The sequence below is a fragment of the Aquarana catesbeiana genome, linkage group LG05, assembly GCF_042186555.1.
Source record: "Aquarana catesbeiana isolate 2022-GZ linkage group LG05, ASM4218655v1, whole genome shotgun sequence".
In the NCBI taxonomy this organism is placed as follows: Eukaryota; Metazoa; Chordata; class Amphibia; order Anura; family Ranidae; genus Aquarana; species Aquarana catesbeiana.
Genome location: NC_133328.1, coordinates 454,601,121 through 454,745,299, shown reverse-complemented (window position 1 = coordinate 454,745,299; position 144,179 = coordinate 454,601,121). Strand labels below are relative to the sequence as shown.

The following is a 144,179-nucleotide window of genomic DNA, read 5'->3' as shown; positions in this document are numbered from 1 at the left end:
GTGTCTGAACCACAAGATTCTGCATATGTTAAAAGAAACCAGAGCCATTCTGGAAATCTGCATCATAACTTGTTATAGGACATCCACACAAGAGAGCAAGTAGAAAGTAATTGCTGTAATTGCTCAGCCAAGTAACAGTCCAGGAATATGGGATTGTGTCGGTTGTTCATTGACGTATTCTTTAATAGCTGCAGTCTAACAGATAGAAATGAAAGAAATAGCTGTTCGAAGAGCTGGGCCTGTGAGCGTAAAGATTCCCTTTTTTTTTTTTTTTTAACTGGAAAAAACCAACTTTATTGAAATGCAAACATGTTAAACATAGGTACCTTTACAAAATTATACAGTGCGTGCGATAGACAACAATTTTACAGTAACTGTATTCTTAACTTTCCCTCACACCTAAGTGTGGGTTGATTAGGTACAGGTTTCTCCGTCCTCCAGCCATCTTTCCCATACTCTGGAGTATTTTTGTGTACAGCCTCTGTGAGTACATATCATCTTCCTATACGGAAGAGTATCATTTATTTATTTCTTCCATCTTTGGATTGTAGGGGGTAATGCTTGCATCCATACCTTATCAACAACTTTTTGTGCTACGAATAAGGTCTCCTACATGAATATAGCTTGGTATTTGTCTAATTCTGTGTCAGGCAGTAAGCCCAGTAGGCATAGCTTTGGGTCAAGGACCACAGGAGAGCCCATATTGTCATGGAGAAAATGGACCACCTGCATCCAATAGGTCTGTATGTTCGGACAACTCCATATCAAATGGTAAAATGAATCGGGAGCCAGTGTGCATAGGGGATACAGTGGATTTCTCGTAGGTTGGAATTTGGCTAATCTAAGTGGTGTTAGATATGCGCGATGTATAATGTACAGTTGTGTCAGTCTGTCGAATATTTTAGGGGATGCTGTCTTGACTCCTAATATTTCGTCCTAGTCTGGGTCACCTATGGGTCCCACATCTTGTTCCCATGCAATCTTAGCTGTCTGGATAACTGCGTTCGCCCTTTGAAGTCGGAGTAAATAGTATAGATTGATATGAGCTTAGTCGGATCCGACCCAAAAATGATATTAAGGACCGGGGGGTATCAAGTGTGATGGCAATAATAAGAAACTGCGTTCGTACCGCGTGTCTGAGTTGCAGGTATCTAAACAGCAAGTGATTCGGAAGTGAGAATTCCTCTTTAAGTGTTTGGAAATTTTTTGGCCCAGTCTCTGTTATGACTTGGGACAAGTATAGTATACCATACGAAGCCCATATTGTCGGATCTGGTACAGTGCTCAGTCCAGGTAAGTGGCTGTTAAAACATAGTGGGGTGTGAGAGTGGATAAGCGACCAATTTTGCTTTTTTATGCGATTTTCCATACCCTCTGGTGATATGAGAGCATCCCTTTATTATAACAGGGGGGATTGGTTACTGTGTTGCCCCTTTCGAAGAATGGTTTGAATAGGGGTGTACAGTGGGTTATCTGGTTTATCGCATACTAAAGTTCTATAGCGTTGGACCTCTATGGTATTGTAATAATACAGGTGTGAAAGTTGTGACGCTAGGTAGTAATCTTGGTTATCTGGAAGGGAGCACCCTCCTCCCATCGTGGGGTTTTTAAGAATATGCCACGCGAACTTATGTCTACCCTGTCCCCACACAAATGAGTTTAGGACAGCTTCCATCTGTTTAAAGATTTTAAGGTGGAGATACAGGGGGACTTGCCAAACCATATATAGGATTTTGGGTAGAATAATCATTTTGATTATATTGATTCTTCCCATCACTCCTAGGGGCAGCCTTGACCAGGTCTGAGTTTTGGATTTGAGAACTGCAAATAAGGGCTCTATATTGATTGAAATATAGTCCCTAATGCCGCATACACACGAGCGAACTTTTCGACCGGACTAGTCCGACAGTCTATCCGACGGACTTTCGGCGGACTTCCAACGCACTTTCCTAACGAACGGACTTGCCTACACACGATCACACCAAAGTCCGACGGATTCGCATGTGATGACGTACGACTGGACTAAAATACGGGAGTTGATAGCCAGTAGCCAATAGCTGCCCTAGCGTCGGTTTTAGTCCGTCGGACTAGCATAAAGACAAGCGGATTTTTCGACCGGACTCGAGTCCGTCGAAAAGATTTGAAACATGTTTTATTTCTAGGTCCGTCGGACTTTTGGGAAAAAAAAGTCCGCTGGAGCCCACACACGATCGAATTGTCCGACGGAGTCCAGTCCGCCAGACCAAGTCTGCCGGAAAGTCCGCTCGTGTGTACGCGGCATAAGGCTTCTGGTGACCATCACTCCCAGGTATTTAATCACTGCCACTCTAGGTAAGGGTAGTTCGGGGATTAAAAGGGGTGGGGGAAAGTGATCCAATGGAAGAATTTGAGATTTATCCCAGTTGATTAGTAGTCCTGAGTATTTACCCATCTCCTCTATTATAGTTAATGCTGCAGGTAGTGAAGGTCCCTGGTCTGCTAGACAGAGTATGGTAACATCTGCTTATAGGCCTATTTTTTCCCAGGAATCTCCTCGTCTTAGGCCTGTTCGTTTCGGGCTTGATCTTATGGCTATACCCAAGGGTTCTGCTGCAAGGGTATAAAGTAGCGGTGATAGGGGGCTCCCCTGTCTAGTGCCCCTCTCAAGAGAAATTTGGACTGATAACCATCCATTAAGGAATATTCACGATTTAGGCTTTTGGTATAGGAGCTGTACCCATTTAATAAAGTTTGGTCCAAACCCATAACAGCGTAGGCATTCCCACAGATACAGCCACTCGACAGAGTCGAATGCTTTGGCCGTGTCAAGGGCCACAACTACCCTGGTTCCTGCATTATCATGTTGGGCCTGGATGTTCATAAACAATCTCCTAATGTTCATTGCTGTGTTTTTCACCGGCATAAACCCGGTTTGGTCTGGGTGTAGCAGGGAAAGTATTACCGTGTTTAATCGAGAGGCTAAAATTTTAGCTTGTATTTTAATGTCCACTGGTAGCAGGGATATAGGATGATATGATTCTGGGTAGTGGGGGTCCTTGCCAGGTTTGGAGAGAACTATGATTTGAGCTTCCTGCATAGAAGAGGGAAGTATTATCAATTCAAATATATAATGATATAAGGTCTTACGTTTAGGGGTGAGTGTTTCTGAGTACATGGTATAAAATTCCAAGGGCAGGCCATCTAGTCCTGATGCCTTAGATTTGGCTAGTTGGGAAAGCGTGGTTGAGATGTTCTGAGTGGTTATAGGGGCATCTAGCATTTTAACTTGTTCTGAGTTCAGATGTGGGAATTGTATAGTGTGCAGGTTTGTTTGAATTTCTTGTGGGGTGTAAGTACTTTGTGACCTGTAGAGATTACCATAGCAATTTAAAAACATTCTGCTACTGGGGGGGGGGGGGATCAGTGAGGATTGTCCCGTCTGGTTCAGCAAGTGAGACTACTACTGGTGGTTTATCGTCAAGGTGGGCAAGATATTCTAGCAGCTTCCCTGCTTTCTCCCCATGTTCATATATTCATGTTTTACAAAAAAAATAGGCATTGTCTGGCTTTTTCCATATATAACTGGGAAACCATGCGGGCCTGTAGTTTGACTCTATTTAGGTTTTCAGGGGAGGAATGTGTATGGTAGGCCTCCTCCAATTCCTGCAGTTTAGATGCTGATATTTGTACTATCACTTTAGAGGACTGTTTGAGTCTATTTATTTTTGTGTCTAATATTCTGCGTGCATGTAGTTTGAATGAGCCCCAGTTTTAAATAAATGAAAGGGGACTCTTGACCTTCAGTAAAGTAAAATTGTAGTTCTCTTTCTATAGTGTCATGTTCTGTTAGTACTGAGAGCCAGTATGGGTTAAGTCTCCATACTTCTTTGGGGGCTGTGGTTAGAAGTGATGCCAGGATCCAACATGGGGAATGGTCTGATAGGGCTCTAGGTGCAAATCCTACTCCCGTAACTTTGGGGAGTAGTGTTTTGGAAACTAATATGTAGTCTATTCTGGACATGGTAGCATGACTGGTGGAATGGCAAGTATATGCTCTAGCTGCAGGGTATCTATGCCTCCACACATCTATCAAGGCAAACTCTGTCAATGTGCGGCTCAGTCTAGTTTGTCTTAACTTGCTGATTTGATTTCCATTCTGCACTGGGCGATATCTGTGGGTGGCTTTGTGGGTGAGTATGCACCCGGATTTGTAGTCAGGATGTTAGACAGGAGAAATGGCAAGAGGAGCTCCCACTATCCACGTCCTACTCCATCGCTCTCCAGGCCACGCCCCATAAAGATTCCCTTTAACAAGAGTCTCGAACTTTCAGTCACCAGAATCTTTGAACAAAGGAACATCCTTTATAGGTTAAGAAAGGGGTTAGTCCAAAACTGTCAGGGTCTACTACTGGAACAGACCTTGGTTATGAACTTTTTACACTGGATAGAACACACAATGTTTGTTGGAGGGTTGAAAATCTTTTCTGGATTGACTCAATCTTTGTGGATTGCCCATTCTATTTGTTCATGAATAGGGAAGGTTTGTTAACTTAGCAGGTCTCTTAGTAGGGGGCATGGTGAGAGTCAAGTGCAGCAATGCTGGGGCTTTTTCACACAGCAGAAGTGAGCATATCAACACTGGCAAACACACTGCGTGACGCTGAAACATCAGGTGTATAGGTGTCTGGGGGTAAGAAATCTTCTGCAGCCTCCCCTAACACCACTTCCAGATCTTCTTCATTCCCCTCTATGTTTACCTATTCTAGAGCAGGTATATCGAGATCCGACAGTGGGGATGGAGAAGGAGCCTGCCATTTTTGAGTCCTGTAGAGTGATGGCTGTATTAAAGCAGTTAGATGTTCAATAAATTGTGACATATTTGCAGAAAAAACTACCATAGTCAGACAGACTTCGTGTTGTGTGCCTGAGCTAGAATTGGATGACTGATGTGTCCTGCTGCAGCGCAAGGGAAGCATTGTCACTGTCAGTGGTCAGTGTTTTACAGGCCTTCAGCAGAACAAATGTTTGCCTGAACTGTTGCCACTGTTCCCTTGCGCCTTCTTTCCGCCATTGCGATCAGTAAGGAAATTCTCATGTGTGGTACTTACGGAGTAGAATGCGGAAATGGGGTAAGCAAATTGGAGGAGTATGCTGTAATCCGGGTGGTGACAGTCCTGTAGCGAAGACCTTGTGGCAAAAGGGTGGGAAGAAGCACCAGAGTACCTTAAAAAAGCTCTAGGCGGAAGTTGAGATAAAGTGTGCGACCTGTGGTAGGGTAACTAGAATTCAGGAACCGAAGACCAGGTATTGGACTAACAGAGTAGGGTAACAGAGGCTTAAGCATAAAAGCCCAGGATGCTCTAATGATTTTGGTGAAGTGTGCACATAATAGCGCAAAAGGAGGTGTCTGCATCGAACATAAGCTATATCCATCAAGAAGAAGAGATATCCTTTAAGGTATGCGCTAACCATCCTGACAGAAAAGTCAGAGAATGTAGAGGGATGTCCTTTGGATGTTTGAGAGCAGGGTATTAGGATGTTAGAACACTGTTATAATTGTGAATTATGGAGCAAAGCTTTAAGCAGGAAGAGTGGCCAGATCCGAGATACATTATGTTGCCAGAAAAGGCTACAATGTTGGCCAGGGATTCTCAGGGAGTGTCCCCAATGGTTGCCAGGGTGGTTTCTGCAAGGAAGAACTGAGTTAAGGTCCCAAGAGAGCGCAGGATGCCAAAGGGGGGGGGGGGTCTGATGCAAGGAGCCTGAATAAGGTTTTTGTAAGGAGAGTCAAGGCTGGAGGCCTTACAAGGAATGGGTATAGCTGAATCCTGACCTATTAGGGTGAGGAGCTAAAGCTAGTCTAGTAAACTTTGGAATTTAATATACTGCTCTAAATGAAGGTTAAATAAGATTTTGAGGTACGATAATAAATGTTTCTAGATGTGGCTCTGTTAGTTTGAATCTGGGTTTCAGCAGCTCTTAAAATTGGGACTATATTCCCTGACTTGTCAAGGATAGGGAGATTTAATGTGATTTTAGTTAGAGTGTTTTTGCCGTTTAACAACAAAGAAACCGGCACACAGTGTAGGGGACAAAAAAAAAAAAAAATAATTAAAAATAAAAAATAAAAAAAGAGGGCCCCAAAACAATAAAAACAAAAATGTTCAAAAAGCATGAGCCTTAGAAGAGAGCAATAGTTATACCATGGTCAGCCATACAGATGCAAAAAGATTACAACAGATACTCCTATCAGTACACCCATGGGGATCTAAGAGAAGGCATGATATACATATTCCATCCACTTAGACCATATACCATTACATTTGTGCATAGAGTTTCACAAATAAGTAGTATGTTTTTCATAGGCAATATTTATTGAGATCCATTATCCAGTCAGAAAGAGTTGGTGGGCAAGGTGACGTCCATTTGAGAGCAATCAACCTACAAATAAAGCTCTATAAATACCAAGTACCGATTATGATCCATAGAGGAGAAATCAACATAGACAAAAGAGGCGCTCCACTGAAAAGTTTGTCCCGGGTAATCCATGTAAGGTACCTACAACTAGAGGTCGACCGATGTGGGTTTTTCTCTGGCCGATGCCGATATTTAGAAATCGAGGCGGCCGATGGCCGATATATGATGCTGATTTTTTGGGCCAATATGTTAGGCCGTTTTTGACTCCCCCCCCCCCCCCCTCTTCATTTCCTAAAAACCGTTAAAAACAGTTAAGTAATAAGAAGTGATACAGAAAATTTCTTAAATTATACATTAAACACAACATGCCTCCAATCAGAGCACTTGTATGTATTGTGAGGTTTGAGGGTTGTTTAGCTCAAGTGTAGCACCCGCTAGCGAGAACAGTCCACACACCTTTTCTTAAGAGCTGCAATTCCTAAACCCTTCCTCCAATTTGTATATACATACCCTCAAATTAAACCTGAGAGTGTGCAATTTCAGCCCATATCCATTATATAACTATAGCTTGAATATGTTTTGGTAAATACCTGAAAAAATAAACTAAAATTGTGCCTCTGTCCAAATATATATGGACATAACTGTATATAGGAAAATGCGCATCTGCACTAGTGTATTTTTTTAAGGTTTGCCTGAATTTCATCTTTAACTTTACAAATAAAAAGGCTTACCTTAGAGTTACTCCATTTGCCTTCGTCGAATAAATCCCCAAGGATGAAAACTATATCAGGCTGCATTAGCCAAAGTGCACTTTGATATGCTCTTTCCATCTGCCATTCCCTAAATCAATGAACAAGACATATATGAAATTAAGGATTACATAGTATATTTTCTTAGAATACAAAAAAAAAAAAAAAAAAAAAAAAAGGGAAAGAAATTTAGCAACAGTACATTTTCTCACATTAGCTTTCAGCTAGGGTTCCAGAATTAAGAAGTGCAGTCTGCAAGTTCTCTCTGGGTTAACTGAAGATTTGTTGCTTTTCTTCTGGCCTTAAAGTGTTCATATGTCAAAGAAATCTGACTGCGAACACCCAATTTTGATTTTAAGCTGCTTTCTATGAAGGCACTTGCACTGGCTCACTCCCGAGCTGCCCTGTCTGCATGTATTGACACAGACAGGGCGGTTCGGCCCCACCCCTTACTCCCTCTTCACAGGATTTGATTGAAACCTTTAGCTTTAGAACATCTTTAAAATATATGGATATACTGTATAGCTATTACCATTTAGGCCCCTTTCACACTTATACGACTTGTCCCACGATTTTGTACTGCAAAATCGTATGACAAGTCATTCTCCATGATTTTCAATGACTACCATTCATATTAGCACGACTTTAAGTCGTGCCGACTTGAAAGTAGTCCCTGCACTACTTTGGTCCAACTTCTATGCGAGTTGTACTCCATAGACCTCAATGTTAAACCCTGAAGTAGCATGCAAGTCATGCCTGAATAATATAGACACGACTTCAGTACGACTTTGTAAGCACAAGCCTGGCCTCGCTATTCGGGAAATGAAAACTTTTCTTTCCTTTCCCGATGAGCGACAGGCAGTGCTGACAGCTGTCTGGTATTAATCCAGAGGGGGAAATGCGCCAAGTTTTAAATGAAAAAACCGGCGTGGGTTCCCCCCCGGGGGCATACCAGGCCCTTAGGTCTGGTATGGATTGTAAGGGGAACCCCCTACGCCGAAAAATCGGCGTGGGGGTCCCCCCAAAATCCATACCAGACCCTTATCCGAGCACGCAGCCTGGCCGGTCAGGAATGGGGGTGGGGACGAGCTAGCGCCCCCCCCCCCCCTCCTGGACCGTACCAGGCCACATGCCCTCAACATGGGGGGTGGGTGCTTTGGGGCATGGGGGGCGCAGTGCGGCCCCCCCCACCCCAAAGCACCTTGTCCCCATGTTGATGAGGACAAGGGCCTCTTCCCGACAACCCTGGCCGTTGGTTGTCGGGGTCTGCGGGTGGGGGGGGTTATCGGAATCTGGGAGCCCCCTTTAATAAGGGGGCCCCCAGATCCCGGCCCCCCCACCCTATGTGAATGAGTATGGGGTACATGGTACCCCTACCCATTCACCTAGGGAAAAAAGCATCAATAAAAAACACAGTACACAGGTTTTTAAAATAATTTATTAGGCAGCTCTGGGATCTTCTTCCGACTTCGGGGGTCCTCTTCCGACTTTGGGGGTCTCTCCGCCGTCTCCTCCCGGTGTCCACATCTTCTGCCGGCTCCTCCGCTATCTTCTGCAGCTCAATTGCTAGCGGTGGTCCGGACTTCTGCCTTCTTCTTTTCTTCCAGAGATGTTGACACGACGCTCTCTCCAGCCAGAATGGTCTCTGTGCGCTCCGCAAGGGACTTATATAGGCGGTGACCCCGCCCCCTTATGCCGTCACAGTCCCTGGGCATGCTGGGTCTGTGACGTTTTAGGAGGCGTGGTCACCGGGTGATAACCACGCCCCCTTATGACGGCACAGTCCCAGCATGCCCCGGGACAGTGACCTCATAAGGGGGCAGGGCCACCGCCTATATAAGTCCCTTGCGGAGCGCACAGAGACCATTCTGGCTGGAGAGAGCGTCGTGTCAACATCTCTGGAAGAAAAGAAGAAGGCAGAAGTCCGGACCACCGCTAGCAATTGAGCTGCAGAAGATAGCGGAGGAGCCGGCAGAAGATGCGGACACCGGGAGGAGACGGCGGAGAGACCCCCGAAGTCGGAAGAAGATCCCGGAGCTGCCTAATAAATTATTTTAAAAACCTGTGTACTGTGTTTTTTATTGACGCTTTTTTCCCTAGGTGAATGGGTAGGGGTACCATGTACCCCATACTCATTCACATAGGGTGGGGGGCCGGGATCTGGGGGCCCCCTTATTAAAGGGGGCTCCCAGATTCCGATAAGCCCCCGCCCGCAGACCCCGACAACCAACGGCCAGGGTTGTCGGGAAGAGGCCCTTGTCCTCATCAACATGGGGACAAGGTGCTTTGGGGTGGGGGGGCCGCACTGCGCCCCCCATGCCCCAAAGCACCCACCCCCCATGTTGAGGGCATGCGGCCTGGTACGGTCCAGGAGGGGGGGGGGCGCTAGCTCGTCCCCACCCCCATTCCTGACCGGCCGGGCTGCGTGCTCGGATAAGGGTCTGGTATGGATTTTGGGGGGACCCCTACGCCAATTTTTCGGCGTAGGGGGTTCCCCTTACAATCCATACCAGACCTAAGGGCCTGGTATGCCCCCGGGGGGGAACCCACGCCGGTTTTTTCATTTAAAACTTGGCATGGCGTTCCCCCTTATGATTCATACCAACTACTGCATGTTTTCATTTGTTAATGCCAAAAACGTGGCAAAGTAGTACTGCTCCCAAATCGCGGTAAAATCGCGGCCACGAAATCACGGTAAAATCGTGCGACTTTGAAGTCGTATAAGTGTGAAAGGGGCCTAAATAACATTTATAATTCTCCATAAGTACACCAAAAGTGATCACAGTGTGTTTTGTTCATTTGAAACACGTGCCAAGACAAATACAAAACCTGCAGTTCTTAAGTGTGTCTTAGACACTCTTTATGAATTCTCTTGTTAATTGGTTTTCCCTTTTGGCATCTATGAGGATTTTATCAACCATGTACAGGGTAAGGAGAGCGGAGGTGCTGGAAGCCAGCCATTTTGGAGATACAGAGCTCTACATTTTAAATGCAAACAGCATTTGAGCAATAAAAAAAAAACAAATGCAGGAACACATTAAATTTGCTACCATAGGAGTTGGTGCTACTGACCTTTTAACACAAGTTCAGCCAAACCATAAAAGTAATACAAAACATAGGGGTTTTTTTTAGAGGTCGACCGATATGGGTTTTTCTCTGGCCGATGCCGATGCCGATATTTAGAAATCTCGGTGGCCGATGGCCGATATGTGATGCCGATTTTTTTGGGCCGATATATTAGGCCGATTTTTTTTTTTTTCCTTCATCTCATAAAATTTAACAGTTAGACCCCTTTCACACTGGGGCATTTTTCAGGCGCTTTTGGGCTAAAAATAGCGCCTGTAAAGTGCCTGTAAAACGGCTCCCCTGCAGTCTCAGTGTGAAAGCCCGATTGCTCTCACACTGAGGCGATGCGCTGGCAGGATGTTAAACAAAAGTCCTGCAAGCAGCATCTTTGGAGCGGTGTATACCGCTGCTCCACCACTCCTGCCCATTGAAATGAATGCGCACCGCTGCCAAAGCGCCTGCAAAGCGTTTCGGCAGCGGCACTTCAGGGGCGCATTTAACCCCTTCCTCGGCTGCTAGCTGGGTTATAAGCGCCCCGCTAGCAGCCGAATAGCGCCGCTAAAATGACGGTAAAGCGCCGCTAAAACTAGCAGCGTTTTACCGTCAACGCATGCCCGCTGCAGTGTGAAAGCAACCTAAAAAGTGATACAGAAAATTTTTTACATTTAAACATTTATTAAACAAAACAAACCTCCAATCAGTTCACTTGTATGTAGAATTTAGATTAAAAAAATATTAAAAAAAAACTATATCTTAAAAATAAATACATAAAAACAGGTAATCAAAACTTTTGGATGAAAAAAAATGGGCTAACTTTACTGCTTAGTTTTTTTTTAAATTTATTAGTGTATTTTTTTTTTTTTTAAATTGCGTTTGAAAGACCACTGCGCAAATACCGTGTGACATAAAATATTGCAACAACCGCTATTTTATTCCCTAGGGTCTCTGCTAAAAAAAATATATAATGTTTGGGGGTTCTAAGTGATTTTCTAGCAGAAAATACAGGATTTTTACTTGTAAGCAACAAGTGTCAGAAAAGATTTAGTCTTTAAATGGTTAAACTGAGAGCTTCTACACGCTCATTCAGAAGTGTAAACATTGTATCTTCAGGTTCTTTTTATCAGATTTGGCAGGCTGCCCAGAGAGGGGAGAGAAGTGCTTCACAGAAGAATACAGGGAACTTGTATTGACTTCAGAAGTCATTTGCAAGTCGCGCTGAGTTATATCGGCCTTTTTTATCAGCACAATCGGCCGATGCCGATTAACGTCAAATATCGGCCGATATATCGGTCGACCTCTAGTTTTTTTTTACGAAAGGCAAATCCACTTTGCACTACAAGTGCAAAGTGCACTTGAAATTGCACTGAAAGTGCACTTTGGAAGTGCAGTTGCTGTAGATCAGAGGGGGACATGCAAGGGAAATAAAAAACAGCATTTTAGCTTGCACATGATTGGATAATAAAATCAGCAGAGCTTCCCCTCGTTTCAGATTTACAGCAAGTGCACTTTCAGTGCAATTTCAAGTGCACTTTGCACTTGTAGTGCAAAGTGGATTTGCCTTTCGTAAATAACCCCCATAGTTACATAGTAGGTGAGGTTGAAAAAAAAGATACAAGTCCATCAAGTCCAACCTATGTGTGTGATTATATGTCAGTATTACATTGTATATCTCTGTATGTTGCGGTCGTTCAGGTGCTTATCTAATAGTTTTTTCAAACTAATCGATGCTCCCTGTTGAAACCACTGCCTGTGGAAGGGAATTCCACATCCTTGCCGTTCTTACAAGTAAAAGAACCCTCTACATGGTTTAAAGTGGGACTCCACATAAACAAAAATATCAAAAGCCAGCGGCTACAAATACTGCAGCTGCTGACTTTTAATAAATGGACACTTACCTGTCCCAGGGTCCAGCGATGTCGGCAGTCAAAGCCGATCAATCGCTCGGGTCTCGGCAGCTGCCACCTCCATCCTAGCGTTGTGGCTTCACTTCCCGGGTTCCCTACTGCGCATGCGTGAGTCACGCTGCACGTTCTAACTGGTCCCCGGTATCTCGTACGACCTGTGTGTTTCCCAGGAGACAGCGGGCGGATGCGGGAAGAGGCGTGACTCCCGCGGGAGTCTATTCCCGGAAGTGGGTGCAAACATCTGTATTAGACAGGTATCGATTGTGGCACCGGAGGGGGGGAGGAATCGGATGAGCGGAAGTTCCACTTTTGGGTGGAACTCCGTTTTAAGGTTAAACCTCCTTTCTTCTAATTTTAATGAGTCCGCACAAAAGTTTTATCCCTATTGTGGGGTCACCAGTACGGCATTTGTAAATTGAAATCATATCGCCTTTCAAGTGTCTCTTCTCCAGAGGGAATAAACTCAGTGCTTGCAACCTTTCTTCATAACCAATATCCTTCAGACCGTTTATTAGCTTTGTTGCCCTTCTTTGTACTCACTCCATTTCCAGTACATCCTTCCTGAGGACTGGTGCCCAGAACTGGACAGCATACTCTAGGTTCAGCTGGACCAGAGTCTTGTAGAGGGGGAGAATTATCTCTGAAGTTGATCCCCTTTTTTAATGCATACCAATATTCTGTTTGCTTTGTTAGCAGCAGCTTGGCATTGCATGCCATTACTGAGCCTGTCTTCTACTAGGACCCCCAGGTCCATTTCCATCCTAGATTCCCCCAGTGTATAGATTACATTCATATTTTTGCCACCCAGAATGCATCATTTTACATTAAACCTCATTTGCCATGTAGTTGCCTACCCCATTAATTTGTTCAGATCTTTTTGCAGGATTTCCACATCCTGTGGAGACATTATTGCCCTGCTTGGCATCCTTCGCAAATACAGAGATTGAACTGTTTACCCCATCCTCCAGGTTGTTTATTAACAAATTAAACAGGATTGGTCCCAGAACAGAACTCTGGGGACCCCACTACCCACCCCTGACCATTCCGAGTACTCCCCATTTATCACCACCCTCTAAACTCACCCTTGTAGCCAGTTTTCAATCCATGTACTCACCCTATGGTCCATGCCAACAAACCTTATTTTGTACAGTAAACGTTTATGGGGAACTGTGTCACATGCTTTTGCAAAATCCAGATACACCACGTCTACAGGCCTTCCTTTTTTAGATGGTAGCTCACCTCCTCATAGAAGGTTAATAGATTGGTTTGGCAAGAACGATTCTTCATGAATCCATGCCAATTACTGCTAATGATAACGTTCTCATTACTAAACTCTTGTATATAGTCCCTTATCCCCTCCAAGAGCTTGCATACTATTGATGTTAGGCTAACTGGTCTGTAATTCCCAGGGATGTATTTTGGGTCCTTTTTAAATATTAGTGCTAGATTGGCTTTTTTCCCAATCAGCTGGTACCATTCCAGTCAGTAGACTGTCAGTAAAAATTACCCAAGTCTAATTTTTTATTCTAATTCTAATTCTGCCCTCTATTAACCATTGAGGTGCTTCCTGTGATGCATCATAAGGATAAACACTGCAGTTTTGGTTACTGAAGCCCCCCCATTCCCATTATTCTTCTTCCCTCATGAAGACTGAGGAGAAGAATAAATTCAATACCTTCGCCATCTCCCAATCCTTTGTAACCAGATGTCCTTCCCCATTCTTTATGGGGCCAATATGGTCTGTCCTCCTTTTTTACGGTTTACATACTTAAAGAATTTCTTGGGATTTTTTTTGCTTTCCTCCGCTATGTGTCTTTCGTGTTCTATCTTAGCCACCCTAATTGCACCCTTACATTTCTTGTTGCATTTTTTATAAAGTCTGAATGCTGATGATCCCTCAACTTTGTATTTTTTGAAGGCCTTCTCCTTTGCTTTTATATGCATTTTTACATTGGAGTTAAGCCATCCAGGACTTTTGTTTGCACTTTTAATTTTTTTACCCAATGGGATGCATTGGCTAATGGCCTTATTTAATATGTTCTTAAAAGCAAACCCATCTCTTCTCCATGTTCTTTGTTCCTAAGATTTTATCCTAATTTATGCCTTTTAGCAAGGTTCGTAGTTTAGGGAAGTTGGCTCTTTTGAAATTCAGTGTCTTTGTATTCCCCTTATGTTTCCTATTTGTGTGATTTATACTGAAGCCAATTGACCTGTGATCGCCGTTTCCTAAATTGTTCCGTATTTGCATATCCGTGATCAGGTCTGTATTGTTGGTAATCAGTAGATCCAGTAACACTTTATTTCTAGTTGGTGCGTCTACCATCCAAACCATGAAATTATCCTGCAAGACATTTAGGAACTGGCAAGCCTTAGACAAATGCATGGTTCCCTCCGCCCAGTCTATGTCTGGATAATTAAAATCCCCCATTATGATAACAATTCCCATCCTTGCTGCTAATCCAAATTGTGATAGGAGATCAGTCTCCCCCTCCTCACCTCAGGTTAGGGGGCCTATAGCGTATTCCCAGTATTATTTTCCCCTTAGCTTCATCCCTTTGGAGCTCTACCCATAAGGATTTAACCTCTTCCCTAGCTCCCTTAGTGATGCCATCTCTCACATTCACTTGTACATTATTCTTGATATATTAGGCATACCCCTCCCCCTTTTTTACTCTCTCTATCCCTGCGATAAAGGGTATATCCTTGAATGGTTGCCAGCCAATCATGAGAGCTGTTGAACCAGGTCTCTGAAATTCCCACAAAATCCAAATCCTCCTCGTACAACAGTATCTCTAGTTTACCCATCTTGTCCAAAACGTTCCTGGCATCGGTGAACATGCCACGTAGTTTAGATCGGTCGCATACTATTCTCTTATTGGGTGTTCCAAGATTGCAACTAGGACTTGTTACTATACTTACCTTGGGTTTATGTGCTCTAGTCAACCCACCATTAATGCCCCCAAATATTACCCTCTGGAATATGTCTACCTCTGACTATCTCTACCTCTTGGCCCTCCGCCTGTCGCCTAGTTTAAAAACCCCTCTAACTTTTTGCCCATCTTTACTCCCAGCTGATCTGGACCCTCCTCAGCTTTCATTCACATTTTCATTCACCATATTTCCTCCAGAAAAGTGTGGCAATCATTTTTGTACATCAGGCTTTTTATAAAGAGACAACAAGATGAATGCAATAGGTATATAAAGGAAAGCTCTGCTGCATCACAGGCAGAGTTCTCATGACAACAGAATACCAAAAGAGGACGAGGATAAATGGTGCTCTCCAGTACAGCACAAATAAAACAGTAGTAGGCAAGTAGGTTGTGGTCTCTGTGCATGTAAAGGCTTCACTTTCCAATGTACATTTTTCCCCTTTTCACAAAAAATCACAGCCGCATACAGTTCTGCATGCTGATATGAAACCATCTTACATCTGTTTGAGTGAAGCACAAGTTATGTAACACTGGTCTCACAGCTGCATACTGGGAAGTTCCTGTCACATGTTCCAGGAGTCCAACCCAGAGTTCCAGGAAATAAAGGGAAATTGATTATTCTGCCCTTAGTAAAAATGGCCACAGTGAGAAGTATGGGGGATGAAAAGAAAAAAAAAAGATATGCAAAAAATGAAGTCTGGAATTGTCCATTAGCATCCGTTTGTAGATTGCCATTATGCGTGGGTGAATTTCTTTAACCACTTGCCAACAAGCTGCCGCAGTTATACTGCGGCAGGTTGGCTCGGCTGCGCGAATCGCCGTCCTTGTATGTCGGGCGCGTACACGGCGATCTGTGGGCGCGCGTACATGCCCATTCCATAGAGGGGGGAGCCAATCAGCAGGTCCAGCAGACTCGATGTCCGCTGGCCCCCCACGATCGCTCCACTAAGGCAGAACGGGGATCTAACAGTGTAAACAAAGCAGATCCCTGCTTTGTCAGGGGAGTACAGTGAGATTGTCTGTTCCTAGTGGTTAGGAACAGCGATCTCTCTCTCTGTCAGTCCACCCCCCCCCCCCACAGTTAGATAGCACCTCCCTAGGGAACATTTAACCCTTTGTTTGCCCCTGGTATTAACCCCTTCCCTGCCAGTACCATTTATACAATAAGCAGTGCATTTTTATAGCACTGATCGCTGTATAAATGTCACTGGTCTCAAAAAAGTGTCAAAAGAGTCAGATTTGTCCGCCACAATGTCGCAGTCCCGCTAAAAATCGCAGATCATCGTCATTACTAGTAAAAAAAATAATAAAAATGCCATAAATCTATGCCCTATTTTTTAAATGCGATAACTTTTGCGCAAACCAATCAATATACGCTAATTGGAATTTTTTTTACCAAAAATATGTAGAAGAATACATATTGGCCTAAACTAAGGAAGAAATTTGTTTTTTTACATTTTTTGGGGGATATATATTATAGCAAAAAATTTAGTTTTTTTCAAAATTGTCACTCTTGTTTATAGCGCCAAAAACAAACAATCAAATACGACCAAAAGAAAGCTCTATTTGTGGGGAAAAAATAGGATTTTTATAACAGCTTACCTGTAAAATCCTTTTCTTTGAAGTACATCACGGGACACAGAGACATAGTAGTTACTATGTGGGTTATAGGCCACCTTCAGGTGATGGACACTGGCCCACCCTAAGACAGGAAGTCCACTCCCTATATAACCCCTCCCACTACTGGGAGTACCTTAGTTTTTGTAGCAAAGCAATACACGTGTATACCACAAAGAAGGGAGGGACCTCTGTGTCCCGTGATGTACTTCAAAGAAAAGGATTTTACAGGTAAGCTGTTATAAAAATCCTATTTTATTATTGTACATCACGGGACACAGAGCCATAGTAGTTACTATGTGGGATGTCCCATAGCAATGCCAACTGAAGGGAGGGAGACACGACAAAAGTAGGGCACCATGAGATCAGAGGAGTTATACTGCTGCCTGCAGCACACTGCGCCCAAAGGCGATATCCTCATGACCTTTTACTTCTACTTGATAGAATCTGGTAAATGTATGGACTGAAGACCAAGTTGCGGCCTTGCAGATTTGAGCCATGGAGGCTTGATGATGCACTGCCCAGGAAGTACTAACAGCCCTGGTGGAGTGTGCTTTAATAAGGTGGAACTTTCCTCTTTAAACCACAAGCTTGAACAATCACTTGTCAAATCCATTCAGAAATAGTAGATTTCGATGCTGCTTGTCCTCTTTTAGGACCTTCAGGCAACACAAACAAAACATCAGTTTTTCGAATCTGAGCAGCTGCCTTTAAGTAGACCTTGACTGCTCTCACCACATCAAGAGAATGTAGTGATTTGTCTTCCATAGAACAGGGTTCTCGAAAAAAAATGAAGGTAGACCAACATCCTGGTTTAAATAAAAACCTGATACTACCTTAGGTAGAAAGTTAGGATGAGGACGCAATACTACCTTATCCTTGTGAATAATAATATGGCTCTTTACAAGAAAGAGCAGCCAACTCTGATACCCTTCTTGCAGAGGATATGGCTACCAGAAAAACTAGTTTCCTTGTCCAAAGGACCAAGGGAATATGTCGTATCGGCTCAAAAAGGCTGTTTTTGTAACGCCGACAGAACTAAATTCAAGTCCCAAGGGTTCAGGGGTGACCTTACCGGGGGATTAAGAAGCGCTACCTCCTGAAAAAAACTACGAACAAAAGAATGCGAAGCAAGTGGTCATTGAAACAATACCGATAAGGCCGAGACTTGGCCTTTGAAAGTACTCAAGGCCAGCTTCATTGCTAACCCCATCTGCAGAGAGTCAAGGATTCTACCTATGACACACCTCCTGGGGTGCCAACCCCTGGATTCATCCCAGGAGACATATGCCTTCCAGACTCTATAATATGTGAATCTGGAGGCCGGCTTCCTTGCATTAACCAAGGCAGATACCACTGAACTTGACAGCCCACTTTTCTTCAGAATGTGGGTCTCAATAGCCAAACCGTTAAATTTAGTTTTTGTAAGGTAGGATGGAATACCGGACCTTACGAGAGAAGGTCTGGATGTGGTGGTATGGTCCATGGGACCCCTACCGCCATCCTTAAGATCTCTGCATACCAAGATCTCCTGGGCCACAAGAATCACCAACTTCCCTCCCTGCTTGATCCTGCGAAGAAGTCGTGGACGCAGGCAGAATAGGAGGGAATGCATAAATTAGTGAGAACTGATTCCAGGGGGAACAGCAAGGCATCTGTTCCGCATGCTAGTGGATCCTTTCTTCTTGACACAAAGTTGTCAATTTCTTTGTTGAACCTGGACTCAAACAGATCTACGTCTGGGATCCCCATCTTTGACATATTGACAGGAAGATATTAGGGTGAAGGAACCATTCTCCTGGGAACAACTGCTGGTGACTCGAGTAGTCCACCTGCCAATATTCTATTCCTAGAAGGAAGACTGCTGATAGGCAAAGTACATTGTTTTCTGCCCAAGATAGGATACGATTCACCTCTCTCTGGGCCGCACAACTTCTTGTGCCCCCTTGGTGATTGATATAGGCCATTGCTGTGGCTTTGTCCGATTGGATCCTGACAGGGCAATTCCGTAAACTGAACGTTCAGGCCCTCAGGACCAAGAGCTCTAGAATGTTAATGTGCAAGGTCATTTCTGATCTGGACCACTTCTCTTGGACAGTTGCCTCTTCCAGGACTGCCTACCAACTCAAAAAAGGTTGGCATATGTTGTTACCACTTCCCAGGTAACTGTAGGAAGCAGTGTTAATTTTAGTCTTTGGACTAAAATGGCATTTTAGTTTTAGTCCCATTTTAGTCTTCTAAAATTGTTTTAGTTTTGGTCGTATTTAGTCGACTAAATCTCCAGTACATTTTAGTCGACTAAAATGTCCTAAATTTTAGTCGACTAAAATCTTCAGTACATTTCAGTAATTGCAATTTAGTTTTAGTCATAATATTTTGACTAAAATGGCATTTTAGTTTAAGTCTCATTTTAGTCTTTTGACTAAAATGGCTTTTAGTTTTAGTCTCATTTTAGTCATCTCAATTGTTTTAGTTTTAGTCGTATTTTAGTCGACTAAAATGTTTTAGTTATTTTAGTCGACTAAAATATTTTAGTCCTTTTAGTCGACTAAAATGTTTTAGTCTATTTAGTCGACTAAATTAACACTGGTAGGAAGGATTTTCCCCTTTGCAGATTTTTGGTTATTAACCATAAACTGAGGCTCCGGCGCACCTTTGAAGTCAGACACATTGGGAAATCTAGAGCTTGAACCTTCTTGTTCCAAGCAGATAGGATACTGTTTTGCAGTAGTCTCGAATGAAACTGAGCATAAGGAACGGCCTTCGAATGAAGCCACCATCTTTCCCAACAACCTCATGCAAAGCTGAATAGAAGGATTCATCTTGCTTCGACCACCTGAATCAGTTCCTTTATGGTGCTGATCATTGCCCGGGCAAGAATACCCTTTTCTGGGTGTATCTATGATCAGACCCAAGTATTTTAGCCTTCTTCATATTTTTAAGGAAGATTTCTCTAGGTTGAGAATCCAACCTAGATATTCCAGGTAGTTGAATGTGGTGACCATACTTTGGTCTAAGCGGCTACCGACTGGTCTATCAAGAGCAGATCGTCTAGGTAAACTATAATCGTTATACCTTGGGCCCTTAATCTGGCTAGAGGAGGGGCCAGAAGCTTAGTAAACACTCAAGGTGCAGTAGCTAGACCGAAAAGCAGAGCTACAAAGTGAAAATTAAGATTTTCTACCTTGAAAAGTAGATATTACTGGTGAGCAGGGAAATAGGCACATGGAGGTATGCATCCTTGATGTCGATTGACGCCAGAAGTTCTCCTCCTTGTAGGATGGAGACAACTGATTGGATTGACTCAATGTGGAAAAAAAGAGCGGATATTTAGGAACCGGTTTAGATTTTTGAGATCCAGAATGGATTTGACATCTCCATTCGGTTTTGGCACCATGAAAAAAGGTTTGAACAAAACCCCAACCCTTGCTCTTTCATAGGGACCACCATGATCACTTTTTGCCAAAAGATGGTCCAATGCTTGAAAGAAAGAGGTCTTTTTCTCTGGATCTTTAGGAACGTTTGAGCTGAGAAAATGAGGAGACGGGAACTCTTGGAACTCCAGTTTGTACCCTGGAGCTATTGAGGAAGTCCCGCATCTGTCTCGACACTCTTCCCGCCAGATCCTTGAGAACTGCAGAAGTATTCCCCCTCCTCGAGCGAGCGGGGGCACCTCCTCATAAGGAGGCTTTAGAATTTTGTAGGTTTCCTCCCTCAAGACTTCTTTTGTCCCTGGGGTTGACCCTGAGGATTACCTCTTGAACTTGATGGCGGAGGCCGTCGTGACTGCCTGGAGGCTGATGCCCCTGGCACTGGAGTAGGAGCTTGTTAAAATGAAATACGTTTACTCCTTTTCTTAAATGGCAAAGGGGTACCTTTTCCACTAGAAATTCTTTGGATGTATTACCCAAATTATTCCCAAACAGCCGTTTCACCGCAAAAAGGAAGACTAGCCAGGAGCTTCTTGGATGGCGCTTAGCATAAGGCGCGAGGCCTGAAGGATAGAATCTCTCATAGAGACTATTGCAGACATAAAGCTGCTAGTACCTTGCCAGATCCTGGGCCTGCTGAACAGGATAACCTTGAGCACCTGTTTAAACTGGTCTCTCAAGGATTGACCAATTAATATCAGCGCATGTTGAAAACACTCATCATGGCAGAGGAAAAAAGTTTTTAATAGGAATTTCAACTTTTTATCCATTGGATCCCTAAGCATTTGAGCATTGTCTGTCAGACAAGTCAAACTTTTATTCACAGAGGATATAGCAGCGTCAATTGCTGGTATCCCCGTCTGATTTTTTTACTCCATAGGATAAAGTGTGAAAACTTTTTAGGAAGGAAAAAAATGCTTATCTGGGTGATCCCACTCAGATACAAAAAGCTTTTCCAGCAATGAATGGACAGGAAAGGCATGCACAGCTTTAGCGAACCCAAACACTCAGTTAAGGGTACATAAATGCGGAGCGGACCATCAGTAAAAAATTTCACCATCAATCTTACAGATTGTGAAGCTGATCCCCCCGCATTTGACACCTCAGAAGAGGAGTCATCAGCCTCCCCACGGTCCCCTAAAGGGAAATTCATCTTTTCCCTCCCCCAGTTCCTCAGTTTGAGGGTCCTGGGTAATGGAAGGGAACCTGTCGCATTTTGTCCCACACTGGCATGCGATTAAAGCCGTTAACTTTTTTTTTTTTTTACATATTTCATGGCTGGGAAAAAAAACCTCTTTAGTAAAATAGACAGGGGCTACAGTGTTGAAAACAATTGCAAAAATGTCATGGCCCCGATGCTCACTCTGACCAGCCACCCCCTCTCAGAGTAGGATGCCATTATTGAGATAAGCAGGCTTTCCAGAGCTTGAGGGAGACCCTTTAAGCCCTTTTTTTTGGGGGGGGGCGGTGTTTTAACGCCCTCTGACTATAGCTGATGCACAAATGCAGAGGTACTACCAGAAGAAAATCGCATCCACTGCTTGAGCAAAAGTGCAGCCACTGCCATTAACGCTCAGCCTGATGCCTTTAGTAAATGCGCCAAGGGAATGCCTGTGTCACCAACCTCTCAAATGCCCCTTTTTGCTCTTTGTCCCTCCAACATCTGCAGCCAGCAAAAATGGAGCTTTTAAACAAACTCCTGCACTGGACGTTGCAGGACGCCAATGCCGCACTAAGCCCCACCCCCTTCTGTCACATCGCGCCCCCTTTTTTTGAAAGAGGGTTTTGTGTGGGGAGGAAAATAGCGAGGAGGAGACCCGAGACCGGCCTCTGTGCAGGGACGGTGAAACACACGGAGCGGCATCGCTGATCGTTTTTTGGCTTCCTCCATTCTAAGAAGAGCGGAAGCTTGGACCAGGTTGGGGGGTGATTCAGTGGAGAAAACCCCCCCAATCTTTCTGAGCTGCTCGCAGGGAAGCCTGCTGTTTCTGCTGCACAGCGTGATCTCTGAGGAAAGCCTGGCAAGGTACGTGCTCTATACAGCCCCCAGTGGTGACTCTTAGGCATGACAACATTCACTTTTTTAACCCTTTCATGACTAAGCCTATTTCTGACATTTGGTGTTTACAAGTTAAAATCTGTATTTTTTGCTAGAAAACTACTTAGAACCCCCAAACATTATGTATATTTTTTTAGTAGAGAATCTAGAGAATAAAATGGAGATTGTTGCAATATTTTATGTCACATGGTATTTGTGCAGCAGTTTTAAACGCAACTTTTTTGGGGAAAAAAACACTTTCATGAATTTTAAAAAAACGAAAAACAGTAAAGTTAACCCAATTTTTTTGTATAATGTGAAAGATGATGTTACGCCGAGTAAATAGATACCAAACATGTCACGCTTTAAAATTGCGCACACTTGTGGAATGGCGACAAACTACGGTACCTAAAAATCTCCATAGGCGACATTTAAAAAAGAAATAACGGTTACCAGGTTAGAGTTACAGAGGTCTAGTGCTAGAATTATTGCTCTCACGCTAACGATCGCAGCGATACCTCACATGTGTGATTTAAACACCTTTTACATATGCGGGCATGACTTCCATATGCGTTTTCTTTGCTGCGCGAGCTCGTGGGGACAGGGGCGCTTTACTTTTTTTTTTTTTTTTTTTATTTCATTTATTTTAATTTTTTTACATTGTGTTTTTTTTTTTTTTTTTTTTTTAAATTTTTGATCACTTTTATTGCTGTCACAAGGAATGTAAACATCCCTTGTGACAGTAATAGGTGGTGACAGGTACTCTTTATGGAGGGATCGGGAGTCTAAAATACCCCAAATCCCTCCTTTGCACTTCAAAGTATTCAGATCGCCGGAAACGGCGATTCTGAATACTGTATATTTTTTAAAAGCTGGCACCATTGGCAGCCGAGTAAACAGGAAGTGACGTTGTGACGTCACTTCCGTGTTTACAGAGAGAAGACTGGAATTAAGTCGTTTCCGGCTTCGTGCCAGTCTGTCTCTAGCCGCCGGAAGTGGCGGATCAAGGTTTGGGTCTCCCGGTGGGACGGGAGGCCTGGTAAGAGCAGCGCAAGGCGGCGGGAGTGTCCCCTCCCGCGCCTCCAGGATAACAACCGAGTGGCTTTTAGCCGCATCGGTTGTTATCCCTGGATAGCCGATCGCCCGCTCTAAAAAACGGTACCGGGATGATGCCTGCAGCTGCGGGCATCATCCCGGTATAACCCCCTAAACCGAGGCCGCATATCTGCGTACACTCAGTGACAAGGGGTTAAAGGAGACATTTCATAAGAAATGTTTTTTTTTTAATTTCTTAGAAGTCTCCACTTACCTTTCCTGCCGCAGGGTTCTCTGTGGTAAAACTGACAGACCCAATCTTCACTCCTCACGGTGAGCTCCGTTACCAAAACTTCAGGAACCGGGGACCCTCGGGGAACCCACACTCCTGGACCTGTAAAGCACCCCACCAGTAAAACTTTATGGCCGAAAAAAAAACAAAGCTCTGGATCCCGGGGCCAGCTCTCTAAAAAGAGAAGCATTACAGGCAAAAGCTTGTTTCTTTAGACGCGAGGCCCGGGTACCATTCAATTAGGCCTAGAAAAGACACTTTGAATCCGGTTGCATAGCCTGCCCCAGCAAGGAATTTTCCAGTGGAGCTCAGCACAGCATATCTTTACTCGTAACCAACACCTAAGATGCTGGCGAAAAACTCCCAGTAGTGGGAGGATTCTCAGTTTGAACTTTCCCTTGGCAGTTCAGATCCCTCCTGCCAGCAGTGACCTGGCAACGTGCTAACTTTCTGATCACATTAGCACAACACACAGTAACATGCATTATGTGTATGTGTGTTGGTGCACTGCAGTGCCACTTATTTTGAAAGCAACCCCCATGTGCCTTTTGCTGCACACATGCATTGCAGCATCACAATGCACTAAAATATGTTGCAGTTTGCAAGGCCTGCAGCAAATGTTGAATGCACAATTTTTGGCCTGCTGTGGTGCGTTGGTCAGCCCATTCATATGATTAAATGAATACGCTGTTCTAATGCAACACACATTAACATGCATACATTTACCACAAGGCATTGTATCAGACTGGTGTGAATGGTACCTAATGTAAACATAGGGCAGGTGCACAAACATAGAGGAGAGATTTAACTTAACCTAACCGCTTCTTTTTGAACTTTGAGGATGAATTGTTTCACAGTGGCTCTAACTACAGGAGGTCAGTGAGAGGTAATTTTAAAACATTTGTTGCCGGGTAACCACTTCAGCCCCAGAAGACTTACCCCCCTTCATGACCAAGCCATTTTTTGCGATACGGACTGCGTTACTTTAACTGACGATTGCGCGACACTGTACACAAAGAAAATCAATGTCCTTTTTTTGCCACAAATAGAGCTTTCTTTTGGTGGTGTTTCATCACTTCTGCAGTTTTTTTTTTTTTTAAACAACAAAAGACTGACAAAAAAAAAATATATATATATATATATATATATATATATATATATATATATATATATATAAATTTTATATATTTTTTTTTTACTTTATGCTATAAAACATATTCATGAAAAATTGTTCTTGCCAAACCAATCTATTAACCTTCTATGATGAGGTGAGCTGCCATCTAGATAAAGGAAGGGTGAGTACATGGATTGAAAACTGGCAACAGGGGGCGAGTTCATAGGGTAGTGATAAATGGGGAGTACTCGGAATGGTCCAGGGTGGAAAATGGGGTCCCCCCGGGTTCTGTCCTGGGACCAGTCCCATTTAACCACTTCAGCCCTGGAAGGATTTGCTACCTTCCTGACCAGGCCATTTTTTGCGATACTCCACTGCGACGCTTTAACTGACAATTGCGCAGTCGTGCGACATTGTACCCAAACAAAATTTAGGTCCTTTTTTCCCCCATAAATAGAGCTTTCTTTTGGTGGCATTTGATCACCTCTGCGGTTTTTATTTTTTTTGCGCTATAAAAAAAAAAGCGACAATTTAATTAAAAAAAAATAAATAAAATATTTTGTACTTTTTGCTATAATCAATATCCCCAAAAAAATAATAATAAAAAAAAGTCTTCATCAGTTTAGGCCAATATTCTTCTACATTTTTTTTTTTTTAACCAAAAATATCATAATAAAGTGTATATTGACTGGTTTGCGCAAAAGTCATAGCGTCTACAAAATAGGGGATAGATTTATGGCAGTTTTACTATTATTTTTTTTTTTTAACTAGTAATGGTGGTGATCTGCGATTTTTATCGGGACTGCAACATTGCAATGGACACATCGGACACTTGACACTTTTTTGGGACTAGTGACATTTATACAGCGATCAGAGCTAAAAATAGCCACGGATTACTGTATAAGAGCCCATTCACACAGGGGCAACACGACTTCCAGCACGACTTTGGGAGGCAACTTGGACACGACTTGAGTATGAATCACAGCACGACTTGGAGCAACTTACAAAACAACTTGAAGTCGCCTCCAGGACAGGGAACTTTACAAGTGGCCAATCAGAGCTTATCAGCTGTGTGTGAGAAGGAGGGGGCTGGCTGTTTAGTGGAGGAAATTACTTTCTGTTTCTTTTCTGCTTCCTGTAAAGTTGCCTCAGTATGAACAGTGATCAGACTTGGAGGCAGGGCCGTCTTTACTATTGATTGGGCCCTGGGCAAAAAAAATTCTTGGGCCCCCCCCCCCATGCAAATTGTCTCTCCACCCCAATATTCTAAAAAACAAAACACACACGTAAACTTATGTATTGTATTGTAACTGTACTGTCTGCCCTCATGTTGTAAAGCGCTGCACAAACTGTTGACACCATATAAATCCTGTATAATAATAATAATAATGATGGGGGGGAAGAGATAGAGAAGTCCAGGATTATGGGTGGGGGGGGGGGAGATACGGGAGTCCAGGATGATTGGGGGGGAGAGATGGGGGAGTTCAAGATGATGGCAGGAAGGGGGAGATAGGAGTCCAGGATGACACACGGGGATTGGGGGTGTGTACTTTGAGGTGTTTGTATCATGCAGGGCACAGAAAAAAATCAGCACAAGGGGCAGTACTTGCATATCCTCCTCCCTCCCGCAAAGTTACCATCTATTGGTCACCTCTGCACATCACTTTGCTTACCTCTGCTCCCTCATCCACAGCTCATCTCTGTACCCCCCTCCACCCACAGCTCACCTCTGTATTCCACGTTCACGTCTGTACCCCTCCATCCACAGCTCACTTCTGTATTCCCTGTCTACCTCTTTCTCCCCCCCCCCATACACAGCTCACCTCTGTACCCCTCTATCCATAGCTCACTTCTGTATCCCCCATCCACCTCTGTACCCCCCCATGTTCACCTCTATATCTTTCCATCCACCTTTGTACCCCCCATCCAACTCTGTGTTCACCTCTGTACCTCCCCATGTCCACCTCTGTACCCCCCATCCATGTTCACCTCTATATCTTTCTGTCCACCTCTGTACCCCCCATGTCCACCTTTGTACCCCCCATCCACCTCTGTAGTACCCCTCATCCACAGCTCACTTCTGTATCCCCATCCACCTCTTTATCCCCCCATCCATGTTCATCTCTATATCCTTCCGTCCACTTCTGTACCCCCCCATCCCCCTCTGTACATCCCCATGTCCACCTTTGTACCCCCGTCCACCTCTGGGTTCATCTCTGTAACCCCCCTCCACCTCTGTACCCCCCATGTCCACCTTTGTACGCCTCATCCACCTGTGTTCTCTACTCTGTACCCCCCTCCACAGCTCACTTCTGTATCCCCATCCACCTCTGCATCCCCCATCCACGTTCATCTCTATACCCTTCTGTCCACCTCTGTACCCCCCCTCCCGTCCACCTCTGTACATCCCCATGTCCACCTTTGTACTCCCGTCCACCTCTGGGTTCATCTCTGATTCCCCCCCTTGGCCATCCTCTGTACCCCCCCATGTCCATCTTTGTACCCCCGTCCACCTATGTTCACCTCTGTACCCCCTCATGTCCACCTCTGTGCCCCCTCACCACCTCTGTTCCCCCGTCCACCTGTGTTCACCTCTGTACCCCCCATGTCCACCTTTGTACCCCTTCCACCTCTGTACCCCCCATGTTCATCTCTGTACCCCCCCCAAGTCCACCTCTGTACCCCCCATGTCCATCTCTGTACCCCTTCCACCTCTGTACCCCCCCTGTCCATCTCTGTACCTCTTCCATCTCTGTACCCCCCCATGTCCACCTCTGTACCCCTTCCACCTCTGTACGCCCCATGTCCATCTCTGTACCCCTTCCACCTCTGTACCCCCCCCCCGTCCACCTCTGTACATCCCCATGTCCACCTTTGTACTCTCTTCCACCTCTGGGTTCATCTCTGTATCCCCCCCATGTCCACCTCTGTACCCCCCCATGTCCATCTTTGTACCCCCGTCCACCTATGTTCACCTCTGTACCCCCTCATGTCCACCTCTGTACCCCCTCACCACCTCTGTTCACCTCTGTACCCCCCATGTCCACCTTTGTACCCCTTCCACCTCTGTACCCCCCATGTTCATCTCTGTACCCCCCCATGTCCACCTCTGTACCCCTTCCACCTCTGTACCCCCCATGTCCATCTCTGTACCCCTTCCACCTCTGTACCCCCCATGTCCATCTCTGTACCCCTTCCACCTCTGTACCCCCCATGTCCATCTCTGTACCCCTTCCATCTCTGTACCCCCCCATGTCCACCTCTGTACCCCTTCCACCTCTGTACCCCCCATGTCCACCTCTGTACCCCCCATGTCCATCTATGTACCCCCCATGTCCACCTCTGTACCCCTTCCACCTCTGTACCCCCCATGTCCACCTCTGTACCCCCCATGTCCATCTATGTACCCCCCATGTCTACCTCTGTACCCCCCATGTCCACCCCTCACTTCTGTACCCCCCCCCCCCATGTCCACCTCTGTGCCAGCAATTCTCTGCAGTCTGCACATATGGATCCCCTGCCCCTTCTCTCCACGTTGTTCTTTCTTACCTGGTCACACGGCGGTGCAACACAGTCTCCGCCTATCAGACCCAGCACACAGCCAGAAAACTTCACTCGGCTGTGTGCTACACAGGTCTGCCAGGCGGGGGTGGGGGCGGGAGGAACACAGAGTGCCGCTCTCGCTCTGTCATTGACTCTGGTGCTCAGCTCCTGACAGAGGGAGAAGCGGGACGAGCGGGCTCAAACACATCAAGCCCGCAGCTGTCCCGCTCTCCTGTATAATTAATGTAGCCGCTTGGGAGAGCAGGGGGGGGATCGGCTCCCCCCGCTACTCCGCAAAAACTGCGGGCAGCGCAGGGCTTAAGTGGCAGCTGCTTTGGGCCCCACAGCAATGACAGGGCCCAGGGCAACTGCCCCTTTTGCCCTGCGTTAAAGACGGCCCTGCTTGGAGGCAACTTCCATTGAAATCAATGGGTACAAGTTGCCTTCAAGTCGGATTGAAGTAGTACAGGAACCTTTTCTGAAGTCGGAGCGACTGCAGTAGTGTGCATTAAGACAGATCCATTCACTTACATTGATTTTTTCGTGTAGCGCGACTTGAGGCGACTAGGGGCGAATTTGGATCCGACTTCAAGTCGCCCCAAGTTGCCCCTGTGTGAATGGGCTCTAAATGTTACTGGCAGGGAAGGGGTTAGCACTAGGGGGCGATCAAGGGGTTACCTACGTTCACTAAATGTGTTTCTAACTGTGGGGGGAGTGTGGCTGACTAGAGGAGGAGACAGATCGTTGTTCCTACTTAGTAAAAACAAACAGTTTCCTCTCCCTTGACAGAACCTGGGGATTTGTGCTTTTACACACTCAGATCCCAGTTCTCGCTCTGTCACGAGCAATCGCTGATGCCTGGCGGTCAGCTGATGCCCTGCTACAGCGTCTTAAAGAGACGACGTACATCTCGCGCAGCAGTGCCAACCTGCCGCAGAATAACTGCGGCGGCTGGTCGGGAAGGGGTCAATTTTTTTTTCATAAACGACCTGGAGGATGGATAAACAGCTCAATCCCTTTATTTGCGAAGGATACCAAGCTAAGCAGGGCGATAACTTCTCCGCAGGATGCGGAGACCTTGCAAGAAGATCTGAACAAATTAATGGGCAACTACATGGCAAATGGGGTTTAATGTAGAAAAATGTAAAATAATGCATTTGGTGGTAAAAATATGAATGCAATCGACTCACTAGGGGGTGAACCTCTGGGGAAATCTAGGATGGAAAATGACCTGGAGGTCCTAGTAGATGACAGGCTCAGCAATGGCAATCTCCCACTCTACAAGACTCTGGACCAGCTGACCTGGAGTATGCTGTCCTGTTCTGGGCACCAGTCCTCAGGAAGGATGTGCTGGAACTGGAGAGAGTCCAGGGAAGGGCAACAAAACTAATAAAGGGTCTGGAGGATATTAGTTATGAGGAAAGGTTACGAGCACTGAACTTATTCTCTCTGGAGAGGAGAGGCTTGAGAGGGAATATGATTTCAATGTACAAATACCATACTGGTGACCCCACAATTAGGGATAAAACTTTTCCATGAACGGGAATTTAATAAGACACACAAACATTCACTAAAACTAGAAGAAAAGCGGTTTAACCTTAAACAGCGTAGAGGGTTCTTTACTGTAAGAGTGGTTAGGATGTGGAATTCTCTTCCACAGGTGGTGGTTTCAGCAGGGAGCATCGATAATTTCAAAAAGCACCTGAACGACAACATACAGGGATATACAATGTAATACTGACATATAATCACACACACAAGTCCAACCTGTGTCTTTTTTCAACCTCGCCTTCTATGTAACTATATCCAATAAAAAACAAATAAATAAAATTGAAAAAAAAAACAAAACAAATTTTTTCATTAGTTTAGGCCAATATGTATTCGGCTACATATTTTTGGTTAAAAAATCACAATAAGCATATATTGATTGGTTTGAGCAAAAGCTTTAGCATCTACAGACTAGGGGATTTTTTTTTTTCCACTAGTAATGGGGGCAAGCAGCGTTTTTTAGCGGGACTGCGACATTGCAGTGGACAAATTGTACACCTAGCTGACATATTTGAAATGTTATGGGGACCTGTGACACTAATACAGTGATCAGTGCTATATAATATGCACAAACTGTACTAATGACACTGACAGGAAAGGGGTTAACATCAGGGGCGATCAAAGGCTTAAAGCGGAGTTCACCAATTTTTTTTTTTTTTTAAAGTCAGCAGCTACAAATACTGCAGCTGCTGACTTTTAAAATATGGACACTTACCTGTCCAGGGCGCCCGCGATGTCAGTGTTTTCAAACTGTGGGGGGAATGTAGTGACTGTAGGAACACAGAGATCCCTGTTTCTGCTCGGCAGAAACACAAGATCTCCATCTTCCTCCCTCACAGAACAGCAGTCTGCCTTGTGTACATAGACAGATCGCCGTTCTGCCTCTATTGTGAAAGATCTGTGTGAAGTGGCTCACTGGCAGCACGCACGCCCCAGACCCACTGCATAAAATCACTTACCTATATGTGATTTCACGCAGGAGGGCCGCCCTGCCGCAGTATATCTGCGTGGGGCAGTCCTTAAGTGGTTAAAGTGATTGCCCTCCTTTCCCCTTGGCGAGTGCCCCCTTAGCAAGCTGCTGGATCAAGATTGGGTTCAAGTAAGTATGAGGGGGGGTGAGGGGGGGGGGTGAGGGAGGAGCTCCACACAGAAGGCTTTTGTTTTTTTTACCTGAGGATTAACAACTTGGACAGGCATGGGAGGCCCACTTGACTTCAACAACACCTTCAGGGACATGTTCCTATATAGTCTATATACAGCCTTCTTGACACTCCTCCTGCACTTCACTTGCTTGCACAGTCTCCAGCTAGATCACTGTTAGTGAATCTGACAAATTCTCAGTCAGATTTAAGCAATGGCCCTTTGCAGGTAGTAACTCAAAGTCCCTTGTTGTGTAGCAGAATACAGTGATCAGCTTGTACATTTTCTCCTATGGCTACTGGTCCAACCCACCTAGCCGCAGCTGCCTCCCTCACCAGCCTTCCTCTACCAGGCTAATTGTCCTCTACAGCCCACCCGGGTGACTCTTCAGATCTCCCAGGGAAGGGTTAAAAACTTAAGCACACCGCTGTCCTCGGTTTGCAGTCGCTATTGCGCTAAAAATAGCGCCTGCAAACCGACCCGAAACAGCCGCTGCTGTGTCTCCAGTGTGAAAGCCCGAGGGCTTTCACACTGGATCGGTGCGCTAGCAGAACGGGAAAAAAAAATTCCTGCTAGCAGCATCTTCAGAGCGGTGAAGGAGCGGTGTATACACCGCTCCTTCCCATTGAAATCAATGGGGCAGCGTGGCTATACCGCTGGCAAAGCGCCTCTGCAGAGGCACTTTGCGGTGGTTTTTAAGCCTTTCTCGGCCGCTAGCCGAATACTGCCGCTAAAACGACGGTAAAGCGGCGTTAATAATAGCAGCGCTTTACCGCCGACGCACCTCCCGCCCCAGTGTGAAAGGGGCCTAATGCAGAAAAAAACTTTTACTTTTATAATCACTTTAAGTAAAACATATATATTTTTCGGTCCACAGTATCTGGGTCTGTAAGTCTGTAGCCCACTATGCCTTGAGAAAGTATAGGTTTTCCACATGAGTCAGGTCAGTAGTTTTTTTTTTTAAACTAAAATAGCCCTTCCTTACTTTTTACCTTTTATAAACAGTTAATTACTGCAAGTGTTCTGCGTTCCTTCTTTAAAGTGTATTTTCACTTTTGCAGCCAAATACTTTATATTTGTTACAGGTTCCCATTCACAAAGCATAAAATAAACAAAATACTTCAAAATTACTGCTTACCTTTTTAAATGCTCTTTTCTGAAAACTCTAGGACTGGAAAATTCTACTTGGCTTTCCTTTCTCTTTAATGTTTATGGGGGGCTGAGGGTTAACCATCAAACATGACTGTACTGTGCTGGTAGCCTTCATTATCAGTTGTAAAGTAGATTGGAACACTACCTGCCCTAATTAAAGGCTAACGATGCTGATCTTCTTTATTGTATGTTAATTAAGGGAAACTCAGCGTTTCCCCAGTCTATGTGGGAACACACTCACTGTCACTCATCTGAAATTGTTCAGAATAGCTTGCAAGTCTGTCGAGACCTAATCCAAACAAACATTCAAAAGAAAAGACCCAGTGTTTTTTTTTTTTTTTTTTTAAATTATGATGTGTGAATGGCAACACAAACATTTATTTTGTTTTCTAAACTCTGAATATAAAATTTGTAAACTACGAGCACTTGCGAACAGCAGGAATTTGTATTTAAATGTAACAAGACTGAGTGGAATTTACTAAGACTAGAGAAGGCAGAATCTAGAGCAGCTGTGCATGGCAACTAGTTGTGAATGGCTTTTACTATTAAGGCTCGGTTCACACTGGGGCGACTTGGGATCCGACTTGTACGCCCTCAAGTCGCCCCAAGTCGCTCCAGAAATAGTTTCAATGGGAGTTAACGCTAGCGTCTTAATAGACACTACTGAAGTCGCTCCGACTTCAGAGCGTACTCCCTGTATTACTTTGATCCGACTTTGATCCGACTTCAGCCTATTGACTATCATTGAAGTCGGATCAAAGTCGGATCGCCGTCTCGCATGATCCGACTTCGGCATGCGACTTGTGCTCCGCGCCAAATTTTAAATATAAATCCGGCATGGGTTCCCCCTCCAAGGGTATACCAGGCCCTTGGGTCTGGTATGGACCTTGAGGAGAACCCCCTACGCCGAAAAAACGGCGTGGGGGGTCCCCCCCCCAATCCATACCAGACCCTTATCCGAGCACGCAGCCCGGCCGGACAGGAATGGGGGTGGGGACGAGCGAGCGCCCCCCCCCTCCTGAACCGTACCAGGCCGCATGCCCTCAACATGGGGGGTTTGGTGCCTTGGGGGAGGGGGGCGCGCTGTGGCCCCCCCCACCCCAAAGCACCTTGTCCCCATGTTGATGAGGACAAGGGCCTCTTCCCGACAACCCTGGCCGTTGGTTGTCGGGGTCTGCGGGCGGGAGGCTTATCGGAATCTGGGATCCCCCTTTAATAAGGGGGCCCCCAGATCCCGGCCCCCCACCCTATGTGAATAGGTATGGGGTACATGGTACCCCTACCCATTCACCTAGGGAAAAAAGCGTTAATAAAAAACACAGTACACAGGTATTTAAAATAATTTATTAGGCAGCTCCGGGATCTTCTTCCGACTTCGGGGGTCTCTCCGGCGTCTTCTCCCGGGGTCCGCATCTTCTGCCGGCTCCACCGCTATCTTCTGGCGCTCTTTTGCCAGCGGTGGTCCGGACCTCTGGATCATCTTCTTCCCTCTTCTCTTCCAGAGATGTTGACACGACGCTCTCCCCAGCCAGAATGGTTTCTGTGCGCTCTGCAAGGGACTTATATAGGCGGTGACCCCGCCCCCTTATGCCGTCACAGTCCCTGGGCATGCTGGGTCTGTGACGTTTTAGGAGGCGTGGTCACCGGGTGATGACCACGCCCCCTTATGACGGCACAGCCCCAGCATGCCCTGGGACAGTGACCTCATAAGGGGGCGGGGTCACCGCCTATATAAGTCCGTTGCGGAGCGTTCAGAGACCATTCCAGCTGGAGAGAGCGTCGTGTCAACATCTCTGGAAGAAAAGAAGAAGGCAGAAGTCCGGACCACCGCTAGCAATTGAGCTGCAGAAGATAGCGGAGGAGCCGGCAGAAGATGCGGACACCGGGAGGAGACGGCGGAGAGACCCCCGAAGTCGGAAGAGGACCCCCGAAGTCGGAAGAAGATCCCGGAGCTGCCTAATAAATTATTTTAAAAACCTGTGTACTGTTTGTTTTATTGACGCTTTTTTTCCCTAGGTGAATGGGTAGGGGTACCATGTACCCCATACTCATTCACATAGGGTGGGGGGCCGGGATCTGGGGGCCCCCTTATTAAAGGGGGCTCCCAGATTCCGATAAGCCCCCCGCCCGCAGACCCCGACAACCAACGGCCAGGGTTGTCGGGAAGAGGCCCTTGTCCTCATCAACATGGGGACAAGGTGCTTTGGGGGGGGGCGCACACTGCGCCCCCCATGCCCCAAAGCACCCCCCATGTTGAGGGCATGCGGCCTGGTACGGTGGGGGGGGCCGCCAGCGAAGTCGCCCGTCATGGAGGCGAATTGAAGTCGCCTCGTAATTTGCCGAAGTCGTGCCAAAGTCGCGCTGAAGCCGCGTTGAAGTCGCGGTACAAAGTCGCGTTAAAGTCGTGTTGCCCATGTGTGAACCGACCCTAAAGCTAAACTGAACAAGCCAAGGCTAGAAGCTGATTGTTAGCTATGCACAGCTGCTACAGTTTTAGTAACCCGTCCCCTTGGCCGTGTGCCACCTGCAGCAATCAAATGTTGGCTTTCATTCTGTAGCCTAAACTAGGATTAACAAATAGTGAGACAGAAGACACAATTTTTCCAACAATAAATCAGCTCCAATGCTGCTAGATAAATCATGGGTTTCTAAGGCTTTTTGGATAAGCCAATAACGAAGATCAGTGGTCTTCTTGTGAAATAACACTTGCTGGTGTTAGTAAAGGCAATAAATTAATACAACTAAAATACATGTTTATTCTTTCTTTCCTTCCAAAGCATATATAATTCTATTCCCCATTTTCTAATCCAGACACTATTTACTTTTCTCTACTACAGTCAAAGCAATATTCTGGGCTTGGTAAAGGAGCAGAGGCTTACTAGAATCTCCATTCTCTCTCCTCCAGTCAGCAAGTACCATCTGCTACGTTTACAGGCACTTTGCATTTCAAGAAGACCTCATTGAATATCAGTAATGCCCTTTCCTCTACCAGTCTGATTTTTGATGCACTGATGATTCAAGAAAGCTAGAAAAAACGCAGTTATAATAAATAAAAAATAAATAAATGATTTAACGCTTAACTAGATTTTAGAGCTGCACGATTCTGGATAAAATGAGAATCATATTTTTTTTTTTGCTTAGAATAAAGATCACGATTTTTGCAGCGTGACATCATCTTTCACATTATACAAAAAAATTGGGCTAACTTCACTGCTTGTTTATTTTTTTTAATTAATCGAAGCGTATTTCTACAGGGTCTCTGCTAAAAAAAAAAAAAAAATTAATAAAATGATATATATTCCAGACAGGCTGGTTGATTATTTAATAGTATGCAGATGTATTTGCTCTATATATATTGTACCATGTAGGTCATCATTTATAGGCACCATGTTTTGAAGAAGGGCGTGATCTGTATTAGCCCAAAACTGTTACAATGATGGCCTATATATTTTGGAGGTTTTGATTATATTTTTCAATAAAACATTTTTGTGCAGCAATCCCTTGTTTTCGTTTCATATATATATATATATATATATATATATATATATATATATATATATATATATATATATATATATATATATATATATATATTTTTTTTTTTTTTTTTTTTGGGGGGGTTCTAAGTAATTTTCTAGCAAAAAATGCTGATTTTAAATTGTAAGCAACAAGCGTCAAAAAACGTTTGGTCTTTAAGTGGTTAAACTGACCTTATTTACAGACCGAAGTTCTTCCCTTTGATCCAAAAAGAACTAAAAGATACTTTGTATCTCTTCTCTAGCTCTCAGTGCTGAGGGATTTGTTGTTGTTTTTTTGACAGCTCGGCTCTACACTGTTTACATAGAATTGCGGAAATGACTCATTAGCATCGTGGGGGGGGGGCAAATAAAGATTGTGATTTTTTAACGATTAATCATGCAGCTCTACTAGATTTAGAGATCTTTTATATCTGCACATACTCACACAAGTGCAGTGGATTTTATTCAGATCTATTGTATTTATATCAGCCTCCACAAGCAAATAGCTTTCACTGGCATTTAACTGTTCATCATGTTTATTTAACCACTTCCCATCTGGGCCAATTTAGGCACTTCGCTCCTACATATAAAAATCATTTTTTTCTAGAAAATTACTCCTAACCCCCAAACATTATATATGTTTTTTTAGCAGAGACCCTATGGAATAAAATGGCAGTCGTTGCAACTTTTTATGTCTCACTGTATTTGCGCAGCAATTTTTCAAACGCATTTTTTTTTTGGAAAAAAACAGTTTCACAAATTTAAAAAAAAAACAAAAAAACAAAACAGTAAAGTTAGTTCAATTTTTTTGTACAATGTGAAAGATGATGTTACGCCGAGTAAATAGAGAGGAGGTTTTTGGCTAGAATTGTTGCTTTTGCTCTAACGCGCGTGGCGATACCTCACATGTGTGATTTGAACGGCGCTTACATATGATATGTGTTTGCTTCTGTGCGCGAGCACTTTAGAAAATGTTATATATATATTTATATATTTTTTACACTTTCTCTTTAAAAAATTAGTTTTGATCACTTTTATTCCTATTACAAGGAATGTAAACATCCCTTTTAATAGGAATAGTGCGCAACAGGTCCTCTTTATGGAGAGATGTGGGGTCAATAAGACCCCACATCTCTCAGTCAGGCTGCAAGGCTGAGATAAAAAAAATAAAAATAACAAACTCTCTCGGCCTTTCCAGCCACGTCCTCAGCTTTGTTCACTTCTGCCAGCCCAGACGTGACGTGACGTGATAAGGTCGCGCCTGGGCCTCTGAGGGTCCAAAAGATGACAGGGGACCATCTGGTCACCAGAAATCTCTAAGGTAAACTTACAGCAGTGAGCGATTCTTTCTCCAGCTCACTGATCACAGGGGTGAGCCAGGAGATGCACCAGAGGGAGGCGGAAACCTCTCCTCCCGCCGCCTGTATGAACGATCAAGTGGCTGAACTGGAGCTATGATTGTTCTTATGGTGCACAGAATCGCTGGCTGAAAAAGATGATATCTGGATGATCATTCAGATATCCCCACTCAAAGTCCAGGACGGGAAGTGGTTAATGTTACTCAGTCTACCTTTGCCCTGGATGCTCTTACCTTCTTAGTTTGTCAAACCAGTGACCCTGTATTTCACCCAAAAGATGAGTGTCAGATAAAAACATTGCCTTCAGGGGTGTTGAGCTGTGTGCACTAGGAGCATTCTTCAGGTCTGGCCAGGCACACCAAAATATAACAAAATAGTAAAGCAAAAACTCACAGAAAAAAAATACTAGAAAAATTATTGTCAGAAATTTCAGCAGGATGACACTACTGTTAAGGAGGGAACTCTTTCCTGTATCAAACCAACTTTTCGATATGGCCATGTGTGCAAAGGTCAGGTAGCTGAGCGATCAGTGCAACATCCATTAGCATGACTCTGCTTTTCCAAAGGCTGGATCAAAATGCTTGCATCTTGCCTGCAAGAAGAAACAAAATAACATGCATGGCTATAAGCAGAAATTCCATAAACCATGTTTTTTTGTTTTTACAGAAAGTGTACTTAGTTTTACATATTTTATATAAAACGTTAAACTTTACAAATGAAATGTGAAAAAGTCCCATGCTGCAGAAATAAAAAAAGAATCTGCCTTGTGCATGTGGATTGGATGGTATTTTGACTGCTCTGCTGAATGTTTGAAGATTTGAGCCAATGTTCTCCTACAAGTGCAATCAGCCACTGCACAGAATGCAGACCTTGATACAAAGTACTTTTTCCCACAAATTTAGAAAGTGGCTGTAAGAGTCGGTTCACACTGAGGCAGCACGACTTGCAGCGCAACTGCCTCGGGCGACTTGCAAAACGACTTCTATATAGAAGTCAATGCAAGTCGCCTCAAGTCACCCCCAAAGTCGTACAGGAACCTTTTTCTAAGTCGGAGCGACTTGCGTCGCTCCTATTAGAACGGGTCCATTGTACAGAACGGGACGCGACTTGTAGCCACCTGACAAGTCGTCCCAGTGTGAACCGGCTCTAAGAGTTTCATTACTTTGTCATTTTTTTCTTTTATTTCAAAGTCACTGTTGTAAATAACATTTTAGAGGAATTACAATGAACCTGTGCTTTGTCCATTCAGGGCAAAGGAGCGGGTTTGCTGTAATCCTCCTAAACCAGCACATGCTTTGCCTTTTGCTCCAGTCACTCCATTTTGGTCCAGAACAGAAGGAAACAACACGTACCTCGTAGTTCGGAGGTGCACGTGACAGTGCTGGGTCAACCAGGGCTGTCACTCAGGGAATCCATAGCTTTGCTATGCAGAATGAAGGTTTTTTACCTTCATGCATAAAATGTGAGAAGGGCCCTTTAACTGTTTTTGGAATTGTGTTTCCTGTAGAGGGAGGAGCCGACCATCTCATGTAGCTGTCCTGGAAGACACTTTGGAAAATACTTAATTTCTTACTAAAAAAAGTATACAAAATAAAGTACATTTTTTAAAGTTTGTCTACATTTGCCCATCAATGAGAAACATAGGTGTATTGGTTAGCAAAACTCATTCCTGTTGCAGTGAAGCTTTCAGTGTGCTGAAATAACTGTTCTACCAGGTGGAACGAATGTACACATAGCTTAACTCCACGGCTCCTTCACCACTCCAAAGATGCTGCTATGTTAGCCAATGTATCCATGTACACCACAAGTGTCAAACACAAGGCCCGCCGAGCCTTGTCATATGGTCCGCAGTGGCCTTTGGCCGCCACCTCCTGCTCTTCCTCCCGTCACTTGTAAACACAGGAACGTCTGTGTTTACAGTGACAGCTATGGTCTCTGCGAGTCCCGGCTCCTGTTACTGCGCATGCGCTGGTTTCAGGCTATACAAGCTGTGCACAGAGATACTGCAGCCGAACAGGCAGCTTACAAAATCAACTTCTTACAGGCCGAGCGGTCGGCTGGACTTGCAAGCACAGGCTGGAATGGAGGACACACAGGCTGGATGAACCACTTGAATGCCAAAAGTTGAGTGCTTATCCCCGGGGATTTCACAGGGGGTGGTGGTCTGGTAGTGGGGGGGCAGTAGTTGGGTGGGTGGTGGTCTGGTAGTGGGGCAGGCTGGGCATTAGTTGGGGGGGTCTGTCAGTGGTGAGTGGCAGGGTAGTAGTTAGGGGGTGGGGGATCTGGTAGTGGGGGGGCAGTAGTTGGGTGGGTGGTGGTCTGGTAGTGGGGCAGGCTGGGCATTAGTTGGGGGGGGGGGTCTGTCAGTGGGGGGGGTCTGTCAGTGGTGATTGGCAGGGTAGTAGTTAGGGGGTGGGGGATCTGGTAGTGGGGGGGCAGTAGTTGGGTGAGTGGTGGTCTGCTAGTGGGGCAGGCTGGGCATTAGTTGGGGGGGATGATTTGTCAGTGGGGGGGGTCTGTCAGTGGTGAGTGGCAGGGTAGTAGTTAGGGGGTGGGGGATCTGGTAGTGGAGGGGCGTTAGTTGGTGGGGTGAGCTGATCCCTGCATGTAGCTCACCCATGGATCCTGCACTCTGTCCATAGCACAACCCTGACACACACAGTTACCCAGACAGGCACACACTCACTCCAGTAAACCATGATACACTCTACAACCCTGACACACACATTAACCCTGACAGACAAACACACTACAGTAAGCCATGATACACACTACAACCTTGACACTAACACACCAACCATGACACCCACACTACACAGTAACCCTGACACACACACACACTGCTACCCTGACACACACCAACAACCGCCCCCTGCATTCCCTCTGTCTGCACATGCCGGACATTTGTATGTATTACTGAGAGCGGACACCCCCCTCCCCGGAATGGTACAGGTGAAGCCTCGCTCCGCCCCTATCCCATATACACATAGACTATGAGATTTACCTGAGCGGGGTGAGGACGGAGCAGGCCGGGGATGAAGAGCCGACACTCTGCCTCCGCTCAGCATCAGACAACACAGCCAACCTCCTCCTGTGATTGGCGCTCTCTTAGCTTGGGCGGGGTTTGTGGACAATCTGATTGCCTGAGGGGAGTTCGCTGAATAGATGTAAACCAGTCTGGTCACATTCTCCGTCATTGTGTACTAGAGCCGTCTTCCTGTACGCCCCTCTCCAATAAAGGCCCCTGTACTCACTAATAGTGGAATGTTGCGATCTGCTAGTTTGTATTCACACGGTTTAACCCTTTCACATTCATTTATTACAAAGCTTCACTTATACAGTATTTCACAAAACTGAGTACACCCCTCACATTTTTGTAAATATTTTATTCTATCTTTTCATGTGACAACACTGAAGAAATGACACTTTTCTACAATGTAAAGTAGGGAGTGTACAGCTTGTATAACAGTGTAAATTTACTGTCCTCTCAAAATAACTCAACACGTAGCGGAAGTAAAGCCTCTGTAAAAAAAAAAAAAAAGCATACTAGCTCATTATGAATTACCTGAGATTGAAGCCCCCGCATCGGCCCTCGTTCGCCTCCTCCGACGCCGCCATCTTTCCGGGAGTGACTTCCAGGTATCGCGGCTCCAGCACTGTGACTGGCCAAAGCCGCCATAACATCACTCCTGCACATGCGCGCTGGTGCCACCACTAAAACGGCATGATCGCTGTTAGAAATTGCACGCTCAGTGCACCTGCGCCCGATGTCTACGTTGGTGCCACTATTTCTGCAAATATCTCCTTTTAGGTTTGGGAGATATTTCTTGCACCTCCAGGTAAGCCTTAATCTAGGCTTACCTGTAGGTTAAAGTGATTGTAATGGGTTTACAACCACTTTAATGTCTTAACCGCTAAAGTCTTCTCGAAAAATGAAGCCTTGAAGAAAAATAAAGTTAAAAAAATTGACTTTGTTGTTGTGTGTTGCAACTGAGGTGATTTCCCCTCACTTCCTATCCCTGGAAAAGGAAGTATGGGAACATCCTTCCAAGAGGGACAGAGGGAACAATAAAAACCGGACAGAAGCTTGAGCACTTTGGAGTCTATCCAAAGCTAAAAAAAAAAAGTTTTAGCTAGAACTGGGCATTAGCTTATAACAAAGTAACATTGCATAGCATACTAGCTCATTATGAATTACTTACCTGAGATCGAAGCCCACGCAGCGGTCCTCATTTACCGCTCCAGCAGCCAACAATGCTCCAGGGGGTTACTTCCGGGTATCGCGGCTCCGGCGTTGTGATTGACCAGAGCCGCGATGATGTCACTCCCTCGCATGCCCACGGGAGCCGCCGGTAACGGCACAGTCTAACTGTAGCAACGGCACGTACGTGCCGTTGCTTCAGTTTGCTTAAGTGTGCATGTGCCAATGACATTGGCACATGCAAATACAGGGATATCTCCTAAACGGTGCAGGTTTAGGAGATATCCAGTGTAGCTACAGGTAAGCCTAATTATGGGCTTGCCTGTAGTAAAAAGTGGATGTAAAGGGTTTACAGCCACTTTAAGGGTGGAAATAACAATGTCACACGAATAGCAAGCATAACCAATAAAAGAGCACAGTCATGGGATAAAAAGGTTCATTCATCACAACAGTCTGTGGGTTTGTCTTCTTGCTCAGCACTATTCTCAGGAATTGTTCTCAATGTACAAAACAGCGTGGGCTAAGAATGTGATACAAAATGTTTGAGCAACACAGCCACATTAACCTCTTCATGCTGGCGCCTCCCAGTCCTTTTAAGAGGTTTAGGTTGCCGGGAGGTGGGGCGGGGCTTAAGTTCACGTGAACGTCCTGATTGTCTTTCACATGATCCAAAAACTCCCGATCGCAAGTAGCAATTGGGAGCTTTTGGTTAGGCGCCAGTAACTGTGCCTGGAGCACGCAGGGCACGCGCTCTTGGCACAGCTGTATTGACCGCAATTCACGCAAATATGCGGCCTCTCTGCGCCAAGGACCTGTCGCCAAGAGGCCACATATTTGCGTGCGTGTGGGCGGCGCCAAAGGATTAAACTGTGCTAACTCAATTTAATTAATATTATACAGGATTTATATAGTGCCAACAGTGTGCGGAGCACTTTTCAGCGTGAGGGCAGACAGTACAGTTACAATACAATTCAATAAGAGGAATCAGAGGGCTCTGCTTGTTAGAGCTTACAATCTAAAAGGGAGGGTCAAGTGATACAAAAGGTAATAAATGTGGGGGATGAGCTGATGGAGAAAATAAAAGTACAGTTATTAGGTAGAGGCAGAATAGGCTTCTCTGCAATGGCGTCCATAGGGGGGGCCAGAGGGGGCCCTGACCCCCACAACATTATGCTGTGCCCCACCATGTGCCCCCCCCCCCCCCTCCATTTAAACTTTTTTTTTTTTTCTACAAAAAGGCAATGTCTTTTTGTTTGCATTCGTAGCGGATGCGCCGCATCTTACTCGGGCCGCCGCTGGAGTAACACAGTCTCTATTGAGAAGGAGAGCCTCCCCAGTCAGCTCCTGTGGGTGATTCCTCCCCCCTCCCTCTGCTCACTGACACTGCATAATGCGAGCGCTCACACAACCACGGCCACCCGATCTGCTCCTTCCCCTGCATCCTTATTGGCAGGGAGAAGAGCGAGTTGCAGGAAGGACTCCACCAGGACTCTCAGTTACTGAAAAAACAGACTGATTTCTCCCGTCCTTAGGACAGGAGAACCAGCCTGAAAATTCCAAGAGATGCCAGACCAGCGCTGTCAATAGCAGGGGCAGGACAGCAAGAGGAGGGTAGGGAAACCCCACAGTGGCAGAACACCAGGGCCCGGTGGCAAAACAACCTTTGCAACCCTGATAGTTCTCTGCTTTGCTCTGCTCTGCTCTCTCCACTGCTTTGGACCCTTATATTTTCTTGGTATGCTGGTGACATATATCTCTTGTTTTCTGCCACCCTGGAGGGCCCCAATACAGTAGGAAGGGAGCTCACTGCAGACCATGTGAAATGGCCCGTTGTGGATCGTAGTAAAGGGCCCCAGGATATATATATATATATATATATATATATATATATATATATATATATATAATTGCATTTTATAGTTGCCCCCCTACTTTTGTCCCTGTCCCCCCATGTGCCCCCCCCTAAATATGAAAGCTGGAGACGCCACTGCTTCTCTGAAGAGAATCGTTTCCAGGGATCGCCTAAAAGTAGATAGAGTAGGAGATAGTCAGACATATTGGGGTAGGGAATTCCAAAGGATAGGAGAGGCTCGGGAGAAGTCCTGGAGGTAAGCATGGGAGGAGGTGACAAGGAAACTAGAGAGCAGGAAGTCTTGGAAGGAACAAAGAGAACAATTTGGTTGGTATTTAGAGATAAGGTCAGTGATGTAGCCAGATGTCAAGTTGTGGATGGCTTTGTAAATTATTGTTAGTATTTTGAATCGAATTCGTTGGGTGAGTGGCAGCCAATGGAGGGATTGGCAGAGAGGGGTAGCAGACACTTAATGTTTGCTAAGGTGGATGAGTCTGGCAGCAGCATTCACGATGGAGTCAGTCAGCACTAGAGAACCTAGTTATAGTCAACCAGAACCCTCCCCCCCAAACCATCTTAGATCCCAAGATACTGTCCCAGGATTTAAACAAAATCCTCTGGTCATGGTGCCAAGTGCCTGAAGGCTCATTCCAGCTCCCGGCATTTGCCAGTCTGAGTGCACTACACCCAGATATGTTTCCCCTCCACCATACTGTCTCATGTCACAATCGCAGTTCTTTCCTGCAACCAATTGGCCAAAGATGTTGTTACCTGAAACACTATCACTTTTTGCTTGTGTGTGGGGTGGGGGGGATTTGCCACCGCAGGGGGAGGAGCAAAGCCAAATCTATTCTAGAGTCAGAGCAGCTCTTTCTCATACATAATTCACCCCCTGCTCCACTCCACACACACACATATAATCCACCCCCTCCACACACAGATAATATACCTCCTGCCCCCCCCCCCCCCCACACACACACACACACACACAATACACCCCCTGCCCCCCCCCCCCACACACACACACACACACACAATACACCCCCCTGCCCCCCCCCCACACACACACACAATACACCCCCTGCACCCCCACACACACACACACACACACACAATACACCCCCTTCTCCCCTCCACACACACACATATAATCCACCCCCCTCCACATACAGATAATATACCTCCTTCCCCCCCCCCACACACACACAATACACCCCCTGCCCCCCCACACACACACACAATACACCCCCTGCCCCCCCCCACACACGCTACACCCCCTGCCCCCCCACACACACACAATACACCCCCTGCCCCCCCCCCGCATGCACACACAATACCCCCCTGCCCTCCTACACACACACACACAATACCCCCCTGCCCCCCCCCCCACACAATCACAATACACCCCCTGCCCCCCCACACACATATAATCCACCCCCTCCACACACAGATAATATACCTCCTGCCCCCACACACATAATACACCCCCCCCACACACACACACAGTACACCCCCTGCCCTCCCTACACACACACACAATACACCCCCTGCCCCCCCCACACACACAATACACCCCTGCCCTCCACATACACACACACACACACACAATACCCCCCTGCCCCCCCCACACACACAATACCCCCCTGCCCTCCCACACACACAATACACCCCCTGGCCCCCCCCCCCCACACACACAATACACCCCCTGCCCCCTCATACACACATACAATACACCCCTGCCCCCTATAAACACACACAATACACCCCCTGCCCCCATACACACACACACACAAAATACACCCCCTGCCCCCCACACACACACACAATACACCCCCTGCCACCCCACACACACACAATACACCCCCTGCCACCCCACATACACATACACACAATACACTCCCTGCCCCCCCCCACACACACACACACACACACAATACACCCCCTGCCCCCCACATACACACAATACACTCCCTGCCCCCCCCACACACACACACAATACACCCCCTGCCCCCCCACACACACACATATAATCCACCCCCCTCCACACACAGATAATATACCTCCTGCTCCCACACACGTAATACATCCCCCACACACACAGTACACCCCCTGCACCCCCCCCCACACACACACACACAATACACCCCCTGCACCCCCCCCCCCCCACACACACACACAATACACCCTCTGCCCCCCACACAATACACTCCCTGCCCCCACACACACATATAATCCACCCCCCCACACACATAATACACCCCCCACACACACAATACACCTCCCACACACACAATACACCCCCCACATACACACACACACAATACACCCCCTGCCCCCCCACATACACACAATACGCTCCCTGCCCCCCCCACACACATATAATCCAGCCCCTCCACACACAAATAATATACCTCCTGCCCCCCCCCCACACACACACACAATACACCCCCTGCCCCCCACCACACACACACATAATACACTCCCTGCCCCCACACACACACACACATATAATCCACCCCCTCCACACACAGATAATATACCTCCTGCCCCCACACACACAATACAACTCAAACTGCAATGGATCTCACAGAAGCCCTGAGACCCTTGTTTTTCCCGTGGAACAGAACAAAGAGGTAGTCTGATTGTCGAAAAGAAGCTGTAGCCTCCAAGTATTGCTTCAAGGTAACTCCCATATTGAGGGGGTGTGTCTCCAGACTTCCAGCAGAATTAAAAGTAGGGAGTGTGATATCCTTGTTTTTGTGGAAGACTGCAGTGACCTTGGGATTTGACCCTAGCATCGGAAATAGGACCACTCTGTCTGAAAAAAATCTGAGAAAGGGCTCCTTTGACCCTAGGGGCTGGATTTTAGAGACTCTCTTTGCCGAAGATATGGCAACCAAAAAGGAAGTCCTGAGGGTAAGCTCTCTGACTTAGAGAGGCTTGTCCAGTTGTGAGAAGAAGTCAAGGACTAGTGGTAGATCCCACTTAGGGAATCTAGTTTTCATCTGAGGTCTGAGCCTGACTGCTCCCTTGAAGAATTGTTGAACCAAAGGATGTTTGGCCCATGATACTCCAGAGAAAGCTGAAATTGCTGAAACTTGCACACGAGAGCGCTAACAGATAAGGAGACATCCAAACCAGTTTGCAAGAAACTTAAGATATCCTGAACTGTCGGATTACCGTCAGAGTTGGACCCGGAGGACATATGATTTGTAAATCTAGTCCAAATCCTTTCATATACCCGATTGGTACTTCTTCTCTTCGCACTCATGAGAGTATTAATGACTTCCTTGGGGCATCCCAGAGCTTCTAACCTTCCCCTCTCAAAAACCAGACCCTTAGGCGCAGGCGCAGATGAGCTGGGCAGGGATGTAGATTCGAGCCTTGGGATAGGAGATTGGGTCTGAGGGGTAAGGGGATCAGATCCCTGACACTGAGAAGCATTAGCAGGGGAAACCAGGGCCTGTTGGGCCAGCAAGGTATTATGGCTATCACTTCTGCTGCTTCCGACCTGAGTCTCTGTAGGAACTGGAGAATGATGGGGGTTGGTGGGAAAGCATAAGCTCTGCAGAACCACCATCGCTCCGTTAGGGCGTCCACCCTGTAAGCCTGAGGATCCTGGAACCTCGAATAATACCTCGCCAGTTTCTTGTTCTAAGGGGAGGCGAATAAGTCGACTTTTGGATAGATCCCTAAGGTCAGGATCCAACTGAATACTTCCTCGTGGAGAGACCATTCATTGTTGTCTAAAAGGACTTGAGATAGGAAGTTTGCCTGAACATTCTGAGTCCCTGGAACATATGTTGCTGTTATGTTGACCAGGTTCCTCTGGGCCCAAGTCATAATTGGCTCTACCTCCTGAAGTAGAGACAGACTCCGAGTACCTCCTTGTCTTCTTATGTATGCCACTGCCGTCGTGTTGTCTAGCCTGAGTAGAACCGAGGCTTCGGAAATCAGATGACGAAATGCTAGTAGCGCCTTGAATGCTGCCCCCAATTGAAAAATGTTTGACACCATTCTTCTGGAAGGAAAGTCCCAGGTATACCCTGTGCCACTTCTGTCAAACAGTGGGCGCCCCAGCCTTTGTTGCTGGCATCCGTTGTTATCTGAGTCTTGCTGCCTAACCACTGATGAAGAAACCCTTTTTGAAAGGGTTTCATCTTCCATTGAGCCCACTTCACCATTGGAATCGTAGCCACCATAGTGTCGATGATCCTCAGACACTGGAGAGCCTGGAGATGGGAGGCCGAAAGGGCCGGACGAATTCTGTCTCGAATTACTGAAACCTTCTCCTCGGGAAGCGAGATGTGGCTTTCACCGTATCGAAAAGGGCTCCTAGGAATACGAGAGTTTGGGATGGTATTAACTGACTCTTTTCTAGGGTCAGGATTCAACCGAAATTCCTGGAGGGTGGAGATAACCTGACTCCTGTGCATTAATAAACGGTCTCTGTCTTGGGCTAGCAGCAGAAGATCATCCAAATAATGATGGAGACGGATCCCTTTGGTTCTCAAGAGGGCCACTACAGCTAACAATACTTTTGAAAAGACACGGGGAGATGTCAATAGACCGAATGGTAGGCACGTGAACTGTAGATGCAACTTGCCCACGGAAAAGCGAAGAAATCACTAAAAATCTTCTGCCACTGGGACATGAAAATAAGTGTCCTTACCATCTATGGAGATCATCCAATCTCCTGATTGGACCGACTGCTGGATTGTTGACAGAGTCTCCATCTTGAACTTTTCCTTTTTGATAAAACGATTCAGATGGGTAGGTTCTATGACAGGTCTCCAAGTCCCGTTTTTCTTTTGGACCATAAAGAGAGGAGAGTAAATTCCCATGCCTCGTTGATTGTCTGGGACAGGAATGGCAGCGCCTTGAGGCAATAAAGATTTCACGTAGGTTAGAAGAATCAACCCTTTTTCTTCTGAGGCCGGAAGGGAGGTGAGAACACACCTGAGTCTGGGAGATCTGCTGAAGGTCCAGGTATGGCCTGAAGAGACCATCCTGACAGTCCAGAAGTCCTGGATTGAGGCCGCCTAGACGTGCCGGAAAAGTAGAAGACGAGCCTCCACTTGGCCAGTCTGAGCGGGCCCAATCTCAAAAAGACTTGGTCGGCTCTCTCTCCCCTGTCGAACTGCTCTTAGCTGCCTTCTTGAAGGATGACTGCCTTGACTTCCATGTCCTGGAGAATTCACGGCCCAGTCTGTAACTACGGGCCTCCCTGGCTCATTCCTGGTAAAGACCCTCTCTGGCTTTGTAAACGCCGATCCTGAGGAAGGAACCCCAACTTCCCACCAGTGGCTTGGGTTATGGCATCATCCAATTTGTTGCCGAAGAGGGAAGACCCCCCAAAGGGAATTTGGCACCATACTTGTTTTGAAGCTGGATCAGCCAGCCAGGGATGAAGCCAAAGGGCCCGTTTGGCAGTAACAGCTGAGAGCATGACCCGAGCCACCAATCGGATGATATCAATCGAAGCCTTCCCCAGAAAGGCAGATGCTAGCCATAACTCCTGGATAGGAGAGCTTCTAGCTACTTCATCCGAAATGTTCTTGAGAGTTCCATCCACACTATCCGTCCAGACTTCCATGGCCTTGGACATTGCTGCCAGAGCTAATGCTGGCTTACAGGCCATACCAGCCATAAGGTAAACACTCTTTAGGTCGGAGTCAATCCGCCTATCTAAGGCGTCCTTGAACGAAACCGTATCCTCCAAGGGAAGTGTTACGTGTTTTACTAGTCTCATCACAGCTGCGTCCACCAGTGGAGCTGATTCCAAATGCTTGACTTCATCTTCCTTGAAGGGATATAGCTTTAGAATTTTTGAAAGCATTGAGTTCTTTTTCTCAACTTTGCTCCATTAGTCTGTAATGACCTCACCAAGTTTGTCAAGAAATGGAGTTGAGACATTCCTTCTTCAGTTGTTTGAAATATTTCCTTTGTTTAGAAGGGGCAGCCACAGGATCCTCCCAATTTAAGGCCTCTCTGATGGCCTTCGCCAAGGGGGAGAGTAAGGCAAAATCAAACCCCACACAGGGACTATCTTCCTCAGACTCACTGTCTGACACCGCAGCTGAAGGATGACTTGGTAGAGAAGACTCCCAGGTGTCTTGAATTTATGACTCCCTTCCCGGCAACTGTGGCGACTCCGCCTGAGGAATAGGGGTCTGGCTGGACCCGATACCTTTAAGGGACTCCTTAACAACCCTTTTGACCAGGGATTTTAGCTGCTGTTCCGTACTCCCTTTTTCATTGGAAGCCTTACAAAAACAGAGATCGCATAGAGATCTTCCGGGAGGAACTTGTGACCTACCTCCCCAGCAGACACTAGCGGCTGAATGGCTGGAGTGAGCCATGGAGGAGCGAGACTGGTCCTCGCTACGGCGCCCAGATCATGAGGGTGCTTAGACTTGAAAGAAGAACGCCGGTGATGCGATTTCGAAGAGTGGCTTCCTCTGTGAGAGCTGCGTCGTTGTTCTGACCTGGATGGGCTGAACGAAAGAAATACAAGGAACATAAAAATCAAGAAAAGTAATCTCGGATGACCAAGACAGCCCCCCCCCCAGCCAGCAATACCTTTAGTGAAAGGGCTGGCCACAGGCAGGCGCTGGAGAGTCCATGTCTCTAGAGGCTTCCATCGGTGCTGTAATAACAGACAGATAAGTACCATGAGCAGAATGCATTTTCCCACCTGTCCCAGAGAGCCTTTCAGGAAAGGTCCCCTCCGCTGGTAATATCGATCATTTGGCGTGCAGTACTGAGGTCCACCAGCAGGTGTCTCCTGGCAGTTTGGAGCTGTCAGAAGAGCTTTTCCCTGCTGGTATTTTGTCACCTTTGGGCCGCAGTACTGGTGTCCATCAGCAGAGGGATCCTGGCAGTATGGAGCAGGTATTCCCCTCTGCAGACAGGTGTCACCTGACATTAATTAGCAGCTGCAGTATAAATACCCGGCAGGTGCACACTCATCTTGCCTTGGTATTGTCTTTGAGCCTTGACCTGCAGCCTGCAGCCTGCATCCTGATACCTGATCCTGTACCTGAGACCTGATTCCTGATTCCTGGAGCCTGTTGATCCTGTTCCCTGTTTGTTTCCTTGCTCTGGACCCTGAGCCTTGTCCTGTTTGTTTCCCTTCCCCACCTGCTGATTTCCAGTTGATGACCCTGGCCTGGCTCTGTTTATGATCTCGGTATTTCCCTTACTTGTATATATTTGTTCTGTTATTATTATTATTTGTGGGGTTCTGTTTTGTATTGGTTGTGGTGCACTGAGTGATATTGGAGGTGGTTGTGTTATAGTTATTCATTTATCTTTAATAAATCATTTATATTTTCACTTATACACGTCTGGGTTTTCTCTGTTGCAGTCCACACAGTTCTGGTCTTATCTGGTACATGACAGAATACCAAGGCCATCCCTGACCAGAAGTGGCTGCACAGAGGAACCATCTTGGTTCTGCTGGCTTTGCTGGAATGAATCCCAATGTGATCCCGTATTATGCTCTGCTAGCATCAGAAAGTGGAGAGTATCTCCGCCAGTCACTAAAAGAGTGGACCAATGACCAGCTACTTGAGCTCATCCGTTTGGCCCACTCCCTAGTTGACCAGGGCTGTATGTTGTTTGGGGATGTGCAGCCTTTGATCCAAATATGTGCTGAGCTAGCCCTGTCCTGTGTTCCTAAGACCAGTGATGATTTTTCTCCCCCTTTCAGTTCTGATCAGGTGGAGTCTCTGGTGTGGCTGTTAGAGGATGATTCCGCATGCTTTTTTGAGCACTATTCCATCTGTTCTCAGCAGAAGCTTTTGGAGTGTATTCACTCAGTACAGACCTTTGTTAGACAGCAGCATGTGATCCGTCCTTTGTCCAACCCATACTCTCAGCATGGTCTGATATTTTAGAACCAGCCCCAACCAATCCACAACAAACCACCTCTGCCATCAGACACCTACCTGCCCACAAGTCTGTCTCCCCATCACCCATGCCAAACTCAGTTGCAGCTCAGTATACATTGCTCCCAACCAGATACTCATATCCGGTCTCTGCTCCCTGTACCTATCCTGCATTCAACCCACGTGCCTCTTCTCAGCTGCCTACTAATCCACAAAAACTTCCCCCAGCTACTGTTATCTCTTCTCCACCATATCCCAATCCTCCTTTCCAGTCTGCTGCACCCCCCACCTACAGAGCCTCAGTGACTAAACCCAAGAAAAAACGAAAGTTTTTTCCAATCAAGACGATCCTGCCAGTAACCCAACCTCCGCACCAGCTAATCCAATCCAGTCCGATGTCCCAGTGCTTGCAACCCAGTTTGACGTTCCAGTGCTTGCAACCCAGTCCGACGTCCCAGTGCTTGCAACCCAGTGCCTGTTATCCAGTCCGATGTCCTGATGTCTGCTTTCCAGCCTGATGTCTGCTTTCCAGCCTGATGTCCTGGTACTCGCCTTCCAGCCGGAGGGGCCAGTGTTCCAGCCGGAGGTGCCAGTGCCTACTTTCCGGCCTGATGTGCCCGCTTTCCGGCCTGATGAACCCACTTTCCGGCCTGATGAGCCGCTTTCCGGCCTGATGAGCCCGCTTTCCGGCCTGATGAGCCCGCTTTCCAGCCTGATGAGCCGCTTTCCAGCCTGATGAGCCCACTTTCCAGTCTGATGTGCCCACTTTCCAGTCTGATGTCTCATTGCCCGCTGCTCAGCTCGACGACCTGGAACCTGCTGCCCAGCCTGATGTGTTCCTGTTTGCTGCCCAGCCTGGTGTGTTCCTGTCTGCTGCCCAGCCTGGTGTGTTCCTGTCTGCTGCCCAGCCTAATGTGCCACTGCCCACTGCCCAGATTGAGGTGCCCGCTGGACACCATGGACTTTCCCCAGCAATGGATAGTTGGAGCGTCCAGAGGTCGTTCCTTCGAGGGGGGGTACTGTCAGGAAAGGTTCCCTCCACTGGTAATATCGATCATTTGGCGTGCAGTACTGAGGTCTACCAGCAGGTGTCTCCTGGCAGTTTGGAGCTGTCAGAAGAGCTTTTCCCTGCTAGTATTTTGTCACCTTTGGGCCGCAGTACTGGCGTCCACCAGCGGAGGGATCCTGGCAGTATGGAGCAGGTATTCCCCTCTGCAGACAGGTGTCACCTGACTTTAATTAGCAGCTGCAGTATAAATACCCGGCAGGTGCACACGCATCTTGCCCTGGTATTGTCCTTGAGCCCTGACCTGCAGCCTGCATCCTGTTTACCTGATTCCTGATCCTGTACCTGAGACCTGATTCCTGGAGCCTGTTGATCCTGTTCCCTGTCTGTTTCCTTGCTCTGGACCCTGAGCCTTGTATCTGACCCGTCCCTCCTGTGGTCCATCCAACCTCTCTTGTACTGTTTGTTTCCCTTCCCCAGCTGCTGACCTCCCGTTGACGACCCTAGCCTGGCTCTGTTTATGATCTAGGTATTTCCCTTACTTGTATATATTTGTTCTGTTATTATTATTATTATTTGTGGTGTTCTGTTTTGTATTGGTTGTGGTGCACTGAGTGATATTGGAGGTGGTTGTGTTATATTTATTCATTTATCTTTAATAAATCATTTATATTTTCACTTATACACATCTGGGTTTCCTCTGTTGCAGTCCACACAGTTCTTGTCTTATCTGGTACATGACAGAGCCACTTACTGAGACAAGATCACCAGGGACTAGGGGAAGTCACCGCAATAGTATGCAAGCATTTCCAAGGCTTGCAGGCTATTTCCCGTTTAAATAAGGTGCCCTTGTGACATCACCATGGCGCCGCCCGCGGCGCTAGTGCGCATGCATGATTAGCGTAATTTTGCCACTATTGTGCATGCGCGGACCAAGCCTCGCTCTCGCGCCGCACTCGCACATGCGCAGTATGGCTGCGTGAACGAAACCCAAAGTAAACAGCGGCTGGAACGCTAGAGGAACCAGCCGTCATGCCTGCTAGCCTTAAGGAAAAAAAACAAAGACAAAAGAGCAATGAACAAAAGAGAGGAACAAACACTGCTGCCATGAATAAAAGAGGAACAATCTCACCACTCCCTCACGATCATCACCAGGGCCGAAGGTAAGGAGTTCACCGGACTTCTCAGGGGCAAAATAGGTCACCTCCTAATTAGCTGGGCTATTAGACCAATGTGCAGCCTTCCTGCCAGTGGCTAGGTTTCTGGCTTCTTCCAGTGCCCGCTCCATACCCCGCTAGTAACTAGGGCTTAACGGAATACAGCGACATTCCAATCCCAAGTCGCCACTTGGCCAATCCAGATCGTGGAAATGTGTGGGAGCAAATCTTCAGGTAGGAAGACCAACATAGGTCCTATGGAGGAGGACAAAAAAAGAACACGGCCGTGGGCAGGGAGCAAAGATTTATGGGAGTAGTGTCCTATAGGGTAGTAGAGGCAGGACTTAACCCACACGTTGCTGCCATGGAGTCTGTAAGGAAATAGAGCTTTCTTTTGGTGGTATTTGATCACCTCTGCGGGTTTTATTTTTTTGCGCTATAAACAAAAAAAGAGCGACAATTTTGAAAAAAACAAAATATTTTTCACTTTTTGCTATAATAAATATCCCAATTTTTTGAAAAAAAAAATTTTTTTCCTCAGTTTAGGCCGATATGCATTCTACATATTCTTGGTGAAAAAAATCGCAATAAGCGTATATTGATTGGTTTGCGCAAAAATTATAGCGTCTACAAACTACGGGATAGATGTATGGCATTTTTATTTATTTTTTACTAGTAATGGCGGCGATCTGCGATTTTTTTTTTTTTTTTTTTTTTTCATGACTGTGACATTGCGACGGACATATCGGACACTTTTGATACATTTTGGTACCATTCACATTTATACAATGATCAGTGCTACAAAAAATGCACTGATTACTGTGTAAATGTGACTGGCAGGGAAGGGGCCAATTTATTTTTTATTGGGCCAATTTACTGTTGGGCAGAAAAAAAAAAAATGAAAAAGGCGACAATTCAAAACTCATCTAGTTCGCATATATGTGAACCAAGTCTGAAAGTTTCTATTCTATGATTACAACTGTTTGTACTGCAGGGTTTCAGCCCCATATTAAAATATTATTTTTCTTATAGGACCGATGAGTTCGGGGACAGTTAGACACCACCGACTGGGCAATGAAGACTGACAGAGGATCCTGATTGGGCTTCAGCAGATGGTTCGCCATCATCCTTTCCGGAGACCATAAGGTCCTTCAGTGCCTTCACTACGCACGTATCCAGCATATAAAAGGTAAGTCCCCTCTGCAAAAAAAAAACTACAAACAATAAAATTCAAATGAAGAAAACCCTTAAAAATGTTAAAAGTAGAAAACCCCATAGAAATACATCATTTTCCTTTGTTTTTTAATTTACAAAACTATGAAAAAGCAAAAAAGTATATGGACTTTTGGTGAATTATGTTTTCTTACCATTTGCTCCCAGTGAAGGCCAAACATTTGGAAAAGGATGTCTTTGTGGTGGCGGTCAACAGATGGGTATCATGCTGCATCATAAAAAGGGAAGTACTTCTAAGTATTATATTGCAGCCCTCAAATTTTCCACTCGCCTTTTGCGAGTGAGACTACAATAGCACATTCTAAAAACAAAAACAAAAGGACAAAAAATAATAATAGAAAACAAACAAATAAAAATAACAAAGTATGCCCATCATGGACAAGGGCCAAGAGATGGGAGCATCGTTGAGACCGAGATTGAGAGATCACCTACCGATTGGATGAGCTTGATATTGCGTACACCTCCAGATAGTTTGCCAACTGGTGTCGTACGGCCGTAAAAATCACAGCAGATGCCGTGGAGCAGTGTGAGATGAAGATGACTACTCTACTAAGCTACGAATAACCAAGAATTTACATGGTTAAATGCAAGTTGGTTCAAAACCCAAGTAGGGCAAATAGCACTGGAAGCAGAGACACTGTTGGCAACAGAATGTCTGCAAGAAAGAAAATATATAATATTTTTAGATAGAAAAGCCATAGGGAAACAGCCGTTATTTTTCAATACGGTAGTATCATTAATATAGGTATATGCTTATTGAGGAACCCCCCCCCCCTAAATAAATTATTAGTGGGCACAGGTGTTCATCATAGCAATCAGAATTAGAGATAGGAAGTAAAAAAAATTAATAATTGTTAAATATCACTGAAGAAAACTAGTAAATCAAATCAATTATACAGGTAAGCCCTTGTGCCAATAATAAGCAAAGAATGTCCAAAACAATTAAAGAGCATTAGCGAGCATTAAATTGATTTGGAACAGATGAGTACTTTATATAAATTTATATAAAAAGAAAGAAACCTTTTTTGGAGGATCCACTATATTCTGGGCAACCTGCAGCCTCAATGGGGGAACTCCCCGGTAAACAACCAGTGGTCGTTCAGGTAAGATCGGGCCCAAAACTCGATCACCTCGTAGAACTTTCCAATGTTTTTGCATTATTTTTTTAATTTCATAATGCTGATTGGAATAACCAGTGATGAAAGAAAATTTGAAAGAATCATCCTGCACCTTTGAAAGCCTAATTTTATTATTTTATATGGTAGTTGCATTCCGGTGTTTAGGAAGTGTTTACTTCCGCTATCCAGAATGCAAAACGTTGTTTTGTTTATCAATTTATATTGCCCTTCCTTTCTTTTTTTGTAATGTGCTCCCAGGCCATGACTGACAATTGTTTCCGGTCTGTGGAGCGCATTTTAGATTATTTTTCTGGGAGCTGCTGTCTAATGGCCAAGGGGTCACTACTTCAGTCCTGTGAAACGCACATAACTTCCGAGTTGTGCGGTTCATTGGTCGGGAGATGATGACTTCTGCCTGTGATCGCACTCAATATGTGGGTCTGTGGTGGAAGGAACTCTTGCTTAATTAGTGGGCCGTTTGATGAACAAGAGCTATGGATCTGGCTTTTCAGTGATTTGGAGTTTTCCAGATGAACTTTATATTTACGTATTCATTTTTTATGCTATTGAATTTATTACATATGAACTTTTTGCTCATTTACCACCATTTTTTAGCGCTACACCTTTATCCCCTATGTCTCCCCTATGCGCCAGTGAAGGTAATGCAACATACATCACACTGCATTACATTCTTTCCCAGGTTGGATGGCTGTGGAAACCCAGAAGTGACGCCACATGTCACTTCTGATTCAAGAACTAGAAAGGGAGGAGAGCAGGTGTGGTCCCGGGTCTGCAGATGAACAAGCAGAGCCCGGGATACATAGCAAGGGGGAGAAAGACATGAGCGGGATGTGGAGAGAATTCGGGTGGCACCCCAGGTGCCAGGACAAAATTTCTTGTCGCCATGGCGACCTGGTGTTTGTCGAGCCCTGTACAGGATACAGTAAGGACATTGGGGCTGGAGGAAGGTACCAAGTATGCAACACACCCAGAAGAGAGACTGTAGCACTGCAAAATATTGAAGGTCAGGAGGTACTTAAAAGGCCCCTTTAACACTGGGTGAATTTTGTTCCGATCAGCAGGGCATTAGCTCATAGATTCCCTGCTAATTGGAGCAGAGTGAGCAGATGACACATCCATGCCTGCTCAGTTTCTGCAGAGCAGACATGGATAGAGCCTGCTCTGCTCTATAGGCAGCTGGAAGTAAATGGACTCTGCTGCCAGATTCAGTTTTTGTTTTAGCAGGCAGGATCGGAACCAGAGGTAAAAGGACGTAAGTCCGTTTACACCCACCTGTTCATAGGTATGCATGTACCTTCCAATCAGCTCCATCTAAAAAATTGAACGGCGGACCTGATTGGATCACCCATGTGAAACGGGCCTAATACTTCTTCTTTTACAGGTGTTGTTCACTTGCAAAAGATGCGCATTGATCATGTGGTTTCATGGTGTCATTTATTGCCCTGTACTTATATAGCATAAAAATCTTCACAATCTGGTGTCAGCAGTTTCTGTTTGTGTGGAAATATGATGTATTTAGCCTGGCACTACACAGATTAATGTATGGCCTCCATAGGCGTGTGTAGCCTATTGCATTAGGGTGTGCACCCCAAGGCTCAAACACACATGCGTGCGTGCATATGTGTGTGTGTGTGTGTGTATATATATATATATATATATATACACACACACACACACACACACACACACACACACACTTATAAATAAATGTAAACAAACATTTTAAAATGTATTAAAACATGATTAAATGAAACGCTTATCAAATGTAAAAAAAAAAAAAAAAAAAGGACCTGAATTTTTTTAATTTATTAAAACATTAATTGTTCACACTAGAACCCTGCTATTGAGCTGTGCTTTTACCACCCCTCAACCACTACCATCTTTTAGCTTTAGAGGCAGTGAATGGGCATGTTCACATGCCGCAGCTGCAATTCTAATCCCTGTTGCTTTCAACGGGTGTAGCACCCACTGACCGTGACTCATTCAAGGTGGCACTCTGCAAGCGGCCTGCAACTGAGTGCAAAGTGGAGTTCAAGGGGTTAAAGCAGGTTGTGTGGAGGAGATACAACCCCCCCCTCCTCAACGCCTCTGAAATTCTGCATGGTCGGGAGTGATATCATTGCGGCTGCGGCCACTCATACAGCCGGAGCCCGCGAACCTGGAGGGAATACCGGGGAAGATGTACGCCCTGTCAGAGGTGAGTATTTCATAACGTTGTAAGGTGAGTATTTCATAACGTGCCAGTATGTGATGCATACTAGCACATTATGCAATTGCCTTACAGAGGAAAGTTTTTTTTTTTTCCTTTCACTGCTGCGGTTTACAATCGCTTTAAGTTGGTACATGTGCACGGGTTTTTTTATTTAGATCGCTAGCTGACAGGTTCTTGCATCTACATAAGTGATATGGATGCAGGAATCCCCTTTGCCTGGACATCATATTCTGACAGCGGGGACTCTCCACCGGCAGAATACACTGATTAGTGCTGTAGCTGATTGGCTGCAAGAACAAGGTTTCCAGTAGTCCTGTCCAAGAGAAGCTGATCTAATGATTGGCTTCTGTCTTACAGGGAAGGCTACACATTGATTGAAATATATCCAGTCCCTGGTGAACTGGACCCCTGGAATCTCAATCTGTGTGTACCCAGCTTTACTTTATTTCTCGCTCCACTCCCTCCACTGCTGTGTCTGTCCCCCTTAGCTTCTATGTAAGTTATTGGCTGTGGTCACACTCCATCCTCTCCATCATACCATACAGGGTTTATGTCTCTGTATGGTATTTGACTGAAGAAAGAGAGCTTGGAATCAGGTAAGTGAAAGAGTATATCCCCCCTCCCCCACACGCAAGGATGGACTTTTTTTTTCTAAACTGTAAGGTTTTATTAATGAACTAAGCATATACAGAATCCATTTGTAAAACAGTGAGATGTGTGATACATCAAACCAGCAGGTATACAGGTAGTCCTATGTACATAGCTGGTCAAAACAAAAAGAAGCATGACATAGCATAGGAGGTAAATGTCAAAGTACACTAAGTTATTGTCTATAGGGCATTAGGCGAAGGGTTAATATAATCAGTAAAGAAATATAAAGGATGGGCTTTTTTATTTTTTCCTGAAGTTGGGATGTATTATGGAATTCCATTCCTTGATGTTAATGGCCACATTTTTTTGCTAGGTTGAGAATTACTGAGGTACTACATAGATGTATTTAACATACACATTATATCTTATTAAAAAAGAATGATTTTAATAAGATATAAGATATATATGTAGAAGTCCCAATAATTCCTAACCTGTTCAAGAATGTCACTTTTCTTTCAGTAAACCTTCCCTGCAAGGTGCAGGACAGGTTTACAGCACAGCTCAGCATAGTGTAAAAGGCAGAGAAGGTCGGGACTCACATGTAAAGATAATGCAGGCTGCCATAATTTCTCTCAGATCTTCACTCTGCCCCAGGGAGAGCTGTGCTGGGCAGGAAGCAGTGCTCCGGGGAGAGCTGTGCTGTGTACTGGACAGGAAGCAGTGCTCTGAGGAGAGCTGTGCTGTGTACTGGGCAGGAAGCAGTGCTCCGGGGAGAGCTGTGCTGTGTACTGGGCAGGAAACAGTGCTCCGGGGAGAGCTGTGCTGTGTACTGGGCAGGAAGCAGTGCTCCGGGCAGAGCTGTGCTGTGTACTGGGCAGGAAGCAGTGCTCCGGGGAGAGCTGTGCTGTGTACTGGGCAGGAAGCAGTGCTCCGGGGACAGCTGTGCTGGGCAGGAAGCAGTGCTCTGGGGAGAGCTGTGCTGGGCAGGAAGCAGTGCTCCAGGGAGAGCTGTGCTGTGTACTGGGCAGGAAGCAGTGCTCCGGGGAGAGCTGTGCTGTGTACTGGGCAGGAAGCAGTGCTCCGGGGAGAGCTGTGCTGGGCAGGAAGCAGTGCTCCAGGGAGAGCTGTGCTGTGTACTGGGCAGGAAGCAGTGCTCCGAGGAGAGCTGTGCTGTGTACTGGGCAGGAAGCAGTGCTCCGGGGAGAGCTGTGCTGTGTACTGGGCAGGAAACAGTGCTCCGTGGAGAGCTGTGCTGTGTACTGGGCAGGAAGCAGTGCTCCGGGCAGAGCTGTGCTGTGTACTGGGCAGGAAGCAGTGCTCCGGGGAGAGCTGTGCTGTGTACTGGGCAGGAAGCAGTGCTCCGGGGACAGCTGTGCTGGGCAGGAAGCAGTGCTCTGGGGAGAGCTGTGCTGGGCAGGAAGCAGTGCTCCAGGGAGAGCTGTGCTGTGTACTGGGCAGGAAGCAGTGCTCCGGGGAGAGCTGTGCTGTGTACTGGGCAGGAAGCAGTGCTCCGGGGAGAGCTGTGCTGGGCAGGAAGCAGTGCTCCAGGGAGAGCTGTGCTGTGTACTGGGCAGGAAGCAGTGCTCCGAGGAGAGCTGTGCTGGGCAGGAAGCAGTGCTCTGGGGAGAGCTGTGCTGGGCAGGAAGCAGTGCTCCAGGGAGAGCTGTGCTGTGTACTGGGCAGGAAGCAGTGCTCCAGGGAGAGCTGTGCTGTGTACTGGGCAGGAAGCAGTGCTCCGGGCAGAGCTGTGCTGTGTACTGGGCAGGAAGCAGTGCTCCGGGGAGAGCTGTGCTGTGTACTGGGCAGGAAGCAGTGCTCCAGGGTGACTACACTGTGATGATCTCTTCCTGCTCCACCCACCTCTACTGGAGCTGTGAAAGCCCCGCCAGAAAAATGAGTACCTAGGAGAGAGAGAGTTTTCCCGTTGTAAGCTGTTTTTGTGGCAGCAGGAAGCATAGGATGGGGTGGGTTCTGGTAACCACTAACTCCTGTGGCGACTGCAGCCACCAGAATGTGGAGTAAGCAGGCAGGAATTATCCGATGCTGCCTCTAAAGTCCCGGCTACTGCATCTTTGATAGCAGGCGGAGGAGTGATATTCAGCTGTCAGAGATTCTGTAGCCAGAACTACAGAGACAGTATCGGAAAATGCGGCTGCCTGGTTGCTCACTCCGAGGCCAGTGGCTGCAGTTCTGACAGGAATCTTACATTCAACTGATAAATAGTCACACTGGCAGTGCTATTAGTTAGCAGGGGTGCCGAACTGGAGTTGTCACACATTGTGACAGTGAAAAAATCCTGGGGTGTGCCTGGGCATTAGGGTGTGCCCAGGCACACCCTCTGCGCACGCCTATGATGACCTCTGTCTGTAGTATGAGAACTGACACTTCCTGTGAAAAAACATACATACTACAGCTGACATCTGATGTCACAGAGCCGATCCAGGCTCTGGAAGGATCCTGCCCATATAGTCAGGATTCACCCAGCAGGTTGACTGTCAGTTGGTTCCAGGTCTCCAAAGCCAGCTGCTCCTGCCCACTCTCCAGCCCGGCGCTGGAGGAGCGGAGAGCAGTGACTAAGTCAGGGCCGGATTTATCATTGGGCTTGACTGGGCTCAAGCCCATGGGCCCCGCCCCATAGGGGGCCCCGCGGGCCCCAGCTGAGTGTACTCGGCTAGTTCTGCTCACAGTCATGCCTAGTCCCGCCCTATGATGGACATAACACAGGGACTGGGCGTGACTGTGAGTGGAGCTACCCGAGTACACTCGGCTATGTATGTTGGCGCTCGGCTCCGCTCACAGTCACGCTCAGTCCCGCCATTGAACCTGTGTTATGTCCATCATAGGGCGGGACTGGCTGCAAATGACACTAATAAGGCTGCAAGGCTGCAAATGACACTGACAAGGCTGCAATGTCACTGGGCAAGGCTGCAAATGACACTGACAAGGCTGCAAGGCTGCAAATGACACTGACAAGGCTGCAATGTCACTGGGCAAGGCTGCAAATGACACTGACAAGGCTGCAAATTACACTGTCTGCTGAAGAAGTCCCGGCCCACTGGGACGCAACGCGTCCAGAACGTAACGGCGTGACGCCACCCGCTGCTACCACGCATGCTCCATCCCGTGTCTATACACGGCTGCATCTTGTACTACATCGTGTGCTGTTTTCGTAATTGCACTTGTGAAGTGCCTGTTATGTAAGTGCTATTTTTTATCTTTTAAATAAAATTTGGACCAAACGGAGAGCACTATTCTTGTCCCTTTCTATTACATATGCCCTATGAGAGTTATCTCGACCAACAGCCTAGTGTTATCTGACGGACATCTGAATTGGACCTTCAGTTATATGACCCTTATGGGAATGCTTTACTGACCCTCTGTGATTAAAGGGTCCTGGTTACCAGGTGAGAGGCCATTCAGTTCATCGGTGAAGGGCACATCCATCAGTCACTTATACTGGCATGCTGTCACGTTTGCTTGGTGGAACCTCACAGAAAGCTTGGACATTATTATTGCTCTGTTTTTATTTACCATTATTTACAAGAAGGACTTTATGTTAAATTGATATCTTTATATCTTGTTCTGGGATGTCTTTATTTATTTAGCGCTGCACCTTCTTTTTTATATATTTCATCTAAGGGATTTGATTGTTTGACCCTGGTGTACAGCTGCTTTGTTTTTTGCATACACGCGCTGATTTATTTTCATTTAATTGCAAATGACACTGGACAAGCATGCAGATGGACGCTGTGCAAGGCTGCACTGATGAGCATTTAAATGTAAGTTTTTTCCTTAAATTGTTTTTTTCCTTAAAATTCCTTAAACTATCTTAACTTATCTTGAGGTTTGCTGATTGGTTATTGGCAGTTACGTAGTGCCTTGTTTACTGCCGTTGTGAAAACCTGTCTGCATTAGACAGTGATGTAATGGCAGACAGACGGTATCAGAGTGGCGCGCTTAAAATAAAACTAAAGGTTTAAGGTAATGTATAGAAGGTAGGGCCCAAAAGTGACTCAAGCCCAGGGGCCCCCACCACCCTAAGTCCTGCCCTGCTGACAGTCATCGCTCTCCACTCTGAGCAGACAAAGTACTGAGCGATCAGCAGTCATTTGATCGCTCAGTTCTTGGGGACAGTACACTGATGCTGCAGCATAGAGGTGAGTATGATGGGTTGTTTTTTTTTTTTCCATACCCTAAACTTCCCTTTTAAAGACAAGTCAAGAATGATAGCTCCTACAGTCAGGTCCATAAATATTGGGACATCGACACAATTCTAATCTTTTTGGCTCTATACACCACCACAATGGATTTGAAATGAAACCAACATGATGTGCTTTAACTGCAGACTTTCAGGTTTAATTTGAGGGTATTTACATCCAAATCAGGTGAACGGTGTAGGAATTACAACAGTTTGTATATGTGCCTCCCACTTTTTAAGGGACCAAAAGTAATGGGACAGATTAACAATCATCCATCAAACTTTCACTTTTTAATACTTGGTTGCAAATCCTTTGCAGTCAATTACAGCCTGAAGTCTGGAACGCAGAGACATCACCAGATGCTGGTTTTCATCCCTGGTGATGCTCTGCCAGGCCTCTACTGAAACTGTCTTTTCCCTTCAGTTTTGTCTTCAGGAAGTGAAATGCATGCTCAATCGAATTCAGGTCAGGTGATTGACTTGGCCATTGCATAACATTCCACTTCTTTCCCTTAAAAAACGCTTTGGTTGCTTTCGCAGTATGCTTCGGGTCATTGTCCATCTGCACTGTAAAGTGCCGTCCAATGACTTCTGAAGCATTTTGCTGAATATGAGCAGATAATATTGCCCGAAACACTTCAGAATTCATCCTGCTGCATTTGTCAGCAGACACATCATCAATAAATACAAGAGAACCAGTTCCATTGGCAGCCATACATGCCCACGCCATGACACTACCACCACCATGCTTCACTGATAAGGTGGTATGCTTTGGATCATGAGCAGTTCCTTTCCTTCTCCATACTCTTCTCTCCCCATCACTCTGGTACAAGTTGATCTTGGTCTCATCTGTCCATAGGATGTTGTTCCCGAACTGTGAAGGCTTTTTTAGATGTTGTTTGGCAAACTCTAATCTGGCCTTCCTGTTTTTGATGCTCACCAATGGTTTACCGCTTGTGGTGAACCCTCTGTATTCACTCTGGTGAAGTCTTCTCTTGATTTGTTGACTTTGACACACATACACCTACCTCCTGGAGAGTGTTCTTGATCTGGCCATCTGTTGTGAAGGGTGTTTTCTTCACCGGGAAAGAATTCTTCGGTCATCCACCACAGTTGTTTTCAGTGGTCTTCCGGGTCTTTTGGTGTTGCTGAGCTCACCTGTGCATTCTTTCTTTTTAAGGATGTTCCAAACAGTTGATTTGGCCACACCTAATGTTTTTTGCTATCTCTCTGATGGCTTTGTTTTGTTTTTTCAGCCTATTGATGGCTTGCTTCACTGATAGTGACAGCTCTCTGGATCTCATTTAGAGAGTTGACAGCAACAGATTCCAAATGCAAATAGCACACTTGAAATGAACTCTGGACCTTTTATCTGCTCCTTGTAAATGGGATAATGAGGGAATAACACACACCTGGCCATGGAACAGCTGAGCAGCCAATTGTCCCATTACTTTTGGTCCCTTAGAAAGTGGGAGGCACATATACAAACTGTTGTAATTCCTACACTGTTCACCTGATTTGGATGTAAATACCCTCAAATTAAAGCTGAAAGTCTGCAGTTAAAGCACATCTTGTTTGTTTCATTTCAAATCCATTGTGGTTGTATATAGAGCCAAAAATATTAGAATTGTATTAATGTCCCAATATTTATGGACCTGACTGTATATACTCTGAACAGCAGTATACAGGCGGTCCAAACAAGACAGGCTTGTTCTTATGTAAAATCTGTTTGTAATTTGTAACAGATACATTTTGTAAGTGTAGCTCCAGCCAAAAAAATCTATTTTAAAGCTTTTTGGAAAACATAGGAAAGGGATATCACCCCTGTAACATTTGTTTTGCTGCCCTATACACTCTGTGGAAAATTGGGCCTTAGGTGTTGGTGGTACCAGAACACTGTAAGCCCTCACAGTTACTCTTGCTGGAACGGGCCCTGCTGTGAAATATTATATCAAGAATCGTAATTACATGCCCCTGTCAAACAGGGGCAGAAAAATTGGGCCTTAGGCAGTGGTGGTGGTTGTGGTGGTGGTGGTGGTGGTGGCACAACACTGTAAAGCCTCACAGATACTTTTGTTGAGCGTAGAAACAGGCGCTGTTGTGAAATATTAGATCAAAAATTGTAATTAAACACCCCTGTTAAACAGGGGCAGAACAATTGGGCCTTAGGAAGTGGTGGTGGTTGTGGTGGTGGTGGCACAACACTGCAACCCCTCACAGATACTCTTGTTGAGCGCAGGAACATGCCCTGCTGTGAAATATTATATCAAGAATTGTACTTACATGCCCCTGTTGAACAAGGGCCGAAAAGTTGGGCCTTTGGTGGTGGTTGTGGTGGTGGTGGCACAACACTGTAAAGCCTCACAGATACTTTTGTTGAGCGTAGAAACAGGCCCTGCTGTGAAATAGTTGATCAAAAATTGTAATTACACACCCCTGTTAAACAGGGGCAGAAAAATTTGGTCTTAGGCAGTGGTGGTGGTGGTGCCACAACACTGCAACCCCTCACAGATACTCTTGTTGAGCACAGGAATGAGCCCTGCTGTTAAATATTTGATCATAAATTGTAATTACACGCCCCTGTTAAACAGGGGCGGAAAATTTGGGCCTTAGGCAGTGGTGGTGGTGCCACAACACTGCAAGCCCTCACAGATACTCTTGTTGAGTGCAGGATTGAGCCCTGCTGCAAAATATTACAGCAAAAATTGTAATTACACATAGGCAGTCTTCAAGGGATCTCACATTCATAAAAAAATTAATCGGTTACATCAGCATCGGGTGCTTGGTAGCTGGTGATCCAAGACTGATTCATTTTTATGAAGGTGAGCCCATCAACCAAGTCGGTGGACAGGCGCACTCTGTGATCGGTTACAAAGCCTCCAGCGGCACTGAATGTGTGTTCTGAAAGAACGCTGGATGCAGGACAGGCCAGTAGCTCAACTGCATACTGTGCAAGCTCTGGCCAGTGATCCATCCTCAAGACCCAGTAACCCAGTGGAATTTCGGTTGGAAAGGTCTCCAAGTCTGATCTTGCCCCTAGGTAATCCTGCACCATTTACAACAGACACTGGCGATGGTTGCTGGAACCGATCAGACCTTGGGGCTGTGGACTAAAAACTTGTCTGAACGCATCAGTCAGACGGCCACCTTCTCCACCGCTCCTTCTGTGATTGACCGAAGCCTCTGCAACACGTTGTCCAGGAGGACCAGGAAATTGTAACCTCCCAGGCTCTAGAAACGCATTGCACAAACCTTTCTGCAAGGCCTCCCGAAGATGTTTCATCCTCTGCGACGGCTGGATAAGTTCTGCCACTTTACCCTTGTAACGTAACGTGGATCAAGAAGGGTTGCCAGCCAGTACTGATCCCTCTCCTTGATACCACGATTCCGAGGGTCCTTTCACAGGCTTTGCAGAATCAGGGAGGCCATGCAGCGTAGGTTTTCTGAGGCATTCGGTCCGGAGTCCTCTGGGTCATTAAGGATGACCTGATCCGCAGCCACCTCCTGCCAGCCACGTACAAGTCCATGGGTTTCTGAGACCTGAAAATGATCCCTTGAAGACTGCTGCTGATGCTGAGTGCCAGGCTCCACCTCCATGCTGACACAATCCTCCTCCTCCTCTTTCTGTGACAGGCGGGCCTGCAGGAATACTGTCTGGATAAAGATGGCCTTGAGAGGTAAGGAAGTCCTCCTCTTCCTCCCTCTGTTCTGCCTCAAGTGCCCTGTCCATTATTCCACGCAGCGTGTGCTCCAACAGGTAGACAAGAGGGACAGTATCACTGATGCATGCACTGGCACTGCTCACCATCCTCGTGGCCTCCTAAATAGTGACAGGACAGTGCATGCATCCTTAATCATGAGCCACTGGTGTGGCGAAAAAAAGCCAAGCTTCCCTGACCCTGTCCTGGTGCCATACTCACACAGATACTCATTGATGGCCCTCTGCTGTGTGTGCAGCTGCTGCAGCATTGCCAACGTTGAGTTCCACCTGGTGGGCATGTCACAGATGAGGCGGTTCTTGGGCAGGTTGCATTCCTTTTGGAGGTCAGCCAGCCAAGCACTGGCATTATATGACCAGTGGAAATGCCCACAGACTTTCCTGGCCTGCCTCAGGAGATCCTGTAAGCCCAGGTACCTGCACAAGAACCTCTGCACCACCAAATTAAGGATGTGAGCCAAACAGGGAACATGGGTGAAGTGTCCCCGTCAAAGGGCGGAGAGGAGGTTGGTGCCATTGTCGCAAACCACCATTCCTGGCTGAAGCTGGCGTCAACCACCTCTGAGCCTGCCCCTGCAGAGCTGCCAGAATCTCTGCCCCAGTGTGGCTCCGAAGCAGACCAACTCAAGCACCGCATGGCATCTTTTTGCCTGAGTGCCTGCGTAGCCCCTAGAACGCCTACGGAGCACCGCTGGTTCTGAGGACAAATCGGCACAGGAAGAGGCCATAGAGGAAGAAGAAGAGGAGGGGGTGGAGGGGAGATGTGTGGCAGAATCACCACTACCAGCATTTTGGAGGTGTGGTGGTGAGACAAGCTCCAAAAATACTGCATCCTGTCCTGCAACCTTACCTTCCCAGCTGCCAGCAGGGTTACCCAGTGCGCCTTGAAAGAAGGGTAACATCCCTGTCCATGCCTGCTGGACCATGAGTCAGCAGTAATATGCACCTTACCGCTGACCGCCCTGTCCAACGAGGCCAAGACATTGCCTTCCACATGTCGGTAGAGAGACCAGGAAAAAAATTGGCGTTTGGGAACCTGCCACTGAGGTACCGCATATTCTACAAATTCTCAAAAGAGGGCAGAGTCTACCAGCTGAAAAGGCAGCAGTTGTAGTGCTAGCAATTTAGCCAAACTAGCATTCAGCCGCTGAGTATGTGGATGGCTGGGACTGAATTTCTTTCGCCGGTTTAGCAACTGGAGTAGGGAAATTTGCCTGCTACAATCGGATGTTGGTGTACCGCTAGCAGATTGCCGGCAAGTGCTTGGGACACCTAATTCTATACCTTTATTCCTCTTCAGTCCTCTCACTGAGAGGACTGAAGTTATAGTGGGTTTGGTTATCCTAGCTGATGAGGAGCAAGGAGAGGTCCGCCTTGTTCTTTGGTGTGGGTCTTTTCAGTACTGTTGCCAACGGACTGCATGGGAACTCGACATATGTCTGGTCAAGCATGTGGTGCCCAAGCGGCTGCTGTTTTGGCCACGCTTTATACGCTTCAGACATATGTTGCAAACAGCAACAGTGCGATCTGCTGCACATGTCTCATAAAAGGCCCACACCAAAGAACTTTTGGAAAAACGCGTGGAGTCAGCAGTGCCTTGCACATGCAGAGCTCTGCGGTGTGATGCAGTCGGTTTCCTGCCCTTAAGCTGGCCCCCGGAGAGCATCCTGCCTCATTGGAGATGTGCCTCCTCCTCCTCTTCTGTCTGGCACCCACGTAGAGTCTGTGACCTCATCATCCCCTCCCTCCTCGCCACTGGAGCAAACCTGGCAGTATGCTGCAGCTGGGGGAACATGACTGCCAGTTTCTTGTCCTTCTTGGGCACCCCCTCTCTCTGGGCTCATGTTACTGCCTTCATCCTCAACCTAGGTACCATCATGAGAGCCTTCAAAACGCTGCGCATCCTCCTGCAGCATGTACCTTACACTGTGGTTGAACAGTTCGGGGGACGCCTCAGGGCATGATGGTGGGGCTAGGGAAGGAGTGACTGATGACATTGAGCCGATGCAAGAGGACGCTTTGCAGCTGCATTGGCAGACAAAGTACCCTGAGCCTGGGTGACAGAGGATGAGGAGGATGAAGACAGCTTGGTCATCCACTCTACCAACTCTTCTGCATTTTGTGGCTCAACACAGCCAGCTGCCGAAAAAAAGGACAAGCGTGCCCCACGGCCACGTGCTGAGGATGCACCGTGTCCATGACCAGCACTCTTGGCTGTAGAGACAGAGCCTGCTTGCCCTCTTTTAGTGGCCTGTGAGCATCTGCCTCTCCTTGGTGGCCTTCCAGACATACTGTACAATTAGATTAGCAAAACAACGCCTGAAGTTTACTGAAAACAGTACACCAGGAATGGCCTACAGTCAGGTATAGGCTTGGCGAGACTATATATACAAGCCTGTATATACAGTGCCTTGCAAAAGTATTCACCCCGCTTGGCTTTTTACCTATTTTGTTACATTACAGCCTTTAGTTCATTGTTTCTTTAATCTGAATTATATGTGATGGATCAGAACACAATAGTCTAAGTTGGTGAAGTAAAATTAGAAAAATATATGCATAAAACTATTTTTTAGAAATAAAAAAAAAAATAATTGGCATGTGCATATGTATTCACCCCCTTTGTTATGAAGCCCATAAAAAGCTCTGGGGCAACCAATTCCTTCAGAAGTCACATAATTAGTGAAATGATGTCCACCTGTGTGCAATCTAAGTGTCACATGATCTGTCATTACATATACACACATTTTTGAAAGGCCCCAGAGACTTAAGCAAGAGGCACCACTAACCAAACACTGCCATGAAGACCAAGGAACTCTCCAAACAAGTAAGGAACAATGTTGTTGAGAAGTACAAGTCAGGGTTAGGTTATAAAAAAATATCCAAATCTTTGATGATCCCTAGGAGCACCATCAAATCTATCATAACCAAATGGAAAGAACATGGCACAAAAGCAAACCTGCCAAGAGACGGCTGCCCACCAAAACTCACAGACCGGGCAAGGAGGGCATTAATTAGAGAGGCAGCACAAATACTTAAGGTAACCCTGGAGGAACTGCAGAGTTCCACAGCAGAGACTGGAGTATCTGTACATAGGACGACAATAAGCCGGACGCTCCATAGAGTTGGGCTTTATGGCAGAGTGGCCAGAAGAAAGTCACTACTTTCAGCAAAAAACAAAATGGCACGTTTTGAGTTTGCAAAAAGGCATGTGGGAGACTCCCAAAATGTATGGAGGAAGGTGCTCTGGTCTGATGAGACTAAAATTTAACTTTTTGGCCATCAAAGAAAATGCTATATTTGGTGCAAACCCAACACATCACATCACCCAAAAGAACACCATCCCCACAGTGAAACATGGTGGTGGCATCATCATGCTGTGGGGATGTTTTTTAGCTGTCGGGACTGGGAAACTGGTCAGAGTTGAGGGAAAGATGGATGGTGCTAAATACAGGGATATTCTTGAGCAAAACCTGTACCACTCTGTGTGCGATTTGAGGCTAGGACGGAAGTTCAGCTTCCAGCAGGACAATGACCCCAAACACACTGCTAAAGCAACACTTGAGTGGTTTAAGGGGAAACATGTAAAACATGTGTTGGAATGGCCTAGTCAAAGCCCAGACCTCAATCCAACAAAACATGAAAAATGCCAAGGGGGTGAATACTTTTGCAAGGGACTGTACACACCGCAGACCGCAGTGCTACTGACAGACTGTATTGTAAACGTAATGTTTGATTTTGGCTTTGTAATGTTTGATTTTGGCCTTAGCTACACTTTAACCTCTCTGGTGCCATTTACAGTGCAACATGTGAGATATAACTGTTGCATACTGCAGTTTCAACTAAACATGAGGTGGATCTAAGCTCAAAGGATATAAGGGAAATACTGATGCTTCAGGGAAGCAGAGTGGGGTGGGAAGTGAAGCAGTAATTTAAACTAGGTAGGTCTATGTCACATTAGCTAATGTTCTCCATTGTGGGAATTTGTCATCTGCATTCACTTTTACCAAAGATTGTACTGATGTCATTGCTTTGGCAATGCATTCTGATGACATTGGACCTGCTAAACTCCTGGTGCCCAACATGCAGCCCACTGGTCCTTGGTGCTGCCTGTAGGCTGGTGGGCACCATATAGATAGCAGAGTGGCACCAGAGTGCCAGCGCTGGAACGCTCTCTGTGTTCTAGCACCCAACACTGAAAGAGAGACTGTACTGTGGGTGAAGTTATCTCTGCCCACGGTACAGGCCTGGGGAGAGAGAGCTGGGTGGGAGCCTGTGATGGGTCTATAATTTTCAAGTTGACCAGCACTGTGCCATACTATGAGATATTGATTTAGGCTGTTGTGTGCGAACCATTAAAAGAACATTTAGAGTGGGCGCTTGGCATGGTTGTGGAAAAAGCAGAAGATGATCATTGAGAGAGCAGAGAGAGATAAAGCAGGAGCTGATGTTGCTCTTATGTATGAACGGTTTAGCCATCTGAATAAACTCCGAAGGTTTCTCTGACAGAACTCCAACGGAATTCCATTCAAGCGGTCTTGCCTACACACGGTCAACCCAAAGTCTGACCAAAGTCCGACCTTCCAGAACGCAGTGACGTAAAACACTTACGACGGGACTAGAAAAAGGAAGTTCGTTAGCCAGTAGCTTCCATTTCGTACTTGCTTCAGAGCATGCCTCTTTTTTGGTCTGTCGGAACAGCATACAGACGATCGGTTTTGCCGATAGGAATTGGGTCTGTCGGAAATATTTAGAACATGTTCCATTTCTAGGTCTGTCAGAATTTTCGAAGAAAAAAAAAAGTCTGATGAGGCATACACACAATCGGGATATATGATGAAAAGCTTCTGTCGGACTTTTTCCGTCTGACATTCCAATCGTGTGTACACGGCTTTTGAGAAATTGCAGGGTGAAACAAAGAGTTGGCCGAACAGTGACTACAGCCAATTAGCTGCAGTCTCTGTCCAGGTATTCTGACAGCTGTGGGATTAGCAGCTGTCAGAATACAATAGGAGATTCGTCAATACACAGTGTTTAGCCTGAATGGGGGTATTTGTGTGTTTCTCTTGCGAATGAGAGAAACCCTTACATGTAAGACCAGCTAAAGTTTGTTGAGACAGGTGGTGTTGAAGGACCAACCACAGCTTGAATTTCTGTTGATTCAGAGAAATTTGCAGAAATAGTCATTTATAGCTGGTAGACAATTTGGAGTGGTTTATCTTTGTAATATATAGGTGATCTCTTTAGTGCCAACACCTACCAAACAACGACAGTTGCTGCAAATAAATTGTTCTAATGACATTTTCATATGGGTGTAAGGCATCATATATACAACAATAACACAATACAGTGGTAAAGAGAGTTACAGTTGTATTTAGTTTTTCTATAGTCTTTGCTTTATTGGTCTTTTCCTATTTCTATAGACTTTCCTTTAAAAGACGTTCTAAAAATAGCTACCCACCTGTGGGAAAAGACATTCTAAAAAAAAAACCCCACCTGTGGAATAAGACATTATATGAATAGCCCCCCACCTGTGGGATATGACGTTCTATGAATAGCCCCCCACCTTTGGGATAAGACATTCTATGAATAGCCCCCCACCTGTAGGATAAAACGTTCTATGAATAGTCCCCCATCTGTGGTATAAGACGTTCTATGAAAAGCCCCCCCACCTGTAGGATAAGACCTTCTATAAAATGGCCCCCACCTATGGGATAAGACTTTCTATCAAGAGTCCCCCACCTATGGTATAAGACGTTCTATAAATAGTCCCCCACCTATGGTATAAGATGTTCTATGAATAGCTCTCCCACCTGTAGGATAAGACGTTCTATGAATAGCCCCCCACCTATGGGATAAGATGTTCTATGAATAGCCCCCCCACCTATGGGATAAGATGTTCTATGAATAGTGCCCACCTATGGGATAAGACGTTCTATGACTAGCCCCCACCTATGGGATAAGACATTCTATGAATAGTGCCCACCTATGGGATAAGATGTTCTATGACTAGCCCCCACCTATGGGATAAGACATTCTATGAATAGCTCCCCACCTGTAGGATAAGACGTTCTATGAATAGTCCCCCACCTATGGGTTAAGACGTTCTATGAATAGCCCCCCACCTATGGGATAAGACGTTCTATGAATAGCCCCCCACCTGTAGGATAAGACGTTCTATGAATAGTCCCCCATCTGTGGTATAAGATGTTCTATGAATCGCCCCCACCTATGGGATAAGACCAGGGCCGGTGCTACCACTAGGCAAACTAGGCAGCCGCCTAGGGCGCCCAGCCACTGGTGTTCCTACTCTCTTCTCTCTGCAGCAAGCAACTACGTCTCAGCATCAGCAGACAGCGGCCACTCCATTCGCACATAGTGTCAGAGGCGCAGCAGGTGCGGAGGACTGTGTCTGTGTCCCGATTCCCAAATGAATTGAAGCAAGCAAACATTCATTGATGGGCACTGGTAGGCTGCATTTGATGGGTGCTGGTGAGGCTACATTTGATGGGCGCTGGTGAGGCTGCATTTGATGGGTGCTGGTGAGGCTGCATTTGATGGGTGCTGGTGAGGCTGCATTTGATGGGCGCTGGTGAGGCTGCATTTGATGGGCGCTGGTGAGGCTGCATTTGATGGGCGCTGGTGAGGCTGCATTTTATGGGTCCTGGTGAGGCTGCATTTGATTTGCACTGGTGAAGCTGCATTGATGGGCGCTGGTAGGCTGCATTTGATGAGCACTGGTGAGGCTGCATTTGATGGGCACTCGTAGGCTGCATTTTTTGGGTGCTGGTGAGGCTTCTTTTGATGGGCACTAGTGAGGCTACATTTGATTGGCGCTGGTGAGGCTGCATTTGATGGGCACTGGTAGGCTGCATTTGATGGGCGCTGGCGAGGCTGCATTTGATGGGCGCTGGTGAAGCTGCATTGATGGGTGCTGGTAGGCTGCAATTGATAGGCGCTGGTGAGGCTGCATTTGATGGGCGCTGGTGAGGCTGCATATGATGGGCGCTGGTGAGGCTGCATATGATGGGCGCTGGTGAGGCTGCATTTGATGGGCGCTGGTGAGGCTGCATATGATGGGCGCTGGTGAGGCTGCATTTGATGGGCGCTGGTGAGGCTGCATTTGATGGGCGCTGGTGAGACTGCATTTGAGGGGTGCTGGTAACTGCATTTGATGGGCGCTGGTGAGGCTGCATTTGATGGGCAATGTTGAGGCTGCATTGATGGGCGCTGGTAGGCTACATTTGATGGGCGCTGGTGAGGCTGCATTTGATGGGCGCTCGTAGGCTGCCTTTGATGGGCGCTGGTGAGGCTGCATTTGGGCGCTTCATTAAATAGGTGAGGTATACATGGGCAGGGAAAAGGAGGTGGGGTCAGGGTTGAGCCGGTGGGGCAGCAAAATGAGGTTTCACCTAGGGTGTCAAAAATCCTTGCACCAGCTCTGGATAAGAGGTTTTATGAATAGTCCCCCATCTGATATTCTATGAATAGCCGCCATCTGTGGTATAAGATGTTCTATGAATAGCCCCCACCTATAGTATAATACATTCTATAAATAGACATAGTACCCGAAGTCTTATACCAGACTCAGTACAGTTTACGCGTGACCTGCCCCCAAATGACCAATCCGTGACCCCCAGCAGTGTGGGCTGGTATTTTACTGATCTATAAGACGGGGCAGTGGGAGGCGGTCCTGCCCACAAACGACCAATCCGTGAGCTCCTGGCAGAGTAGGCGGTGATTGTATTGGTACTACTGTATAGGAGAAGGCAGTGGGGGGCGGTGCTGCCCACAAACCACCTATCCGTGAACTCCTAGCAAGGTGGGCGGTGATTGTATTGATGCTATAGGACAGGACAGCGGGGGGGGAGGTCCGGACGCGAAGGGGGAGGAGAGTGGGCGTAATAACAAAAGCGATGAGAGTGAGAGGCAGAGGGTGCTGCTGAGAAACATCGGAGGAGTCTGGGGGGAGGAGAGAGTGTTGTCTGTCCATCGCTGTGCATTGTCTTCATACGGAGCTGTATGTCTGCTTGTACACGGCGCTCATACCATCACACACAGGTGGATGACCCCCCTCCGGAGGAAGACGCCTAGGCTCCTTGTTTGTCCCCGATCACAGCTGCCATTACACAGGAACATCCCCGCTCACAAGGAAAGAAGGGGGAGACATGAAGCCCTGTGAAGGAGCTGGCAGGCAGCAGCACACAGTGGCCGGAGATGAGCGCAGGCTCCATGATGATCCCCAGAGCAAAGGGGAGCAGGGACAGGCTGAGGACCCCTGGAGGGAGTGTATGGACACCGCTGTACAGCTAGCCCTCCAAGCTGGCCAGGTGAGAGCCTACCCTGTACTCAGGTCATACTGATCATCATCACATCAGGGCTGTCTGGGAAATGGGGACCCCCCCCCATATACATCCCATAATAATAATAGACATCAGTAGGGCACTGTCTGTTCTGCACAATATGAAATGTGCTCTCCATGTCTCATACACAATCCAATGAGCTGAACATCAAACCAATGTGAAAATTGGTCAAAATTTAGTGTATGGTTAGCTTTACCGTCAGGGCCACATGTAGACCTCAGGGGCCCCTCAGGTTTAGTGGGTCCCTCGTACACCAGAATTAAACACCCAGCAGATCACCAAATGGACACCTCAAAGTCCCTTCATTGTTTGCCATTGGAACGGACATGTTGTACATACATGGAAAGGGGAAATCAGGACTTGTTCACATGAGCGGTGGACTTCACTGACCCTCTGAAAAGCCATCCGCAGTAGAGCAGCGGGTTCCTGGTGTTAGGGAGGTGATAGTGCCAGGATGAAAATGCCAAATCGTGGGGCTAATTGCGGGATGCACAGTATCACTAGAAGGGGAAAAAATGTCCTTGTATTGGTGGTGTCACTGGAAGAAAAAATGCCCCTGTGTTGGTATTGTCAGTCTAAGGAGTACTACTTTGGCATTTGTGTGTGTGGGATGGAGGGGAAGAGAACTGGGTTATGTGTGGTACTGGAACTAGAGGGATCTGGGGGTTAGAGGCTCTTGGAAAGGGGGAGGTTCTCATTGACTGTCTTTGCGCTCTACTGCCCACCATAGGCTGCTATTGGAGGGAGGAGTAATTACCAAAAAAAAAAAAAACCACACACAACAGGCATTTATTATTTCTTTTTTATCATCATCATCCCAAAGGACTTTACATGGAACGTCCAAGCACCTGGCACATTTCAATAGGTTGCATTTGTCAGGAAGTGATGTCTGCCAAATGTGACCTGCTGTATAAGTTTTGCCACAAAGCATTGTGCCGTGACCATGCATACAACACATTCACACCATGCGCAATGACTGGGGTTATTCCACATTGGATCAATGCCGGTCATCGCAATGGCAATAGTTTTCTATGCTCGAAGCACAGAACCAATGCTCATCTGATGTCAGCGCAGGCCTGCTGTGGTAGGTGGACGTAATTGAAATGTCACTTTGACATTTTTTAATAAAGTTTGGGGAAACCACCAGCACGGCCAGCAGCTTGCATACTTAAACTCATTTTAGCAGGCATGTGTTAACAGGCCCTTATTTTTCTGATTTCAATACATGTTAATGAATGCCAGCAAAACTTCAAGTAGATTTATAGGTGAGGCAAAATACACAGAACATAACTATACTGCCAATGTACTTCTAAAAAAACTCCTTTTTTTTGTTTATCACAGCTAAGTACACTAAGAAAAAAGATGGGGAAGATTTTCAGAATAGTGGACTGTGATAGATGAGAAGACAAACATGACAAGGGCAATACTAAAACCTATAGATCTGCATCCAGTGTCCTCCCAATACATTGGCCTGACCGGACCTACCTCTACATGAAATTCCCTTGATAATGGACTTCTCTCAATACCTAATCTACATACATGAAGTTAGTTTACTTTCTAAATGAAAGTCACACATTTGTTAAATGTGTCGTTATGAGGTCTCTTGTGCACGCATACAATCATAGGCTTAAGAGGCTTAAGCGCTGTTTGCTTAGGCCACCAAAATACATCTAGGACCTCATTCACATGGGCAAAAATAGCTCTCCTATGGCAAATATACTGCAAATACCCATGGCCAGGATCCCAGGTGATCTGATCGTTGGCAGCTGCTAAGCTTGTACAATTGAAAGTGGATCTTCACCGCACCTGAGCACCACAAAGCAAAAATACTATTTAATTCCTTTTTAATTGTCGAAGCAAATCCATGTCTCTGTGCTTTATTTAGTTGAGAAATTGCTTTGAAAACCCCCCCCCCAGTTTTTCTGGCTGTGGCCATTTTGAGTAAGGGAAAATGATTCATGTAACATTTTACTTCCTGGAATCCTTCTGCCCTTAGCTCAGGCATGCATTTAGGGGAGTGTGCTTAGCTGAGAAAACCTCTCCTCCCATACTGAAGACTCCTGGGATGAAGGACATCATTTGCTCAGACAAGAAGCCAGATAGTAACTGAAAAAATGTAAAAAAAAAAAGTTTAAAACCAGTAAATGTGATAGGAAAGTATATCTATTTACTAATGCTAGCAGCACGGGAATTAAAAATAATCAATGTTGATTGAGGGAGTGACGTTCCACTTGAATTATGGGCTGTAATGAGGCGGGGCTATCCACGACTAAGTATGTATTTACACATCCAGTAGTTACCTGTGGTTAAGGATAGATTGCGTCCAGGGGAAGACATCAGTCCCAACAGACAGAAGCTATAGACCAGAGTTAAAGCTTTTACAGATGATTGCAGGCAAAATGTTGCTTCTCAAGATAATTTTATTAAAACAAATGTATTTTTAGTTCTATTCTAGAGAGGGACCCTCTTTTGGCAGGGGATTGAGGCAGTTGCCCTCTCCTTGCAGCTTGTAGTAGTCTTGCCTGGTGTGTGAGGATTGTAATATGAAGGCAGGAGATTGATTGGCTTTGAAGTTTCCTAATTGCTATAAAACATAGAACAGTAGAGATTATTCATAGATGTAGCTGTTAGTTTTTCGGGCTGTATTATGCATTAATTAAAGGCTGCAGGAAATGTTTGATGTTCAAGCCAGTGAGTTTACACAATCATTCACAGGCACACAGCCCATTCCTGATCCTGCGTGGAAGCAGCGTCGCCAAAGTCCATCCTAATACAACAACGGGCTTAAATTTTTATTGCGTCTCTAATGTTGCATGGTCTTGTATCAGAGCCATGCACAGACTGATGTAAATGAGGCTGAGATGTTACGTAATGAGTTACATAATGTTGCATAACATACTGGTGATGTATACAAAGGAAAATAATACGTATTCCTTAGCCCCCCCCCCCCTTTTTTTTTTTTTTTTTTTTTTGAGGTTTAGGCACAATAAAAAAAAATTTGATTCAGTAATCAGATTGAATTGTGGAATTTAAAGACACAGTGCAACATTATTGTGTACTTTATCTTTATGCGCTAGTATTTAACCACTTGCCTACTGGGCACTTAAAACCCCCTCCTGCCCAGACCAATTTTCAGCTTTCAGCGCTCTTACACTTGGAATGACAATTACTCAGTCATGCAACATTGTACCCAAATGAATTTTTTGTCCTTTTACTCATACAAATAGAGCTTTCTTTTGGTGGTATTTGATCACCTCTGGGTTTTTTTATTTTTTGCGCTATAAATTAAAAAAGACCGAAATTTGTGAAAAAAAAAACCTCGCATTTTTCTTAGTTTCTGTGATAACATTTTGCAAATTATTTATTTTTCTTCATAAATTTTGACCACAATTTATACTGCTACATATCTTTGGTAAAAACAACCCAAATTAGTGGATGTTATTTGGTCTTTGTGAAAGTTAGAGAGTCTACAAGCTGTGCTGCAAATCATAAAAAATTAATCACACCTGATGTACTGACGGCCTATCATTTCTTGTGACCCGAACAAGCCAGGTAGGTACAAATACCCCCCAAATGACCCCCTTTTTTTTTTTTTTAAAGTAGACATTCCAAGCTATTTAGTAAGATGCATGGTGAGGTTTTTGATGATGTCATTTTTTTTTTCCCACAATTCTTTGCAAAATAAAGAAATTTTTTTTTTTTTTTTTTTCACAAAATTGTCATTGTAATAGGTTACTTCTCTCACATGCCATGTGTATACCACAAATAACGCCCCAAAATACATTCTGCTACTCCTCCTGAGTATTCCGATACCACATGTGTGGGACTTTTTCACAGCCTAGCCACATAGAGAGGCCCAACATGCAGGGAGCACCATCACATGTTCTAGGCGCATAAATTACACATCTAACTTGTTGACTACCTATTACACTTTTGAAGGCCCTGGAGCACCAGGACAATGACACTGATACGTGGCACTGATGACAGATGGCACTAATACATAGCACTGACACGTGACACTGATGTGGCAATGATGACAGGTTCCACTAATAGATGGCACTAATACGTGGCACTGATAACTGATGGCACCTGATACATGGCACTGATGACACGTGACACTGATGGCCGGTGGCACTGAATTTTTTCCTTTTTTTTTTTTTTTTGTGTGTGCACTCTCCGCTGCAGCCATTTGCTCTCCCTCCTCACACGCTGTCTGAGGAGGTAGAGCCGGCGATGAGAGATGATCTCATATGTTTTCATATGAGATTACCTCTCATTGGACACGCGATCGAGTGCTAAATGGCCGCTGTGATTGGCAATTTAGCACGATCTGTGATTGGCTGTGTCCAAGGGACACGGCCAACACAGATCTTCCCTGATGCAGCGGCGCGCAGAGGGGAAGTAAGCAGGAGGACGTCCAGGGACGCCCTCCCGGCAATTGGCATCTGCGCTGTAGCAGTCTTTTGGCTATAGAGCGGGCGCAAAATGGTTAAGGCTGGCCATACATGGGTTGCAGGAAAGAAATTGGCTTGATTCCCCCATCAACACAGACCGCGTTGATGCAGGAATCCCTCCTGCCAGGTGATTGTCTTCTCCAGGTGGGGGGTTGGGGATGGCGGGTGAAGCCTTCCCCACTGGGAGAAGACAGTGATTATTGCTAGCGACTATAGCAGCCGATAGTAATATTTGCAAGAGTATATGGCCACCTGGTTGTACCCAAGTTGAAATTGGTACATTCTGCCTGTCCATTAACGAGTCGAATCTTAGCCTGTTCAACTGGCCGAGACTTGAAACGTGTGGCTGTGAGTTAGGCCCCTTTCACACAGGACGGATCCGTGTTGATCCGCCCCGTGTTTATCCGCTGCTCAGTGGGGATCGCTCCGCTTTCCCCAGCTGAGCAGGCAGATGACAGGGCGGGACCCGCACACTGTGCAGGGACCGCCCTGTCAGATCTCCGCTCTCCCCTATGGGGGATCGGAGGAACACGGACCGTCTGTCCGTGTTCCTCCGATCCGCTCTGCAGACGGATAGAAAAATAGGATTTTCTTCCGTCCGCAGAATCGGACGAGAGCGGGGGCGGACGACATCGGGTGTTAGCGGATGTACATCCGCTGACACCCGCTATCCCATAGGGATGCATGTATGTCCGTATTTCATCCGAAAACGGATGGATGAAATACGGATATACGGTCCGCATGTGTGAAAGGGGCCTAATTGTGTAATTTGATTTTGGTTTTCTAAGCACTTAGACACTTTTTTAATTCCTACAGGTTTGCTCAAGCTGGGCCAGTGAAACTATGTAAAAATTGCCAAACCTAAAAATCAGCTTTAAGGCCTGATTCACACCTATGCAGGTTACAGTTTGCATATTCCGGGTGCATTTTGCGTTTTTTTTTTTTTTTTTTCAATACAGTTTTAATCCATTGAAGTCTATGGAAACAGAAAAAAAGTTCCTGGTCCTTTCCATAAAATGCACATATGTGAACTACATCCATAGGAAACATGTTAAATGGATTGGTGTTTCTGCAAAACTGAAAACGCCTTTAGGCCTGGTTCACACCTACGCATTTTTTAACGTGCTTTCAGTTTTGCAGAGAGTTTTGTTTTGAAAAGCATGTATTGAAAAACGCAACATGCACCTGCAATATGCAAACTGCAACCTGCATAGGTGTGAATCCGGCCTAAATGTTTGTTGTGTATTCCTAATATATATAGGTATAGATACATTTATTTTCTTTTGTTAAATTCTTTTGAATCCTTCTTATTGAAGGATTTTAGCGTTACATGAAAAATAACAATACATGCTGACAAAATTAAAAATTGAAGACCCTTGAAAAGCAAAACAATACCCACTGTATTGCAGGGAAATAAAGTACAATAAGAAAAATAAAACCCTAGTGACCAGTAGTGACTGTAGTAGTCCAAGCTTCACTTACAGCAGTACAATAAGGATAAAACGTTGCATACCCCATCCTCGCCATCCCTTCATTGAGTGTGTAATTTATTGCAAAGGAAGAACACCACATGCAAAAGCCCTAAGATTTTTTTACCCCTTTTTCTGTTGGAAAATATTAAAGGGGTTGTAAAGGTAAAAATTTTTTCACCTTAATGCATTCTATGCATTAAGGTGAAAAAACTTTTGACAATACCGCCGCCCCCAGCCCCCCCGTTTTACTTACCTGACGCCTCGAATCTTCGCTGCTCGTTCTCGTCATCTTCATTGCAGCTCAGCCTGGTCGCTGATTGGCTGCAGTGGATGGATTGAAAGCAGCGCAGCCATTGGCTCGCGCTGCTGTCAATCATATCCGATGACGCGGCGCGCCGGGGGCGGGGCCGAGTGATACAGCGAGCGGCTATAGCCGCCGGCTGTATCACGGAAGCGCGGCCGCAAGCACTCACCACCATGCGGGAGCTTGCATTAAGGTGGTAAATGCTTGCGGGGAGGAGCTGAAACAGCCGCCGAGGGACCCCAGAAGACCAGGTTCGGGGCCACTCTGTGCAGAACGAGCTGCACAGTGAAGGTAAGTATAACATGTTTGTTATTTTAAAAAAAAAAAAATAATTACCTTTACAACCCCTTTTAAATTAAAATATGCAAGTTTTTGGGCATATTGACACATAAAAGCTGAAGAGACTGAGTACAAAATATGTTCAAGAGTCTAATCTGAATCAAAGAAAACTGTAAATCTCCCCTAAATACTGTGTGTCTAAAATACAGCAGGATTTGAGCTCTCGTGGAAATAAACATGTAGGCGCACAACATGTGAAGCATATTTATTCTTTTTTTTTTTTTTTCCCCCTATAGCCTACAAGGTTTAACCTGCACTCACTGCCTAGAACTAAAACAGTACAGCGTTTTATATATCATTGTATCAAGCAAAAGCAGCTTGTTATCCAGAGTAACTTACTTGTCATGTATGTTCTCTCCCCCACTATATAATATATATGTATATATATATATATATATATATATATATATATATATATATATATATATATATATATATATATATATATATATATATATATATATATATATATATATATATATATATATATATATATATATATTCTCATATTTATTTATTTTTTTTGTATTTATTCTTTTTCGGCTTAGAGATGGTATATGTGGTATGAAGGTCACTGATACACTAGTCTCCAGATAGTAAAACGATGCTTTTATTGGTTGCTGCAGCTGAGACATTGTATCTAACTGCAGTAGAGTCCATGAATATCTTTTCCTTATTTTTAGAACCAATGTCTGTCAAATGCTGACCCACTTAAACCTCATATATCAAAAATAGATGGATAATTTACCCATAAGGCCTCATGCACACTGAGCTCTTCTGAATGCCTTTTCTTCTGGCAGGAGACAGTTGGTGGCAAAAACGTCCCTAAAGCCGTGCTTAGGTTGGCTCCTGTCTAAATTGGCCCTAGTATGTGTACTGTATGTATGAATGTGAGCTAGGGACCTTAGATTGTAAGCTCCTTGCGGGTAGGGACTGATATGACTGTACACATGTGTAAAGAACTGCGTAAATTGACAGTGCTGTAGAAGTACCTGTAATAAAATATTAGGAGAGACCTCATTTTGTCCATATACAAAGGATTAGTAAGACCTCATGTTAATTCCCTGCCGATCAGCCCTTTTCAGTGGGCCGTTATGTCGGAGGGGCTTCTGATTATGCTGTTTTGTGACTGGCTGCACAGTGATAACATAATCGGGAGCCTGGCCCTCCGGCTCCCAGTCATCGATGCTTGACCATAAGCCAGCCACGCATATGTGCCAAGTTGGCATTAAGGCTTGCCTCCATTCTGCTACATATACTGGAAGTGTGAGCTTGGCGGCAAGATGATCCATATGTAGTTCAGCTTTGGCACTAGTTTACAAAGCTGATATTGAAACTGTAAAATGTGCAGAGATAAGCAGATAAACAATAAAGGTCAGAGAGGACTAAAGCTATGGGGAAAATTTACCTGGGGAAATAAGTATTCACCCTTTTAAAAGAGACAGTTTACAATGATTATCTATGAATGGCTCATGAAAATTCTGTTTTACTTTAAGGCCACCACGCATTGCAGTATCTGTCATCTGTGCCACTAAGGGACATCTGTAATTAGACGCAAAGTGTGCAGCTTTGTCTAAAGTTGAATAATATATAGGTGTGGGACATTTGCGTACCTCCCGAAGCCTGATTGGCAAACTCTAGAGATGGTAACATCCCATCTTGCCTTGTTGCTAAGGCACTCCCAGGTGTTACTGTTCAACCCCAACATCACAGGAGCAAGCGGTTTCTCGGATTCAAACCCCTTCGTAAGTGCTTTCTCTTTCCCTTGACTCAGTAGCTCTGAGCTTAGCATTTAATATTTTAAACCAAATTGTAGCGCTAAAAACACATGAAAAAATATATTAATAATAAAAAGTTCCAAGTGCATATAGATATAATGTCCCAAGAAAAACAGGTGTGTGATCCAAAAGAACAACAATCCACAGTGCAAATAAATGGTCTGTATATTGATCTTGTCTGCTTCACAACCTTCAGCTTGTATATCATCAGTTAAAGCGAGTAGATGGAATACGCTTACCAGAGAGGTTGGATTCTACTGCCGTAAGCATAGAATCAATGAAGCTTATTGCCACCCAGGGCGAAGTGGTGAGATGTTGGAGGCAAGGGTAGAACCTCTGCCAGGCCGGGACGTCCCCTCTCTCCCACCAAAGCGGAGCCGGAAATGGATTCCAAAAGTGGTTTCTCAATTTCCCAGAATATGTGGAGAAAAAAAGAAATGCTCCCACATAGTGTAACTTCTGGGTGTTTTTATTCAAAAAAAACCACGATATATAAAAATGTGATCACAAAGGTAAAATAAAATAAAGAGCAGTGTGTAAGGTCTATAAAAAACACCCTACGCGTTTCGGTCCAATGACCTTCAACAGGGGCAGTTTTTAGCGCTACAATTTGGTTTAAAATTTGTTTTCCTTTTGTCACATGGTTTTGTAGCAGCTGCTGTTATTTTCTTTTTTTTGGGTAGCGCATTAATCATCCCCCCTTTTCACTGCTACTTAGCATTTAATAGCTTGCGCCTGAGAACTTTGCCTTTAACTGTGCAATAGATGTTAGTGCCACAGACTCAGCCTTGTCTTGACAGGAATAATAGGTCAAAAATGAGGGGGGGGGGGGAGGGGTTGCTGCCACTGCTGACCTTTTTTCTATAAAATGCCATTTTCCTGGCTAGTATACTCATATTCTGCCTTAAATACTTTGTGATTCACTGATCTGAATCGAGTATGCAGAACCAGGACATCTGGAAACAATTGCATTGTCCCACACTTGTTCAGGGTGAGCAAAAAGGGTCAGTATTCTAGTCAGGAAACAAGGAGAGGTCAGCAGTGGCAGCTCCCAGTTCCAGTTTCCTTTTCACATGCTCGAGGCAGTGTTCTTTGTGGACTAGACAGGTATTTGAAATAAAACCGTCTACTTCACAAGGAACTAATAACATTGTGGCATGAGGCATACTAATGGTTCCTGCCACAAAAAAACTTTTTATGGTGAAATAAGCAAATATTGGTCAAAGCCACTAAACGGTTTCCTCCCGTGTATATGAGTGACCGTTACATACACCTAGAACCAAAGGCCTTTGTTTGAGCGAGCTGTAGTCTTTCCACAATGAATACCTTGGAGGCCTCCAGCTGTTGCTGAGCAGTCTCTATGGAGCCCAGATAGCCAGCTTTAGTTGTTAGGCCTTTGCATTTTTACATGTATTGTATCAGAGCCCCATTGCAGACTTTCTAAGTTAACATGTTGGTAACTTCACTGGCAGTTGGCTATAATCTACTGTATATACTCGCACAGATTGGCTTGAATTTTGTCACTGACACCATTTCTTAGTGTGTTTCCACTTCCTGTCACAAATGCTATTTTCATATGTCTAAAAATAGTAGTCCTATTCTCGTTGCTTCCTTTTTGTTTTAAATTACCATATTTTATTACTGATACATCTGTTGTAAAGATTGCCACACAGAAGACAATTTTATTTTATTTTTTTTACAATCAAAACTTTTTAAGACCCCTTTCACACTGAGGCGCTTTCACGCTAAAAAAAAGTGCATGAAAAGCTCACAAAAACCTATTTCCATTAAAATGAATGCTTTCACACTGGGGCAGTGCACTGGCAGGATAGTAAAAAAAAAAACACCTCCATTAAAATGATTGGAAAGCTCTTCAAAAGCGCTCAGTGTTTTACTTGCGGTTTAGAAGCACCTCAGTGTAAAAGGGGCCTAAGATTTGAGAGTAAAACCTCGTACGATTGTTGGCCAACCGAGCGTCTGATTTTTTTTTTTTTTTTTTTTTTGTCAAAAGGCGTGTGCCAGGATCTTGTCTTGCATACTAACGGTACACAATTGTCGTGCCACAAACACGAACGTAGTAATGTACTACGAGGGATTTCATTTCTTGAGCGCCATCCTTTGGGCCCCTTCTGCTAATTTCATGTTTTAAGCATTGATTCCAAGCATGAGTGTTTGTACTTTTGACTTTTTTGTGTACTGACAATATGAAAATCTGACGTCAAACTGTTGTCCGCCGAAAATTTACTAGCCTGTCATCCAACATTTGTTGGCGGAAAATTGGACAACAATTGTCAAAAGGAGCGTACTAACGGTAAGTTTATAGGGCAATGGTCTGTCAAAGACAATTCCCTGCCAGCAATCGAATGTGTACGAGGCTTTAGACAGCATTCACACTCAGATTTTCTGCAGATATTTGTCTTTGGATTTAACAAAACCATGTAGTGCAAGGGCCTTCCTGATTGCATACAAATTGAAACTTTTAAAGTGGTTATAAACCCTTTACAACCACTTTTAAACTACAGGCAAGCCTGTATTTAGGCTTACCCGTAGCTGCACTTGATATCTCCTAAACCTGCACAGTTTAGGAGATATCCCTGTATTTACATGTGCCGACGTCAACGGCACATGCACACTTAAGCCAACTGAAGCAATGGCACGAACCGTTGCTTCAGTTGTACTGTGCCGTTCCCGGCGGCTCCCACACGCATGTGCCATCACAGCACCGGAGCCGCGATACCTGGAAGTAAGTCCCCAGGGAGATGTCGGCCGCTGGAGCGGTGAAGGACCGCTGCAGGGGCTTTGATCTCAGGTAGGTCATTCGTAATGAGCTAGTATGCTATGCATACTAGCTCATTATGCCTTTGCCTTGCAGGTTTTTTTTTTATTTTTTTTTTTATTTGGATATCTTAAAATGGGTTTACAACCACTTTAAGGTTTGACCTCCATATTATATGGTTTGGTAAATCTGAAGACGAAAATCTAATAGTGTGTATGGGGTCTAAGATATTACCTGCCACACACCGCATTGACAAATTGCAGAACTTGATGATGAATTTAAAGTGGGACCTAAGATAAAGAAAACTAAGAGTTTGTAGAAATATGCTAGGCACCCCCCCCCCCCCCCCCCGGGCACCTAGAAACAAGATGACAACAGCCAACGAGGAATGTAACCATTGCATCAGGTGGAGGTTAATACTTTGTGAATTTAGATCTGCTTTAAAAGATTAACTTAACTGTTAGACCCCTTTCACACTGAGGCAGTTTTCAGGCATTTTAGAGCTAGAAATAGTACCTGAAAACTGCCTCCCATTCATTACAATGGATGCTTTCACACCTGGGTGGTGCGCTTGCGGAATGTTCGGAAAAGAAAATGCCCCTGCCCATTGAAATGAATGGGCAGCACTTCCCGAAGCGACTGAAAAGTGCTTCCAAAGTGCTGCAACACAGGAGTTTTTAACCCCTTCTTTGGGGTTAAAAGCGGCCGAAAAGAGCCACAAAAACGATTGGCGCTAACACAGCCGCGGTCCCAGTGTGAAAGGGGTCTAACTTAAAGCAGTATTAAATCCAAAAGCAAACCTTTATTATATTACAGCTTACCAATTCTTAGATGTGATGGCTGTATTGGGCAGGCCATATAAGGTTTGAATTTCGGCCGGTCCCTTCTGAACCGGCTGAGATTCGAACTGTGTGTGGACAGGCTGATTGCTTAATCAACTTAAGTACAACCAGCATGCCGGGTTTTACCTGCGATTATTGCCAGCGGCTGCTATAGCCACCAACAATAATCACTGTCTTCTCCCTGTGGGGACGGCTTCCCCTGCCCCTCCCCTGGGAGAAGACAATGGCCTGGCAGGAGGGATTCCGACATCAACACTGTCTGTTAATGAGGGAACCAAGAAAATTTCTTTCCTTTAACCCATGTTTGCAAGAAAGAGAAACTTTGCTCCGTGTATGGCCGACCCTAGTTTCTCTTTTTTTTTTTTTTTCCCCTATTTTCATCTGGTGCTCATTAACAAACGTTAACAAAACGTACCATGTGGTGCGCTGCGTTGGAAAAATTGTGACCATTTTTTCCTGCATTTTGGTGCCCCGGCAGCCCATTCAAATGTATGCAATGCTTAATGCACTTTATAGTGTGTCACAATTCACAGTAACGCACGTTAATTAGTACAATGCAGTGCAAAGGTGTGACTTGGCCCTATGATGAAAGAAACCTGCAAAATCTATTTTATAGTTGAACCAAAGTAGTCATTCCCTCTTTAGCTATTTTTTTTTTTTTCCCCCAAACGCACACTTGGGTATCCAAAGGTTAAGAAAAGTGGGAATGTTGAAAATCACCTGCTTGAATTTAAGATGTTTGCTCTACATTCTGTGGAAGATTTGATTTTTTTAAGGCTGCATTCACACCTGAGTGTATCGTTTTTAGGCAGAAAGTTGCGCGATTTTTGCAGCAATTTTGTTCAGGTCAGACAGTCACCAATGTAAAAAGCAGAAAATCGCCTGTTTTGAGAGACGGCGTTTTGCTTCAGGCAAAAGAACGCACAGTTGTTAACAGGGCTATTGAAATGAATAGGATTTGTCTTGTTGGGTGTTTTTTTTTTTTTTTTTTTATAGAGCTGAGGCTTTACAGCAGAAAAATGCCTAGGTGTGAACGGAGCCTTAAACTAAATACGTTTCAAAGTTCAGCTGACAGGTACCAATGCAGTAAAGAACTGTAAAAACTTGACAGCGGTTCATTTTGCATTCTGACTTTAACTGCATCAATGTTTCAAGCTTTGAGTTTTTGTTTCAAATAAAAAAAAAACGTAACAGAAGTGGAAGTCATCAGTTAAATACTTTTAGGAAGTTGACAAATGCCATTTGTTTGCACAGTCCTCCTAAGCTCCATGTTGCATGGTGGTGGTGCAGGTTCACATATAGGTGTTGGGCTGTAACAATGTGAGTTGTGTCTTTCTGGCATGTCACACTTTGATGTAAGGTGCTTCCTGAGTGGTGGTTTGGTTCCGGTGCTGCAGTGGTCAGATGCTTGCAATTTCCTTTTGTTGCTTAGATTATTCAACCAACAAAAGACAGAATTTATTCTAATTTATGTGCACAAGGGGAGCAAATTAAATCAGCCAGCGTATTTTAACCCCTGCATGATTAAATCTAAACACTGTTCAGTGCATATGGGGGTAGCTGGATAAAGACTTTGGATTGATGTGTCATCTTAGCTTTGCTTAGGCTGGCCGCACACTAGTTGATTTTCAAACAAGCTTTCATATGGAAATTATTTGTTGTTATTATTATTTTATTATTGTTATTTTATTATTACTATTATTCAGGATTTATATAGCACAGTAATAAATTTAAAAACGTGACTAATGCTTCAAAACATGTTTGCTTTTAACATTCGATTTTGTAGTGACTTGCCTTTCCCAAATAAAAATGACATTTTACTTTTGGGAATTTGTTCAGTTGGAAAAATCCATCCTTCCCCCCAATCCACTCCCACCCCCCACCCCCCCCTTTTTTTTTTTTTTTTTTTTTTTTTTTTTCTTGTCACTACGGTCGATAAGAAACGTCCATATGACCCCAATAACCATTGGAAAAATCAAGCAAATGTTCTATCAAACAAATTCTACTATTGATTGATCAGTTTAGCCTGCTGATTTTAAAGAAAAACCGTTACTGCCCAGTGATATCCTGTTTGTAAGGCCACTGGCTTCTATTCCTCCTGTACCCTCAGCCAGCGGTCTTGGCACTTCCCAGTTGTAGTTCTCTATAGCAAGCAGGGACTTCTATTTCCATCCCTGCTTGCTGTAGTGGGCCGAGGGGTCTTGCAGACCCCGGTCTATACCGCTCATGGATGTATCGTCATCCATCATTATCTCTTGGGCTGTGACAGATCTTGTATATGAAACACCAATTGCCGTACAGTCACGCCTCCTGGACTGGCATTGGAACATTGGTATCACAATTCTGGTCCAGGAGGCGGGACGTTGAGACCGCACTGATATCAGTTTATTGAGAATTCCATACACTAGAGGGTTCCACCACTGTGTTATTGATTAGCAAGTTAGTGCTGCAATTTTTATTTTTTTTTCTCATTCTGACATTTACTTGTGCCACGTTCTGATGTAAAGAGGCAAGTCCCGGCTCTTTCTTTCTGTGTTGCGGCTAGGGATGAGCTCATATACACCATACAAGCACTGATTGCTGTTAGAAAGATCTCAAAGCTACAGCAGGAGGAGGAATAGTTAGAATACTGAATTACAGCAGAGTACGGTGGGTTAAATATAGAATTATGGGCATGTGTCTACAGTTCAGTAATGATTACATAAAGGGCAATATGTTCATCTGTTATTGTGGCTGGAGGAGGAGAGCACAAACATGCTTTGCATTTATTTGTCTGTAACCTACCTATCCTGCTGTGTAGTATGGCTGGCTGCAGAATGAGGGGTGTTATTTTATGTTGAACTGGGCTTGCTCACATTTAACATGTACAGGCCTAGTGTACCATCCTACATTCAGTGCAATTCCTGAAGCAGGATGGGAAGTGTAGTTTGATTATGGTGTAGAGGAGAAGATAGGATGTAATCCATGGTGTAACGGCTCCTCCTTGGCAGAATACATGATGCATTTTTTTTTATTGAATTGCAGAGAGCACTTCCTGAAAATTCAATTAGACTTTTCTCTTCAATGGTAAGGAATTTCACAATTGTAATAACTGTTTAGTGTAGGGGGTGTACTAATGGGGGAATTTTAACCTTATTCCCAGAGTTCTGCTTTAAGGAAAGCAAAATATGAGTATATTGGCTCAAACTTAAACCTGGCACTAGGAACGTAAATCATAGCAGCACATTTAAAAAAAAAATAAATAAATAAAAAAAAGGGGGGGGGGGGGGGGGGGAAATCAACACACTTCTACTCAAGTGCATTTAGCATGCAACACAAGTGGTATGGAACCAGCCCTTCTTCATTGGGTTCAAAGCTCCCTGTTCGGAGCCCCCCATCCACCCTCTTGAAAGCATAAGCATTAGCTCTTTTAGTACATCAAGAAATCAAGGTAATTTTTTAAAGCCTATGTTTTAGTCCCATGTCAAAAATATTAGCACAAGGGACCTTGCCTACTGTTTGATGTCTGTGTCCCCTGTGCTGATGGCTGTTGGATTCCTTGAAAACTTCATCCTCCAATTTTGTGTGGGTTTTTATTTATTTTTGAGTATACTAAAGCTGGCCACACATAGCTGCTTATTATCTTGAAGGTTCAAAAGGAGCTGCCCCAGTTTTACATCCTGTTATTAAGCAGACGGTGCAAGGAAGTTTAAGAGCGCTCTTTTATTGGTGTTCTGCCTAACAGCTCTTTTTTTAAAATACATTGGATTGTTTAGTGCTAGAACATACTTTTCCCAACAAGAGGACCAGCAACATAATTGCACATAGTCAGTCAGAATGTCCCTGTGTATTTTGGGACAAAGTTTAAAAAAAAAAAAAAACTATTACATCTCTGCAGTGCATGCAAATTTCTCCATGTTTTAGCAGTGTATGTGAACCCTACAGTAACAAGTATGTGAATTAACACTCAAGCACTAAATACTGTTTTAGATGTTTTACAAGCTGTTTTTTTTTTTTTTTTTTCTCTGCCCAAACTCTGCTGCTCTTGGACGCTCTCGCAGTGGGTATTTTTTCCTGTCACTAAATGCTTATGTTTGAATGGACACCTAGGCTAACATGCAGAGGAGTTTAGATGCCGGAAAAAAACATCCAGTGTGCATGAGGCCTTAAAATAAGACAGACCTGCCTGCTCAGTCTTTTAATGCATGTATACAAAAAATAAATAAATAAAAGTATTGCTGTGCCTGCACCCTATAAATACATATACAAAATAAAATTCATATATTAAGTGCATTCACAGTTCACCTCATTTATTTATTTATATATATATATATATATATATATATATATATATATATATATATATATATACATATACATATACACACACACATGCAAAAATCTTCAGTACAAAGAGGGAAAAAAAAAAAAATTTCTAATATTCTTTTTCAATATCACAGTTCATATATTGACTCCATGTGCCACAGTAAACTAGATCAGTGTCCCCCACCACCATTCAAGGTATCGCTGACCTCCAAGTTAGACCTGTATCTCCCAGGTCAAACCACACTTTCCCACTCTGAGGGGTACAAATCAGTCACTTTACTCCTCCTCCACCTCCGTTCACATTAACAGGGTCTTAAAGTTCTACACTTATTTAAGAAGGTAGCGCAGGATAACACAGGCCTAATGGAATGCATGTACATTGAGTTGTGTTTAATGGGCAGCTCAGCATGCATTCCCACCACACTGTGACTGTACCGGCATGACTGACCCCCCCCCCCCCCCCCAAGCTGATGCGCAGGATGACCTCCTCACTGCTGGCCAATCAAGAAGTCAAAACACAGCACCTAGAAGTATCCGAGGGAGAAGATTACAGCAGCTTGAGAAGGATGTAACCATCACATCGCTGGAAGGTGGAGGGGAGTATTTTGCAGAGTTTAGTGGCACTTTTAATTCTACTGTGGTAACCCGGGCTCACTACCAAAGCTTACACAATACATCCCAAATGGGAGTCTGGTCAACCACAAAACAATATATATTTAAAAACCGATCCAGCACTTTTTGCCCGTCAGGTTTCATCTGCTATCAAAGCTGAAGTTGCAAAGTGTGTTTCTTTCCAGACTTAAACAATATATTTTTATGCATTTTATTGGTGTTTGATCTGCTATCTGGAATCACTATAGATTATTTACTGTAGTATATTTTTTTCTGTTAGGTGGTCAAAAAGGCTCTTACAGAAGAAAAGAGGGTCTCTACAAAAACCTCTGTGGTTGATCTTGTGACGGAGACGGACCATCTTGTGGAGGAACTCCTTATTTCCGCCCTGAGGGAGAAATATCCCACACACAGGTAAGCTTTCTAGCGGAACATCACGACATTGAAGAAGGAATACAATCTAAAGAGACTTTATTTTCATTTATTAGTTTCCCAAAAAAAAAATCGGATACAGTTTTTAACCACTTCCAGTCCCTAGGACGTACCAGGGCTGGTATCGTGTTTTTATATTTTTTTTATCGCTTATGGATATTTTTAGGTACCATAATCTGTCGTGTTGCAAAATTTTAATCTGGATATGTTTGGTAATTTCTTACATGGCGCAACATTGTCTTTTTATATTTTAGAAAAAATATATTGTCTGTGTGCACTGAAATGCATTTAATGGATTTTTTTTTTTTTTTTTTTTTCCCTGAAAATTTGTGTTTTGATAAACGGCTGCACAAATATCTTGTGGCATTAAAAAAAAAATTGCAACAGCCACCATTTTATTCTCCAGGGCCTAGCAAAAAAAAAATACTGATTTTAACATGTTTGAGAGAAATATCAGAATTGGCCTGGACAGCAAGTGGTTTAAAAAAAAGCAGACCTGATTTCCATCCAATCTTTTTATAAAAGATCCTTGTTTGTGGGTAAAATTGTCCATAACAACTAGTAGCCATTCTGGTGGTAAGAAGGTGATATTTATTTTAGCAATAATAAAACCGCTGTCTGCAAAATTATGTATGTATCTGATTCCTGGACATGGTTTTATAGAGATTTTTGGTTTACAAAACATGTTATCTCCTCGTGTGTCTTTTTAACATCCAGGTTTATTGGTGAAGAATCTACCTCAGCAGGTTCCAAATGCATCCTAACAAACAGTCCAACGTGGATTATTGATCCTATTGATGGAACCTGCAATTTTGTACACAGGTAATTTTTTTTTTTTTTTCTCTTAACACAACATGCATGCATACATACTAGACCTCTGATGTTTCTCCTTCCCTCCACTCCAGCCATTCAAGCAATAACTGAGCTGATTGCTGCTGAGTTAATTGATCTCAGAACAGATTGGAAAACTGGGGGGAACCTTCACTGTACCGCAAAAGTGATTAGATCGTGGCTGCAGTTGTGAGCTTGTTTTTGACTAACAAGATGTTTGCAACATTTCCTTGGCAGACAAGTAGTTAAAGTGATTGTAAAGTCTAAAGGATTATTATTTTTTTTTTTTTTTACCTAATTCATTCTATGCATTAAGGTGAAAAATCCTTCTTTACTGCAGCTGCCCCCCCCCCCCCTTTTTTTCTTGCCTGATCTGATCCAGCAATGCGCACAAGCCCAGCAGCTCCAGCCACTGTCTCTCTTCTCATTGGACAGATTTATACAGTAGCAGCAGGAGCCATTGGCTCCTGCTGCTGTCAGTCAAATCCAGGGGGTGGGTCCGAGTCCCGATGTCTGTGTCAATGGACGCAGCAGCGGGACTCGGGAGCGAGTCCGCGCAGGTGCCCCCATGGAAAGTGGTTCTCTGTGAGGGCACTCGATGAAAGGGAGGAGCCAGGGGGCGGGGCCAGGAGCACCGATGGGGCACCTCAGAAGAAGCTTGGGGCTGCTCTGTGCAAAACCCTTGCACAGAGCAGGTACATATAACATGTTTGTTTTTAAAAATTAACATTTATAACCCCTTTTTAAAGTGTCACCGAACCCACATCATAAAAAAAGATCAAATGGTTTATTACATGCTGTTTAGTGAGTAAGTCACTATGAGATTCATTTTCTGTATTCTGCAAAAAAACCTGTTTGATCCTTCTGTTCTCTCTATCTCCACCTTATGTTAATGTTCCCATTTCAGCTAGGGATTTTGCAGTTTTGGTGGCAACCTTTGTACATGCTCAGTTTTCAGTGAGTTTCTATGCTTTTCCTCCCTATCACATCTGAGCAGCCCATGTGACTGTAGGGGTCAAAAGTGGGTGTATACACAGTGGTAAATGACAGCAAGCTCCCTCCCTCCCTCCTCTGCCTACTAACCAGCTAAACACAATGAGGGCGGGATATTGCATGTAGATTGATGGAAGCTTCACCTCCCTCTTATTCTAAAACACAGGCTGGAGGGGCGTGACATAGCCTGTGATTGACTGACTAAATATTATTTTGTAGAAATAACATGGTGTGGGCAGATATATATTTGTATGACCATTTTTAAAACAGTTTATTAATATTATGTTTACTGTGTTCCAAAGGCTTTTTTTTTTTTTTTTTTTTTTTTTTTTTACATGTGACCAGCAATAGAAGACTAGAAGCTTCTCTAGCTTTTTGTTTCCAAATCTGGGATTCTGGGTCATGTGACAGCTGTATATCGATTAGGAAAAATGTACTTATTAGTGTGTGTGTGTGTGTGTGTGTGTGTGTGTGTTTTTTTTTGTTTTTTGTTATTACAGTACCATCATCCACATAAACAGAAGGGATCGTGTAAATTAAATGGTGTGTGTTTAGTATCACTCTGTTTTCTGTACGGTGGCATGTGAAATGTCCACTTAACAGAAACCTGTCATAAAAGAAACGTGTAGCCTGCCTATTCACCCTGTCTCTTCAAAGAACTAGCTACTGAGCTGTCATTGCAGACGCTTTTGCTTCAGTACTTTTGAATCGCTGACCTGGAACATTTAAGCAGATGGGCACTTCTGACTCATCTCAGACTTTTGTTGATCGGCATACTTGTTATAGTCAGGGAGTCTGAGTTTTAAAACAAGATGGTCAGATGTAAGTAAGGCAACTAGCAATTTCAGATGTAGGTCAATAGTGGCAGCCCCAAAATTTCTCATATCAGTGTTTTATATGTCAACTATAATATAAACCAGTGGTCTCCAAACGGCGGCCCAGGGGGGCGGATGTGGCCCCTTGCCTGCCTTTATCCGGCCCTTGGAACTATTCCTTCCACAGACGCTAAATGATGCAGAACTATTTCTCCCACTGGCACCAATGATGGGGCACTATTCCCCCACTGACACCAACAAAGGGGCACTATAATTCCTCCCACTAAAACCAATGATAGGGCATTGTTTACTTTCATAGACGTTGGGGCAATTACTACTCTACAAAGTCGGGCCCCCCCAAAAGCCTGAATGACAGTAAACTGGCCCTTTGTTTGGAAGTTTGGAGACCCCTGATATAAACCAAAAATGAACATGACCATTCTGGAACAAACATATTAGCACAACATTACGAGTGTTGAGATGCATATGATATTTTAATTTTATTTTATCAAAATATTTCATTTAGAACAAAAAAATAAACAGGAAATGCAACAATACTGGTAGATATAACCTTTCCAAGACGGGATCCACAATTATCATTGACAAATGACGTCATACAGGACATGCACAGGTAGATAGACCCAAAAAACTGTATATCTGCTATCACCTTAAATGCAGTCAAGAAAAAAAAAACATAGTTCAGCCTATGCAGTAATGGTGTGATTTTAATTTTGTCATTCACAAATGTTATATTAAATCTTCTATTTGTGAAAAAATTAAATGAAAAAAAATCTTTAATCCCAGGTGCTTCCATGACAGTTTGTAGAATTTTTTGTTTTCTAAACTGCTTAGTGGGGAAATGAACAAAGACTTGTGCAAGCACAATGCTTGCACAACTCTTCTAAAGTTAGAATATGGAGCAGATGCTGTTCCTAATTGCCATCTGCCCCATATCAGATTTACTGCTACAGGCAGCTCTCCTGTGTAGGATCGTGTGTGTGATTTTTGCACTTCTGCCTGCAGGGGGCGCACGTGCCACTGGCAGGCTGCTTCTGCTGTGATTATTCACAGCAGAAGCCGATCTGCGGGTGCCGGGCACTGGATGTCCTCCGGGACCTGCTGATCGTCAGTAAAACAGACACACAACTAAGATCTACCTATGTAAACAAGGAAGATCTCTGTTCTGATGGGGGGGAAAGGGATGTATTTTTATTTCCTGCAAAACAGGAAATAAAATCCTTTTCTTCCCCTAATAAAAGCACCTAACGCCATATACAAAACACTGGCTAGGCACCCAGTGTCATTCGTGCTGTGACAGTGCATTCTTTTAGCACTGATCACTGTATTAGTGTCACTGGTTCCTGCAAAGTGTCCCTTGTCTGCCCCAATATCAGTCCCAATCGCCGCCATTACTAGTATAAAAAAGCTCCATAAATACCATAGTTTGTAGATGATATGGTTTTTTTTTTTTTTTTTTTTTGTTTTTTGTTTTGGTTTTTTTTCTCCAATTGTGTTTTTATTTTTGGCACTATTAAAAAATAAATAAATAAAAACACAGATGATCAAATACCACCAAAATAAAGCTCTATTTGAGGGGAAAAAAATTACATAAATTTTATTTGGGTAAAATGTGCATGACTGTGCAATTGTCAGTTAAAGTAACTAAGTGCTGTATCGCAAAAAATGACCTGGTCTTGAAGGGAGGTCAAGTGTTTAACAAAAGGGTAACACGCCCCTTTTGTGAATTAGAAGCGACCAGTTCCTCTATCTGTGACAGTGACAGAACATAGTAAATATGAGACCTGGAGCTGCATTCTTCAATCTCTGCTGCGGCAGTTTTCTATATGGAGATCTGCCACATTTCCTCTGTCAATCAGGTACAGACCTGTGCTAGTTTCTACTTTTCTACTCACTCTGACATTTTAAACTGGCCCAGTTGGACCTGAAACGATAATGGTGCAGGAAGCTTTTGTTCAATAAACTGTCTTTAATGGAAATCCGTATGAGCAAGCATACAGGGAGGGCACGGGGTCCTCATCAGATTTATCAGCTATGTGTGTTGTGAAAATACCTGAACTGCAGCAGAATGTTACAGGGGCCATTCACAGAACTGCAGTAATTTATCTTGGTGAAGGATAAAGGTTACTTTTTACCACCTTTTCCTACTGGAGCCATTTTATTTTAATGGTTTCACACACATGGTATAAACTACTGCTTTTTTTTTTTTTTTTTTTTTTTTTTTTTTCCTGCTAGAAAATTATTTTAAACCCCAAAACTAGTGGCATTCATCATTTTTAGGATTTATGCAACTGTTTACCACTTGCCCACTGGGCACTTTTGCCCCCTTTCTGCCCAGGCTAATTTTCAGCTTTTAGTGCTGTCACACTTTGACCATTCCACGGTCATGCAACACTGTACCCATGACATGATATATTTTTTTTTTTTTTGGTAATTATTTAATCGCCACTGAGTATTGTTTTTTGCTAAGGCAAATGGGGAAAAAAAGACAAAGTTTAGCACAGGTAATTTTTTTTTTTCTCCTTCGCTGATGAGGCTGTGCTGATGGGCACTAATAGGTGAAACTGATGAGGCGGCACTAGTGGGCACTAACTGGCAGCACTGGTGGGCCTGCAGTTCTAATCGGTGCCACTGTTGCTTTAACATAAGCCGGTTATCTGCTTTCTTCTCTCCTCACGCTGTCAGCGCGAAGAAAGAAAAGCTGACAACCAGCTTGTGTTTACATCCTATGATCAGCTGTCATTGGCTGACAGCTGATCACGTGGAAATGGGGCGTTGTGATTGGCCCTTTTTTACCTCGATCTGTGATCAGCTAAATCCGAAGGACTCCCACCGCCCACGTGCCCCCAGCTCAATCACAGCAGGACGTATATGGACGCCCTCCCGGCAAACTGAGCCTGTGCTGTAGCCATCTTTTAGCTATAGCCTGGGCAGGAAGTAGTTCAATCTATATGTTTAGGAAAAACAAACTACACTGTGCACAATTATTAGGCAGGTGAGTCATTTGAACAAATCATCATTTTTATGCATATTGTCCAACTCCAACTGTATAAACTCGAATGCTTTTTGGATTTAAGCATAACAGGTTAGGTGTATTTGTGTAATGAGGGAGAATGTGGCCTAAGGAGATCGACAGCCTATATCAAGGTGTGCATAATTATTAGGCAGCTTTTCCTCAGGCAAAATGGGCCAGAAAAGAGCCTTAACTGACTCTAAAGTCAAAGTGTAGAGTGTCAGAGAGATGCAGCATTCCTGAAATTGCTAAGATATTGGTGCGTGATCACAGAACCATCAAATATTTTTTGCAAATAGTCAACAGGGTCGCAAGAAACGTGTTGAGGAAAAAAAAGACTCAGATTAATTGCCGAAGATTTGAATCAAATCAAAGGATCAAACGTGAAGCTACCAGGAACCCATTATCCTCCAGTGCTGTCCTATTCCAGAACTGCAACCTACCTGGAGTGCCCAGAAGTACAAGGTGTTCAGTGCTCAATGACATGGGTAAGGAAGGCTGGAACCCGACCACCACTGAACAAGACACATAAGTTGAAACGTCAAGACTAGGCCAAGAAATATCTGAAGACAGATTTTTCAAAGGTTTTATGGACCGGTGAGCTGAGTGACTCTTGACGAACTGGATGGATGGGCCTGTAGCTGGATCAGTAATGGCACAAAGCTTCACTTCTTCTCAGACACCAGCAAGGTGGGGTACTGGTATGGGCTGGTATTAAAGATATGCTAGTTGGACCTTTTCGGCTTGAAGATGGACTCAAAATCAACTCCCAAACCTACTGCAAGGTTTTAGAAAACACTTTCTTCAAGCAGGCATCTTTCAAGAAGGCCATGATATTTATGCAGGACAATGCTCCATCGCATGCATCGAAGTACTCCACTGCGTGGCTAGCCAGTAAATGCCTTTAAGGATGAAAGAATGACATGGCACCTTCCTCACCTGGCCTAAACCCTAATGAACTTATGGAGCCTTCTTATACAGGAGATTTACAGTGAAAACAGTATACCTCTGTCAGTTTCTTGATCTGTTGATGGTCAAGTGCCACCACAGCCTCCCAAACACTGTTCAGACTCCATGAATGGAAGGCTTATGACTGTTTTTGAAAAAAGGGTGGCTATATTGGTTTATTATTATAATAATAATAATTAATAATTTTTTTTTTTAAATTTCAGAAATGTTTATTTGTAAATTTTGAGTTGTTGTTTATTTTCATCTGTTAAAGTGAGAATAATAAAGTGTGATGGGAAAAAAATTCCTTTTTTCATTTAGTTGCATAATTCTGCACACTAATGCCCTATACACATGGTCGGATTTTCCAAAGGAAAATGTGCGATCGGCGTTTGTCGGAAATTCCGACGCACAAAGTTTGAGAGCAGGCTATAAAATTTTCCGACAACAAAATCCGATCGTTTAAATTCCGATCGCGTGTACACAAATCCGATGCGCAAAGTGCCACGCATGCTCAGAATAAATTAAGAGACGAAAGCTATTGGCTACTGCCCCGTTTATAGTCCCAACGTACGTGTTTTACGTCACCGCATTCAGAACGATCGGATTTTCCGACAACTGTGCGACTGTGACAAGACAAGTTTGAGCCAACATCCGTCGAAAAAAAACGATGGATTTTGTTGTCGGAATGTCCGATCAATGTCCGACCGTGTGTACAGGGCATTATAGTTGCCCAATAATTGTGCACACATAGACACACATAGATATTCTCCTAAGAAAGCCAAAACCTCACTTTTACTTTCTTAATAAACCTCAAATCTGAATATTTAACTTTTTGGATTGACGAGAGCACTGTAGTTTAATGACATGAATCCTCAAATACAGCTTGCCTAATTGTGCACACAGTGTAGAATTAATTTTACTGCATACAAACACAAACTATCAATTTTTTTGGTAAGATATTATTTAGTAGCTAAATGCCAAACATGTCAAGCCTTAAAATTGTGCACTTGTGAAATTACAAAAAAACAGTCCCCAGAATTGTCCATAAGCAACACTTCAAAAGCCTTTTACATGGCATCCATTTAGAGCCAACAGTAAATGGTGGCCCTAGAATTGTTGCTCTCAATACGTTTGCAGTGGTATCGAACGTATGGCGCAATAGCTGTTTGCACACGTGTACGCCGCATGCATGCAGTTTATATTGGGGGGGGGGGGGGGTGTAACAAGGTTGCTTACAGGGTTCATTGAGCACAGAGAAGACCTCCCACTCGCCATCCTGGCTTGCACTGTTTTGTTTACTGTAGTCCTGGACTCTCCAGACGAACAGGGAAACCAAGAAGACAAGGCTGGGTGGCACCGGTGGATGGAGGGGGAGGGGGAGGGGGAGGGGGAGGGGGGGGGGTCACAGAACCATAAAAGGATTGGGTGGCCCAGATCCCTTTTTACATTTAAAGCCTGCTAAAAAAAAACATTATTATTATTGTTGTTATTATACAGGTTTTATATAGCGCCAACAGTTTGTGCAGCGCTTTACAACATTAAAGCAGACATTAGTTACATTACAATTTGGTACAAGAGGAATCGGAGGGCCCTGCTTGTTGGAGCTTACAATCTAAAAAGGAAGGGTCAATTGATACAAAAGGTAATAGCTGTGGGGGGATGAGCTGATGGAGGAAGTAAAACAGTGTTAGTTAGAAGCAGGATAGGCTTCTTTTGAAGAGAAGGGTTTTCAGGGATCGCCTAAAGATGGATAGATTTAGGGGACAGTCGGACAGATTGGGGTAGGGAGTTCCAAAGGATGGGAGAAGCTCTGGAGAAATCCTGGAGCCGAGCATGGGAGGAGGTGACAAGGGAGCTAGAGAGCAGGAGGTCTTGGGATGACAGAACGGCTTGGTTGGTATTTTTGGACTAGGTTAGTGATGTAGCTGGGGGCAGAGTTATGGATGTTAGTAAATTTATAATGTAATTATTGTTAGTGCTTTGAATTTTATTTGTTGGGTGAGTGGAAGCCAGTGGAGGGATTGGCAGAGAGGGGTGGAGGACACTGAATGGTTGGTAAGGTGGATGAGTCTTGCAGCGGCATTCATTATGAACTGAAGGGGGGTAGTCTATGTAAAGGTAATCCCAATGAGCAGGGAGTTTCAGTAGTCAAGGCGAGAGATAACCAGGGAGTGAATTAGAAGCTTGGTGGTGTCATTAGTTAAAAAGAGGCGTATTCTGGAAATGTTGCGGAGGCTAAGGCGGCATGATTTTGACAGGGATTGTATGTGGGCCTGAATGGACAGTTCAGAGTCTAAGGTTACCCCTAGCACCCTGGCATGTGGGGACGGACTGGTAGATGTGCCATTGATCTTGACAGAAGTCGGGGAGGGGGCACGTGGGGGAGGAAATATTAAGAGCTCAGTTTCAGATTCAGTTTGAGGAAGTGGTTTGACATCCAGGCTTATATGTCGTTTAGTAGATCAGTGATGCGTGAGGAGATTGATGGGGTGATCTGAGGGGCACAGAGAGATTTGGGTGTCATCAGCATATAAATGATAGTGAGGCTGTCAGCTGACCCAGGGATGACGTGTAGATCAAGAATAGTAGAGGTCCAAGGACAGAACCTTGGGGGACCCCAACGGTAAAAGGAGTTGGAGAAGAGGAAGTGGAGTTGTAAGTGACACTGAAGGTGCGATGAGATGGGCAAGATTCGAACCAATGGAGATATGATATGGATACGAGTTAAGGAGTGTAGGATTGAGTCAGATGGTGACCATAGTATTTGAGAAGGAAAAGGGTCCAGGGGGCAGAAGGTTAGGTGGGCATTAGAAAAAAGTTTAGCGACTTCCTCTATAGTAGCTGGGTTAAAAGAGGGAAGTATTGTGCATGAGAACAAGGAGGTGTAAAGTGAGGGAGATATCCTGTAGAGCGGAGATCTCGAGACAAATTGTCTGAATCCTTCTTTTGAAGTGATTAGCAATCTCCTGGGCAGTGAGTAAGTTAGTGGGTGGGGGTAATGGAGGAGGAAGTAGAGTGGTAAAGGTAGTAAAGAGTTGACGGGGACTGCGTGAGAAGGTGTTAATGAGAGTGATATAGTAGGGCTATTTGGCAGTGTGTAGGCAGGAATGGTTTTTTTGGAGGGCAGATTTATATTGGCTGAAATCTTGCTGTGACTTAGTTTTACGCCACAGACGCTCAAGAGCGCGGCTACGTTTTTTGAGGCTTCTGGTATGGTCTCTCTGCCAGGGTTGTAGTGGTCGGGGCCTGATTCTGTGCATAGTGAGGGGCTGAAGTTAACCAGGGTAGATGAGTGAACTGTTGTAGACAGAAATGGCCGAGTTGGGGCAGGACAAGGATGATATTTTGTTGTAGAGACCATCTGTAGCAGAAAAAAGACAAGGGTTAAGATGGCAAAGGTTTCTATGTGTAATAGTTTGGTAGTTGGAAGGCAAGGAGGAGGCAGACAAGGAGAGAGTGAAACTAATATGGTGGTGATCAGAGAGAGGAAAAGGAATAACGGAGAAGTTGTGTGGAGTGCATAGGTAGGAGAATGAGGTCAAGGCAGTTGCCAACAGAGTGAGTAGAAGCGCTTGTCGATTGTTTTAGGTCAAAAGAGGTTAGGCTCAGCAGCTTAGAAGTTGCGGGAGTGTTAAGATTAACAGGGATGTTGAAGTCACCAAGAATGATTGTTGAAATTTCAGAAGAGAGAAAGTAGGGTAGCCAGGCAGAGAAGTCGTCAAGGAAGTTTGATACCGGTCGATCACAGCCAATCTCAATGAAACTGGATATGATTGAAGCTTGCGGCTGCTTGTTTTAACCTCCTTGTATACAAGGACATCTATAAACAGACCTTGGTAGACAAGGGGTTAAAGTGATTCTAAAGGCAGAAGGGTGTTTTTTAAAAAAAAAAAAAAAAAAATTATTGCATTGGGTAAAAAAATCTTCTGATTGCTGCTCCCCCCCCCCCCCCCACCCTGTAATTGCGAACAAAATAAAAAAGCTATAGTTACCCTTTGCAGTAACACATACAGTTGCGGTTAACATGGGTAATATACTTTGCACTTTTTCTTTGCTTTACATTAAACTTTCTTGTGTGATGAAGGCTTGCATTGTTTGTGATTTGCCCTTTTACAATTCTGTATTCAGCCTACTATGGTATATCATTTTGCTTGCCAAGTTTCACAGACTGAGATGATCTTGCTTGTTTTCTATAGGTTTCCTCCAGTGGCGGTCAGCATTGGATTTTCTGTCAATCGAGAGGTATAAAACGTGTTCTGTAAGTCTGTAACCTGAGATTCCTAATGGTATCTCATGGGGGAAGGGTAAGAGGTTGTGCTGTTTTTATATATCTTTACGGGAACCCAACCATGAACCCAATTCCAGCTAATGGGTTTTTTGTATGGGCAAATGTCTAAAGCTTGGCCATACATGGCGCAGTTTCTTATTTTATTTATTTTTCAGCCAACGGGCTGAATGGGGAAAAAGATGGAAACTATTCCCCCATCCACACATTCAAGGTATATGCAGGAAAACCTCCCTGCTGTGGCATTGTATTCTAACAGTGAGACTCCCCCATGATAAGAATACATTAATCAGCACTGCAGCCGATTTGAAGCAAAATTTTCCAACAAACCCATTTGTGAGAAGTCAATCATTAGATCAATTTCTCATGAAAGGGAACAGCCATACATGGATCAAAGTTCAGCCGGTCCCTTCTGAACTGTCTGAAATTAGATTGTACAATAAATGTTCAGCAGCTGGATGTGTTTAATTGTTTTTTAGCCATTGGAATTTATGATTAAATAAAAAGTGACATGCTGTGAGTGGCCTGGGTTTTGTTTCCTTGGATTGCTGTATTGGGCACCTAATTACCAGGAGCATTGAGGGCTGCTGCTGTAATTTTACAGAGATCACAAGTGTGGGTTCTCTAAAGGGCAATCTCTTCTAGTCTGAGCTCCCTCCAGAGTTACTAAGGGCCCTTTCACACTAGGGCGGTGGCGGCGTCGGCGGTAAAGCGCCGCTATTGTAAGCGCGCTTTACTGTCGGTATTCGGCTGCTAGCAGGGCGGTTTTACCCCCGGTAGCGGCTGAGAAAGGGTTAAAAACCACCGCAAAGCGCCTCTGCAGAGGCGCTTTGCCGGCGGTATAGCCGCGCTGTCCCATTGATTTCAATGGGAAGGAGCGGTATACACTCCGCTCCTTCACTGCTCCGAAGATGCTGCTAGCAGGACTTTTTTTTCCCGTCCTGCTAGCGCACCGCTCCAGTGTGAAAGCCCTGAGGGCTTTCACACTGGAAACACAGCAGCGGCACTTTCGGGTCGGTTTGCAGGCGCTATTAATAGCGCCTGCAAACCGCTCCAGTGTGAAAGGGCCCTAATGGTGAGTGCCAGACATCTACTTGGACAGAGTACAGGCTGTTCTTTGAATGGACAAAGTGGGAGGAGGGGTGGATAAAGGATAGTAAACTTCTGTTTTACGAGAGCTGCAAAACCGGAAGTATAGTGAACGCTATACCATCAGCATCAATTATATTTTAACCGCTTGCCTGCCGCACTATTGCAGTTTTACTGCTACAGGACAGCCACGCTGTGCAAGATTAAGTGTGTGTATGTATATACCTGATCCTGCACTTCCGGGTATTGGCACAAGTGCACGCGCTGGTGGCTCGCTCCTGCTGTGAAGCTATACAGTGGGAGCTGATCAGCAGGTCCCGTGGGCCCGATGTCTTCCGACACCAGCTGATCGATTGGTACAGAGGCAGAATGGTGATCTGTAAACAAGGCAAATCGCCATTCCTTCAGTAAGGAAGGCATTGATCCTGTCTTCCTGCAAAGCAGGAACATGGATCAACACCCTCCTCCTAGTAAAAGCACCTCCCACACAGAAAACACTGGCTAGGCATGCAGTTAACCCTTTGATTGCCCCTGATGTTTAACCCCTTCCAGGCCAGTGTCATTAGTAAAATGACCGTGCATATTTTTAGCACTGATCACTGCATTGGTGTCACTGGTCCTCAGTGTCAAGTGTGTCAGTGTCCAGACTGTCCGCCGCAATATTGCAGTGTCGCTGATCGCCGTCATTACTAGTAAAAAAATAAATAAATAAAAATATCCCCTAGTTTGTATATGCTATAACTTTTGCGCAAACCAATCACTATATACGCCCCCCCCCCCCCAAATTGTCGGCCTTTGTTTTTATAGCGCAAAAAATAAAAACCACAGTGGTGATCAAATACCACCAAAAGAGCTCTATTTGTGGGAAAATTGGACATAAAAGTTGTTTGGGTACAGCGTCGCACGACTGCGCAATTGTCAGTTAATGTAACGCAGTGGCGTATCGCAAAAAATGGTCCGGTCATAAAGGGGGGTTAATCTTTCAGAGGGCAAGTGGTTAAATGGTAAAGAAAGGGCAGCAATCCTAAAATTTGGCATACATACGCCTCATGTGAGTAAATTTTGTATTTATTTTTTTTCTCTCAGCTGATTTTTAAGAAAAAACATTTGCCTGAAGTTTCAATGTAATCAGGGGAAATTTGTAACATTAGGGTTCATTCACACGCACAGGGAGTGACAGGTGTTCTTTTGCAGCCAACCTGTAAAAATCAGTAACAGACGCAGTGACTGTACGCAGATCTTCCCACACATCCGTGGTGTATCTGGCACCTGGGGATAGTGTGTGTTTTATTAAAAAAAAAAAAAAAAAAAAAAAATTCTTCCATTACATATGCCTTTCTGCACACAACCTACCTTAAAAGATACTTCAGGGATAATGTACTTAGAGTGCAATAGTCAGGAGTATGAAATGTAAAACCCAGTGAGGGGAAATCAAAACTAGAGCTAACAGAATCTGGAGCAGTTGTGCATATCGGCTTCTATCTTCAGCTTGTTCAGGTAAAGCGGAATGCCAGGAATGTAACTGTCACATTGATTGTGCTCTCAACCAAACTGTTAAACTATCCAATAGCTGGTGACATAACTGATCACATGTGCAGCATCATGGCAGTTGAAGATTAAACAGAGGCCAAGATGGCAGATTACATGACTTAAAACGATAGGGGGGGTTTACTTCCACTTTTAAGCATTGGAAAATGAAAGATCGCAGTTGATTGGTTGAAATGCACAGCTGCTCCAGTTTTGATTAATCCCCCCTAAGGGTCAAGAGCGTGTAACGCACAGTCCACTTTGTATAGAACAACAAAATGCCCCCACAACAGAATTCCCATAACCTCCATGAATCCTCTCTCAGTACAGACCCCCCTTACCACAGTCAGACATCCCCAGCACAGACCCCTTAGCATAGGCTGATCCACCCACAACAAACCAATCAGCACAGCCTAACTTCCCCAGCACAGACCGACTTCAACAGCATATACCTGAACCCCCCCCCCCCCCCCTTTCCAGCACATCAAACGCCCCCTTTCCAACACAGACTGACTCTGCAGCACAGTCATATTTGCCTGCTCTGTGCAGTGGTTTTGCACAGAGCAGCCCTGATCCTTTCCTTAGGTCCTCCACCAGCATTCCTGGCCCCTCCCTTCTACCAAGTGCCCCCAGAGCAAGTCACTTGCTATAGGGGCACCCAAGCAGGCTATCTCACGAGCGGCTGCTCTGTGTCCATTCATACACAGAGCTGCTGCTTGGCCCGGCCCCACTCTCCTCATTGGCTTACTGGCTGTGATTGACAGCGGCGGAAGCCAAAGGCTCCCACTGCTGTCGCAGCCAATGGGGAGGGAAAGTCCAAGGAGAGCCGAGGCTCTTGTGCATATCGCTGGATCGCGATGGTATTAGGGGGACTGCTGCACACAGGTTTTTTTTTTTTTTTTTTTTTTTTTTTTTTTTTCCCTGAATGCATGAATACAACCACTTTAATGGGTATTTTTGTTCTAGCATCTGCTAAAAACGGTGATATCCCTTTTTGACTAAAGACTAATAAATGAGTATTGTACAAAATAATATTATTGCCAGAAAAAAAGATTTCATAAGTCTTGCCCTATGTTTTTAAGTTGATGCCTTCTTTTTATGATCTTTTAGTCAAGCAGGTTTATGATCGTCATAATGGAACCTTCTGATAGGCAGTTCCTAGAAGAGGCTGGGGGAACCTGACGAATACCCTATTGTGAATGAGAAGATTTTTTTTTCCTCATTCGCACAAATGGAAGGTTAACCAGGAGGAACCTTTACCACTTAGCATCCTGAGGGCGAGGGGGCATATAATATAGTTAGTGTGGCCGCTGTTAGAAATCGTGGGGGCCCCATACAGCCTACCTGATGGGGCCCTCCTTGACCCCCGCCCCTGTCCATTATTAAGATATTTGTTAGGCGGCTACAAAATTCACTCTGGTTATTGACAGGAAAGTTCTAAAATAAGGCATCTCTACTAGAATATGCATGTGTATAATATACTGTACTTTATTACAAACTTAACCATTACTATAATATGCTAAACTTATTACACATATGCTAAAGCGGCAGAGGTGTGTTATATTAGAACTTGTTACAATAACTGATTAGCAGGAATGAGCTCAGACATGTTCGGACCCTAGTCTGAGCGCACCTCCGCTATCTTGCCAGGAAGCTGTCACAGTGCCTCACCATTCCAAAGTGGAGCTGAATGGGACAGATGTTGGTGTTTTGACACAGTGGACAGGGGTGGACTCTGAGGGGCCAGATGTAAATGTACTTTGTATTCATTTACATCAGGCCACCTCTGATCTGTCACATTTAGGTCTGGAAAAAGAGAAAAGGATGCAGTACCCCACTCCCTTTTATTTATTTATTTTTTTGGACCTGAATGGACACAGAGGTAGATAAGTGTAAACAGACACAAGTCTAATAATTGGAAGGCTTAGGTGAAAGGTTCTCCAACGCAAATGTAAGCTAGCATCTCACTGTGCTTATGATCATCATATCACATCACAGCAGGTGCTGTATGGCTCTGTTGGTGTGTCATATGGTTGTTGGGTGCAGACTTTGTTATAGCTGTACTGTGTAAGTCTCTAACACAATACAGCCATAAGGTAACAAAGTCAGCACCTGACTGACTGTGACAGAGCCATACAGCACCTGCTGTGCTGCGATCATGATGATCAGTAAAAATCAGTTGAGCAGTGAAGGGCGGCTGGACGGGACTGTGCAGAGCTACATGCGGCATCTGCCTGCGCCCCAAAACGGGGGGGGAGGAGAGTGTCCCTCCTGTGCTGCCATCGCCTGGGCTCCTCTGTTGATTTGATGGGGCCCAGGAACATGTTCTTTTACACCTCAGGAAGCAAGGGGATGTGGTTAAGTCCTGTTTTTATATAATTTTGCTAACAATGAATTGAATGAAAAATTAATGAATTTTAAAGCTGCCAGTGCCCCCCCTGCGGAGCTGATTGGTCTGGGTCCAGTACAACGGGGCCGGTTGTCATCTCTAGTTCTTCATTGTAATGGGGGCAGGAGCAGCAGCCACATCAGGTAGAAGTGTCTACTCCTTTTCCAATGCTGAAGATTGGAGGACGACTTGGATACCTGCTCTTGTGGGACCAAGGATTAATCTGAGTAGGGGAGAGGCAGTTTTTTTGTGGCCATTTCAATTTTGCATTGCGTTTTTTCAATTTTAAGTGGTATCCCCTACCTGCTATGCTTTGTGGCAAAGATGTGTAAATCCCAGGACTAGATCATCAGAAATTTACAGTATATTCTTTGCCATGTAAAACTATTCCTTTTTATATTTTTTTCTGTGTATTCCAACTGTTTGGATGGGGTTCAGTTTTAAAGAAGATCAATTTAAGCGTAAGGAAGAGTCGGCTATGAAAAATAGAGGGTTATACATCTAATCAAAAGATCTGTCAAGTTTAGGCCTCATGCACACTGGATATTGTTTCAGCTGCTCCTAGGGACATCTCTCTTTTTTTATTTTTTTTAGCTTTTTTTTTCTGCCTCTAAATGCCCTTGCGTGTTAGCCCTTTGTGTCCATGCAGATAGGCTTTTAGAAGAGTTTAGAGGCAGAAAAGAAGGCAGAAAGCCAGTGCGTTCAGGAACAGATGCAATTTGGCAGAAAAAAAAACTCTTTATGGCTATAAACACTCTTTAATGCTGGGCACGTTTAGCACTTGAGCGTCAGTTCATTTCATTATTATTCTGGCCAATTAAATGAATTCACGCCCAAGCGCTTGACATGCCTAAATGCGTTACAAACTTTTACAAGTGTTTTTTCTGCCAAAAAGAAGAGGCAGGAGGAAAGGCTTCTAGCAGAGTCTGCAAAAGGTCCTTATGGGGCATGAAGCCTTATGTGCAAGCATTTTATGCTTATTTACCTAATTGAAGAAAAATTTTATGTAGTTTTCCATAAAGTAAAAACAAAATGTTATACATAGAGACCCACTCCTAACCTAAAACAGCTACCGTGTAATCTTCATTGTTCGGTACAAGTTAAAAAAAAATAAATTAAAAAAAAAAAGGAACTTGTTTGCACTTTGGGTTAAAAAAAACCCCAAAGTGCATACATTCTTAAAACCCAAGTCCTTCTAATCCAGTTGGTGTTTGGGTAATACATAGGATAAGCTTCTAATGTACTGCTGACCCATGGGACTTTTTTGGGTGTTCACCTCCTTAATTTTCATTTACCTTGGTTCTCATAAGGCTTTTTCATGCATAGCTATTTTTCTTTTCTTTTATAGCTTGAGTTTGGGGTAATATACCATTGCACTGAGGGAAAAATGTACACTGGAAGAAAAGGGCAAGGGGCGTTTTGTAATCAAGAGCGACTTCATGTAACAAAAGAAACAGGTCGGTGTCTTATTTTTTTTTTTTATTCCTATGCCATTATTTTCTTAATACAGACTGATTCTTTTGTATTTTCATTGAGTGTGGAAGAGTATAATTTTAAAGGAGATGAAAAGGTGCACAAACTCACAACACCCTCCACACTCCCCTGGTTCCCGTTGCACTTTGCTGCTGTAAATGACATCTTTCCCCCTTGGAAGTTATTACATCGAATGCAGGGGATTGGCCTTCTGCATTGGACTTGCTGTCATTCTAGGACCTGCAACTGCCAGAGTGCAAGGAAAGAGGCTGCCGGTACTGTTCTTACATCCCATGAAGGGCAGCCCCAATGCAAGGGAACATTTTACTTTTCTTGAAGTTCAGCTTTACGTTTCCATATATTTGATGAATAAAATTTTAAATATGTATTTGATTTCTGTCATTATCAGCAAAGTTTTGATGTTGCAGGTATCAGGAATGCTTTCATTTTAACTGAAATTGGGCCTAAACGGGATCCAGCTACATTGAAATTGTTCTTGGGAAACATGGAGAAATTTCTGAAGTTTCAAGCTCATGGGTGAGGAAATGCATACACTGATAATTGAGGCCATCTTTGCTTACTGTCTTGATAAAGTGGTATTCAACCCAAAACCAAAAAATGTTTATCTATTGCATCTTGCTAATCACTAGACGTGGCTATATTAGTTTTCTTTTTTTAGGCTTTTTTCCCTCCTGGGGGGGTAGTGTTGGCAGTACTAGCAGCTATAAATACACATTTTGAGATAAGGAAAAGGAAATGGTGCCCTGTTCAGCAAAGGTAAATATATAACACATATAGGAATCGCTTACAATTTTTGGGAAAATATATATTCAGTGCCCATGTACAATGAAAAACATCCGATAGTTATTTAAGTCCACTTTAAAAAATGTTCCAAAGGTGAAAAATAAAGCACATGGTATCCATCCATGCAAAGACAGCTATGTGTCAAAAAGCCTTCACCAGACACCTTTTGGGTGCAATGCCTGTTCACCTTACTCTATGACCCATTACAGGTCATGCTGCACCTTTAAAATCTTGTGTTTAATAGCTTGGTGTGCCTCCAAATAATCTCCTCTGGTAAAGATCTACATAAATTGTCAGCGCTATATGCATACATAATATTAAATCTGTTTTACATTAGACTTTTGTAGAAGGTATTTCTTTTATCTCATTTTTTAGGACCTCTGCCTTATGTGGTTCACTCCATTTAGATGGAAGCAGATGTTGACCTGTAAAAACAACCTAATTTATATCGCTGATATCCAAACTATGGGCCTAAAATATTTGTCCTTTTCTGCTTTGTCACCAGGATCCGAATCATTGGAAGTGCCACCCTGGCCTTGTGTTATATAGCATCAGGGGCTGCTGATGGCTACTATCAGTTTGGACTGCATTGCTGGGACTTGGCAGCAGCTACTGTAATAATAAGGGAAGCTGGAGGAGTTGTGATAGATACCTCTGGTAAGTTTTGACAGTGAAGTTAGAGCTTTTCTTTCTAATATTTTTAGCCTGGTTAAGTCTTTTTATTTTGGATCTTCAGCTTTCTAATAATTTTTTGTTATTTTATTACTATATTTTTAAGAGTATACAAAGTGTCATGTGTTCTATTGACAAAATAGGCCTATGTAAAATATAAAACTTGAGGCTTATGTATTGCCTTAAGTTTTGGGCAGAGTAGGGAACGATAACCAACTATGTTGAGTTTTATTGTTTTCTGTGACCTCACTGGGGAGATTTGTTCGCTAAATGTACCCTGGTGACCGCTGTCAGAGACATTAAAGTAGAATTCCAGCCTAACATCAGCTACGCTTAAAAATGTTCCCTCCCTCCTCCTGCTACCTATTCTGCATAACCTGTGTAAGAAAAAAAAAGTATAAATCTGAGTGGAACCTGTCCTGTTAAACCACTTTTATGGCCTTGGCCGTGCTGCAGCTCAGTTTCAGGGTCTTGGCAATCTTCTAAATAGCCTAGGTCATCTTTATGTAGAGCAACAATTCCTTTTTTTTTTTTTTTTTTTTTTTCAGATCCTCAGAGTTCTTTGCCATGAGGTGCCATGTTGTACTTCCAGTGACCAGTATGAGAGAGAGCGATAACACCAAATGTAACACACCTACTCCCCATTCAAACCTGAGACCTTGTAACACTAACGAGTCACATGACACCGGGGAGGGAAAATGTCTAATTGGGCTTAATTTGGACATTTTCACTTAGGGGTGTACTCACTTTTTTGTTGCCAGCAGTTTAGACATTAATAAGTTATGCGCTGCGCTTGGGTGACCCCAAAAACAAAACTAATAATAACCAACTCTGTGTTTACTAGTGCGATAATATTAAATACAAATAATATGAATGTTGAATAAATAAACAAGGTGTGAAAAAACAAGTGCTTGTTACACCATAAATTAGTGCTTAATAGTGCTTGTTACACCATACATAGTGTCTTAATCAACATAAAAGGTGCTTAGTGCTCAATATAAAGTATCCTGCTTGTTTAAATGAAAAAATTAATAAATAATGAAAAAAAGTTCTCTTTGGCACTCTAAATAGTGCGTGCAAATAATGTCCAGCAGTGATAATAAAACAATGCGTGCAGGTGGTGTTCAGCTGTGACAATCCAACATCATGCCGAAGATATCCTGAGTGCTGCAAAACATGCTCCGGTGCTCCTTCGTGACCCCCTTAAGCTAATGTGCTCACCTCAGAGCGTGTGACTCGGCCTCTACCCTGAGTCCAAATATGCTTTGGAGCCACCCCTGGGCTCAGTCTGTGTCTGCTGCACTCCTCCAGCTGGAAACAATGTGGCTTCATACATATAAATGAAAAGGAAACTATATAGTGTAATATAGTCAAAATACTTTTAATAAAAGAAAACGCTCCCCACACCGGGGTACTCACATGGCACTGGTGTGTCGGTGCATCATACTGTAACCGCTTTCTATGCAAAATCACTGAATGTTTGGTGCGGTATGCTGTGCTGGGACAGCGCTGGTGTAAAGTCTGTGTCAGTCTCTCCGTCCTGGCCCCTCCCCTACGCGTCTTCGACACAGGGATCATATATCCCCCTGCTGATGACACGTGATCCCTGTGTCGACGTGTAGGGGAGGGGCCAGGACAGAGAGACTTTACACCACCGCTGTCCCAGCACAGCATACCGCACCAAACATTCAGTGATTTTGCATAGAAAGCGGTTACAGTATGGTGCACTGACGCACCAGTGCCATGTGAGTACCCCGGTGTGGGGAGCGTTTTCTTTTATTAAAAGTATTTTGACTATATTACACTATATATAGTTTCCTTTTCATTTATATGTATGGAGCCACATTGTTTCCAGCTGGAGGAGTGCAGCAGACACTGAGACTGAGCCCAGGGGTGGCTCCAAAGCGTATTTGGACTCAGGGTAGAGGCTGAGGTGAGCACATTAGCTTAAGGGGGTCACGAAGGAGCACCGGAGCATGTTTTGCAGCACTCAGGATATCTTCGGCATGATGTTGGATTGTTGTCACAGCTGAACACCACCTGCACGCATTGTTTTATTATCACTGCTGGACATTATTTGCACGCACTATTTAGAGTGCCAAAGAGAACTTTTTTTCATTATTTATTAATTTTTTCAATTAAACAAGCAGAATACTTTATATTGAGCACTAAGCACCTTTTATGTTGATTAAGACACTATGTATGGTGTAACGGGCACTATTAAGCACTAATTTATGGTGTAACAAGCACTTGTTTTTTCACACCTTGTTTGTTTATTCAACATTCATATTAATTGTATTTAATATTATCGCACTAGTAAGCACAGAGTTGGTTATTAGTTTTGTTTTTGGGGTCACCCAAGCGCAGCGCAATACTTGTAAATTTATCCTATGCATGTTATATGAAGCGTGATTAGCGCATGCAGCTGGAGGTAGCACAAGCAAGGCATAAGATCATTGTGGCTCACAGAATTTTTTCCAATTTGAGTTTAGACATTAATGTTGTTATTTTGAGGGGGACAACAAATTTACACTGTTTTATACAAGCTGTACACACTACTTTACATTGTGGCAAAGTGTAATTTCTTTAATGTTGTCACATGTAAAAGATATAATAATATATTTACAAAAATGTGAGGGTTGTACTCACTTTTGTGAGATACTGTAAGTTGCAGCAAATTTGCTTACATTCTGCTCAGCCAGCTTTGGGTTTCAAAATAGAAGTGCTTTGGGCAGCTTCACTTCCATAAGCCAGAAATTGTTCCACACACTAACCATGCTTAATTTTGGCCTGGGCATCTAGACATTGACCCTCAGTCACAAAAGTGTTAACAGTCATCAGTCAATGATGGCTGATTTTATATTCGTAACCTTTTGGAAACCAGGATGATCTGAGCAAGATATAGCTTTCTATTGGTGATGGTTTTTCATCATGAATTGATTATAAATGCATATTACTAAAAGAGAAAACAAACGTGCGCTCATAATGAACATAATCTGTGTAAAAAATACATAATCTAAATCCCTGTAAGAAAATCAGAAATGTGCATCAAAAAATATTGATAATAAATGGTAAAAAGCTGTGAAAAAAATATGCTTAAAAAGTGTCATAACATTTCAAGAAAAGTTTTCACAACCCAAATGGATAAGGAACAGTCCTTAGATGAAATACTCCAAGGAGCGAAAGTTCTTATGATGAACAATAGGAGAGGGAGTCCCATACATAAACAGTTACTTCACAGAAGCAGGAGGAAGCGTCCACCTTCCGACCAGTCAGACACTGCACATATATATGGAGAGGGAGGGAAATGAGGATAAGAGCTCTCATATAGTCCCACAGTATTAAAAGGTGGACCCTTACCCTCAATGATGGACCTCCTCTCTGGCGAGGTCTCACACGCAGGCAGACTTTGCCCTCTGCAGGGACTGTGGATGGATTTTGTCCGAATCCAGCTCATACAGTGTGCGTCTCCAGCTTGGCTTCTACCAACTCGTCCACCTGGGGGGGAGGGAGTGACAAGCACACTTGTCCCAAAGGGAGGTGGATAAAAAACAAAAGAGGGGCTCCGATGGTGTAATAAAGTTTTGGAATTTATTGCTAGTTAAAACAATGGAGTCCCAACAAGTGAGCTCCGTGAATACAATATAAAAAAGCCGGCATAAAAATAGCAAACACCTGTGCAAATCATGGGGCGGACTGAGTGATGGCTTACGATGCGTAGCCACGCCCTACTAGTTTCGTTAAATCTAACATCTTCAAAGGGGCACGGGCGACGCATCAAGTCATCACCTATATAGTGCAGAGCATGAACCAAGCCTCATTCTGACTTGATATCACCACTCAGCAGTAATCAGACAGCTGGATGGGGAAATAACCAAGCCTCTCACTGGTGTTCTTCCCTGCAATCAATGCTGCCATGGTAACCTTTAATAAACAGAGACCAGAAAAGAGATTAACCCCTTAAGGAAGAAACCCCTGGTTCAGTATAATAAGCTATTGCTAACTATACCGCACAGTGCTCACAGTATTAAAAACTCTCAAGTACACTTATCTGAAGTGTTATAAACACAAATAATTTAATTCAATTTATTAAAATTAATATAAATTAGAATTATATAATACACTGAACGGAACCCAAAATGAAAGAAAAAAAGGGGTTTCTCAGTATGTGTATATATGTATATATATATATATATATATATATATATATATATATATATATATATATATATATATATATATATATATATATATATATATATATATATATATATATATATATATATATATATATATATATATATATATATATATATATATAATATATATATATATAATATATATAATATATTTTTTTTTTTTTTTTTTTTTTTTAAAGTGGATCTCATATATAGTTCCACAAATATGAATAAAATAAACATCATAAAGAATAAAAATATAAAACCATCGGAAATGTATGATCACAGACGATCGTATAGGACCCTCAAACTGAGTCTATTGCCCTCCACTCTATAGTTGTCTAAAAGAGGGGAAAAAAAGGGGGGTGGGGTTATTTCTAGGAATTATCTATAAAAGCATTGAGCTCAATGTCAACGTTTAGTCCTCTGGGTCTTAAAGAGCGGATTTTATATATCCATTCCATTTCGAGCTTTGAAATGGCTCTTCTCTTAGAACCTCCCCTCCAGGGGAGCTTAAGTTTGTCAATGCCTATGAACGAAGTCCCCCTGGGGTTTTGTTTATGAACCTCAAGGTAGTGTTTGGAGACCGGATGACCTAAGAAACCTCTTTTAATGTTCCCAATGTGTTCCCCAAGTCTCCCTTTCAATGAACGTACAGTGCGACCCACATAGTGGAGCCTGCACGGGCAAGTCAGAAGATACACGACGTGGGTTGTTGAACAGGTAATGAAAGATTTGATCGGGAATTCACTCGATGTATTACAGTGAAAACGGCCCACCTTCCTTTCAGTAACAGCATTGATAGAACAGACCTCACAATTTTTACATTTGTAAAAGCCTATTAGGTGTTGAAAAAACATTTGGCTTATGAAGAGGGGGATCGCACACCGTCGACACAACCCGAGATTTAATCGAGGGGGCACCCCTGAAAATTACTTGAGGTTTGTCAGGAAGGATTGGTCCCAACACAGGGTCATTTTTAATGATATGCCAATGTTTGTACAGCATTTTTTTAACAGAAAAGTGCTGCCATGAATATCCAGTAATAAAGGGACAAACTAACTTATTATCTCTATTGGGATTAGGTTTATCTGCCAAAAGTAAATCTCGATCCATTGACTTGACCTGGTTCAGTTTTTCTTCTAAAAATTGGGCCTCCTACCCTTTTTCCAGAAATCTTCCCGTCAGAATACTTGATTGGGACACAAAATCCGCCATTGTGGAACAATTTCGTTTCAACCTAATATATTGACTCTTCGGGACAGAGTCTAACCATGATTTGCGGTGACAACTGTCCCGAGGTATAAACTAATTCCGGTCTGTGGCCTTGAAATGGGTGGAGGTAAGTAGAGAGTTCCCTTCACTACGAATTTCAAGGTCCAGAAAATTGATCCTTTGTTGATTTGCCTCATAATTTAAAACAATGCCCCTTTCATTATTATTTAGGTCCTCCATAAATGAATTCAGTGAATCATAGGAGCCACTCCATAGGAGGAGGACGTCATCTATGTACCTAGCCCACAAGACCAATTCGGGTCTTTGTTGGGCATAGATGACGTCCTCCCATTTCCCCATAAAAAGGTTCGCCAGGCTGGGGGCAAACTTAGCCCCCATTGCAACACCTTTAGTCTGAAGGAAGAACTTACTATTGTGCCAAAAGAAATTATGTGTCGTGGCATACTCTAGAAGTTCCATAATAAAGCGTTTCTGCTTTCTTGAGATTGAAGAGTCCTTGTTCAGAAAATGTTTAACAGATTTAATACCCCAACTATGGGGAATGATGGTGTACAGTGACGTGACGTCGGCTGTGACAAGCCACTGTCCGTCACTGTAACCACAGTTCCTGAGTAGGTTTATAGTATGTTTGGTGTCTTTAATGTACGCTGGCAACCGCTGAACTAATGGCTGGAGAAAATTGTCAATGTACTTACCTGCCCTAGATGTAATAGAATCTATCCCGCTTATGATGGGACGGCCTGGAGGGCACACCGGGTCTTTGTGGATCTTGGGCAGGTAGTACATGACGGGAATTCTCGAGGCCACCGGGATCAAAAAGGATTTCTCCTTTTTGTTAATAACCCCTAACTCATAGCCCTTGTCTACAATCCTTTCTAGTTCTTTCTTAAATCTGGTTCTTGGATCAGATCTGAGGAGCTGGTAGGTGTCTGTCACCCACCAGTCTCTCCAGCTCCTGAAGGTAATCAGCCTTATCCAAGACCACTATTCCCCCTCCTTTATCCGCTGGCCTTATTATAAGATCATTACGTTTACATAATGTATCCAGGCCCAGCTGTAATTCCTTTGCCATTTTGACTTTTTGGGTTTTCAAGTGGTCAAGGTCTCTCGAACGTCTCTGAATACCTTCAGGGAGGCAGGCACACCTCCCGGAGGGTTAAACAAGGACGCATTTGCTAACCCTGAGTGTCTAATAGTATTAGAACTGGAGTTTTGGGAAACAATAGGATTGGACATCATGTATCTCTTGACATTTAGTTTTCTGGTAAACTTATGGATGTCCATATAAGTCTCAAATTTATTAAGGGATTTAGGAGGTACATATTTAAGACCCTTATCCAAAATCAGTGTTTCTTCCTGTGTTAAGGGGGTTTTACTTAGATTAAAAATCCCTCTCCCTAATGTTCCCGTTTTTTCTTTTTGCTCCGTGATCTCCTACCCCCTCTGACTCCTCTTTTTTCTATGGGTCTTTGGGGGTTTTGATTGGCCCGGGGAAAACCCCAATGTTGAGGTTGAGAGAATGTGTCTTGCCTCTGTTGGTAGGGAGGCTGACGGTCATTCCAATCCCTCTTCTGTGAGGCTGGGGGCTGATGCCACAATGGTCTATCATATCCCCCCTCTCTCCTAGGGGTGCGAGGCTCAGAGTAATATTCTCTTCTGCGTTCATATTGATCATAGTTGTCATATTGATCATCATTATTCCTCAAACTATGGAAGCGGTTCTGGGTGGGAATAGAATACCCATACTGGTAATCTCCCTCATGAATCCTCCTGGGGGAATCACGGACATAGGATTGATCCTCACAATAATTGTCATTACTATTACGTTGGTAATATCCATTATTTTGTTTTTCATATTGTTTGGATTTGTGATTTTTGAATCTATTACATCTAGGGCAGGTAAGTACATTGACAATTTTCTCCAGCCATTAGTTCAGCGGTTGCCAGCGTACATTAAAGACACCAAACATACTATAAACCTACTCAGGAACTGTGGTTACAGTGACGGACAGTGGCTTGTCACAGCCGACGTCACGTTACTGTACACCATCATTCCCCATAGTTGGGGTATTAAATCTGTTAAACATTTTCTGAACAAGGACTCTTCAATCTCAAGAAAGCAGAAACGCTTTATTATGGAACTTTAGCCACGACACATAATTTCTTTTGGCACAATAGTAAGTTCTTCCTTCAGACTAAAGGTGTTGCAATGGGGGCTAAGTTTGCCCCCAGCCTGGCGAACCTTTTTATGGGGAAATGGGAGGAGGACGTCATCTATGCCCAACAAAGACCCGAATTGGTCTTGTGGGCTAGGTACATAGATGACGTCCTCCTCCTATGGAGTGGCTCCTATGATTCACTGAATTCATTTATGGAGGACCTAAATAATAATGAAAGGGGCATTGTTTTAAATTATGAGGCAAGTCAACAAAGGATCAATTTTCTGGACCTTGAAATTCGTAGTGAAGGGAACTCTCTACTTACCTCCACCCATTTCAAGGCCACAGACCGGAATTCGTTTATACCTCGGGACAGTTTTCACCACAAATCATGGTTAGACTCTGTCCCGAAGAGTCAATATATTAGGTTGAAACGAAATTGTTCCACAATGGCGGATTTTGTGTCCCAATCAAGTATTCTGACGGGAAGATTTCTGGAAAAGGGGTATGAGGCCCAATTTTTAGAAGAAAAACTGAACCAGGTCAAGTCAATGGATCGAGATTTACTTTTGGCAGATAAACCTAATCCCAATAGAGATGATAAGTTAGTTTGTCCCTTTATTACTGGATATTCATGGCAGCACTTTTCTGTTAAAAAAATGCTGTACAAACATTGGCATATCATTAAAAATGACCCTGTGTTGGGACCAATCCTTCCTGACAAACCTCAAGTAATTTTCAGGGGTGCCCCCTCGATTAAATCTCGGGTTGTGTCGACGGTGTGCGATCCCCCTCTTCATAAGCCAATGTTTTTTCAACACCTAATAGGCTTTTACAAATGTAAAAATTGTGAGGTCTGTTCTATCAATGCTGTTACTGAAAGGAAGGTGGGCCGTTTTCACTGTAATACATCGAGTGAATTCCCGATTAAATCTTTCATTGCCTGTTCAACAACCCACGTCGTGTATCTTCTGACTTGCCCGTGCAGGCTCCACTATGTGGGTCGCACTGTACGTTCATTGAAAGGGAGACTTGGGGAACACATTGGGAACATTAAAAGAGGTTTCTTAGGTCATCCGGTCTCCAAACACTACCTTGAGGTTCATAAACAAAACCCCAGGGGGACTTCGTTCATAGGCATTGACAAACTTAAGCTCCCCTGGAGGGGAGGTTCTAAGAGAAGAGCCATTTCAAAGCTCGAAATGGAATGGATCTATAAAATCCGCTCTTTAAGACCCAGAGGACTAAACGTTGACATTGAGCTCAATGCTTTTATAGATAATTCCTAGAAATAACCCCACCCCCCCCCCCCCCCCTTTTTTTTTTCCCCTCTTTTAGACAACTATAGAGTGGAGGGCAATAGACTCAGTTTGAGGGTCCTGTACGATCGTCTGTGATCATACATTTCCGATGGTTTTATATTTTTATTCTTTATGATGTTTATTTTATTCATATTTGTGGAACTATATATGAGATCCACTTTAAAAAAAAATATATATATATATATATATTTAGTGTGTTGATATACTCCCCAATGTAAAATCATTAATACAGGTTCACTGATGTTCTTTCCATCTATGAATGCGCTTGCTACTGTACTGATTTTTTCAGGGGAACATGCATACTGAGAAACCCCTTTTTTTTTTTTTTTTTTTTTTTTTTTTTTTTTTTTCTTTCATTTTGGGTTTCGTTCAGTGTATTCTATAATTCTAATTTATATTAATTTTAATAAATTGAATTAAATTATTTGTGTTTATAACACTTCAGATAAGTGTACTTGAGAGTTTTTAATACTGTGAGCACTGTGCGGTATAGTTAGCAATAGCTTATTATACTGAACCAAGGATTTCGTCCTTAAGGGGTTAATCTCTTTTCTGGTCTCTGTTTATTAAAGGTTACCATGGCAGCATTGATTGCAGGGAAGAACACCAGTGAGAGGCTTGGTTATTTCCCCATCCAGCTGTCTGATTACTGCTGAGTGGTGATATCAAGTCAGACTGAGGCTTGGTTCATGCTCTGCACTATATAGGTGATGACTTGATGCGTCGCCTGTGCTCCTTTGAAGATGTTAGATTTAACGAAACTAGTAGGGCGTGGCTACGCATCGTAAGCCATCACTCAGTCCGCCCCATGATTTGCACGGGTGTTTGCTATTTTTATGCCGGCTTTTTTATATTGTATTCACGGAGCTCACTTGTTGTGACTCCATTGTTTTAACTAGCAATAAATTCCAAAACTTTATTACACCATCGGAGCCCCTCTTTTGTTTTTTATCCACCTCCCTTTGGGACAAGTGTGCTTGTCACTCCCTCCCCCCCCAGGTGGACGAGTTGGTAGAAGCCAAGCTGGAGACGCACACTGTATGAGCTGGATCCGGACATCATCCATCCACAGTCCCTGCAGAGGGCAAAGTCTGCCTGCGTGTGAGACCTCGCCAGAGGAGGTCCATCATTGAGGGTAAGGGTCCACCTTTTAATACCGTGGGACTATATGAGAGCTCTTATCCTCATTTCCCTCCCTCTCCATATATATGTGCAGTGTCTGACTGGTCGGAAGGTGGACGCTTCCTCCTGCTTCTGTGAAGTAACTGTTTATGTATGGGACTCCCTCTCCTATTGTTCATCATAAGAACTTTCGCTCCTTGGAGTATTTCATCTAAGGACTGTTCCTTATCCATTTGGGTTGTGAAAACTTTTCTTGAAATGTTATGACACTTTTTAAGCATATTTTTTTCACAGCTTTTTACCATTTATTAATTATCAATATTTTTTGATGCACATTTCTGATTTTACTTACAGGGATTTAGATTATGTATTTTTTACACAGATTATGTTCATTATGAGCGCACGTTTGTTTTCTCTTTTATTTTTATTGTACACAGGTATTGGTGTTTTTATTCGTGCAGCTTTAAGTGTTTTATATTATTTTTCAGCGTGTTTTTTTTCTTTTATAAATGCATATTACTGTTTTGTAGTTTTTTTTTTTTTTTTTTTTTTTTTTTTCTTTTGAGCTTTTTCTCCAAGATGACCACAGTTTATTACAATTGGGCATATAATGCTGACTTAATATGCCAGCCCCTTTTTCCCCATTAAACGGAGGAGTTATGAAATTTCCTGAAAATAATTCCATTGTAAAATATAGAGTGCTCAATAGAGTTTACTTGGCTACACAAAACCGTTTTACACGCTTACAATTTGCTTTGTATTAACCTATACCTAACCTGATTGTTTGGCTAACCCTATCATTGAACGATTTGCTCTGTTTTGATCCGTTAAAGAGGAATTCTTGCTTACACCTAACTCCCCTTCACAACACCTCTGCTAACTAAGCTGTGTAAGAAAAATGTATATAATTGAATATTTTCAGTCCACTGCAGGCTAGTCACATGATCTCCACTATGTTGGCCAATGGTGGCTATAGGGGAGAAGAGGGAGCACTCCGACAAAGGCTAGTAAAACCTAGAGTGGTGATGTTAACCATAGGTCAATGGTCTATTCATTGTCTGCTCTCCCTCCGCTCCTCTAAAAGAGTAGTGGCTGACACAGGGTAGCTATATTATTTAATCAGAACAGAGTGGCCTGAAAATAGTTATGTTTTTATACATTTTCCTTACCCAGGTTAATTAGCATAGGTGTTAGGAGAGGGTAGGGAACAGCTTTTAAGGCTAGTTAAAGTGATTTGTAAAGGCAGAAGGCTTTTTTTTCTTTTTAATTGCATTCTATGCATGGAGATAAAAAAAAAAAAACTGTGTGCAGCAGCTTCCCTCAGCCCCCCTAATGCTTACCTGAGCCCCATCTCTCTCCAGCGATGTTGCAGGAGAGACTCTGCTGCCCAGGACTCTCCGCCTCATTGGCTGAGACAACAGCAGCGTGCCATTGGCTCCCGCTACTGTTAAATAAAGTCAGTGAGTCAATAAGGAGAGGGGGGTGGGGCCTAGCTGGGGCTCTGTCTGAATGGACACACGGAGCTGCGGCTCGGGTGCCCCATAGCAAGCTGCTTGTTGTGGGGGCACTCGTCAGGGGCCAGGAAAGCCGAAGATTGGACCCAGCAAGAGAAGAATCTGGGCTGCTCTGTGCAAACCCACTGCACACGGCAGGTATGTATAACATGTTTGTTATTTTTAGGTGTAAGAAACTGACTTTAGTAATACTTTAAGTGTAGGCAGGAAGGCAACTTTAAATATAGGATCGCAAGACTTTTGTCTGTTCAGTAAGGCAAGCCATAGATGAATCGGCTTTCTTTTCTTCCACAGGGATGGAAAATCTCTTGATTCCACCATCAACAGTGCCTCCTGCAGCACTATTGTATTCTTCCAGCGGGGGGCAGCATGGTGTGTCAGAGTATTATGAATACTACAATCAGCTTTAGCTGTTGGCAGATCAACTCGGGTACAATCAGCCTGCCCATGGCATGAAATTCAGCTGAACCGGCTGAATTTCAATCATTGTATGGCCAACTTTAGTGCAAAAAAAAAAAAAAAACCCCAGAGCTCTCCCATGCACATGTTCCATGTTATCTTAATGAGTCTCATTAGCCTCCCTGAGTTCTTATCTTGGACTACAGAACAATATGTTCCTATGTTGTGGAGATGACTAGGAAGGAGAGATTCAGTCATTTAGCAAATGACAGCTGGACAGGGCTGATACCAGCAGAGGCGTATCTAGTGAAAATGGCACCTATGGCAAGCACTGAAACTGAGCCCCTGTCAAAACATTTTTAAGTGTACAGGGCCGTGTTTTCACTGCATGAGATGCACATAGATATTCAGTACATCCACGGGCAGGCAGGCCAATTCAAATCAATTGGGACGCAGCAGCTGCATGAACACAGCCCCTGCTATCACCTTTGATATCCGTTTGGGTGCAGGAAAGTGCCCCTGAGCACAGACAGTGTGCATTCAAGAACATGCACCCAAATGGATATCAAATTGGGAACAATAACCCTCTCACTCCATCCAACAACTCTAGTTCTATTTGAAGTATGAAGGAGACCTGCCCCTGCCCCAGGAAAGGCGCTCTCCATGACGGGTACCTGAGCAGGGTTTGGAGATCTCAAAGAGCAAAGTGCCAGTCTCCAGGTCCCGAATCTTGAAGCGAGGGAAGTCTATCCCAAACACATTCTCTTCAGACCTGCACAGATAACCTAATGACAAGACAAGTGATGTTAATGACGCACAGCACCTAGCACAGGCTGGTGACAGGTCTCCTGCAAGTAACTCTCTGTGACTCGGTTTAGGCCTAGGACATGCTCCGGTCTCAGCTGCTTCAGGCCTAACAATTCCTGTTCAGTGACTGTGGCCACTCGCTGGAGCTCCCCATCGCCATTCTCCCCTCCCGTGCCTTTATGCCAGTCAAAATGAACTTCCCGTGGCGGGAAGATTTTGTAGTATTCAGAGAAGAAGAAATTCCATAGAGGTAGGTAGAAGGTTAAAAAAAAAACAAAACAAAAAAATACTGCGCTACCTATAGAAAATATCCCCCCCAAAAAGCAGCAGTTAAACAGTGAGATGTGCACTAAAATAACTAATAAACAGGAAATAACCACGCTTAAATATAAGTGAAACAACTTATATTTAGCGCGGTTATTTCATGTTTAGTAGGTAGAAGGTTCTCTGCCACTGAAGCTTTGTCACTAGCAGCAGAGTCTGCCACCTGACATCAGCCTGAGGGGAAGGGGCTTCTCTGAAAAAATATACTGTGAATATTTTGACAAAACAGGAATGCATTTATACAGACTTGTATGGTGACTGGGAGGTAGAATGTAAGCTTTACTCCCCTGCTCTGACCCTATCACTGCCTACCTCTAGTCTCTATCCCTCTCTGTCCTCAGTTCAGGACCTCCAGGATCCTGCTAGCTTCTTCCTCCTGTAGGAAGCTGAGTTCCAACCAGTCTATACCTGGGTCCGTCATATCTGTGGCGGGGGATCTGTATATGTACACACATGACTTTGATACTTACCGATGCACAGAGCAGCCTCAGCCGTGGAGGGAGAGTGATTGAGCAGGCATGTCTACAGGGATCCTGGGATGCCAAGCTCCATATAAGCTGGGCAGTGTTGTCACTGTGATTTTGTCCTGTCACTCCAGGTGCTGGGATGCCAGACCCTGGCTTTATTACTTCCCCCTCATTCCTCCGATCCTAGCCTCCCTGCACGGACAGCTCCTACAACTTTGTGCCAGCAGCCCTGAACCAGGACAGAACTGTAGACTGACAGTCTCCATTGCCAATCTGTATGGAGCTCGGCACATGCAGCCAGGCTCTCCTCCGGCTGTTCCTTGTCAGAAGCATACTGCCTCACATCACAGCACCCAAGGATGGGAACAGGGCGGCAAATCACTCTGCCGGGGGGGGCGTGGCCTGAGGAGCTATGGAGTAGGACGCTTGGAAAGAGAGCTCCGTTTGCAGAAAATCCTATAACTGACATCCTGCTCCAATCCTAACAATCCTGTCAGGACAAGACACTTCAATAGGCTTGTCCCATCATCTGTGTGGCCCTTGGTGCTGCCTGGCCGTCTGGAGCGCTGCTCGAGGCCGCGGAGACCGGATCGTCCCGCCCCGGGCCCTGCCTGTAGGAAAGTCCCCGGCTTCGGCCTAGTGCTTGGAGCGGCGGCCATCTTGCTCCACCCGGCGGCGGCTCCTGCTCATCCCCCGGATATACAAGGCTCCCCAGAGACGGATCTTTGCCTGCCTCGGCCCCCGGACTGCCTGTGGCCCCCAGCGCTGAACCTCTGCACCCTGAAACAGCTCCTAGGACGGCCCGGGGCTCTGGCCTGGTCCTCGGAACGGCGGCCATCTTGCTCCACCCGGCGGCGGCTCCTGCTTATCCCCCGGACATACAAGGCTCCCCAGAGACAGATCTTTGCCTGCCTCGGCCCCCGGACTGCCTGTGGCCCCCAGCGCTGAACCTCTGCACCCTGAAACAGCTCCTGGGACGGCCCGGGGCTCCGGCCTGGTCCTCGGAACGGCGGCCATCTTGCTGCACCCAACAACAGCCCTACAGGTCCTCCTGACTTGCCGGGCCCCCCAAAGGACTAATTTCTGCGTGCATGGGCCTCCGGATCTCCTCTAGGGGCACAGCACCTGAGGAGAGGCCTGACAGGTGAGGGAGTGAGATACAGAAAGAGCAAACTTCCAGCACACAAACTCCTGATAGAGGTCCTGAGGAACGATACACCAAAGTAATTCATCACAAGGGCTCCCCTTCTGTCCTGGGACCGCAGAGGACTATGTCACCGCCAAAGCGGAACACTGGGACGACAGACAAGCTCGCTCAATTTCGCCGCCTGGAGAAAGACATGCAGCAGGAGGGCAGCGCAGACACGTGTACGGGCCCCGCTCCTCAGACACCGCCAAAGTGCTGGACGCTATAGCCGCCTTGCAAGGTACTCTGACTGCGAAGATAGACGAAGTAAAAATCGATATATCCCTGATGAGACAGGACTTCTCAAAACTGAAAGACAGGGTCACGGAGGCAGAAACCAGAATCGGCAACGCGGAAGATGCCCTGCACCCCATGAGACATACTACAGAGGAGATGCAGAGACAAATACAGCAACTTCATGCCCATCAAGATGACATGGAGAACCGCCTTAGACGCTGTAACCTCCGCTTCATAGGGCTGCCGGAGAAAGAGGAAGGCGCGGACCCGGCAACCTATCTAGAAACGCTCCTGCTCAAAACGTATGGCCGGGAAGCCTTTTCAGTAATGTTCGCGGTGGAGAGGGCGCACCGCATACCTGCGCGGCCACCACCACCTGGAGCGCCTCCCCGCACATTCATCGCCAAATTTCTAAATTTTCGGGACCGAGACAAAATCCTTAAACTCACCCGGGAGAGAGGAAACATACAGATCGGGAACAGCCAGATAGCAGTATTTCTGGATTTTTCCAGCGAGGTGCAAAGGAAGAGAGCACAATATCAAGAGGTGAAGCGCCGATTGAGGACCCTCCATCTCAAGTATGCGATGTTATTCCCTGCCCGGCTGCGGGTGGAGGAAGACGGAAGAGTACAGTTCTTTGACGACCCGGCGGCAGCGACAGCATGGCTGGATCGTAGAGACAGACCTGCTTAATCTGTCTAAGTTCATACAACCACAGTGAGTACTTTCTGACTTTGCACAAAATCCTACAATACAAATGTCACAGAGATTTTTTAGAAGGGAACCAGAATCCAGTTTAGGGATATAAAGAACGGGGACATACACAGCTTGTACACAAGAGAAGTGGATAAGGATAAGAGAGCTAACTCCTGTATAATTCTGACATGGAACAAGCGGGATCATACAATAAAGTTGCGCGGGTTACCGGTTGCGCCCTTACATTCTGAGAAGAGTGGGGACAGTCTACAGTGATATGCTCTGCAAGACTCCTAAATGACAGGGATGAACTGTACTACAACATCCTGGAATATGGGTCATAATTTGACCAGTTGCAAGAAGGAAAAGTGCAAAGGGAGCTCACTGACTGAAATGTGTGGTAGTCCTGACTATAACTGCTCCACGAGCGACAGGAAAACAGTCGCCCCCTTAACAAAGTTGTTTCAGCATAAAAGGACAACACATCTATTGCTATTAAGAAATGTGCCTCCAGCGGAGTGTAACCGCTGGATGATATGTTATATGCTGACAGTTTGGGTAAATATGGTCACATCAGGTTGGGGAGATGTGCAGCTGGGAGGGATGGGAACAGTTAAAAGGATAAGTTTTGTGTTTTACTTTGGGAATATAAGTATTGACGTGACTTTGATACGGCTAGACAGACAATATGCATTCAACGTTAAGATAGGTATTAGCAGACTGGCACTGTGGAAAGGGCAGACTAAGGAGGCACCACTGTCTTGGAATCTCACTAGATGGCAGCCACACTATTATAATCAGAAACCAATATGGCCGGTGTAAAGTTTTTGACGTGGAACGTACGCGGTATGCGGAATAAGGTAAAACGAACCGCAGCTCTAACATTTCTAAAATCACAGAAAGCAGATATCATAGCTTTAATAGAAACACATATCACAGGCCAGATGCAGGTAGCCTTAAAAAAAACGTGGATAGGATGGTTATACCACAGCACGCATATCAATCAAGGGGGGTATCGATACTGGTCGCCAAAAGAGTGCCCTTTGAACTAATTACTCTAGAGTCAGATTAGGAAGATATATCTTCCTGCATGCCACCATAGGAGGCAACTCTTTATTGATTCTGGCGTGTTATATCCCCCCCCCCCCCCCTTTTTCGATCGAGGTAGTACTCAAGGGACTGGCATTCATGGCACAACACCCATCAGTTCCTGCTATATGGATGGGCGACTTTAACCAAACCATGAATCCAAATTTGGACAGACCAGGCCTGGGAGATACATCCAGGACTGTGCCTCACCAAACCAGACTATGCAGACTATTCACAGAATTTGCGCTAACAGACGTATGGAGATGGCAAAACCCGACTAAAAAAGCATACACATGTCACTCGGCAGGCTGTGACACGATGTCCAGGATTGATTTTATACTGGTCTCAAATGCATTACTGCCTAAAATAACAGGGTCGGGTATGGCTCCACGAGCACTATCGGACCATTCACCCTGTTGGATAACAACATCTCTATTAAAGGCAATGCCCACTTCTAATTGGAGGCTGAATCCATTCTGGCTGTCGGTCCTGCCTGATCTCGAGAGCATTGGGCAAGAATTACAATATATCCTAAACAACTTAAGATTTACAGATTCAGACACTGCAGTCTGGGACACCTTTAAAAATCAAGCTAGTAGACTACTTTCACTAAGAATAAACAGATTTAAAAATTCCACCAAACTGCTATTACAGATGACCACTGACAAACTACAGGAATTGGAACAGGTATACGCACAAGAACCCAGTACTGATAATCTCCATAAACTACAAATGCAATCCAGAGCAGTAACCCAAATGCACATAGAGAAAGCCAAACAACAGGTTTTTTTCAAAAAACAAAGAATCTTCGAACACGGGGAGCAAGCAGGTAAATTACTGGCATATTTAGCCCATTTAAATGAAAAACCTCCAGTAGTGGTGACCCTAGCTACCCCACAGGGAGACGAGGTGACCGACCCACAACAGGTAGCAGACATTTTCCTAAACTTCTATAGGAATTTATACAAAACTCAGACAACACAATCCACACACGAAATTAAAAACTACTTACACAGAATTCAGTTCCCTAAACTCACATTAGAACAGGTTAAGCTACTAGACGCCCCCATTGGCCAGGAGGACATATCTGAAGCACTGTCCCAACTAGCTAAATCTAAGGCCCCTGGACTGGACGGCCTGCCACTAGAATTTTACACTGCATTCCCTGATATACTAGTCCCGAATTTGCAAAAATTATACCAACAAATATTTAAATATAAATCACTCCCTCCATCAATGCAAGAAGCACAAATAATAGTTATACCTAAACCAGGAAAAGACCCTAGATATCCCGAGTCCTACCGTCCAATCTCACTACTACAAGTAGACATCAAGATACTGGCCAAAATCCTAGCATCCCGTCTAAATAAAGTTATTCTTTCATTAATTCACCCAGACCAGACCGGTTTTATGCCCGGGAAAAATACGGCCATGAATATAAGAAGACTGTTTCTAAATATTCAAGCACAGCACGATAATCAGGGTACCAGGGTAGTGGTGGCCCTGGACACAGCAAAGGCCTTTGACTCAGTGGAGTGGTCTTTTCTTTGGGAGTGTCTACGAGAATATGGATTTGGTCCCAATTTCATACAGTGGGTACAAATACTCTATCAGTCACCAAAAGCACGGGTCCTCGTTAACGGTTGTATATCGGGACAATTTCCTCTTGAGAGAGGCACACGCCAGGGATGTCCCCTTTCTTTCTCCACTGCTATATGCCCTGGCAGCTGAGCCATTGGCCATAGCTATAAGAGCTGACATGGACATAGTGGGACTTAGAATAGGCAACTATATAGAGAAGATCGGACTATACGCAGACGACACAATACTCTATCTAGCCGATCAGGGCCCATCACTACAAGCAGCTTTGGACACTATAGATAAAATGGGAAAACTCTCAGGCCTACGGATAAACTGGGAAAAATCACAGATACTCCCCATAGACCAATTCCCCCCAACCAATATACATCCAGAACTACCATTAGTCAGGGTAAACACTATTAAATATTTAGGGGTACTGGTTACAAGAGACCTACGCGAATACACAACCAACAACATAGAACCATTGTTTGCCATGATAAAAACCAAAACGCAAGCCTGGTCCAAACTACCACTGGGAGTAATGGGGAGGATAAATATCATAAAAATGATTATTTTACCCAAGATCCTATATATGGTATGGCACGCCCCACTATATATACCTATCGGGATTTTCAAGAAAATGGAATCTATTTTGAACACCTTTGTCTGGGGACATCAAAGACATAAGGTAGCTTGGCATGTCCTTAAAAACCCTACAGATATGGGGGGAACAGCTCTGCCAGATCTGCAGGAATATTACATAGCGGCACAGATGTCGCACATGCATCACTACCACAATAACGAAAGACAGCGCTATAGTACACTAGTATCTAGTAGCCCAGACAGTCCTTTATCTACCCCACTTCAAATTATACTACGAGGGGGCCAATTTAATAGGAAAAGTCCAAACTTTAATGATGGGGTACTCAACCATCACCAACGAATATGGGGATTAGCCCTGAAAAAACTTAAAATAGGGTGCATTCACTCTCACACTCCATTATGGGCTAACAACCAGCTAGCGGAGCTTAAAAAAATACCAGACCCTAATCTATGGGCCAGATATGGAATTATTTACCTGCACCAGGTAATGGCAGGTGCTAGGCCTAAAGCATTTCAAACCCTTAAGGAAGAATACTCTATACCACAACAATTAATGTTCAAATACATGCAACTCAGACATGCCCTGTGTTCTCAATTCAGGAACGAAAACTGCATCCTGGAACATCCCCAAATTTTGGACATAGTAATGGGAGCCGATCCACAAAAATTGATATCTAATCTCTACTACTCCATAAGATTACCCAGAATCAAAGAAGTGATGCAAAAAGCCAAAATAAGATGGGAAAGAGACGTAGGTGCAGTTAGTGATTCGGATTGGGAGGAAATTTTAGAAAATGTAAAGGTGGCATCTCCAAAACTGTCTGATAGGCTAACACAGATATACATCATTCATCAAGCGTATCTAACACCTAACATAATAAGGAAGTTTCAACCTACACGCAATATAGCATGTCCTCACTGTCAGGCAGAGATGAGTAGTTTTTTTCACTTAATTTGGGAATGCTCTATTCTTCAATCATACTGGAGTCAAGTGATTAAGTTCTTACACGACCAGATGGGTTCCCCTGTGGTATTAGATCCAAAACTTTGTATATTAGGTCTTCTTCCAGATGTGGACATTGATAAATACCAGGCCATATTTATATCTGAAGTCCTATTCTTGGCCAGAAAAGTAGTTGCCAAGACTTGGATGCAGAACGTAACCCCCACCATAACAAGCTGGAAGAGAGATGTTAACAATTCCCTCCCATACAAGCAGTTGATTTACAAACACAGGGGAAACAGTCAGAAATACTCAAGGATTTGGGATGGTTGGCTGGGAGATGGGGAGACATGTGTATAGTAATGCGTGAAAACAAGTTTATCAATACCTAGCAACTAAAACATACAACCATATAATAGGTAACCCGTTTTAGGTCTGTCAGAACCTCACCGAATCACCAACAATTGGTATATCTCTGTTATGTAATGCCAGCCTTATAAGACTCTACTATATGTTAACGTACCACATGTGATTATGTTTCATGTTTTTATACTTGGACCTCAAATGTGCTGTATTAATTTCTGTCTAACTTCAATAAAGATTATTTTCCCAGAAAAAAAAAAAAATCACTCTGCCGGCTGGGACTAATTGAGTAGCGAGGCGGCAAGATGTACATGCTCACCGAAAAAAAAAAAAAAAAAAAACAGAAAAAGTCCTTCTTTACGCTCACCTGATGGGGCCCAGAAAAATGTAATTGCATCCCCCCCATAAGCAAGTAGGAACTGAGAGAAGTTTTGAAAGCTCTAATTTTTAAATTCAGTAAAGAACTGTAATGCTGGCGGCCCTGCTCACGTGCGCCCGACTACTATCATATTGCCATCTTTTATTGCTTTTAAGTCATTTGTGTTTTTGTTTTTTCCTGCAGGCGGGCCTTTGGATCTCATGTCTTGCCGTGTAGTGGCAGCTGGTACCATGGAACTGGCACAGAGCATAGCTCAGGAGTTAAAGACTATTGCCTATGGGAGAGATGATGACTGAATATGTCCATTGGTGTTGACCTATCCCTGATTGTTCCTGCTAAATCCTTCACCCAAATATTGTTGTGGGCTTAAAAAATGGCTTGCATTGATCTCCAAGTGTCCAGAGACTAATGCCATGTCATTTTCTAAATAAAATGTGTCTGTCTTTTTCTTTTTTTTTTTTTTCTTTTATTCTTCATTTTTAGAGGGGACGTTTTTAACAAGTGGTAGTTCTATCCCTGTTTTAAAAAAGGATAACTTACCAAATGTTCTTCAATGAAGCGTAGTAAGTGTGTGTTGTGATTATCTCATTCGTGTCTGAACTTGTTAACGCATATTTCCTGTATCAAGCCCTAGAGTGTCCCTTCAGCTTGTACCTGCCATTGTGTAGCCCAAGCCTACAACTTGTAGGTGCCTGTGCGAAGACTCCAATAGGTTGATACACAGGGTGATGGGACCCAGATTTAAAGGGGTTTTCTACTTTGCTTCAAGATTAAGCCCAAACTCCCTTTTTAAAAATAAAGTGTCCGTTACTTGATGGGTCTTGGTTTTCATGTCAGCAGTGAACCTAAATGATTCCCCCTTTATCTGGTCAGAAGGGGATATATTGGAGTAAAGCCATTAAAATCGGCTGTTTCAAAAGTCATCAATTATGTCTGTGAATGTGCTACAAATTGTCTTTCTCCTTTTTTAAATGGGGAAATGGAGTGCTGAGATGTGCAAGATTATCAGATCACTTTTAATTTTAGTGTGAGTGCCATTTGGTAGACATTTCCTCTAACGGGAACCTGTCCTAACCATATCTGCACCAGCCTCCTGTCCAGTGCTGAAGACTGTCATTACCTAACTCCAGAATGTGGTGCCAGTTCCAGGGCAGAGTACTCCTATGTAGCATTACACATGGGGTTATTTACTAAAGGCAAATCCACTTTGCACTACAAGTGCACTTGGAAGTATAGAATAGATCCAAGGGGGACATGAAAGGAAAATAAAAATACAACATTTTAGCTTGCACATGATTAGATGATAAAATCAGCAGAGCTTCCCCTCATTTCAGATCTACCCCTCAGATTTAAAGCGACTGCACTTTCAAGTGTACTTGCAGTGCAAAGTGGAATTGCCTTTAGTAAATAACCCTCACAGTCTATACCTGTCCTGAAATTAGCACTGCCTGATTGCTTAAAGCATTATATGGGAACATGACCACCAGTCTGACAGGTTTCTTTTAGGTTTCCTTTTTAAAACGGCATTGGCTTCTTGCCAAACAGTTTCTCTGAAGATAATTCAGTATTTCTGCCCTGGAACCAGAGTTTAACATTGAGGTTGTGCAACTAAAATAAAACTTTATTTTTTCACATTCTCAGGTAACTTAGTTTGTCTGTAAATGCTGTCTCATCAGTGTTATTACACTTTAGTAGTGACAATCACAATTCATTGTTTGTGTGTTACACAATTTTTGTGTATATGACTTAATGCATAGTATTCGTCTACTTAACTATGGAAGCCTTTCCTTATTTATTGCTTCCTGTCATTCACCAGGAAAATGCATCTTAAACTAGATCCACTGTATGTAAAAGATCTAATAAAATACATAGCTGCATGTGTGTAACCGTAGCCAAGTCAGAACATGTGATTGCTATGGTTCATGTTATAGTGGAGAAGGGGTGCTGTTGACTGGCTTTAAGCTAAAAGTGTACACTGTGTTTATTGCATTTACGTATTAGAAATCAGAGGGCAGTTTCCGATGTGCAAAGATAAAAGCATCTTTATACTTGCAAACTGGGTCCTCCACCCTTTGCCAGGAAGTTTTCTTTTTTGTAGAAACACATGCCTGAAAACAAATTTACCTGCTTGACCTTCTTGGGGGCCAGCACTGTTTTTTTTTCCCCTTCCTCTAGCCCTCCTGTAGCTCAGAACATATTTTCAGGATAGCCATTTACCTCTATGGGCAAGCTTGGCACTTGCAAAGAACTTTAAAGAAGAGCTGGAAGTGAGGAACACTATGCCATCCAAGTGCAGGACAAGCAATGTTTTTAATCCTATGGACATTTTTGCTGCAAGGATTGAATCTGGCTTGTCCTTTTTGAAGTCCACTAAAAACACAGACTTCAGATATAGAAAGATTGGAGATGGGGATAGGTAGGCTGAAACACATATTCTCAGGGTTTCCTCTGGCTATAACTCTCTCCAGTGGAGCTCACAATCTACATAGTTTCTGTTTCAGTCTTTGTGATTAATATAACTGTTATGGTAAGAAATGTGGCTCCCCCTCTAATGTTTGAGGAAGGTGTGAAGAGCACAGAATTCAGGTTCCCATTAGATACAGTGAGGCAAAAAAGTATTTAGTCAGCCACCAATTGTGCAAGTTCTCCCACTTAAAAAGATGAGAGAGGCCTGTAATTGTCATCATAGGTATACCTCAACTATGAGAGACAAAATGTGGAAACAAATCCAGACAATCACATTGTCTGTCTGATTTTTGAAAGAATTTATTTGCAAATTATGGTGGAAAATAAGTATTTGGTCACCTACAAACAAGCAAGATTTCTGGCTCTCACAGACCTGTATCTTCTTCTTTAAGAGGCTCCTCTGTCCTCCACTCATTACCTGTATTAATGGCACCTGTTTGAACTTGTTATCAGTATAAAAGACACCTGTCCACAATCTCAAACACTCACACTCCAAACTCCACTATGGTGAAGACCAAAGAGCTGTCGACGGACACCAGAAAAAAAAAATTGTAGACCTGCACCAGGCTGGGAAGACTTGCCTATTGCAGATTCAGCAGCTTGGTATGAAGAAATCAACTGTGGGAGCAATAATTAGAAAATGGAAGACATACAAGACCACTGATGATCTCCCTCGATCTGGGGCTCCACGCAAGATCTCACCCCGTGGGGTCAAAATGATCACAAGAACGGTGAGCAAAAATCCCAGAACCACACGGGGGGACCTAGTGAATGATCTGCAGAGAGCTGGGACCAACGTAACAAAGGCTACCATCAGTAACACACTACGCACGCCGCCAGGGACACAGATCGTGCAGTGCCAGACGTGTCCCCCTGCTTAAGCCAGTACATGTCCGGCCCCGTCGGAGGTTTGCTAGAGAGCATTTAGATGATCCAGAAGAGGATTGGGAGAATGCCATATGGTCAGATGAAACCAAAGTAGAACTGTGTGGTAGAAACACAACTCGTCGTTTGGAGGAGAGAGAATGCTGAGTTGCAACCAAAGAACACCATACCTACTGTGAAGCATGGGGGTGGCAATATCATGCTTTGGGGCTGTTTCTCTGGAAAGGGAACAGGACGACTGATCTGTGTACATGAAAGAATGAATGGGGCCATGTATCGTGAGATTTTGAGTGCAAACCTCCTCCCATCACCAAGGGCATTGAAGATGAAACGTGGCTGGGTCTTTCAGCATGACAATGATCCCAAACACACTGCCCGGGCAATGATCAGACAATGTGATTGTCTGGATTTGTTTCCACGTTTTGTCTCTCCTAGTTGAGGTATACCTATGATGACAATTACAGGCCTCTCTCATCTTTTTAAGTGGGAGAACTTGCACAATTGGTGGCTGACTAAATACTTTTTTGCCCCACTGTACAAGATGACAATGGGTGAATGAACCTGACAACATCACTAAACAATTAAATATTATGCTGGTTTGATCCAGTACAGTTTCATGTCCAAAGAAGTTTGCTTTTATGAAAGCTGGGAATGATCATACAAGTCATCCGTATCTAGATAGATGCTATGAGTTACACCATGGGTATTTGTTTTCTGTATAAAAGAAAATCCTGTGTTTATTTTTTTTTCTACTACTACCTACTTCTGATAATATGCAGTCTGACAGCCACAGTTTTAAACAATAAAGCCATGCTTGTAATTCAATAATAAACCGTTGGTCTTGTATTTAAAGTTTATTTAATACCCCAAAGGCATGACAGATTTGGTTAATTTTTGCTTAAAGAGGACCTAGCATCAGATGTACTAAAGCAGAGATCTCCAAACTACAGCCCTCCAGCTGTGGCGGAACTACACGTCCCATGAGGCATTGTAAAACTTTGACATTCACAGACATGACTAGGCATGATGGGAATTGTAGTTCCTGAACACCTGGAGGGCCAAAGTTTGGAGACCCCTGTACTAAAGCAATGACTGAGATGGGAAGAGATTGTGGGAGACATTCTATGGACCACCATATATACACATGCAGTACAAAAACAACCCGGACTGACAGTTGCAAGGTGGATGTATGTATACCTGCTACTGCTATGGCAGTATAAAACATTTTAAAGAAACCTGTTCTGAGAAAAATAAATAGGCTGCCACTGCTAATTTATGGTCAGAAAACGGTTGTCATGCTGGTGGCCTGGTTTTAATCATTTTAGTTTTTCTTTGCATTTCATTTGCAGCATGCTTGTTCAGGGTCTGTGATAGCTAGTTGCCTTGCTATGTCAGAAGAAGGCCAGCAACGGAAGCCCTATATTTATTCATGATCGGTGTATCTTTTTTTTATACCAAATTATCAAAGCAGGCGTGACAATAACTGTTTGCGATCAAAAGTTGTTAATATCGGTGCGGTTTCCTAGCTCTGGTACTTGATACACCCACTGTGTTTAGTCAGAAATATTGTGCTCTACAAGCCGCCACTGATTTATAATCTACAATTTTATTGCCATTTCATGTACCTGTAAAAATCCTGGTTAATTTAGCGGTCAAGGTTAATGATAGTGTTTATCATTGGTAAGGGTTAAGCAGCCCATAGACTAGTAGTGTGTTTTTTTTTTTTTTTTTTTTTTTCTCTTCAATCAGCAGGTTAAATGAAGAAAAAAAGACTATTCCCCCATCCACACCCTCTATGTGGATGGGAGAATTCTCCGCACTGATTTACTGTATTCTGACAGCGGGAAGAATGCCCCACTGTCCAAATGCACTGTTCAGTACTGCCGACAATGCTGATTGGGCTGGAAAAATCCGACAGGATGGTTGTACAGAAGTTGATTGACAGATCAATTTTTATACAACAAGTCTGCCCATATATGGATGAAAATTTGGCCGATTTTAGCACGGACCTACTGAATTTCGATCTATGTATAGTTGGCTTTTAAACACTAAAAAGCTAAATAGATTTGGATAAACTGAATTCAGTGCCATTTTTGTTTGGGGTGAACAGTGAAATCATTTACAAAGTAAAAAGCTGTGTGTGTGTGTGTGTGTGTGTGTGTGGACACAGACGCTTTAATTTCCAGACACCAAGAAATGTGATGATTAGTTTTTTTTTTTAACCAAAGCAAACAAAATAGTCAGCAAAGTTTGACAGACAATAAGGCTTTCTCATTGATGTTCTTTGCATATAGCAGAGCACCAAGTTGCTAGAAGCCTATGGACTCTGGCACTGCTCTATACAGTGGTACATAGTGTTCTAGAATAAAAAAAAGAAATCCACAATCAGTCTGACACCACAGGAATAAAAAGGCTGCTTCATTATAAAACTGACCTGAATTTAGCACTACTGCTACACTGCATTTCTGGCCTGGCCTGAGGCTAGGCTGCCCTAGTTTGTGACTGTATTCATCTGAGAGCATACCTTAGTGAAACACATTAGAAATTAAACTAAGAACATTTAATACCATTCAACAAATTGCATTAAAAAAAAAAAAAATAGGGCACTGCGAAGGCACTTTGGGTAGTTGGGAGGTCTCTGGGACACTGCTGGATTTATCAGTTTTCGGTGTTGGTTGGGAAGCTGTAAAAACATGACCCAACCACCTACTTTCAATGCCTGTGTGAAAAAGCTCTTGGACCTCTGCAAATAACCATCGCAGATATGGGCATGTACAGTATGTGTTTTAGATATTCAGGTAGGATGTGATTACTTGAGAGCTGTGGGCATGCTGATTTTGAACACCCATTTCTCTTGGCCCTGCATTATTTGGGAATTGGCATTGACAGCGCTAAATTATTTTTAGTGCAAATGTAAAATAACACCTCAAAGTACAAACTATATGACAATCCCCACAAATCTAAAGTGCAAATATCAGATACAAATTCATAAACACATTTAAAGTGTAAAAATCCCTATTGTAATAAATTAATTTCTAAACAATTTAAAGTGCAAGTACTAAAAATATTATTCAAACTCATTAAACTTCTTCAAAATTGTGCAAATATACAAACCAGTGCAAAAATCTGTGCAAAACATACGTGAACTTTAAATGTAAGAAACAAAGTTCATAACAAGGGCATGGAATGCCTGAAAAGAGAATGTCTAAAGTTCACAAGGTAGCGTAAGAAAGTCATGGTGGAACTAATTAAAAGAGGGATGATCCTCCAAAATTTGAAGGGGTGAATAATAGCCTCTTGTTCCCAGATGACATACACAAAACACCACCCTTGTGAAGCAAGTGAAGGCTTACCAGAGTGGTCAAACCATGCTTGTAATACTCCCAAGGACCTCACACTGCCCTAACACTCCTCCAAGCCCGCAGGTAAGTATAGCACCTCAGAGCAGCTTGTCTTCTCCGACTCCAACTCCACATTTGACAATACTCACAAGTATAGCCGAGATCTGCAGGCAAACACCACATTATGGACAGAAAGACAGATGCTTTCCTTAGTGAAGATCAGTTTAAAATAGGCACATTTATTAAGCCTATACACTTACAGAATGAGTAGAATATACAGCACTCTATTGCACAGAGTAAACATCCGTATGCAGGGTTCCAAAATGGCCATGGCTCATTGCAGATACGTAGTTAGCATGTTTCCCAGCTCCTCCCTATGCATTTCATCACATTACGTCATCATGGACATCTACCTGTATTGCACAAACTTGTTAAATTTGACCATCAATGTAGCGGTCTATGGTGTAAGTCCCATTCTGTTTTTACGTTAACGTTGTGTAAACCTCAGAAAACGTTTAGGACTTTGTTCTTCACTGATAGAAAATACCTTGATGAAGGTTCCTCGCTGTGTGGACCCTATGAAATTCAATATGCCCATACCCCACTTCCAACTGGAAGGTATGCTTCTCTGCAGGGCTCCCACTATGATCGGCAGTATAATGGGCTCTCGACATCTTCCTTCCCCTCTGCCACCCTCCCCTTGGTCTTCTGGACTCCCTCACCTCTACTTTTATCTGTTCTTCACCTCCTCTACTTGTACATAGGCTGCCAGTCACACGAACAGTTCCATAAACACCAACAACCAATACAGGCTCAGTCCGCAGGGTTCAGCAGAAGAGTTCCTCAGGGGTTCTTCTGCCTAAATCTACCCATCCATTACAAGCAGGTTATGGGTAGATTGCATTCCCACATATCTGGTAGCCAAGCTGTAGAGCCACAGAGGGAAACAACATACATCACAGTCCTGTGCCGGCTCTCCCCTCTTGTCTAGCCCAGGTGCTTGTGTGACATCACTCAGAAGGGACAAGAGAGGCAGACGAGCGCTCGGGGATCAGCGCACCAGATTCAACCCTGCAGCCTTCCTGAGCTATTCTGTATGAGGAAAAGATCTACTGCACTGAGTTCTACAGACCCTGACCATCTCTATGGTACAAAAAACTGGAAGCGATGAAGATTTTGTCATTTCTGGTTTCACCAAGATGTAAAACAAGCAATTACTGGTAAAAAAAAAAAAAAGTTGAGGAACCTTGGTCTAGGGTGGGGTTCGGCAACCCGCCAATCGCAGGTAGCGAACCTTCCTTGCCAACCCCTGGAATAGGGACAGGAGGGGTGGTTGGGGCAGCATTTACTGGTATCAATACCCTTTCCTCCTGCAGTCGCTGAAAGCCACCTCTCCTCCTCTCCCGCCTGCATTCAGTGCCCCTATCGCCCCTCCTGTTTCTCTTCATTTTGCTGCCTGGCATCCTGCAGCACAGCTGGCTTCCTTTCTCTCATCTCCCCTCCCCCCAGCTGCTGTGGGGATGTTTCAGTAGGGAGAGCAGGGGAAGGACTGTGTTTACAATGCTTCAGTTTGTAAATGAACAGGAAGTCGCTCAGACCAGAGCATTTCCTATTCACTGTCCAGTGCAGCTGAGGCTGCAGAGAAAGGGACTGGGGAATCTATCCTCAGTCTCTTTCCTTGTCTCAAAAGTGAGACATCAAACTTCTGTTTAGATCCCAGATATTTCACCAAAGCCGCCCAACGGGGCTCCTGTATAAAAGGAAAAAAACATTGTAAAAGATAAAATTGAAAAAATAAAATAATAAAAATTAACAGCTACCAATACCGTCCACTGCCCTACTGCCACCAACCTCTGCCCTACCAACACTGTCCACACACCATCCACTGTCTTATTGACACTATGCACTGCTCTACTGACTGACACTGTCCACTTTTAAGGTAGTGTAAGTTTACATTGTTTTATTATATTTTTCAAAGTTTTCCTTACTATTTAGTTAGGCCTAGTTAATTTCTTAAAAAAAAAAAAAAAGGCGCCGTACCTCGCTGATCTTTGATCTCTTTCATGTTGTTCAGGTAGATCTCTGCCTCTCAAAGGTTGCAGACCCCTGGTCTAGGGTATGTCTTTTTAGATTTGACTGGCTTAATAACTTGAACAGGAGAGGGGAATCAGTATATTAAGTATGGATAAATGAGGAAATGAAAAACTGGGTTCACCAGGGACATGGGGTAAAATGTTATGTTTAAATGTATAAAAATGACAATGTGGCAGTGAACACCCTTCTCAATATTTACAGCAATGAATACAATATGGTTTTGATGTTTGCCCTGGGAACAAGTCTTTTTTACTTTGCTGGTAAAGACTTATTAAATATTGGAATACAAGTGAAATGCAAACTTTCACAAAGGGTCTATGACCTCTTCTTTGCCGTTTATGTTTCTGATCAAGATCAAAGGCTCGCACTGTTCATTCCCACCGGAATTGTAAGGCCTTCTACAAACTGTGTTGTTTGTAGTCTGAACAACCTTTTTCTGAACACTAGTGCTATAAATGCTTGTGTCTGAAAAAGATAAATTCTAAGTCGTATTGTCATCTAACAAGAGTTTTGCTCCCTGCAGACTGCAAGAGCTAGGAGCTGCTCACAGATTACTCAAGGATGTGTAGTATATGAACAGACTGGGACATAATTTCATTATATGTTTTCTTATCATTTTTTATAGTGCCATCTTCTTTTCTCACTAATCATTGAGGATGCAGAGTTGTATACTACTTAAAGTATATGTAAACCTTCAGCTTGCAAAACAACCCATTCAATTTAAAATAGAAATTAAAGGTAAAACAATTGTTTATATGGTGTAGTCATAAAGTATTCAGATCACCTTCACTTTTGTCAATTTTGTTATGTTGCAGCCTGATACTACAGTTGTTTAAATTATTTAAATTTTTCTCATTAATCTACACTCAGTATCCCCATAATGGCAAAGTGAAAACAGAATTTTAGAAATGCTTGCAAATGTATGGAAAAAGGAAAAACTGAAGTTACGCATTGGCATAAATATTCAGACCCTTTGCAACAAAACTTGAAAATGTAGCTCGCTATTCTCCCTCCGTACGGGCACTCGGCAGGGATGCCCTCTGTCCCCCTCACTATTTGCTTTGGCTCTGGAGCCAGTTGCAGTGTTGGTCAGGGACTCCTCTGCAGTTAGGGGCTTGAGAAACTGTCATTATATGCAGGCGATGCCCTGTTATATCTAAATGATGCGGGCCTGTCGCTATCAGCTGCCCTAAAATTGTTCGATACATTCGGTACCTTTTCAGGAATACGGATTAATTGGTCCAAATCTATTATTTTTCTCATAGACGACGGAGCGGCGCAGGTGGCCCCAGCTTCTCCACTACAATGGGTGGAGGAGTTTAAATATCTGGGGGTACAGATTACTAGACGGATGTCAGATTTCTTTGATAGCAACCTCCAGCCACTTTTGGCATCGCTCAAAACTTACTGTTTGTCCTGGTCTGGGCTCCCACTGAATTTGCTAGGTCGAATCAACCTAGTTAAAATGATGCTCCTTCCACGTTTTAACTATATATTTCGTAATTGTCCGATATGGATCCCATTGGCCTTTTTTAGAGAAGTAGAAAATAGGTTGATTTCCTTTATTTGGAACGGAGCCTCCCCCCGTCTGGCAAAGACTACGCTGCATCTCCCCCCTAGGCTGCGCGGGTTGGCCTTAACTTTCGGGTTTATTTTTGGGCGGCGATGCTGGTGTCTGTCTATTGGTGGTTCCAGGGCTCTAGGGCTAATGCGGCCACCTGTTTAGAGGCGGGTTTTCTGGGCCCCCTGATGGATCTGCGTAACCTAATTTATCGTGGACTGCGGGCATACCGGTTTCTGCCAGGACCTACACACACTAAATGGCGGGTTTGGAAGGCAGCCACGCAGCCCCGGGCGGTTTTCTCCCGCTCAACCATTATGGGGCAATTCAGGACTCCCTCACTTCCGTACCGTTCCTGACCCACAGCTCTGGGCCAGATACGGGGTGAAGACTGTTGGAGATATTATGCCAGCGGGTACCCTCCTAGGTTTCCCATCGCTTTCCCAGAAGTTTGGACTGCCTGGCTGGATGCTGTTTCAGTACTTCCAGCTGAGGCATGCCACTAATGCTCAGTTTCCTGGATCTCCTGTTGTCAAGGCTGACCCTATTGAGGGGCTTTTGGAATCCGGAGACCTACGTAAACCGCTTTCGACCCTTTATGGTGCTCTTTTATGTACAGACCTTCCTAGGATGGAGAAACTGTGGGAATACTGGAAGAGGGATATCCCATCTTTGGATAAAGAGGACTGGGAAGATTGTCTAGAACAGGGCCCAAAGCTTGTAATATCGTCCCGAGATAAGCTGATACAGGTTAAATTTCTGCACCGGGTGTATTATACTCCGGAGAGGTTACATAGGAGTGCCCAGTGATTTTGTCATATTGGGAGACGGTGTTTGCAGAAATAAACCTTAGATTACAATTACCTCTGATACCCACCCCGTCCTTGGCCCTCCTGGGAGTCCCGGATGATGACCAACGTCCTCATCATCTGAAGCTACTGATATCATATCTCCTGTATTACGCTAAGAAAGAAATTCTAATGAAATGGCTACATCCCCACAAACCTGAAGTAGTTGCCTGGGAGATGACAGTTAACGCAGCACTCCCACTGTATAAAATGACCTATTCGAACAGGGGTTGTCCCTGGAAGTTTGAGAAGGTCTGGGCACCGTGGACAATGACCTGATGTGTATTCTGTAGTGTATGGGTTTTAATATGGGAAGTTATAAGATTGTATGACAGCACTGATACTCCAACAAATTGTAATAATACAAAACATGTTTTGCAAGTAAATGATACTTATAGTGGTGGGCAGCGACCCCCATCGGGACTATGTACAACCTAATTGATATAGCTCAGTATACTGCTTAAGGAACTTGATAATGTTCTCACTTTGTTTTCGAGTCTTGCATAACCTGTACTATGTAATCTTTTTCAATAAAGCACCACTGTTTGTTAAAAAAAAAGAAAATGTAGCTCAAGACGGCAATTAGATGTGCTATTTCAGCAACCTATAAACCTCTGAACCTTTGTTAAAGTGTATCCAAAACCCACTAACAAAAAACGTGTTCTATTGCAGCTTAACAGATAAAGGAAAGAGGTTTGGGACTTTGTGTGAGGCCAAGACATAGAACGTCAGGTGCCTCCATCCCTGTTTGCTATTAGCAAGGGGAGAAAGTTTGGGCTTTATATTAAGTATGCGACCGCATTGGCAACATGAACATGGAGTGGCTGACGGGTATGAAGTAAAGAATATCCTATTAACATTGTGTCATCTCATATATACAATGACATAACATAAACACATATTATAAAACTATAATTGAATTTATTAAATATAAATCACATAATAATAACATGATAACAATAATAGTAATAAAACCACCAGACCCAAGAATCCATTCATACATAATAGTAGCAAATTCGTGACACATAGGTATAGGCCAGTATAGCATATTAAAAGAAATGGTTAATCACTCTTGATTTTATGATAATAATAGCATCTATATAGCTTGAAGCGTTTCATGAATAAGCTCCAATCTCCAGGAGCAGATGCAGTATTGCTATCTATAAAAAAATCGGTAAAATATATTAGGGGCTAACCAAATGCCAGGCAGAGGGAAATAGAAATATATAATAGATTGAGGATGATAACCTTGAATCATCCATTCTTAGTTACAGATGACCAGTGTGTGAGTGAAGGATGTCAAGGGTAGCAACCGACCGGGGGGATAAACATATCAGTTCCGGGAGCTGTGGTGGTGACCTCATAGGCAAATAGATGGAACGCCAGTAGGAAAAGAATATCCCCGAGGAATGCTCCACCATGGAGCTTGAAAAGTGATATAGCCACATAACCATGTACCTAAAACAATATAGAATACTAAAGAGTAACTATGAAATGATACGTGAAAAAGTCACATAGTAATCAGTATAGGCAAAAGTGTACTAGTACCAACAAGGAGGAGTGGTGTATTGATAGTGAGCCTAATGGTAAGTGAGCCTAATGGTAAGTGTAAATGATAGTGAGCCTAATGGTAAGTGTGAATGATAGGTAACAAAGTGACACAGTGTAAACCAGTTTGGGGAATTAATTAAAGAAAATTGAACAGAAACATACACACCAAGGGCCAAAGTATTGTGGGGACAAAAACAAAAACAGAATGTCTTCCATAGTGTTACCTGGGGTTCCCATATGATTCCATATAGACCAAATGGTGCA

At 44.2% G+C, this 144,179-nt stretch overlaps 2 protein-coding genes across 9 annotated transcripts in view; one reads left to right on the top strand and one right to left on the bottom strand.

Moving 5' to 3' along the window:
* The window catches only part of MPPE1 (metallophosphoesterase 1), a 137,096-nt gene extending 97,110 nt beyond the window's left edge, over window positions 1–39,986 (bottom strand). For all 8 annotated transcript variants that reach the window (XR_012244502.1, XR_012244503.1, XR_012244504.1 and 5 more), the window contains exons 1-3: window positions 39,836–39,986; window positions 37,065–37,423; window positions 7,128–7,236 (exon numbers count right to left, since the gene is read on the bottom strand). Coding sequence is in view for 5 of the 8 variants with exons in the window: in XM_073631321.1 (XP_073487422.1) it covers window positions 7,128–7,236; window positions 37,065–37,330 (375 nt within the window). In the remaining 3 variants the exon portion in view is untranslated. The remainder of the gene's footprint in view (window positions 1–7,127; window positions 7,237–37,064; window positions 37,424–39,835) is intronic.
* Window positions 39,987–73,913: 33,927 nt separating this feature from the next.
* On the top strand, window positions 73,914–132,803 carry IMPA2 (inositol monophosphatase 2). The gene is made up of 8 exons (XM_073631318.1): window positions 73,914–74,357; window positions 91,553–91,686; window positions 92,422–92,526; window positions 102,522–102,567; window positions 108,964–109,072; window positions 109,517–109,625; window positions 110,398–110,549; window positions 131,353–132,803. The coding sequence occupies exons 1-8, from the start codon at window positions 74,196–74,198 to the stop codon at window positions 131,463–131,465; spliced, it is 930 nt and encodes a 309-aa protein (XP_073487419.1). The 5' UTR covers window positions 73,914–74,195; the 3' UTR covers window positions 131,466–132,803.
* The last annotated feature ends 11,376 nt before the right edge of the window (window positions 132,804–144,179 follow it).

Coding starts and splice junctions, on each gene's coding strand:
- IMPA2 (XM_073631318.1), top strand. CDS start 74,196: ATGAAGCCCTGTGAAGGAGCTGGCAGGCAGCAGCACACAGTGGCCGGA. Junction 102,568..108,963: donor GATTTTCTGTCAATCGAGAG/GTATAAAACGTG, acceptor TTTCTTTTATAG/CTTGAGTTTGGGGTAATATA. Junction 109,073..109,516: donor TCATGTAACAAAAGAAACAG/GTCGGTGTCTTA, acceptor TTGATGTTGCAG/GTATCAGGAATGCTTTCATT.